The following is a 144,179-nucleotide window of genomic DNA, read 5'->3' on the forward strand; positions in this document are numbered from 1 at the left end:
AGTCACGCTAGCCAATACTGTAAATACCGAATTACAGAAAATATCTACCTGGATGAGGACTAACAAACTTACACTAAACATTGACAAAACCTACTTCATTCAGTTTGGTAACAGAGCTACAGATGTCCCTCTTAACATAATGATAAATGGATCACCTATCACAAAACTAACAGAGGGAAAATTCTTAGGAATCCACCTTGATAATAGACTCAAATTTCATACACATATACATCAAATTTCTAAGAAAATTTCCAAGACTGTAGGATACTATCGAAGATACGGTACTATGTTCCACAGTCAGCCCTCCTGGCCCTATATCACTCTCTTATTTACCCCTATCTCACCTATGGAATTTGTGCATGGGGCTCAACAACAATTAACCATCTCAGACCACTAATTACCCAACAAAAGGCTGCAGTTAGAATGATAACAAATTCTCACTACAGGCAGCACACTCCACCAATATTCAATACACTAAACCTACTCACCATACAAAACATCCATACTTATTACTGCACCTATTACATACATAGAACACTTAACTCTGATATTAACCCTCCCCTCAAACATCTCCTTGCCAACCTCAACAGAACACATGACCATAACACAAGGCACAGATCACTCTTTGATGTTCCTCGTGTCCATCTCACACTATGCAAAAACTCAATGCACATAAAAGGCCCTAAAATCTGGAATTCATTACCTGTAAATATAAAAGAAACACAACCTGTTTATAAATTCAAGTCTCTTCTCAAAGATTACTTACTCACCCAAAACCAAATAAATACTGAATAACTGAACATTATAAATTGTATATCTTAAATGTTTCTCACAATTATATCACATAAATGTTAAACCTAAAACCCAATCTAACTTTATTATTTTTTAAATACACTACCTAACAGAATCACTACCTAACTGAATGCAACCATATGACCTGTCTTTGTAATACTCACTTGTGCTTTATAGTTATCTGTTTACATTAATGTTTTATCACTGATTTCATCATTGCTTAGTAGCAGCGCTGTATAGTCCTTGTGGCTTAGCGCTTCTTTTTGATTATAATAATAATAATAATCATTGCTTAGTTAATCTTAAGTTAATTTTAAGCCAGCCCGTAATGCTATGCATAGTATAAGTGGCTTTGGCATACTGCTCTTATCTGTATTTTTTTTGTACCTCTGTATGTGTGCACAAATTGGAAATAAATAAATAAATAAATAAATAAATGGATTTAATTTATATAAACCAAAAGAAATATTCATATTATTGTCAAAACTGCTTTTTATGAAACAAGATTTCAATTATATTCCTGTTGACCATGATACGTAATTGACAAATCATTTAAAATTGCTAGAAATACTTTTTACAACCCAAAAAGGGACAACCAGCCTTATTCAACTAAAAATATGTTGGTTCTCCCTTACCATGAAAACTTGGTTGGTATGCATTCTCTTCTTAAGACTTTTAGTATCAAAGTTGTATTTAAAAATCTTGATACAGTAAAATAAAACTTTTGATAAACAATTCCCCACAAAATGCTGACAGATATGTCTATACGATTCCTTGTAAAATTTGCCGTAAGGTCAAATTGGTAAAAGTCTCGAACTAAGATTAAAACAAAGTAACTATAGCATTGGAACTGGACAAGATTCCAATGCTCTATTTATTCATGTGAGAGATTTTAACTATGCAATTGATTTTCAAAAAGTTGAGAAAGTTGCATCAAGGAAGTCCATGGTCGACAGTTTTGACAATAATATGAATATTTCTTGGTTTATATAAATTAGATCCATTTATAATTAATAGAACTCATGAAGAATTTAATAATACATTGGACAAATAATAAATTTTAAAATTCTTAATTCTTGGGTAGAATAGTTTGTTGATGGATTGTGTGAAGGACCTGTCTAGTTGGGCCAGCGGGCCTTCTGCAGTGTTCTCTTTCTTATGAGTCGCGCGCCAGGTGTTGCTCTGATGTGGGATGTGATAGTGAGGTGTGGGCTAGACCCTTTATATGCCTTCATTCGATGCATTACTTTTATTGTTCCTTGATAATGTGAGTAGTCACGAAAACGCTTGGAATTTCTCTATTCTCTCACAGTGGTTGTTTTGCATATTCTGAAATCGCCAGTTTACTGTGATCTTATTGCATATATATATATATATATATATATATATATATATATATATATATATATATATATATATATATATATATATATATATATATATATATATATATACATACTATATATATATATATATATATATATATATATATATATATATATATATATATATATATATATATATATATATATATATATATATATATATATATATATATATATATATATATATATCCTGTCGTTTACATGTGTTCCCTCGTAACCTCTTTTCTAAGTTCTCTTTATCACTGTAATCGTGTATTGCTGGAAAGAAAAATGCAGTGAATACTTAGTGTTATGCATTAAATATGTAAATATGGAGACAACACATTTCTCGCTATTTTTCCCATTTTCTATGAAACATTTTAGTTTTTGCTCTTCGTTGCTGTTCGCCTGTGAGGAATATAATGAATTAGTTTTTTAAGTCTTCCTAGAGATGTGTAACTGCGATATAATGTAAATTTGTGTCATTTTAGATGAGTCAATATTTTTTTGTGTGTGTTTACTATGTAACTTCACCTCTGACCTCTGGCTAACTCTTATTTTAAACTTTTTTACACACAACTCTTCTACCAAAACAGTAGGCTGACCGGGAAAATAAAACACTCACTGCCAAGCATTCAGTCACTGTCTTGCCAGTAGTACTTTGACATTACTGTCCGGAAGAGCTTCCAAACCGAAGTATCACCACCTCTCCTTCAAAGTACAGGCACTCTACCTCTCACCTTCAGAGTACAGGCACTCTACCTCTCATCTTCAGAGTACAGGCACTCTACCTCTCACCTTCAGAGTACAGGCACTCTACCTCTCACCTTCAGAGTACAGGCACTCTACCTCTCACCTTCAGAGTACAGGCACTCTACCTCTCACCTTCAGAGTACAGGCACTCTACCTCTCACCTTCAGAGTACAGGCACTCTACCTCTCACCTTCAGAGTACAGGCACTCTACCTCTCATCTTCAGAGTACAGGCACTCTACCTCTCACCTCCAAGACGCAAATTCGGTTAACCAGTTTCCCTGAATCCATCCTTGCTCACCGTCCAACTTGCCTCCACTCGAATCGAATCGAATCGAAGATGACGAGAGCTGTCGTAAGATGGGAAGGAAGAATGATAAGGAAGGATGGAAATAACTGGAAAAGGATGGGAAGGAGGGGAAGAGGAGGAATCAAGGCAAGTGGCCCAACCACTTTGGGATATGTGGTACCGAAGTACTGGAGGTGTAGATGGAGATGCATTTCAGAAACACTGACGAAGACGATGTAGAAGGCAACAGGAACTCAGCAGGTGCTGGCTGCATCTTGCTGGATGGATAATTACTGTAACTTGAAAGATGATAGGCGGCTGCAGGCGACATGGAAGGAGCTCATCGTAGCCCCTTTGAGGCGGGGCAGATGGTAGACCAGAGGCCTAGCTTCTCCCTACGAGCCCCGTGAGGGCGGGGAATGTGGCTAGGCCTGGGGACACTTGGTCCCAAAGATGAGGAGGTACTGTACCTCCTCCCATGGGAGACTTGGGTCTCGAGACACTCCCCAGATAGGGAGCCAAGGCCGGGTCACCACTATTTGGAAAAGACCCGGGCCGGGAGAATACCGGCGAATAAAAAAAAAATCGATGATTGGTCAGTTCATAGAGGTTTGGTGGTTACCTGGAGTCATGGCGTTGTTTTACGATTCAGTTCCGTTTTCAAGACGTTTAAAACGATGTAGAGGGAGCCAAGTTATACGTGTCAGCAAGTGTTTTTGGCTGGAATCTTCTGCTTCTATTTGGTCTACAATGGCCTTTAGAATAGTAGAAAGTTCAATTGTACGAAGTTTTCCAGCTGAGCAGGAAGAATCGATGGTAAACTTGACTTTCTTTTCGATGAGGTGAGAATAAAGTTCAGGAAGCAGCATGTCTTGATGATATTTTTCTGTTGTGTAGAAGTTAATTCCATTCCATGAAGTATATTCACTGTTGTCTAACACGCTCACTCAAGCCTGTTGTATGTACAAGCGCCTAGCACTCAAAACCCACTATATTCCTTTTTTCCCACCTATTCTAGGCGACTCACAGCCTTACTTCCCTCACCCTCAGAATTATACGCCCTTCTAGTCACCACATGTTTCTCCATGCTTTCTAAATGTCGAAACTACCTCAAAAACACTAACTCATATCTCTGAAATATATAAATATATTCCTTGTACTTCTTTACCTCTTCCTAGTCTCCAAACTCCTAATTCTGTGCCTAATAGTCCACATCCTTCAGCTTCCTCCTTTTCGCAGCAACATTTAAAACATCTGGTGTATTCCTTTTTTGCCTTCATGAATATAGTTCTCCATCTCCCCGGATACCTCAATGCACCACACACTTTTTTCCCTTCGTTTTTTCAGTGGGCCACTTCATCTCTCACAGAACCATCCACAGAATAGTTCACTTCCAAGTATCTGAACACATTAATTTCCTTCATATTCCTTCTCTCCACTCTGATATACAAACCTTCATTGTCGACATATATTTTGATACTCTTTTGGAAAATTAAATTTACCTGGACGTATCTCATTAGATACATACCTGTAAATAGTAACAAAGATAATTATTATTTATCAAAGTTACAGAGACAAGTAGAAATTTTTTAGACACCTAGGTCGCAAAAAATGTCCCCCTTCGATACCTACCATAATATATCTCTCCACAAGTTGCTCTAGACCTATATTAATTGCAAATTAAATGTACATCACCAGGAATTCTGGTAAAATTTAATATAAATTTGTGGACTGTAAAATTAAAATTAATAAATGATTACATATACACATTTATATAACAGAAGGAGAATTTATAATCATAACACTAACCAATTTGTCTGGAGATTACTGTGTATCATACTCAAATACCTCCTGTCAAATATGAAGAAAATGCTGGCCAGAATTTCTACATAATAAACACAGGTAATATCCTGTTTCCATCTAATTACGAGGTCCTGTCCAGTCGCCTGACTTCTCACGGTACGCAGGACTGCAATTCCAACAATTTTGGCTCCTATTTGAGAGGTTTTAAGCCCAATATAACCCCTAGAGCGACGAAAATTAAGCACATTTCATTAGAGTGCCTGTACCATTTTCAAAAAACAATGGCGACTCTCCCTGGTCGTCAGCGCAGGCGCAGAGCTTCCCTGTCAATTCTCGTATTTAAAATGCACTCAACAGATCAATAGTAACGTATTAATCAGGTTTATTTACACAGCATAAATTTTGGGAAATTATTTTCCACAACTCTCATTACATTTCTCTTTCACATTTTCACCATAAATTTTCTTCTTTTACATTACTTCCTAAATTCGTTAACTAAATTTTGCAACGTCTCTAGAGAATCTCCCAAGGAACAGTGTCATCGGCAAAAAGCAACTTTGACAACTTCGCACCAGATTCACTATCTTTTAATCCCACTCCTCTCCCTATAACCTTAGGGTTTACTTCTATTACATCCGCAACTTATAAATATGTTGAAGAAGCACGGTGACATTAAACGTCTCCGTTAAAGGTCTACAAAACTTGAAAATAGTCTCCCTTTTTCCTGCATACCCTAAACTGAGTTTTATTATCCACATAACAGCTGTTTACTGATTTAAGTAACCTACCCCACATTCCTTACATTGCATCATCTGAGAGTTTGATCATAATCCAACCTATATAACATGGCTTTTTATAAGTCAATAAATGCAATAAATGTTAATCACCTTTATCTAATTATTATTCACGTAATCTTCTGTGTTAAAGCTTGGCCAAAACATCACCAACCCATCCTAAAACTTCATTGTTTCTCTGTAATCTTACTCTTTGTTTTGCGTTAATTCTTTCAATAATAACTCTACCATACACTTTATCTGTAAACTCAACAGACATAATTCTCTATTACAATACAAAGAAACTATGCATACTCTCTTCAGTCCTTAGGTATCTTTCCCCATTTCACGCATATGCTGAACAAATGCAACAAGCATTCCAAAACTGTATCCTCACCTGGTATTAACTTTTCTGTCTTAAACCCATGAATGCCAACAGCTTTACCCCACTTTCATTTTACCCATTTCGTCATGCTCGTTCCTCAGACTGGCTCTTCCTCACTCCTAAAAAGAGTTATATCTCCTTGTTAAGTATCAGAAATTACTGCCAACATCTCTCCATAAATATTCCACAGTTCCTCAAAATAGTCTCTGCTACTTTCCAATACCGCTACCTCCCTGTCTAATGGATCTCCTCCTCTTTTTAACTGATAAATGCATTTGTTACCTAAACTTTCTCAATTTACTTATCTCACTCTAAAAGCTTTCTTATTTTCAGCAAAATATGTTGATGACTCTTCCAGTCTCTCATAACATCATCTCTGGGATTAACATACCATTCTTTTAACATCTGTTTTACTCTCTATATTATACACTCTCAGTATCATTTCTGAACTGTAAAAGCCTTTCACAGGCGAATTTTACTCCATAACTACCCTCTTTTCTTTATCATTTCACCAATTGTTCCTCTTCCCTTCTGCCCCCACCCTCATACACCTACAAACTTCTCCTGCACCCTCTGACTCTGTATTCGTTATTTGTATTCTTCTAGCCCACCTTTCTCCCAGTAGTTGTTTAAATGTTACCTCCAGCTTTGTCTTCCTTTAATTTAAAAACCTTCACGTCCCTTTTACCCACCGATGGTTATCTTCTTTACCTCATTTACCTCTTAATCTCATTATAGCTTCCACTTAATGATAATTTGATATGTGTCGTTTTAAAAACATGCACTTCCAAAAGTCTACCTCTCAGGCTTTTATCTACTATTACAATGCTGAACAAACTGTTATCATCACGTCCTATACATACTTAGTATACTTATTTATTCACTTTTCTTAAAATACGTATTACTAATTACCAGTTCTTTCCTTTAGGCTTCCTTTATAATTTACACCAGGCACTATGTTCCCTACAACAATTGCTTTCTCAATTGGCCTAACACTCTCCAAACACTTTTTTAACATCTCCCATACTTTCTCTCCTGTGCACTCCTCTAATTTCCAGATGTATAAACACTTATTATTTTCCACTTCTCACTTCGCACCCTTATTGTAATCCTTTAAATTCCCGAATTTGTACCCCCTATGTTTCCTATTTTCTCTTCATAATTGACAATGTAATATTACAGCTATTCCTTAAACTCTTATTCTTCAGATACACCTAACCTAGTCCCATTTACACCCCATATAACATTCACATTCATTTTTTTATTCACTTCCGTATTGTACCAACACACATTCAAGCAAATCACATTAATAATTTCCTTCTTTGTCTCCATGTAATTTATACAAAAGAAGGGTATATCAGCTCCTTGCTCTCGCCATTTTAGTTGCCTTTTTCGAGACGCATAGCTCAGGGAGGAAGAATTTTCACCCACTTCCTCGAGAATGAATTATGAAAAGATTAGAAGGAAACCCGGATGAGTGTTTTTGTTCATGTATTTTCATATATGAACTAGGTGTGAGTAGAAGCAGTAAGATGCACATGTCATCTCACAGAAAGAAAAAGCACCAGAAATCCTGCCATTGTGTAAAACAATTACAGGTTTGTGTTTCACTCTCACTTGGCAGGACGGTAGTTCCTCCCAGGGTGGTTACTGTCTACCAACATTCTACCTAATTTAAATACTGCCTAAAACTGATCAAGTCATTTTAAAACCAATGTTATTTACCAGTGTAACTAATAAAATCGAGAAAATTTATGTAATAATAAAAACTTTAATTTCGCTACTTTTATAATAATAAAAAGTTTTATTTCCTACCTTTTTACTTTATCCATTTCGTGTAAAAATATTATTTTAGGCCCTTTTTGGAAATAACGTAGCCAACATTCACCCTGGTCATATGTAGGACTCTTGCCTAGCAAATCATGGCAGTTACTAATTTGTAACAAGAAGTTTTTTAATGGAATTTCATAGTTTCTACCCCGTACCAAAAGCTCAAAACAATTTCCGAACTTCTCAGACAACGCTTTATTCCTAAGCAAAACGCGACCATCACTTAGCTCCACCTTTCTCTCACGGCATCTGACCACCACTACTATTCATACCGCCTCAGGTTTTCTCTGTATTGGATAAGTAAAGCCGCTGATAGAGGCGAAACGTCTCATTATTAATGTTTTAAAACCCTGTAACAATGCTCACAGAATTACCGACAAAATATTAGGTAAACGGACAAATGGCTAACTAAGTGAATATATTATTGCGGGAACGTTTCCCTCTCCAGGAGAGCGATGTCTCATTGCTTCCACTCACTTACGTGTATGACTCAAGAAATCGTAATGACACGATTGCAAACAAACCATACCCCCGGCCGGGATTGAACCCGCGGTCATAGTTTTGAGACTCTATGACCGCGGGTTCAATCCCGGCCGGGGGTATGGTTCACTTACGTGTATATTTACAAGAAGAATATTGGTATGGCATTAGTAGTTCAGAGCATTTTGCATGTTTGTATCGTGTGACTGCTCTATTTATATGCACAACCAAGAAGAGGTTGGCTCTGATATGACTAAAGTAGCTGGATTCAACATGAAGACTAAAGATAGTATAATATACCCAAATATTCCTTCGGTAATAAGGCCTGTTCCACACTCTAAAGATATTCTTGTACCTGTGCCACCTGAGACATAGCAAATTTCATTAGAGACTGATACCAGTCTCTAGAAGTATAAATAATAGAAGTCCACAGGTTGTTCTTCAACTCTATATGTCCTTGGTTAGGCTTCATTTAGACTATGCTGCTCAGTTCTGGTCATCGTATTACAGAATGGATATAAATGCTCTGGAAAACATACAAAGGAGGATGACAAAGATGATCCCATGTATCAGAAATCTTGGTTTAGAAAGACACGTAAGAAAACACTATGACATATTTATTAGAAAACGTTTCGGTCCTGGGACCGAAACGTTTTCTAATAAATATGTCATAGTGTTTGCTTACGTGTCTTTCTAAACCAACTTGTCGGTGTTTAGGGGAGATATGATCGAGGTGTATAAATGGAAAACAGGAATAAATAAAGGGGATGTAAGTAGCGTGCTGAAAATTTCCAGCCAAGACAGGACTCGCAGCAATGGTTTCAAGTTGGAAAAATTCAGATTCAGTAAAGATATAGGAAAGCACTGGTTTGGTAATAGAGTTGTGGATGAGTGGAACAAACTCCCGAGTACAGTTATTGAGGCTAAAACGTTGTGTAGTTTTAAAAACAGGTTAGATAAATACATGAGTGGGTGTAGGTGGGTGTGAGTTGGACCTGACTAGCTTGTGCTGCTGGGTCTGGTGCAGTGACCCATCCTTGAGTGGAGGACCAGACTGGGTGGGTCATTGGGATAATCCGGGGGGACGACATGGACCTGCTCCGCGTGGGTCAGTAGGCCTGTTGCAGTGTTCCTTCTTTCTTATGTTCTTATGTTCTTATGTTCTAAGGAGATGGAAGTAGACTATGAACCACGAACAAATGACGATCCCAAACCCTTCAACCAAGTTGAGCTCAATGCCTTGGTGAAAGAAAGTGCAAAGCTACTTGGCTCTAGACTGAAGGAACACAGGCTTCTAGCTCCTGGAGCAACATTCGCTTTGTACCATCATCGTCAAACGGAATTCACTCAGTTCTTTGACAAAGAAGAATTTTTAGTTTTCTGTTCTGTTCTGTTTCTGGCCTTATTGAACACATGGGGATGTCATACAAAGCAGAAGAATGGAGACTCTTCAAGGATTCTTCTAAAAGAAGTTTAAAGGCTGTACTGCTCTACAATGGCAACACAGCTGCATCTGTGCCAATTGGCCATAGTGTCCAAGGAGAGCGGTTCCATCAGGGTATTTGCATCAAGGAAACTCGATACCAGTGCAAATGGAATGTCAGCATGATGGCGGATTACTGCTGGTCATTGAAACATAATGGTCTTGATGCACAGCACAAGCGAAAATCAAAGCTGTCCTTCTTCCTTTGACTCAATGTGTAGGCTAACCATTAGGAGCATATTTCTTTTAATAAAATCATTTGATTTGATTCACGTTGTTTTGGAATTCATATGTTATTAAAACTAACAGAATGTGCTTCTCCATGATTACTTGCCTAATTTTAATAAATTAACAATTTATTAAAACTTCATATTTTTTTATCCTTAATTTGTATTTTATTCAAAATCCTTACGTGATAGAGTATAAAGGTTTAGATATTTACAATCAGTAGCCCAAGAATATGTAAGACGCAACCATTAATACAAATAAAAATTAAAGACATTCCAAATGCAGACCAGTGGTATCTAACACTCTCATACAACCCTAACCCTGTAATGCATGGAGCTCTTGGGTATAAATTTTGATCACAAGGCTATTTTTACAACAAAGCAATAAGTGATGAATCTGTAGGAGGAAAATCATCAAATTTCCCAATTTTCAAACCTACTAAAGCGACTAGAGGTATGATTGTTTTTATCTAAGTCATTTACAACAATTTTCTCTTTACGCTCAATTCCCAGCATTATCTCGTATCTGTAGCTAAACACGTTCATTGCGTTTTACGCCCCATTCGAAGGAACTTTCCTTATATTTTTGTTGACTCTGAGAATGTATTTAATTACTTAAGTCGTATCTGCCCACAAGTTAGCGTAAATTGCATTCCCATTAGATTATTATGTAATGCTATATATAATATTTATATTATTGTTAAAGTTTTTTGTATAACTTTCAATAAGTTTGAAGTATTGATTTCATTAAAATTATATAATTATGCTCTTCAATTACGTGTATTTGAATTAGCCTTCAACAGTCTATATTTCGTAAGCGTGTAGCCTGTTTACAATTTGTTTATTTTTCTCAATCAATAGGTTTCGTTAATAAACATGATCGGAGGACATTTATACAATGTTATTACTTTAAAGAAGCAAGAGACCAATTACGAAATTCATCTTTGGGATTAGTTAAACTTCATATGAAAAGAAAGAACTGAATCGATTTGCTTCTCACGTTGTGCCTTGGTGCCTTGCCACCTTGTTATTTCCTACAGTACAGCACAAGGAACTGTGCATTACTCATGATCCCCTCCAGATGCATTCATGCTGGTGAGACGCTCATATTCAAAGAAGCAGCAATTCCACGGTATATTTCTACACCATAGTGGCCATGGTGGCCTGGTGGTTAACGCTCTCGCTTCATACGGTGAGGGCCTGGGTTCGATTCCCAGCCAGAGTAGAAACATTGGACGTGTTTCTTTCCACCTGTTGTCTATGTTCCCCATCAGTAAAATGGGTACCTGGGTGTTAGTCGACTGGTGTGGGTCGCATCCTGGGACACTGACCTAAGGAAGCCTGGTCACAGACCGGGCCGCGGGGGCGTTGACCCCCGGAACTCTCTCCAGATAAACTCCAGATAGGAAAGTTAGCACAGGCACCACTGTGACCACAAATGCAAGTTTTTTAAAACTTGCATTTGTGGTCACAGAGGTGCCTGTGCTAACCTTCCTATGGTGTAGAAATATACCTAGTTGGACGAATCTTATTGTGGCTAGCTGGTCCAGTGGCTAACGCGACGGTCTGGAGTTTTGAGACTCTCTGATCGCGGGTTCAAATCCCTCCCGTGGTATGGTTTGTTTGCAATCGTGTCATTACGATTTCGTGAGTCAAGCTGCAATTATTCTTCATTTTCTTGGGTATATATTCAATAATCAAAAAATGCCTCATCTTATCATTTTCAAAATCTTGACACTTATACATTCCATTAGAACTAGGAAGACATCCTTTAAATTTAGGCTGTTTAGGAGAAAATTTGAAATTTTAATGGAATTTTTAATAAGTTAGGAATCGTTTGATTCGGAGCAATTTCTTGAGAATGCCTGTTCAGATTGTCTTCAAACTTTTCAATTTTAGCAATGCTAAGTTTATTTTGTCAACTTTATTAAATAAATTATCTTCCATATAATAACTAGAGAATGCCTCTTGTGGTAGGTTTCAAACACGTAAGCGTTATTGACTAAAATTGGAAGTATTTTGATTTTCTTGAATTTGGGAACTGAACGCGTCAAAATTACTTATTGTATAAATTTTTATGAAATTTGTATTTATTTAAAAACCATATATTCCTATGAAAAATTGTCCAGAACTCTTAAGAAGAAAATTATGATTTGTTTAAAATTCACATTTATGTCAAATTTCTAATTTTCACGAGTACAGTGATCCTTAAATACTGTACAAGTTAATGACTAAGCATGTCCATAGTGAGATACAGTGTATTAGTTTCCAGTGACTTCCATAAAGGCTTCCTTTCAATCCTTCTGAGTGTTTTATCTGATTGGTTTAAAAATTTCAACTCCAGTGACTTCCATAAAGGCTTCCTTTCAATCCTTCTGAGTGTCTTATCTGATTGGTTTAAAAATTTCAGCTCCAGTGACTTCCATAAAGGCTTCCTTTCAATCCTTCTGAGTGTCTTATCTGATTGGTTTAAAAATTTCAGCTCCAGTGACTTCCATAAAGGCTTCCTTTCAATCCTTCTGAGTGTCTTATCTGATTGGTTTAAAAATTTCAGCTCCAGTGACTTCCATAAAGGCTTCCTTTCAATCCTTCTGAGTGTCTTATCTGATTGGTTTAAAAATTTCAGCTCCAGTGACTTCCATAAAGGCTTCCTTTCAATCCTTCTGAGTGTCTTATCTGATTGGTTTAAAAATTTCAGCTCCAGTGACTTCCATAAAGGCTTCCTTTCAATCCTTCTGAGTGTCTTATCTGATTGGTTTAAAAATTTCAGCTCCAGTGACTTCCATAAAGGCTTCCTTTCAATCCTTCTGAGTGTCTTATCTGATTGGTTTAAAAATTTCAGCTCTAGTCACGAATTACACAGTGAAGGTTCTTGGAACAACTGACACATTCAGGTACCTTCTTGATTTTATCTAGACCATTCTTGAAAGTTGTGTTTATGAGATAACTTTAGAAGCTTCTTTCACTGGCTTCAAAATTTCAACACGCATGTTCAGAAGACTGGTGTTGTTAATGTAGTGTCTAGGCCTATTTTAGCATTTCAAGTCTAGAAATAATTACATTATTTTATGTTATCGTATTGATTTGCCTTGATGCTGGTGGGTGACTATTAAAGAAATGGGCTTTTCCTCTCCGCTGGATCAAAATTGAATATCTCTTTTCACACGAAAGCTAAATGTCCCCCTACTGATTTAGCACTTCCATTCATTAAAACATATTTGTAAACACTGATTCATCTAATTAAATGAATGAAACTTTTTCGGGTATAGGCTGAGAGCAAATTGTGATGAATAATGTGCAGTACCTGTAGAATGAGTCTTCTGGTCAGCTTCAAACTTTTATTTCTTATATGTTTTCCTGAGTGAAAGTTTCGCCTTGATTTAAATAGTGTTATTTTCGATTTACCATTTTTTAATGAAACTGGTTACTTTAAAATCACTTGAGAACATCTTCTCTGATCAGAAATATGAAAAAAATTTGTACTTGATTAGGTTATCCAAGAATAAATTTATATTAATTACTTTCATGAGCAAACATATATGTGTATACTCAACAGTGTTGTAAAAAGATGTATGTTATATACCCAGAGCCTAAACAAGTCTTTCTGTCTTACTTTCTTATATACATACGATTTATTCAGATTTTTAAGCCTGACAGTTAGCAACCCAAGACAGTCAGTGGGTCATCAATGACTATCTTATTTCCACTGGAGTCCTTAATCTTGCCCATCAGGATGCCACCCACACAAGCTGATTAACACCCAAGTACCTGCTTACTACTAGGTGAACAGGGACAGTAGGTATCAGGAAATATTTTCACTGTAGCAGGGGACTGATCCCCTGACACTCAGCGTGTGAGACCAGAGCGTTGCCAAATTAGCCACTATTTATGTTGGTCAGCCTCAGGAAAAGCTCGAGCTATTTTTGGGTTTCGTAGGTCCCAATTTGCCGTTTTTCTTGGAAGAAACTGGGAAAATGGAAATTCTTGTTTTCCTGCAAAAATTTCTGAGCTCGTCATCCGATCGGCTTCACCTTCAATGCTGATAACTTTATGAAGCAAATTCTGAAACAGCTTTAATTAGTGAATTGGTGAATTTTAGAAAGTGCCTTTTCAAATTTTCAAATTTCCTGGTGTTTTGTAGAAGAAAATTTGAATTAGTTTTGGGCTATGTGTGCCATATTTTGTCAATTTTATTGAAGATTGGAAATTAGCATCCATATGATAACCTCTAAATGAATCTTCTACCTCTCTTAAATTCTTCACCGATACTATTTAATTACATTAGAAATTAATGGCGCACTGCACTTCTCTGCCCTATTCCTTTCGCTTACATTAACGTACAGTAACTTACTCTGATCACACAGCAAACGAGAGATATCATTCTTTTTTTTATTTTACTTCATGCTGCAAAATGAGGAAAACGTGAACACAAATGTATCTCCCCCCTCAAAAAAAAAAAAAAAATACAGATTATAATATTTAAAATTTTCAACATTACAAAATTAACAGTCAACCTCTAACTGTTGTATTCAGTAGAACATCACTTTTCTGTCATTTTTTTTATCATTTTGCTAGTGTTTACAATATGATCTTGAAATATGTGGCCAATGGAAAGTTCTTTCTCCACAGTTGGTTCCAGTTTCATTATGCTACTTATACATCTATCATAAATGCATTGCTTTTATTAATCCTATTGATTACTTTTCTGTGAGGATTCTTGTGCTGAGGAGATACAAAATTTAGAGGAGACTCAAGTAGTACCTTTGATTGTTTACCATGACGCAAGTGAGTCTGACGTCACTACCCAGACTATACAAAGAATGGAGGAGATCCACCAAGTAATTGTGAAGTTTCTCCACGGCAGGGCTGTCTGTATACCCAGGGTATACAAAGTATGAAGGAGAGTCTCCTGGAATTATGACGATTCTCCACTACGCAGGTGTATCTGGCGTCAGAACCCTTGGTATACAAAGTATTGCAGGAGCCTAACCTAGTAGTTGTAAAGTTTCTCCACTACGTAGATGTATCTATCGTCACGACCCATAGTTTACAAAATATGGAGGAGACTCATCTGGTTACTGTGAAAGCTTTCCAATACACAAGTAAGACTGGTGTTACATCCCAGGGAATATAAATTATGGAGGAGAATCACCGGGTAATTTTGAGGATTTTAAGTAACACATGTAAATTTGATGTGACATCCCAGGTATATAAATTATGGAGGGGACAAACCTGGTAGTTATGAAGGTTTTCTACGACGCAGGTGAGTCTGGCGTCACGACCCAGAGATACCGTCACATTTTCTATGGGTGAGACGAACCTTGGCAGGATGTCCGACCCGCCATCTGTTTGTAAAAGAGAGAAGCAAACATGAAAACAAACAACACAGTTACTCCTGCATAAGAAAATGTGTTATTTTAAAAATATGTTTGGGGTGTTTAAAAGATCTCTAAAAGAATCAAAGAAGAATACAAACTGACTCAAGGTAGATTTTATTCTTCATTCATTGACAATGGAGGTTAAAGAAAGATTCGCTCGTGAAGTAATTGGTTGTCTAGAACAACCTGTGTTCATTAAAAAATAGATGAACCTCAGTAAAAAATAAATAAAAAAAAACGAGTGAACGAGAACTAACATCGTTGTTTCCTTTATATAAACCCTCAGCTTAATAAAATAGTTTAATCAATGGTTTAAACGAAAACAAAATTGGTTTAATCTATGACTCTCTTTGTTTAAGAAAGTTTTCGGTTTATTATTAACAAATAGTTTTATTGATTCATAACAAATTACCCTCACCACTGAAACTGTAAGGTCACTAATACTATTAAATTTTTAATTTATATTTGCATCCATGACCAAGTACATGGATATAAAACTGACTTTATTATATGTTAATTTCGTGAAGCTTCTTGATATCATACACCAAAGCGAAAACGACTAGGACACATAAGAATAACATGACAATAATATTAAACATGACAAAGGAAAAAAGAAAAAACAAAATAGTGAAGCACAAACACAATGACAATTCAAGAGGAAAACTCAAGAGAAAAAATGAAAAACAAACATTTATTCAGTTCTACTCTAAGCGGAGACAAACATAATATTTAAGTTTTTTCCGCAGTATAAACACGTCGGGAAACTCAGAATATTAAAAGGAAAAATCTTCTCATTCCAGAAAATAATCATTATTATTGATCGACACCATGCCTAACCCTTCTAGGGTAGGGTAGGTGCCTGAGCCCGAGCCTTTAGCTCATAAGACTGTCATTCCCATTTGCCCCCTTGGGGCGGGGATGGCAGACCAGAGAGGCCTAGCTTGTGGCTAGGCCTGGGGACAGTTGGTCCCAAAGATGAGGAGGTACTTGTGCCTCCTCCCATGGGAGACTTAGGTCTCAGACACTCCCTAGAAGGAGCCAAGGCCGGGCCACCACTTGGAAAAGGCCCGGGCCGGGAGAATACCGGCTAATCTTTAATAATAATCATTATTATTGATCGACACCATGCCTAACCCTTCTAGGGTAGGGTAGGTGCCTGAGCCCGAGGCTTTAGCTCATAAGACTGTCATTCCCATTAGCCTCCTTGGGGCGGGGATGGCAAACCAGAGAGGCCTAGCTTGTGGCTAGGCCTGGGGACAGTTGGTCCCAAAGATGAGGGGGTACTTGTGCCTCCTCCCATGGGAGACTTAGGTCTCAGACACTCCAAAGACAGGGAGTCAAGGCCGGGCCACCACTTGGAAAAGGCCCGGGCCGGGAGAATACCGGTGAATCTTTAATAAAAATCATTATTAGAAAAGAGGAAGATGTTCTTATTATGAATGTTAGCAATATGTTATTATAGAAATTGATGACTTAAGATGCCTAGAGTTAATCACAAGAGGAATATATGTTATCAAGGTTATGAATTAAGAAAATATTTACGTGCAAAAGTGAAAACTCGTTTTTGCCACATTGGGGAAGATTTGAAAGGAGCAGAAATGAAAGCAATCATAGAAAGGAGATGGAAGAGAAAAATGCACAGAAGTTTCACTTAGAAATTAGAGAAGTCACAATGCAAGTATTAAACATGCAATATGGCTGACAACTAATCAACCAGTTATGAAGAAAACAGTTATGGTATTAGTAGGTGGAACTAACAGGACCATGTACTCTTTTATAACAGGTATCACTAAAACAAGTGCAATTATCTGTACCATCAAAGAAGTACGGCATGAGCATACATACAAACACATACACGCACACAAGCACATAAACACACATACACACACAAACACACAGGACCCTGTACACCGTGTACGTTAGGCCCATATTGGAGTATGTGGCACCAGTTTGGAACCCACACCTAGCCAAGCACGTGAAGAAACTAGAGAAAGTGCAAAGGTTTGCAACAAGATTAGCCCCAGAGCTAAGAGGTATGTCCTACGAGGAGAGGTTAAAGGAAATCATCAGGAGAGATAAATGATAAGTACTGAGAGGAATTGACAAGGTGGATGAGCATGGACACATACAGTTGGAAGTTGAAACACATACTAGGAAGTATTTCTTCAGCCACAGAGTAGTCAGTAAGTGGAATAGTTTGGGAACAAGCATACATAGCTTTAACAGAGGTATGATAAAGCTCACGGTTCACCTATCAGTGAAGAGGCGGGGGCCAGGGGCTCGGACTCGACCCCCGCAACCTCAACTAGGTAAGTACACACACACTACAAAGAGACCTGGACAAGCTGGACGCGTGGTCCACGAACTGGCTCCTAGAATTTAACCCCGCTAAATGCAAAGTCGTGAAGATCGAGGAAGGGCAAAGAAGACCGCAGACAGAGTATAGGCTAGGTGGCCAAATATTGCAAGCCTCACTCAAGGAGAAAGATCTAGGGGTGAGTATAATACCGAGAACGTCTTCGGAAGCACATATTAACCAGATAACTATTGCGGCATATGGGCGACAGGCAAACCTGAGAAGAGCGTTCCGATACCTCAGGAGTACGCAGCACCAGTTTGGAACCCACACCTGGTCAAGCACGTCAAGAAATTAGAGAAAGTGGAAAAGTTTGCAGCAAAGTTTGTTTCAGAGCTAAGGGAAAAGTCCTATGAAGAAAGGTTAAGGAAAGTCGGCCTGACGACACTGGAGGATACTCCTCAAGTGTGAATTTTGCTTCTCTAATCTCTCCTCAAATAATCTTAGTAGCAGCGTTTACAATCCTATCAGCCTTTTGTGTTAATTTTACTCTCTCTCTGAATACACATAGTCATTGATAATGAAATCTGCTAGATTTTGAAAGCAGACCACATTCTAATTTCGAATGATTTCAGTAAAATAGTCGTGATTACCATAGTGCTCTTTCAGCTTCTACTTTAGATTTTTCATGCTAGAAACATCATCATCTGCTGCGCTAATCATGTGTGCCAAGTTTATCAAGACTGTATAACTCGACCTAACAATCATTCTCAATTCACCTTCAGTACATAATGTCTTAAAACAGTTCATTTCCTTATACATTAGTTCACAAATAGTTTTTGAGGTAAAGTATACATACTTGAATGCTTGATAGCATTAAATATGGTAACTGGGGCATTCCTCGATGTTATTTCTGAGGGAAATAGTTAATTCAGTTAATAGAGAATCTCTGTCTAGTACATGGTGCTCTTTTCATTAATAGTTTTTTTCTTATGGCAAATATCCTGTACAAGAATCTTACGCACTGGTCAGGTTCGAACATTGTCTGATATGTAACAATAGGTCACTATATCCACACCTTTGACTGTAATTCTCGAAACTTTCGAAGGAAATAAGAGTTTTCAACACATCAGACATATACATTAATACCAACAGTACTCTCTAATGGTTGTTCTTCAGTCTGTTCACTCATGGTGCTGGCAAAATTGTTCACTTCACATCTCATTCTCACACATTAAACATTCTTAAAATTAAAATAAGTGATCAATTTTGCCAGAACCATGATAAAATTTAACAACAGCAAAGGTCTTCATTTTAAATTCTCGTAAAAAAAATGCCAAAAGAAGTTGGTGGGGATTTTAAATATGTTATTCAGAAAATATTTCCTCAACGAATGATACGAAAAATATTTCTAGGGTTTGTTAATGGATTCGACTAACTTTTGGCCTCTCCAAACTTGTCAGTATGATGATGGTGCAGGAGGAGGGGAAATGTGAGCTGGGTGAGGTAAAGGTAAATAGGACTAGGTCAAACACAAGAGGCAGAATAACCAGTCGTGGGGTGCCGATATGGGAGTTCGGCGTGGGAGGACAATGTGGGAGTTTGGCATGGGCGCAGTTGACACATGTATGGTGCTCTTTGTAGAGAATACATGACGAAAGCAGTTGCTAGCAGTTTCAAAGGAAGAGAAGGATAAAGAGAGAGAGAGAGAGAGAGAGAGAGAGAGAGAGAGAGAGAGAGAGAGAGAGAGAGAGAGAGAGAGAGAGAGAGAGAGAGAGAGAGAGAAACAGACAGGCAGATAGAGACAGAAAGACAAACAGATAGACAGACAACACAGAGACAGAAGCAGACATAAAAAGGCAAACACACAGAGACAGAAAGGGACGTTGACAGAGGTGACATTTCACTCTTACATCTTTATGAATAATCAAATGTCAAATCTTACAAACAAGGCAGCCAAGAAACTGACAAGATTAAGGAGTACTTTGATAAATTATAAATGATGCATATGTGTATTAAAACATTAATTATTCTCAGCTCTCTTGAGTTGTCTTTCTCCCATCTCATATACAGCTTAAGGCAGGACTGAGAACTGTGCAAGAAGCCTTTTCTCTTGTCTGGTCCCAACATGGACAGGTCAGTCAGTTCAGCAGTCTTCAAACCAGAGAGTGTTCTTGTCTGGTCCCAACATGGACAGGTCAGTCGGTTCAGCAGTCTTCAACACCAGAGAGTGTTCTTGTCTGGTCCCAACATGGACAGGTCAGTCAGTTCAGCAGTCTTCAACACCAGAGAGTGTTCTTGTCTGGTCCCAACATGGACAGGTCAGTCAGTTTAGCAGTCTTCAACACCAGAGAGTGTGTGGGGTGGCCTTATATTTATGCAAGACTTGGATCCACTTCGCAGACAGTGAGAAGGCAAGTTCTGTACCACAGGACAGCAAGGAAACATGAAACTCACTCGGGCTGTACACTTCCCATAACATTTCTACCTAGATCATTCATTCTTAGAACGACTGAAGTCTGTACACTTCCCATAACATTTCTACCTAGATCATTCATTCTTAGAACGACTGAAGTCTAGAACATGTTTTGACAACAAACCAGCATCGACGACAAAAAAAAAGTAATTTCTCCAAATGAAATATCTGGCTAACAGTTGGCTTCAGTTTCATACAGTTTCCTACTTGTATAGTTCATTCAAAAAGGGTAAGACTTTCACTTGAGATGAGGTAGATAACAGATCTCAGACGATAACATAAAAATAGGAACCCATAACCCAAGCCTGTAAAAATTCATATGTAAAAAGAGAGAGAGTCCACAGAACATCCCACTCACCATCCTACCTGAAAAAATTTGTTGCAGATCTGGTAGCAGGAGCTACTGCAACTGTGGAATTTATAGCATACCACAACCCATAACCTAAGCCTGTAAAAATTCATATGTAAAAAGAGGGAGAGTCCACAGAACATCCCACTCACCATCCTACCTGAAAAAATTTGTTGCAGATCTGGTATCAGGAGCTACTGCAACTGTGGAATTTATAGCATACCACAATGATCAAACCAGGTAGTGTGATTACTTCCTGACTTTAGATTTTGCCGCCGAAGCGTGTAGGTTATTGTGCATCCCATATCCATCCTGTACACGGCAGCTCACGACCATGAGGATGCACGAAAGTTCCTAAGACTTGGGCCCCATAAAGTTTAACAGGAATACATCTGGACTTACATCTACAGATGACTTATCTACTTATATCTACAGTTGACTTATCATAATAAGATATCTGTGTGTCTGCCAAATTCCCAGAAGGTTTTGTAACCATGCCTAACATCAAAGACTAATAAATGAGACACACTTGCAATATTTCTGTATCTTTGTTCTGGAAACGTTGGGCCAGCCAGTGTGTTATTCAGTTGAATGTACAGCATGGTGGCAAATGAGGTGGAAATTGAGACAATGTTCAATCCATCAATCTTAATAAAAGTGCAGCATATTTACGGATATTCGCGAAAATGTTGCTTTGCCATGTTTCTTTGCATTTGCTGTCCATGTTCCTCTATCAGTAAATGCAGGTACCTGGGTGTTAGACGGCTACTGTGTGTTGCATGCAAGTTGAGAATATTAACCTAAGTTGCCAGAAATGCTTTCCAAAACCAGGAGCTTTCTATATATTATGCCAATGATGTTAGCTAGGTCTAATAGTTATATTATGTACTTGTAGACATAAACATTATTAACTTCCCCTTGTTTAAATCGAATTTAAATACCTCCAGTTCCGCAGACGCTGTATGATCCGTAAAGATTTAACGTTTTCTCCAAATTAAAATATAAAAGTTCTGAATGGCACCAATCTTCAATTTTTTTGTTATTCTAGGCAAAATTTGTTGAGGGATCCTCGCCCATTCATTTACACCCCCCCATCCCCCACAATTCTTGGAATCTCATACCATTTCTGCTTAGGTAAAAACCTCTCATATGCTAACTTGTTTCTTACCACTCTTTTTGCCTCATCATTTCATAAATTATTAATCTTTTCTCCTGCATCCACCTTCCTAAATATACAAACGTTTGTTGTACATTCTAACACTGCATTTTTAAATCTACCCCATACCTTGCTGTCCTCTACAGTACTTATACTCTTACCAACTAATTTCTCCTTTAACTTTCACCTCCTTTAAATTCTCAATTACTACCATGGTCTATTTTCGTCAGTGCATATGCCGGGTAGCAGCTGTTAGCATGACATCACGGCCTGCCGCCACACTCCACAATGACTACTCAGTGCTCACTTGGCTGCCGTGGTGAATGGATGTGTTGCACTTTTGTCTCTCATCCGCCCCATTTCTGTCCGGTGTTCCCTTTGGTTTTGGCGCTTTACGTATTTGATTATGGGTAAAAGGAAGTCTTTAACATCTGAAACTATAGGTCAAATCATAGGGCTTCACACAGCTGGACACCAGACGAAAGAAATAATGGAGAATGTTGGTGTGTGTGAGAGTTCAGTGAGGAACTGAGTGCAGCGTTTCAAGGCTGGAGGCGGTGTCGAGTTACCGTCTGCCAAACCTCGGCCTGGCCCCTCGAAGAAGACATCTGTTTGTACCTTAACTGTGTTAAAGAAGCAGTTAGAGAGTACACTTAGGATAACTGCTAGAGAATTGAAAGAAAAGAACCCACAACTCTTAGAGGTGTCTGTAAGAGCTGATGTGTGTGTCACAACTGGGCTACAGTAGTCACCGCCAAGTTAATTAAGAAACCGATCCTCTCAAAACCGCAGAAGAAACGTAGGCTGGATTTTGCAAAGAAATATCTTCACTGGACTCCTCAACAGTGGTCCTGAAGTACTTTGGAGTGATGAAGCAACCTTAACCCTCACCTGTAACCGTGGGGGACATGTGTACCGGCCCAGAGGTAGTGACCCGCTAGACCCACGTTACAACTGTGGGCACACAAAACACCCAGACTCACTCATGGTTTGGGGGTGTTTCAGTGCTCAGAGTGTTAGTGAACTCATTGTGCTTACCAAAAACCAGTATATGAGACAGTATTATTACCTGGAGTTACTGTGTGACAATTTACCTGAGGCGTTTGACAAGTGTGGGGCTACGAATTTAATGCAGGACGCTGCACCGTGTAATACCGCCAAATCTGTAGTTCAGTGGCTTAAGGACTGTGAAGTGAGGTTCTTTAATGACTGGCCAGGCAATTCCCCAGACCTAAACCTTATTGAGAACCTCTGAAAGAGTGAAACGAAGTTTACTGGGTAAGGATATCAGTTCCATCCCGCGGCTGGATGCTGCTCTACATGACTTACGAAACAGTAATGATACGATTGCAAACAAACCATACCACCGGTGGGATTAGAACCCACGATCAGAGAGGCTCAAAACTCCAGACCGTCGCGTTAGCCACTGGGCCAGCTAGCTTCAATAAAAGTCATCCAACTAGGTATGTTTCTACACCATAGGCACCACTGTGGCCATAAACGCAAGTTTTCACAGATGAATCTCCCGCTAGCATGGCCGTGACGATAGCTCAAGTCCCCTCAAAGCCGTCAACATGACTCACGAAATCGTAATAACACGATTGCAAACAAACCATACCACCTAGTTGGATGAATCTTATTGAAACTAGCTGGCCCAGTGGCTAACGCGACGGTCTAGAGTTTTGAGACTCCCTGATCGCACCTGTGGTATGTATGGTTTGCTGCTCTACATGAGGCATGGAATAGTATACCTCCCCAAACCCTCAAGAATTTGTGTGGCCGAGTGGACTAGATCACTGCCTGGGAATCTTGACTGCCCCCAATAGTAGTTTCGAATCCTGCTGACTGCGATCTTTCTTTGTGTATACCCGCTTTTTTCTGCATGGTGCATTTATATGTATATATATATATATATATATATATATATATATATATATATATATATATATATATATATATATATATATATATATATATATATTAAATTATAGGGAGGTGCATTGAGGTATCTGTGGAGGCAAAAAACGTTATCGATGGAAGCAAAGAAGGAAATGTATGAAAGTACAGTGGTACCAACACTTTTATATGGATGTGAAGCTTGGGTTGTAAATGCTGCAGCGAGGAGGCGGCTGGAGGCACTGGAGATGTCCTGTCTAAGGGCAAAGTGTAGTTTAAATATTATGCAGAGAATTTAGAGTGTGGAAATTAAGAGGTGTGGAGTTACTAAAAGAATTAGTTATAGAGCTGAAGAGGGGTTGTTGTGGAGATTTGCTCATTTAAAGAGAGAATGGATCAAAATAAGATGACATGGAGAGCGTATAAATCTGTAGGGAAAGGAAGGAGGGGCAGGGGTCATCCTCACAAAGTTGGAGGGAGGGAGTAAAGGAGGTTTTGTGGGTGTGGGGCTTGGACTTCCAGCAAGCGTGTGTAAGAGTGTTAAATAGGAGTAAAAGGAGATGAATGTTTTTTGGGGACTTAACGAGCTGTTGGAGTTATGGATTTGTAGTCCAGAGTTCATAGATGAGGAAATATCCAAAATTTATGAAATAGGTAATTATTTGAAATACAATGCAAAAAGGGATAACCAGACTTATTCAACTAAAAATATATAGGTTCTCCCTTACCATGAAAACTTGGTTGATATGCCTTCTCTTCTTAAGATTTTAATATTAAAGTTGTATTCAAAAATCTTGATACAGTAAAAAAAAACTTTTGATAAAGAATTCCCCACAAAATGCTGATGGATGTGTCTATAAGATTCCTTGTAAAATTTGCGATAAAGTTTATTACGGCCAAACTGGTAAAAATCTCGGACTAAGACTAAAACAACATAAATATAGCATTAGAACTGGACAAGATTCCAATGCTCTATTTATTCATGTGAGAGATTTTAACTATCCAATTGATTTTCAAAAAGTTGAGAAAGTTGTATCAAGCAAGTCCATGGTCGACAGGAATATAATTGAATCTTGTTTCATAAAAAGCAGTTTTGATAATAATATGAATATTTCCTTTGGTTTATATAAATTAGATCCATTTATAATTAATAGAATTTGGGAAGTATTTAATAATACATTGGACAAATAATAATTTTTAAAATTCTTATTTCTTGGGTAGAATAGTTTGTTGGTGGGTTGTGTGAAGGACCTGTCTAGTTGGGCCGGCGGGCCTGCTGCAGTGTTCCCTTTCTTATGAGTCACGTGTCAGATGTTCCTTTGTTGTGGGATCTGATAGTGAGGTGTGGGCTAGACCCCTTATATACCTTCCTTTGATGCTCTACTTTCATTGTTCCTTGATAATGTGAGTAGTCACGAAAGCGCTTGGAATTTCTCTATTCTTTTACATTGGTTGTTTTGCATATAAATATAAATATAAATTTATATATATATATATATATATATATATATATATATATATATATATATATATATATTAGCACACTGGCCGATTCCCACCAAGGCAGGGTGGCCCGAAAAAGACAAACTTTCACCATCATTCACTCCATCACTGTCTTGCCAGAAGGGTGCTTTACACTACAGTTTTTAAACTGCAACATTAACACCCCTCCTTCAGAGTGCAGGCACGGTACTTCCCATCTCCAGGACTCAAGTCCGGCCTGCCGGTTTCCCTGAATCCCTTCATAAATGTTACTTTGCTCACACTCCAACAGCACGTCAAGTATTAAAAACCATTTGTCTCCATTCACTCCTATCAAACACGCTCACGCATGCCCGCTGGAAATCCAAGCCCCTCGCACACAAAACCTCCTTTACCCCCTCCCTCCAACCTTTCCTAGGCCGACCCCTACCCCGCCTTCCTTCCACTACAGACTGATACACTCTTGAAGTCATTTTATTTTGCTCCATTCTCTCTACATGTCCGAACCACCTCAACAACCCTTCCTCGGCCCTCTGGACAACAGTTTTGACAATCCCGCACCTCCTACTAACTTCCAAACTACGAATTCTCTGCATTATATTCATACCACACATTGCCCTCAGACATGACATCTCCACTGCCCCCAGCCTTCTCCTTGCTGCTACATTCATCATCCATGCTTCACACCCATATAAGAGCGTTGGTAAAACTATACTCTTATACATTCCCCTCTTTGCCTCCAAGGACAAAGTTCTTTGTCTCCACAGTCACCTAAGTGAACCGTTCACCCTTTTCCCTCATGAATTCTATGATTCACCTCATCTTTCATAAACCCATCTGCTGACACGTCTACTCGCAAATATCTGAATACATTCACCTCCTCCATACTCTCTCCCTCCAATCTGATATCCAATCTTTCACCACCTAATCTTTTTGTTATCCTCATAACCTTACTCATTCCTGTATTCACTTTTAATTTTCTTCTTTTACATACCCTACCAAATTCATCCACCAACCTCTGCAACTTCTCTTCAGAATCTCCCAAGAGCACAGTGTCATCAGCCTTTTGCCAAGACCCTCGCATTTACTTCTCTTACAACCCCATCTATAAATATATAAAACAACCACTGTGACATCACACATCCTTGTCTAAGGCCTACTTTTACTGGGAATTAATCTCCCTCTTTCCTACATACTCTAACTTGAGCCTCACTATCCTCGTAAAAACTCTTCACAGCTTTCAGTAACCTACCTCCTACACCATACACTTGCAACATCTGCCACATTGCCCCCCTATCCACCCTGTCATACGCCTTTTCCAAATCCATAAATGCCACAAAAACCTCTTTAGCCTTATCTAAATGCTGTTCACTTATATGTTTCACTGTAAACACCTGGTCCACACACCCCCTACCTTTCCTAAAGCCTCCTTGTTCATCTGCTATCCTATTCTCCGTCTTACTCTTAATTCTTTCAATAATAACTCTGCCATTGTTATGCAGGGCTCTGTATGACATTGTAATGTACATATAGTGGAGAAGTGTGCCGTAATAGTATGAATGCTATAATTGTAAAGAATAATTTTATAATTCATAATGTGCATTTAGGGGCACTGTAAAGTACACTATCTGTAATAATAAAGAAATCCTTCTCGGTATTTATTTTTCAAGTGTGTTTGGGTACGCGGGGTAAGCGTGGCTGGGGTAGTCACGTGGGGTCAGCGTGGTGTGGAGGCTGGCGTCGGAGCTGCTTTGTGTTTAAGCTAAGTTTGTAGTTGTGTACTCCTTTTGTTTAGCTAACCCAAGCCATAGGCTCTTCTATGGCTTACCTGTATGTCCTCCTAGGCTCTGATATGGTCAGGGTGCTGTGGGATTGAGTGAGGAAATAAGAAATGGGGTTGATAGTGGAGTAGTAATGGCCTGGCGCTGACTAGGCCTAGTGGTTATGGTGGCTGGACCTCCAGCCAACTACTTCTTGTGTACCCTCATTTGGGCATTTAGGATTAAGGTGTTTCTAGAGTGTGTATATAGTGTTATGTTGAATAAATAGATATATTTTCCTAACTGGGATTTTTGCCCAACCCTCTGTTAACCAACCCATTGAAGTAACACATACTGGTTTAGCGCTTTCTGTTTTGACTGGGATAGCCCTGGGTGGCCTGTTTATGCTTGAGATGTGTGTAACTTTTACCTTTGCCCTTAGACAAGGATCTAGCCCCGAGCTAGCCCACCTTTCTGCGTAACTTGGGGGCCTATATATGGGAGAATTATCAAATTTTAGGTGGTAATTCAAGTTTGCAACCTGGGAAGTCAATAACCATTCTTTACTGGGTTGGTCAGAGGAAGCATTCACTATAACACTCACACTAAAATAATAATTTATCTTTGTTTGCAATATTGCTGGTTTTTAGGTTGTTATTATTAACTAATACCCTGTGAATAATTTACCTTTGTGTGCAATATTGTTGGTTTTTAGAGTGTTCTTATTAATTAATACTCTGTGAATAATCTACCTTTCTGTGCCATCTTGTTGATTTGTAGGGTGTTATTAATACCTGATATTCTGTGCATAATTTACCCTTGCAGGTACAATCTTGCTGATTTTTATGGGGTTATGTTTACCTAAATTTCTGGGAATAATTTTTCTTTGCAGGTGCAGTAACTCCATTTTTTCTGCCAGGGTTTTCTTTTTGTGTGCAATCCTGTTTAATTTGAGGGAGTCACATGAATATCACTCCTTGTGAATATACTATTTCAGTGTAGGTACCTTGCTGTGTGCTTTATTATTTTATATCAGTAAGTTCTGTGGCTGGTAGCAAGATTTGGTGCTATCATTTCCCAAAATGGCTGGCACTGGTAAAAATTCTTGGGATGACATGCATTTGGAAGGTGACATTGAATCAAATTTCCATGTTAGGGACCTGGATAAGGAAGCAGTAATTTTACAAATGAAATTAGCCCTAGTTGCGGAAGAAAAGGAACGGTTAAGGATTGAGCGCACAAAGATCCAGGAACAGAGAGCCTAAGAAGAGCTTAGGGCTCATGAAAGAGCTAAAGAGAGGCAGCTTGCTTCTCACCCAGACACAGACACGAGGGTAGATGTTTTTCATTTGGATAAAGCCATAAAATTTTTGCCTAAATTCCTAGAGAAAGACACAGACCAGTTTTTTCTGTTATTTGAAAGTACGGCCAAATCCCAAGTTTGGCCGGAAAAGGAATGGGCGACATTAGCAAGAACTTAATTAGTTGGTAAAGGGTTACAGGCCGTTAGTTCTTTAGAGGGATTGGCCTTTTCTGATTATCATAAGCTAAAAGAGGTAGTTTTACTGGCTTATCAAATGTTGCCGGAAAGGTACAGGCAGAAGTTTAGAGGACTAAAGTTTCAGTCAGGGCAGTCTTTGGTGGAATATGGTAAGGAGAAGATGTCACTTCTAAATAGGTGGTGTCGCTCAAAGGGGGTGGTAGGCAATTATGAAGGTGTAATTACCTTAATTTTGTTAGAGGATCTTTTGAGAAATGTTCCTCCTGACCTTAAGGCATATCTTGAGGAGAAGGATCTTGATGATTTTAATAATGCTTTAGAGCTGGGTGACAGATTTTTAGCTAACCAAAAATTTGGTAGTAGTTGCCACCCTCCACATACTAATAATGGTAAGTTTTCTCCACCCACCAATAGGAATAAGAAATTTCAGAAGTTTAAGCCACCCATTTACCAGCCTAATAACCACAGAGTTTTAATAAGCCTAATTTTCCAGTACCTACCCGAGAAGGTTTTAAGTCAGTTGTCACAGGTCCAGAACTACCGGGGACAGGTAGAAAGAGTCCAGTTCCCCAAGATCATGGGCTCCAGCCTATGTCAAGTGTGCAGGGGGCTTTTAAACCTTATCACTGTACATATTGCAATAAACAGGGCCAACTGCAGCCATATTGTCGAGAAATGCTTAGGGACCAGGCTGCAGCAGATGCTTCTCCAGTAAATACACCGATTACACATGATGTTGCTTGCATTGCAGTCTTGCCCCAAGGTATCCAAAGAAGACCAGCTGTCTTAGACCCTCGGATGAAGGTATATTCAAGTAAGTCTACTGTGGCCTTACACCAAAATGAAGGTAGGGTCATGGGTGTTATGTCTTTGAGGGACACTTGTAGCACATACACCTCGCTTTGCAGGGGTGTATTGCCAGTGTCGGATGACACCTACACTGGATTGGACATTTTTCTTAAGGGGATCACTGGAGCCCCTGTCAGGACTCCAGTGCACAGGTTATGGGTAGAGTCTGCATACCAGTCTGGTTACCTACCTGTAGGTATTGCAGAAGATGTACCTTTTGCAGGAGTTGACCTTCTACTAGGCAACAACGTTGTGGGAATCCTCAAAAGTGAGGAATGTTTGGTTTTGCAGGACCCTGCTTTACAAGGTGGTAATGACCTAATTGGAGCGACGGTACCTGAAAATTTTTCAGTGTGCTCTAGGACCAAACAGGGGAACAAGGCAGGAGCTGTGCCTCCCTGTGACCCTTCTGCACACTGTGGTGATAGTTTGGGCCTGGGGAGCCTGTTCATTGAGTCTGACCTGCAGGAGACTCTGAGCAGTGATGAACCGGCTCAACTGGAACTCGGTTGGCGAAGTGGTCTTGGTGCTGCTGTGGGAAAAAATCCCCTGACTCTGCAGCAGCTGAGTGAGGCCCGGGAAGGTTGTGACCTCCGGAACGCTATTCATTTATCAGCTGTTGCGGAGGATGTGGTTCCCAAATTTACCAAGTGTTTATTTTGCTGAGTTGATCAAATGAGCAAGATTCTTTTTAAGAGGACCTGTGCTTACGTGGCTGCAGCAGAACTATTAAAGTGTCTTTGTCAGTATTTTTTACAGATTGTGAAGGAACGGCATTTCAGTGTTAAGACGGGAGAGCTAAATAATTGGTGTTTATTAATAAATTCCTTTCTGAATAATTTTGTGTGTGGTATTGAGATTTCTGGTGAAACACTTTTGTCTCTTAGGCTTTGCACAAATCACCCAGAAGTCATATTTTATGAAATGTCATGTAGTTTTGAGAGGCCTACTTGAGGTTAAATTTACCAATGTATTTCATCCTAGGAGTCAAAGAAAAGCACCATGGTTTTCCCAGTCTCTCAGGGCAATGTATGTTTGTTTTACCCAGTACCAAAAGGACTGGGATGAGGGAATTCCCCTCCTTTTCATTACCGTGTGGGTAAGCACTCTGGAATCATTAAGTCATGTGCTACGTGAGGATGGTGATGTTTCCCCCGCGGTGTTTTTTCTCAGTTTCAGAAAATGCTTGGCTAAGATGAGGTCGATGGCACTAGTGCACTAGTCTGCCAGTCTGCCCAGGATGACGTGGGACCATGAGGTGGTGCTACACATTCTGGAAGCTGGAGTGATGGGATTGGCATTGGAGCCGGGTCCTGGGAAGGCTATGATGGAACTGTGTGGTGGCTTCAAAATGATGGGGGATAAGGTCCCTGAGAAAGATAATGTAAGCAGGAAAATTGTAAGAGATTGTGGAAGATTTGGATCTTCTGGAAGATGGGTTGTAGTGTTGGCTCAGCCATGGTGCACCTTAGTGAAAGAGTTTTGGAATGCTGTAAAATGGGGACATGTTAACCCCCATGAGGTAGAGGTTTCGGAATTTGTGCAACGTCAGCAGGCCTGGCTTGATGTAAGCTGGGGTGAAATAGGTTCCTTGAAGGAAGTGAAGTGTTTATTTCTAGAGACTGTGTTTGTATCCAGCGAGAGTCGGTGGACGTTGTCTTTTACTGGTCTCGCACTAGGTGATACCTTGAAAACGCGCACTGACTGCTGCCAGGTACATTTAAGAAATAAGGTTTTGTCTCCTCTTTATGAACTACATGCAAAGTGTGTGAATGAACCGTGGGGGAAACATGACCATGTGTGCCAAGGACACACCCATATTTGTAACTTTAATATCTCTGTACAGGAACCTTTTGTATGTCATTAACCCTCAAGATCTTTTATGTATAATCCTGAGTTACCCACCCCGGGTTTTGCAAAATGATACAGGGGTTGGGGAAGTCTTGTTGCAGGGTAGAGCAGAGCAAGTAATGCCACTCGGCTGCTTCTCAGCAAAAAGTAACAGGCACCAAAGAAGTTATACCTCCATAGAAAAGGAGGCTCTTGCTTTAGTGTTGGCAGTGCAACATTTTGAGGTGCATATATCTTCATCATTTCACCCTATAACTGTGTATACTGACCATAATCCTTTGTTTCCTTCACTTAATGAGGAACCACAATCAGAGACTTACAAGGTGGGCCTTGTTTCTCCAACCTCTTAATCTTGTGATTCATTATGTGAAGGGAGCAGAGAATGTGGTTGCTACTGCCTTGTCTCATATTTAAAGTGCACGATGTAGTGTATAGATCACTTATCTATTCTTATTTTGCAGTGATTTGCGATAGACGAGTAATGGAACCCTGGATCACCCAAAGAAGAAGGGCAGGTTGAGCTGGAGCTGGAGGTATCAGGATTCCCTAGTGTGTGTGTGTGTTTTGGGGGGTAGTCACATCAAGTGCCATGCCTAGGTAAGGTATGCTACTTTTTTTTTTAGGTGTTGGCTGGGATGCCTCGCCTCTGTTTTATGTTGGTATAGGGACTGTGGACCTAACGTTTTAGTGAATGTGGGGCTGGCGGTGATGCTCTCCACTGTTTGGGTCATGTCTCTTGATCCAAGGTGTTTTGGTTCTCCAGGACTCTTTTCAATTTTTCCTTTTTGGATCACCGCTGGGGTTACTCCAGGGTCCTTGGAATGATGTGTAGGTGTCGGCCTGGGAGGTCCACCTTTTGGGGATTTCAGTGATGACTCCAGGGTTTTACGGCCACAGTCCCACCAACAAGATTTATGTGACTATCCACCCGTTGTTTTGGGGGGCCTGATATTTTTCCCCTCTCCTGTGCTCTCCTGATTCTCACAGAGGTGTGTCATGGGGAACCAGTTTTGTTTACAAAAAAATGCTGTGAGATGGGAGTGATAATGTGATGTTGCTTTCTAAGCAGAATTTAACATGTAAAATCTGTTTTCCTTTTCTTTGAACGCCTGGAAAATGTACTTACTGTTTAAAAGTTTTTTTGGTGGCACATACAGTTTGGTCTGCCTTGCAACATACTGAACTCTGGTGTTAGTTCATAAAACGGCATTCCTCAGGGGCACTTATGTACAAAGTTAATTTGCTCGTTTATAAGTTTGCTTGATGTAATTTAGGTAAAATGCATCAACGCCAGTGCCTAGCCAGCACTGTGTTGTGATGGTGCCTTCTCCTAACACAGTTGTCTAAGAGCATGACTGTGGGCTCGTTTGGCATAGAACTTGATCACTTTTATGTTTGGCGAGTTTCACATGTCAGCAGTTTGTTAATATTGCATATTTGTAGTACCAAAAGACCGTGATTGTATGGTGGTCATTCCCCAGTTATCATTTTGCCCGTTGCCTCAGACCATAATGTGGGGTTTATTTTCTTTCTTTTTCATTTTGCCTAGCGGTGCCTGTAGGGACACCGCTAGCAGAGTGAGACCTATGGTCTGGGGGTGGGGGTGTTATCCAGGGTTCTGCATGACATTGTAATGTACATATAGTGGAGAAGTGTGCCACAATAGTATGAATGCTATAATTGCAAAGAATAATTTCATAATACATAATGTGCATTTGGGGGCACTGTAAAGTACACTAACTGTAATAATAAAGAAATCCTTCTAGGTAGTTATTTTTCAAGTGTGTTTGGGTACGCGGGGTAAGCGTGGCTGGGGTAGTCACGTGGGGTCAGCGTGGTGTAGAGGCTGGCGTCGGAGCTGCTTTGTGTTTAAGCTAAGTTTGTAGTTGTGTACTTCTTTTGTTTAGCTAACCCAAGCCATAGGCTCTTCTATGGCTTACCTGTATGCCCTCCTAGGCTCTGACATGGTCAGGGTGCTGTGGGATTGAGTGAGGAAATAAGAAATGGGGTTGATAGTGGAGTAGTAATGGCCTGGCGCTGACTAGGCCTAGTGGTTATGGTGGCTGGACCTCCAGCCAGCTACTTCTTGTGTACCCTCATTTGGGCGTTTAGGATTAAGGTGTTTCTAGAGTGTGTATATAATGTTATGTTGAATAAATAGATATATTTTCCTAACTGGGATTTTTGCCTAACCCTCTGTTAACCAACCCATTGAAGTAACACATACTGGTTTAGCGCTTTCTGTTTTGACTAGGATAGCCCTGGGTGGCCTGTTTATGCTTGAGATGTGTGTAACTTTTACCTTTGCCCTTAGACAAGGCTCTAGCCCCCAGGTATCCCACATTTCTGCATAACAGCCATTCACTTTACCAGGTATACTCAACAGATTTATCCCCCTATAATTTTTGCACTCCTTTTGTCCCCTTTGCCTTTATACAAAGGAACTATGCATGCTCTCTGCCAATCCCTAGGTACCTTACCCTCTTCCATACATTTATTAAATAATAGCACCAACCACTCCAAAACTATATCCCCACCTGCTTTTAACATTTCTATCTTTATCCCATCAATCCCAGGTGACTTACCCCCTTTCATTTTACCTACTGCCTCACGAACTTCCCCCACACTCACAACTGGCTCCTCCTCACTCCTTCAAGATTTTATTCTTCCTTGCCCTATACATGAAATCACAGCTTCCCTATCTTCATCAACATTAACAGTTCCTCAAAATATTCCCTCCATCTATTTTTAACTGACAAATCCATTTGTTCCCTAGGCTTCCTTAACTTGTTAATCTCACTCCAAAACTATTTCTTATTTTCAACAAAATTTGTTGATAACATCTCACCCACTCTCTCGTTTGCTCTCTTTTTACCTTGCCTTTACCTTTTTACCTCTTTTTACTCTCTTAACCTCTCTCTTTTTCTCCATATACTCTTCCCTCCTTGCATCACTTCTACTTTGTAAAAGCTTCTCATATGCTAATTTTTTCTCCCTTACTACACTCTTTACATCAACATTCCACCAATCGCTCCACTTCCCTCCCGCACCCACTTTCCTGTAACCACAAACTTCTGCTGAACACTCTAACACTACATTTTTAAACCTACCCCATACCTCTTCGACCTGATTGCCTATGCTCTCATTAGCCCATCTGTCCTCCAATAGCTGTTTATATCTTACCCTAACTGCCTCCTCTTTTAGTTTATAAACCTTCACCTCTCTCTTCCCTGATGCTTCTATTCTCCTTGCATCCCATCTACCTTTTACTCTCAGTGTAGCTACAACTTAAAAGTGATCTGATATATCTGTGGCCCCTCTATAAACATATCCTGAAGTCTACTCAACAGTCTTTTATCTACCAATACATAATCCAACTAACTACTGTCATTTCGCCCTACTTCATATCTTGCATACTTATTTATCCTCTCTTTCTTAAAATATGTATTACCTATAACTAAACCCCTTTCTATACAAAGTTCAATCAAAGGGCTCCCATTATCATTTACAACTGGCATCTCAAACTTACCTACCACACCCTCTCTAAAAGTTTCTCCTACTTTAGCATTCAGGTCCCCTACCACAATTACTCTCTCACTTGGTTCAAAGGTTCCTATACATTCACTTAACATCTCCCAAAATCTCTCTCTCTCCTCTACATTCCTCTCTTCTCCAGGTGCATACACGCTTATTATGACCCATTTTTCGAATCAAACCTTTACTTTAATCAACATAATCCTTGAATTTACACATTCATATTCTCTTTTCTCCTTCCATAACTTATCCTTCAACATTACTGCTACCCCTTCCTTAGCTCTAACTCTCTCAGATACTCCAGATTTAATCCCATTTAATTCCCCCCACCAAAACTCCCCTACACCCTTCAGCTTTGTTTCGCTTAGGGCTAGGACATCCAACTTCTTTTCATTCATAACATCAGCAATCATCTGTTTCTTGTCATCCGCACTACATCCACGCACTTTCAAGCATCCCAGTTTTATAAAGTTTTTCTTCTTCTCTTTTTTAGTAAATGTTTAAAGGAGAAGGGGTTACTAGCCAATTGCTCCCGGCATTTTAGTCGCCTCATACGACACGCATGGCTTACGGAGGAAAGATTATTTTCCACTTTCCCATGGACAATAGAAGAAATTATGAACAAGAGCTATTTAGAAAAAGGAGAAAAACCTAGATGTATGTATATATATATATATGTATGTGCGTGTCTGTGAAGTGTGACCAAAGTGTAAGTAGGAGTAGCAAGATATCCCTGTTATCTAGTGTGTTTATGAGACAGAAAAAGACACCAGCAATCCTACCATCATGTAAAAGAGTTAGAGGTTTCTGTTTCACAGTCATCTGGCAGGACGGTAGTACTTCCCTGGTTGGTTGCTGTCAACCAACCTACTACCTATCCTTGGAAAATCAAAATAAAACACGTGATTGCAAATATGAAAGAAGAACACGAAATAAAATTTGAGCGTTTTCACATGCTTACACACATCTTCCTCACGACTGCTAAGAAATCCAAACAAATTATGTCATCGCTCGCGGTCACTGGGGAATATATTATTAGCCTTGAATGTTCTTAAACAATGCAGCTTAATAAAAAATTAAATTTGTTGAAACATTTTCCAGTATACTCTGTAAGCTGGCTGCTCGCTGCAATTATTAGTATGGATTTCCTGATTTAAGAGGTATAATAATTTGATGCACTCAGCTAAAAATAGACACTTGAAAACTAGCAATGTGTCGTCACATGTAATCCTGGCGAGACTTGCATAAATTCCATAAGAGGATCCACGGAACAGTTATTTCTCTCCGGATTTCAGTAAGAGGATCCACAGCACAGTCATTTCTCTGAGGATACCATTAACTCTTCTGGTCGTCACTGAGGTAAATCCTGAAATCTGTGTTGTTGTTTATTCCAATATACGTTATACATTATCTCGTTCAAATGCATGAAAGAGAGAGAAATTTTGTAAATATATTTAGTTAATGAGCTTGTAGGTCGTTAAGGATGAATAATTTTTGTATATTAATAGTAATAATGCTTTAATCTCTAATATATGGATTCAAGGAAATTCTCAGTGCATATACACCGAGAGATATAGACCTTATTGTATATATTTCAGCAATCTTCGTGACTCTCCTGAATGTTTTTGTCCATATAAAAAAAACACTTACCTAAATATATGCAGATATATGATACGGAAATGTGCAATTTGGCACCAAAATCAACCAAGCAGACAAGGATAGCTTTATTCAAATTTTATAAAGAAATACAAAACTTAGGTAACTAATTTATCAATTTTTTTTGTTGTATAATTAGTGATAATGGGTAGAGAAATGGACACATATATGATTGAGGTGTATAAATGGAAAACAGGAATTAATAAATGTGATGTAAATAGCGTGCTAAGAATATTTAACATGGACAGGACTCGCAGCAATGGTTATAAATTTGAAAAAATCAGATTCAGGAAGGATATAGGAAAGCACTGGTTTGGTAATAGAGTTGTGGATGAGTGGACCAAATTCCTGATTTACCGTCATAGAGGCTAAGACGTTGTGTAGTTTTAAAAATAGGTTGGATAAATACATGAGTGGGTGTGGGTGGATGTGAGTTTGACCTGACTAGCTTGTGCTACTAGCTCGGATGCCGTGCTCCTCCATTAACGACGTGTCTGACCTCACTAGGTCAAGGCATTTGCTTAAACCGGTGGGAGAATTGGATCTACCTCGCATAGGCCATTAGGCCTGTTGCAGTGTTTGTTCTTTCTTATGTTCCTATGTTCTTAACTTTTTGATATCATTATTAAGGTAATGTTTCGGCCACCACGGGATTTTCTAACGTTAATACACACATTACATAGACACATCTCGAATATATAATGGAGGAACTGTGGAAGCGCTATTAGGTATCCCTGAAAGGAATACCTTTAAGAGCTTGCCTCATTTTCTGTTATTTTTCCCCTGTCCTTTGTTCCAACTTTTTTATTTTATTTTACTAATGTCTAGAGAACGCCTAATACAATCCCCTCAAATTTTCATCACTTCTGTACGACAATAATATTTTGAAGTCACGTGACCAATGACCAAAGTTGTTGACCCCGTCACCATCTTCTTGGATTTGCTCGGAGAAACTTCCAAAATCCTGCAGAGCTTCACAAACAGGTGCTAAAGATTCGACGACCGCAAAGACTGAAATTCAGATAATGTAGGTGCAGTTATTACCATTTTATATACGAAATAGTGTGAAATTTCTTATTCCCGTTAATTCACATTAAATTAAGGTTACTTCAGAATTGCTTCAACATTTAATAGTGATACATGTTAGGAAAGGTAACTATTCACTATCGTTTGCATGCAAACAAATTTATTGATGTTGTTAAATAGTTAAAAAGAAACTTAGAGTGTTAGGTAAGACACATATGCAACAGTTAGATATCTTTATTATGAAACGATTCGCCTACACAGTAGGCTTCTTCAGTCGAGTACAGAAAAGTTGATAGAAGCAGACGATGTAATCAGTCCATCACCCTTAAGGGTGATGGACTGATTACATCGTCTTCAAGTCTCTTCTGCTTCTATCAACTTTTCTGTACTCGACTGAAGAAGCCTACTGTGTAGGCGAAACGTTTCATAATAAAGATATCTAACTGTTGCATATGTGTCTTACCTAACAACCTGTCGGTATTTTATACCATTTTAATGTTCAAACTTAGAGTGGTTGAAATCTGTGCCATAACTGGAGACTGATTCATCTGATTGTCTTCAAATTTTCACCGCTGGTGTGGGTTCCTGAACACAAGGATCACTCTGAAAATGGGTGACATAATTCCCAGTTTGCCAATTTTATTGGGAAAATTGTGATATTTCAATTTTATTTAGTAGCTAGAAATGCTAAATGCTTTGATTAATTTGCTTCAAAGTAATATTGAGGATACTCCGTAATTGATTATGCCGCATAAATTTGTCTGAATAAGTACAAATTTGAAATTTTACTGAAATATTTGAAACAAAATTGGAATAGTTTAAATCGAATAAATTACTGGAGAATGTTTTTTTTTTTTGCCGGGCTACACACGCTATTATAGGTGGATTTTATTATAACACAGAATATCACTAACATATGAAGATTTAAATTTGCCAGTTTTTATTTATAAGAAATGTCTCTTTTGATAAAGGACTTAATTTTAGCGAGTTTTTGCTAATTGACCAGTTTTACGTATCCGGTACGACATATATATATATATATATATATATATATATATATATATATATATATATATATATATATATATATATATATATATATATATATATATATATTTATATATATATATATATATATATATATATATATATATATATATAAACACACACACACACACACACACACATATATATATATATATATATATATATATATATATATATATATATATATATATATATATATATATATATATATATATATATATATATATATATATAAACACATCGGCTGATTCCCACCTAGGCAGGGTGGCCCGAAAAAGAAAAAACTTTCATCATCATTCATTCCATCATTGTTTTGCCAGAGGGGTGCTTTACACTACAGTTATAAAACTGCAACATTAACACCCCTCCTTCAGAGTGCAGACACTGTATTTCCCATCTCCAGGACTCAAGTCCGGCCTGCCGGTTTCCCTGAATCTCTTCATAAATTTTATTTTGCTCGCACTCCAACAGCACGTCAAATATTAAAAACCATTTGTCTCCATTCACTCCTGTCAAATGCGCTCACGCATGCTTGCTGGAAGTCCAAGCTCCTCGCACACATAACCTTCTTTACATCCCCCCCCCTTCCAACATTTCCTAGCCAGACCCATACCCCGCCTTTCCCCCCACTACAGATTTATACACTCTCGAAGTCATTCTGTTTCGTTCCATTCTCTCTACATGTCCGAACCACCTTAACAACCCCTCCTCAGCCCTCTGGACAACAGTTTTAGCAATACCACACATCCTCCTAACTTCCAAACGACGAATTCTCTGCATTATATTTACACCACACACACTGCCCTCAGACATGATATCTTAAAGGCCTCCAGCCTTCTCCTCACTGCAACATTCATCACCCATGCTTCACACCCATATAAGAGCGTTGGTAAAACTATACTCTCATACAACCCCCTCTTTGCTTCCAAGGACAATGTTCTTTGTCTCCAAGGACTTCTCAGTGCACTGCTTACCCTTTTCCCCTCGTCAATTCTATGAATCACCTCATCATTCATAGACCCATCTGCTGACACGTCCTCTCCCAAATATCTGAATACATTCGCCTCCTCCATACTCTCTCCCTCCAATCTGATATCCAATCTTTCGTCACCTAATCTTTTTGTTATCTTCATAACCTTACTCTTTCCTATATTCACTTTTAATTTTCTTCTTTTACATACCCTAATAAATTCATCCACCAATCTCTGCAACTTCTCTTCAGAATCTCTCAAGAGCAGTGTCATCAGCAAAAAGCAACTGTGACAACTTCCACTTTGCTTTAGATTTATTAACTTTTAAATCCACATGTCTTGACAAAACCCTAGCATTCACTTCTCTTGCAACCCCATCTATAAATATATTGAACAACCACGGTGACATCACACATCCTTGTGTAAGGCCTACTTTTACTGGGAAATAATCTTCTCTCCTACATACTCCGACCTGAGGCTCACTATCCTCGTAAAAACTCTTCACTGCATTCAGTAACCATACACCTGCAACATCTGCCACATTGCCCACCTATCCACCCTGTCATATGCCTTTTTCAAACCCATAAAGGCCACAAAAACCTCTTTACCCTTATCTAAATACTTCTCACCTATATGTTTCACTGGAAACACTTGGTCTACACACCCCCTACCTTTCCTAAAACCTCCTTGTTCATCTGCTATCCTACTCTCCGTCTTATTTTTAATTCTTACAATAATAACTCTACCATTCACTTTACCAGGTATACTCAATAGTTTTATCCCCCTATAATTTTTGCACTCTCTTTTGTTCCCTTTGCCTTTATACAAAGGAACCATGCATGCTCTCTGCCAATCCCTAGGTACCTTACCCTCTTCTATACATTTATTAAATAATAACACTAACCACTCCAAAACTATATCCCCACCTGCTTTTAACATTTCTGTCTTTATCCCATGAATCCCAGCTGCCTTACCCGTTTTCATTCTACTCACTGCCTCACGAACTTTCCCCTTCACTCACAACTGGCTCTCTTCACTCCTACAAGATGTTATTCCTCCTTGCCCTATACACGAAATCACAGCTTCCCTATCTTCATCAAAATTAAACAATTCCTCAAAATATTCCCTCCATCTTCCCGATACCTCTAACTCTCCATTTAATAACTCTCCTCTTCTATTTTTAACTGACAAACCCATTTGTTGCCTAGGCTTCCTTAACTTGTTAATCTCACTCCAAAACTTTTTCTTATTTTCGACAAAATTTGTTGGTAACATCTCACCCACTCTCTCATTTGCTCTCTTTTTACATTGCTTCACCAATTCCTTAACATCTATTTTTCTCTACATATACTCTTCCTTCCTTGCATCACTTCTACTTTGTAAAACCTTTCGTATGCTAAGTTTTTCTCCCTTACTACTCTCTTTATATCATCATTCCAAAATCGCTCCTCTTCCCTCCCACACCCACTCTCTCGTAACCACAAACTTCTGCTGAACACTCTAACACTACATTTTTAAACCTACCCCATACATCTTCGACTCCATTGCCTATACTCTCACTAGCCCATCTATCCTCCAATAGTTGTTTATATCTTACCCTAACTGCCTCCTCTTTTAGTTTATGAACCTTCACCTCTCTCTTACTTGATGCTTCTATTTTCCTTGTATCTAACTGTAGCTACAACTAAAAAGCGATCTAATATATTTGTGGCCCCCCTAAAAACGTGTACATCCTGAAGTCTACTCAACATTCTTTTATCTACCAATACATAATCCAACAAACTACTGTCATTATGCCCTACATCATATCTTGTATACTTATTTATCCTCTTTATCTAAAAATATGTATTACCTATAACTAAACCCCTTTCTATACAAAATTCAATCAAAGAGCTCCCATTATCATTTATACCTGGCATCCCAAACTTACATACCACACTCTCTCTAAATGTTTCTCCTACTTTAGCATTTAGGTCCCCTACTACAATTACTCTCACACTTGGTTCAAAGGTTCCTATACATTCACTTAACATCTCCCAAAATCTTTCCCTCTCCTCTGCATTCCTCTCTTCTCCAGGGGCATACACGCTTATTATGACCCACTTTTCGCATCCAACCCTTATTTTAATCCACATAATCCTTGAATTTACACATTTATATTCCCTCTTCTCCTTCCATAACTGATCCACTAACATTATTGCTACCACTTCCTTAGCTCTAACTCTCTCAAATACTTCTGATTTAATCCCATTTATTTCTCCCCACCGAAACTTCCCTACCCCCTTCAGCTTTATTTCGCTTAGGGCCAGGACATCCAACTTCTTTTCATTCATAACATCAGCAATCATCTCTTTCTTGTCATCTGCACTACATCCACGGACATTGAAGCATCCCAGTTTTATATAGTTTTTCTTCTTCCATTTTTAGTAAATGTTTACAGGAGAAGGGGTTACTAGCCCATTGCTCCCGGAATTTTACTCGCCTCATACGACATACATGGCTCACGGAGGGAAGATTCTTTTCCACTTCCCCATGGAGAATAGAGGAAATAAAGAACAAGAGCTATTTATAAAAAAGAAGAAAAACCTATTTGTGTGTCTATATATATATGCATGTGTTGTGTGACCTAAGTGTATGTAGAAGTAGCAATATATACCTGTTATCCAGCGTGTTTATGAGACGGAAAAAGACATCAGCAATCCTATCATCATGTAAAACAGTTACAGGTTTGTGTCAATACCATCATCTGGCAGGACGGTAGTACTTCCCTGGCTGGTTACTGTCTACCAACCTACTATATATATATATATATATATATATATATATATATATATATATATATATATATATATATATATATATATATATATATATATATATATATATATATATTCAAAACAACCGCTGTGAAAGAATAGTGAAATTCCAAGCACTTTCGTGACTTCTCACGTTATTAAGGAACTATAAAAACAATACATCAAAGGAAGGCATATAAAGGGTCGAGGCCACACCTCACCGTCACATCCCACAACAAAGCAACACCTGACGTGCGACGACACCCGACTCATAAGAAAGGAGGAACAATGCAGCAGGCCTGTTGGCCCAACTAGGCAGGTCCTTCACGACATCACACTAACAAAATATTTGCTCAACCCTAGTACTCTACCCACGAATTAAGATTTATTATTTGTCGAATGTATTATTATATTCTTTTCAAATTTTATTAATTATAGTGAATTTAGTTTATGTAAATAAAAGGAAATATTCGTATTATTTTCAAAACTGCTTTTTATGGATCATGATTCAGTTATATTCCTGTCCACCATGGATTTTCTTGATACAACTTTCTCAACTTTTTGAAATTCAATTGGATGGTTAAAATCTCTCACATGAATAAATAGAGCATTAGAATCTTGTCCAGATCTAATGCTACATTTATGTTGTTTTAATCATAGTTCGAGACTTTTACCAGTTTGACCGTAATAAACTTTATCGCAAATTTTACATGGAATCTTATAGACACATCCGTCAGCATTTTGGGGGGAATTCTTTATCAAAAGTTTTTTTTACTGTATCAAGATTTTTATATACAACTTTGATATTAAGTCTTAAGACGAGAAGGCATATCAACCCAGTTTTCATGGTAAGGGAGAACCAACATACTTTTAGTTGAATAAGGTTGGTTGTCCCTTTTGGATTGTAAAAAGTATTTCTAGCATTTTTAAAAGATTCATCAATTACGTTTCTTGGGTATTTCAGATCATTAGCTATTTCATAAATTTTGGATGTGTGGAAGGCGGAAGACGGGATGCGAACATCCTTGCATTTAGATATCAGCTGGACAGTATAGGGTCTAGGTGTTAGACAGGTGTTTCGGTGTCATCCATCTACAGTAATAAATGGTAAGTGGTAATGCAAAGGTCTTTTTTAATAACACTATAGTATTATACTAATAGTTATATTTTGTGTACCCAGCAAGTAAACGAAAATAACATTAAGTCCACTTAACTTTAATTACCAGAAAAGCTGGTTTTAATGTAATTATTAATTTAATGTCAGGTCTAGCTTTTTTATGAGAGTGGTGAGGAAGTGAGCATTCGAGGGAGTTACAGTTCAGCAACCTACTGTGACTAAGTCCCACTTACCTCACCCAAATTACTTGCAGGCAATAATTTAGGTAATACCTTGTGAATCTCATGCAGGTAATTTAAGAACATAAGAAAAGAGGATCACTGCAGCAGGCCTGTTGGCCCATACTAGGCAGGTCCTTTACAATCCATCCCAGTAACAAAACATTTGCCCAACCTAATTTTCAATACTACCCAAGAAATAAGCTCTGATAACTCAACCCACTCATTTGCAAGTCCCACTCAAATCCAACCCCTCTCACTCATATATTTATCTAACCTAACAAGGTAGACTGTTCCACTCATCAATTACCCTATTTCCAAACCAATACTTTCCTATGTCCTTTCTAAATCTAAACTTGTCTAATTTAAATCCATTACTGCGGGTTCTCTCTTGGAGAGATATCCTCAAGACCTTATTAATATCCCCATTATTAATACCCATTTTCCACTTATACACTTCGATCAGGTCTCCCCTCATTCTTCGTCTAACAAGTGAATGTAACTTAAGAGTCTTCAATCTTTCTTCATAAAGATTTCTAATGCTATGTATTAATTTAGTCATTCTACGCTGAATGTTTTCTAACGAATTTATGTCCATTCTGTAATATGGAGACCAGAACTGAGCTGCATAATCTAGGTGAGGCCTTACTAATGATGTATAAAGCTGCAGTATAACCTCTGGACTTCTGTTGCTTACACTTCTTGATATAAATCCCAGTAATCTATTTGCCTTATTACGTACGCTTAGGCATTGCTGTCTTGGTTTAAGGTTGCTGCTCACCATAACCCCCAAGTCCTCTTCGCAATCTGTATGGCTAAGTTCTACATTATTTAACTTATAAGTGCTAGGGTAATGGACACTCCCGAGCTTCAGAACCTTGCATTTATCTATATTGACCTGCATCTGCCACTTTTCTGAACAAGAATAGAAATTGTCTAAATCCTCCTGAAGTTCCTTAACATCCACACTTGAATCAGTCATCCTACCTATCTTTGTGTCATCGGCGAATTTGCTCATATCACTAGTAATACCCTCATCAAAGCCATTGATATATATTATAAACAACAACGGGCCTAAGACTGATCCCTGTGGTACGCCACTTCTTACAGATCCCCACTCGGATTTAACCCCGTTGATGGACACTCTCTGCTTCCTGTCTGTAAGCCATGACTCGATCCATGAGAGCACTTTTCCCTGAATGCCATGAGCTGCCACTTTCTTTAACAATCTTTGGTGCGGAACTGTATTAAAAGCCTTACTAAAATCTAAGTAAATAATATCAATTCATTATCGTGATCAACAGCCTCAAAAGCTTTACTGAAGAAAGTTAATAAATTAGTTAGACAAGACCGGCCTCTCGTGAATCCATGCTGAGTATCATTAATCAGATTATGCTTATCCAGATGGCTTCTTATAATCTCAGTTATAATTGACTCTAGCAATTTGCCTACAATTGAGGTCAGGCTTATTGGGCGGTAATTTGACGGTAATGACTTGTCCCCTGTTTTAAAAATAGGAATTACATTAGCCATCTTCCACATATCAGACACTACACCTGTTTGAAGAGATAAATTAAAAATATTAGTTAATGGTTCACAGAGTTCCATTTTGCATTCCTTAAGAATCCTTGAAAATAGCTCATCAGGTCTCGGCGACTTATTTTGCTTCAGTCGATCTATTTGTTTCATAACCATTTCACTAGTGACTGTGATGTTACATAATTTATCTTCTTCAGACCCACTATAAAAATTAATTACTGGGATATTGTTAGTGTCTTCCTGTGTAAAAACCGAGAGAAAATAATTATTTGAAATTGAGCACATTTCATTCTCTTTGTCAGTAAGATGCCCATAGTTATTTTTAAGGGGACCTATCTTATCTCTAACTTTTATTCTATATACCTGGAAAATTTTTTTTGGGTTAGTTTTCGAATCCATGGCAACTTTAATTTCATAGTCCCGTTTAGCTTTTCTTATCCCCTTTTTAACGTCCCTCTTAATGTCAATATACTGATTCATGAGATGACTCTCACCTCTTTTGATACGCCTATAAATTCCTTTCTTCTGCACTAAAAGATATTTGAGCCTATTATTCATCCATTTTGGATCATTTCTGCTTGATCTAATTTCTTTATACGGGATAAATGTTCTTTGGGCAGCATGTATAGTGTTCAGAAAACTGTCATATTGATAGCTCTCTTCGTTACCCCAGTCAACAGACGATAAGTGTTCTCTAAGCCCATCGTAATCTGCTAAGCGAAAATCTGGAACTGTTACAGAGTTATCCCTACTATCGTACTTCCATTCAATGCTAAACGTAATTGATTTGTGGTCACTAGCACCAAATTCTTCTGAAATTTCTAAATTATTAACAAGGGATTCATTGTTTGCCAGAACTAAGTCAAGCAGGTTATTTGCCCTTGTAGACTCTGTCACAAACTGCTTCAAAAAACAATCCTGAACTACTTCTAAGAAGTCGTTTGATTCTAAATTCCCAGTCAAGAATTTCCAGTCAATATGACTAAAGTTAAATTCTCCTAGAATTACTATGTTTTCGTGCCTTGTGGCCTTAACAATTTCCTCCCATAGGAGTCTCCCTTGATCCCTATCTAAGTTTGGGGGACGGTTTATTACACCTAAAATCAATTTTTCATGTCCCTCTGAAAATTCTATCCAAACAGACTCTATGGGTTTCAGACTTTATACCTGTTTTTATGCAATAGTTCAAGCGATATCGGACATACAGTGCCACCCCACCCCCCTTCCCGATACTTCTGTCTACTGGGAACAATTTAAAACCCTGTATGTGACATTCAGCAGGCATATCCCGATTTTTAGTATTGAACCAGGTCTCAGTTAAAGCATATACATCAATGTTACCTGCACTAGCAACTAGTCTCAACTCATCCATCTTATTCCTAGCACTACGACTATTTGTGAAATATATATTTAAGGACCCTCCCTTCTCTTTTTTCTTCCTGCTGATTTCTGTTCATCCATTATGCCTGTTAATCTCCTTATCATCTAATGCCATTGGCTTTCCTATGTTCATCAGTAACTCTATCTCATTCTGCTTATAACTGGTTTCCTTAAAACTCACTATATCGCTACACTCAGAATTCATTGATTTTCCTCGAAAACCCATACCACTATATATTTCTAGTTTAAAGACCTAACTGCTCCCTCAACTGTGTTGGCCAGTGCTCCCACCCCAAACCTAGATAAGTGAACCCCATCCCTGGCATACATTTCATTTCACATAATAATCGTAATAAAAATTCTACTTGGCAGTAATATAACTACCTTCCAGCCTATTCAGCGGGCTCAACATCTGCTACTTGAATGATGGCACTCTGGCACTTACTGAAGAGTCCCTGTTAGAGGACCTACAACTGGTGAAAACACAGGGAGAAGACTTAGGACTCATCCTCAATCCCTCCAAGTGTGAAATCATCAGAGCGAACCAGGAAATAATCAATGCCATGCGAAGAATCCTCCCGGAAGTCTCTACAACCACTCCGTCCAACAGTACCCTCTTGGGAGCATTGCTGAGTCACCAGGCCATCAACACTGTCCTCAAAGAAAAATTGAATGATCTGGTGAGAACGGAGGAGAGAATAAGCGATCTTGATGCCCATGATGCTCTGTATCTCCTCACAAGGTGTCTTACTATGCCAAGACTCACTTCTTGAGGTGTGCCCCCCTCTTCTGACAATTCAACACTCGACGAATATGATGCACACCTGTGATCAACCTTTAAGACGGCCCTGAACCTGTAACTAGAGGATCAGCAATGGGATCAGGTGCACAAAGCAACTGTGAGGGAAAAGTTCAATACATAGGAGTAGCGAGGGAGTATATACCTGGAGGTTACCTGGAGGTTATTCCGGGGATCAACGCCCGCGCGGCCCGGTCCATGACCAGGCCTCCCGATGGATCAGGGCCTGATCAACCAGGCTGTTACTGCTGGCCGCACGCAGTCCGACGTATGAGCCACAGCCCGGCTGATCCGGCACTGACTTTAGGTATCTGTCCAACTCTCTCTTGAAGGCAGCCAGGGGTTTATTGGCAATTCCCCTAATGCTTGATGGGAGGCTGTTGAACAGTTTTGGGCCCCGGACACTTATGGTGTTTTCTCTTAGTGTACCAATGGCGCCCCTACTTTTTATTGGCGGCATTTTGCATCGCCTGCCCAGTCTTTTACTTTCGTAGGGAGTGATTTCTGTGTGCAGATTTGGGACCATTCCTTCCAAGATTTTCCAAGTGTAGATTATGATATATCTCTCCCTCCTGCGTTCCAACGAGTACAAGTCAAGTGCTTCCAAGCGTTCCCAGTAGTTAAGGTGCTTGACAGAACTTATACGTGCAGTAAAGGATCTCTGTACACTCTCTAGATCCGCGATTTCACCTGCTTTGTATGGAGATGTTAATGTGCAGCAGTATTCCAGCCTAGAGAGAACAAGTGATTTGAAAAGGATCATCATGGGCTTGGCATCTCTCGTTTTGAAAGTTCTCATTATTCATCCTATCATTTTCTTTGCACGTGCGATCGTGGGACTGTTGTGATCCTTGAAAGTGAGATCCTCAGACATTACTACTCCCAGGTCCCTTACATTATTTTTCCGCTCTATTGTATGGCCGGAGTCAGTAGTATACTCTGTTCTAGTTATTATCTCCTCCAGTTTTCCATAACGGAGTAGTTGGAATTTGTCCTCACTGAACATCATATTGTTTACCGTTGCCCACTGGAGAACTTTGTTTATATCTTCTTGGAGGTTAACCGCGTCCTCAGCAGATGACAGCCTCATGCAGATCCTAGTATCATCCGCAACAATAGTTTCATTGCCGGCTACTTGTTAAGGTAGGGTAAGTCTAGCTCCCGCTATTCCCACCTTTTTTCCCCCACACCGAAAGTGATAGTTTGATTCCTCTTTGCTTGTTAAGGTAGGGTCAGTCTAGCTCCCGCTATCCCTTCCCCTCCTTCTTCCCCCCCCCCCCCGAAAGGTGACGTGTGGGGCTCCGGTCCAAACAGTAATCACTAGACTCACAGCTCCCAGTACTACTGTAAGTACATGCCTGCCTTGTATTCTAGTGGATTAATTGCTTGAAAGCTTCACTTTTTACCAATAATAAATTTAGTCCTTTCAGTCTTGCTCTAGGTTGACTGTTGTAATAATCACCAAGCCTTTTAGGTATTGTACTTATCATGGAGAGTGATTTCTGAAGCAGTGGGTAACCTGTCTATCTTTCCAGCTTGGATGACAGAGAGGGTCACCTGCCAATCAACGAGTAGAATTGAAGGAGACGGACTAACGTTCTGAGATGTCCCAAATTCTGATTCACTTACCTGTTTGTGTGTGCAAGTAGCAGGATATAACCCCTCATCATTGCAGTGGAAAAAACCTGCTTTCCTGTCATCTGGACTGAGTATCCATGGCTAGACTCTGTGATGAACGAGCCGGTGGGTTGTAACCAACACCTGCGACCCCCACACATCAGCAACGGCTACGATTTCAGCAACACACAGTGTCACTAACACCAGACACCCCATTATCACTATATTAGCGTTGAGTTCAAATGTCCTTTTTTCATTTCATTTTTCATTTTTCTTTCAATTAGGATTCCCATTCATGTTTTATTGTTTTACATTTTCAGTTTCTAAATAATAAAGTGTTTATCCTTGTCTGTTATTATTTCTTTTTCTATTCATTAATTTTCCTGAGAAGGAGCCAGCCTTTGTAATACTGACTGAAGTTGTTACAGGGCTGAGTAAACCTTCACAGCAACACATATAGCTCTACCTGCTTTTCTGTCTTCGTGTTTGGCTTCCAGTGCACTAGTCAAGAAGATTGTCCCCGAACACTTGAGAGACGCAGTTGGAGCTCAAGACGCCAGGTTTACTGAAGCAGTGATGCGGTGGGACACCCTTGCAGACTCCTCCGGTAGACCAGCTCCTCCCAAAGAGCACAAACAGTCCCACTGGGACAAACCGATCATGGAAAAAATCGCCAATACAATGCTCACCAACTCCTCAGGAAATGACAAAGCTCGTCTCCTGGCAGTGAAGGCACCACACTCAGGAGATTTCCTTCTAGCTGTTCCCAATTTATCCCTGGGCACTCGACTCATCCCACAGGCCATTCTGGTTGGTGTTGCTCTTCGCCTACCTGCCCCCATCCTCACTGAACATAGGTGTATTTGCGGCAGGGCGACAGCTGATCAGTTCGGGCTTCATGGTCTTGTGTGTCACACAGCAGAAGGGAATTATGTCAGACAGGAGGAGGTCAATGACATCATAAAGAGAAGCCTCGTCACAGCCTGTTGCCATGTCAATTGGAACCCCAAGTGTAGAGGTCTGACAGAAGTCAAAACCGTCGTGATGGAGCCACTATGCTACCCTGGAAGGATGGAAATAAGATTGCCTGGGACTACACCTGTGCCGCAACATTGGCAGACACCTACTTGCCATAATCCATAGCTGAAGGGGGTGAAGCTGCCAGCCACAGGGAGACCCAGAAGATCCACATATATGAAGACCAATAGGGTCGGAGACCCTTGGAGCATGGGGCAAGTGTGCTCTAAAGTTCCTCAAAGAGCTGGGTGAAAAGCTCATCATAGAAACCAAGGACAACAGGGCGACCAGCTTCCTCTTTCAGAGACTCAGTGTCGCGATCCAGAGAGGAAAATGCCTGCATCATTCTGGGCACACGGCCCACCGCCAGGGAGTTGGACGAAGTATTCGAGATGTAGTTCTGAGTTGTTATCGAGATTGTTTTACTTTCTACTGTATTTTTCAGAATGTTTTGTCAATGTATTTTCTCTTTAAATTAAATATATATTAAATATAGGGGGTGGTAGGAGAAAATTCTTAAACAGCTTCAGGGAGAACCTCGAGTTTTCCCTGAAGCATGTTTATTCTTTTCTCTGAGGATGAGGGTCCCCAGGACAGTTCTAGAGGTGGTTCCTCCATATATATCTATCTATATATATTATTATTATTTTTATTATTATCACACTGGCCGATTCCCACCAAGGCAGGGTGGCCCAAAAAAGAAAAACTTCCACCATCCACTCCATCACTGTCTTGCCAGAAGGGTGCTTTGCACTACAGTTTTTAAACTGCAACATTAACACCCCTCCTTCAGAGTGCAGGCACTGTACTTCCCATCTCCAGGACTCAAGTCCGGCCTGCCGGTTTCCCTGAACCCCTTCATAAATGTTACTTTGCTCACACTCCAACAGCACGTCAAGTATTAAAAACCATTTGTCTCCATTCAATCCTATCAAACACGCTCACGCATGCCTGCTGGAAGCCCAAGCCCCTCGCACACAAAATCTCCTTTACCCCCTCCCTCCAACCTTTCCTAGGCCGACCCCTACCCCGCCTTCCTTCCACTACAGACTGATACACTCTTGAAGTAACTCTGTTTCGCTCCATTCTCTCTACATGTCCGAACCACCTCAACAACCCTTCCTCAGCCCTCTGAACAACAGTTTTGGAAATCCCGCACCTCCTCCTAACTTCCAAACTACGAATTCTCTGCATTATATTCACACAACACATTGCCCTCAGACATGGCATCTCCACTGCCTCCAGCCTTCTCCTCGCTGCAACATTCATCATCCATGCTTCACACACATATAAGAGCATTGGTAAAACTATACTCTCATACATTCCCCTCTTTGCCTCCAAGGACAAAGTTCTTTGTCTCCACAGACTCCTAAGTGCACCATTCACCCTTTTCCCCTCATCAATTCTATGATTCACCTCATCTTTCATAGACCCATCCGCTGACACGTCCACTCCCAAATATCTGAATACATTCACCTCCTCCATACTCTCTCCCTCCAATCTGATATCCAATCTTTCATCACCTAATCTTTTTGTTATCCTCATAACCTTACTCTTTCCTGTATTCACTTTTAATTTTCTTCTTTTGCACACCCTACCAAATTCATCCACCAACCTCTGTAACTTCTCTTCAGAATCTCCCAAGAGCACAGTGTCATCAGCAAAGAGCAACTGTGAAAACTCCCACTTTATGTGTGATTCTTTATCTTTTAACTCCACGCCTCTTGCCAAGACCCTCGCATTTACTTCTCTTACAACCCCATCTATAAATATATTAAACAACCACAGTGACATCACACATCCTTGTCTAAGGCCTACATTTACTGAGAAATAATCTCCCTCTTTCCTACATACTCTAACTTGAGCCTCACTATCCTCGTAAAAACTCTTCACTGCTTTCAGTAACCTACCTCCTACACCATACACCTGCAACATCTGCCACATTGCCCCCCTATCCACCCTGTCATACGCCTTTTCCAAATCCATAAATGCCACAAAGACCTCTTTAGCCTTATCTAAATATTGTACACTTATATGTTTCACTGTAAACACCTGGTCCACACACCCCCTACCTTTCCTAAAGCCTCCTTGTTCATCTGCTATCCTATTCTCCGTCTTGCTCTTAATTCTTTCAATAATAACTCTACCATACACTTTACCAGGTATACTCAACAGACTTATCCCCCTATATTTTTTTCACTCTCTTTTGTCCCCTTTGCCTTTATACAAAGGAACTATGCATGCTCTCTGCCAATCCCTAGGTACCTTACCCTCTTCCATGCATTCATTAAATAATTGCACCAACCACTCCAAAACTATATCCCCACCTGCTTTTAACATTTCTATCTTTATCCCATCAATCCCGGCTGCCTTACCCCCTTTCATTTTACCTACTGCCTCACGAACTTCCCCTACACTCACAACTGGCTCTTCCTCACTCCTACAAGATGTTATTCCTCCTTGCCCTATACACGAAATCACAGCTTCCCTATCTTCATCAACATTTAACAATTCCTCAAAATATTCCCTCCATCTTCCCAATACCTCTAACTCTCCATTTAATAACTCTCCTCTCCTATTTTTTAACTGACAAATCCATTTGTTCTCTAGGCTTCCTTAACTTGTTAATCTCACTCCAAAACTTTTTCTTATTTTCAACAAAATTTGTTGATAACATCTCACCCACTCTCTCATTTGTTCTCTTTTTACATTGCTTCACCACTCTCTTAACCTCTCTCTTTTTCTCCATATACTCTTCCCTCCTTGCATCACTTCTACTTTGTAAAAACTTCTCATATGCTAACTTTTTCTCCCTAACTACCCTCTTTACATCATTCCACCAATCGCTCCTCTTCCCTCCCGCATCCACTTTCCTGTAACCACTAACTTCTGCTGAACACTCTAACACTACATTTTTAAACCTACCCTATACCTCTTCGACCCCATTGCCTATGCACTCATTAGCCCATCTATCCTCCAATAGCTGTTTATATCTTACCCTAACTGCCTCCTCTTTTAGTTTATAAACCTTCACCTCTCTCTTCCCTGATGGTTCTATTCTCCTTGTATCCCATCTACCTTTTACTCTCAGTGTAGTTACAACTAGAAAGTGATTTGATGTATCTGTGGCCCCTCTATAAACATGTACATCCTGAAGTCTTCTCAACAGTCTTTTATGTACCAATACATAATCCATCAAACTACTGTCATTTCGCCCTACATCATATCTTGTATGCTTATCCTCTTTTTCTTAAAATATGTATTACCTATAACTAAACCCCTTTCTATACAAAATTCAATCAAAGGGCTCCCATTATCATTTACACCTGGCACCCCAAACTTACCTACCACACCGTCTCTAAAAGTTTCTCCTACTTTAGCATTCAGGTCCCCTACCACAATTACTCTCTCACTTGGTTCAAAGGCTCCTATACTTTCACTTAACATCTCCCAAAAGCTCTCTCTCTCCTCTACATTCCTCTCTTCTCCAGGTGCATACACGCTTATTATGACCCACTTTTCGCATCCAACCTTTACTGTAATCCACATAATTCTTGAATTTACACATTCATATTCTCTTTTCTCCTTCCATAACTGATCCTTCAACATTACTGCTACCCCTTCCTTAGCTCTAACTCTATCAGATACTCCAGATTTAATCCCATTTATTCTGGAGTAATTGAGATAGTTAGAGCAAAGGAATATATATATATATATATATATATATATATATATATATATATTTTTTTTTTTTTTTTTTTTTTTTTTTTTCAACAAGTCGGTCGTCTCCCACCGAGGCAGGGTGACCCACAAAAAAGAAAGAAAATCCCCAAAAAGAAAATACTTTCATCATCATTCAACACTTTCACCACACTCACACATTATCACTGCTTTTGCAGAGGTGCTCAGAATATAACAGTTTAGAAGCATATACGTATAGAGATACACAACATATCCCTCCAAACTGCCAATATCCCAAACCCCTCCTTTAAAGTGCAGGCATTGTACTTCCCATTTCCAGGACTCAAGTCCGACTATATGAAAATAACCGGTTTCCCTGAATCCCTTCACTAAATATTACCCTGCTCACACTCCAACAGATCGTCAGGTCCCAAGTATCATTCGTCTCCATTCACTCCTATCTAACACGCTCATGCACGCTTGCTGGAAGTCCAAGCCCCTCACCCACAAAACCTCCTTTACCCCCTCTTTCCAACCCTTTCGAGGACGACCCCTACCCCTCTTTCCTTCCCCTATAGATTTATATGCTTTCCATGTCATTCTACTTTGATTCATTCTCTCTAAATGACCAAACCACCTCAACAACCCCTCTTCTGCCCTCTGACTAATGCTTTTATTAACTCCACACCTTCTCCTAATTTCCACACTCCGAATTTTCTGCATAATATTTACACCGCACATTGCCCTTAGACAGGACATCTCCACTGCCTCCAACCGTCTCCTCGCTGCTGCATTTACCACCCAAGCTTCACATCCATATAAGAGTGTTGGTACTACTATACTTTCATACATTCCCTTCTTTGCCTCCATAGATAACGTTTTTTGACTCCACATATACCTCAACGCACCACTCACCTTTTTTCCCTCATCAATTCTATGATTCACCTCATCCTTCATAAATCCATCCGCTGACACGTCAACTCCCAAGTATCTGAAAACATTCACTTCTTCCATACTCCTCCTCCCCAATTTGATATCCAATTTTTCTTTATCTAAATCATTTGATACCCTCATCACCTTACTCTTTTCTATGTTCACTTTCAACTTTCTACCTTTACACACATTCTCAAACTCATCCACTAACCTTTGCAATTTTTCTTTAGAATCTCCCATAAGCACAGTATCATCAGCAAAAAGTAACTGTGTCAATTCCCATTTTGAATTTGATTCCCCATAATTTAATCCCACCCCTCTCCCGAACACCCTAGCATTTACTTCTTTTACAACCCCATCTATAAATATATTAAACAACCATGGTGACATTACACATCCCTGTCTAAGACCTACTTTTACCGGGAAGTATTCTCCCTCTCTTCTACACACCCTAACCTGGGCCTCACTATCCTCATAAAAGCTCTTTACAGCATTTAGTAACTTACCACCTATTCCATAAACTTGCAACATCTGCCACATTGCTCCTCTATCCACTCTATCATATGCCTTTTCTAAATCCATAAATGCAATAAAAACTTCCCTACCTTTATCTAAATACTGTTCACATATATGCTTCAATGTAAACACTTGATCTACACATCCCCTACCCACTCTGAAACCTCCTTGTTCGTCCGCAATTTTACATTCTGTCTTACCTCTAATTCTTTCAATTATAACCCTACCGTATACTTTTCCTGGTATACTCAGTAAACTTATTCCTCTATAATTTTTACAATCTCTTTTGTCCCCTTTCCCTTTATATAAAGGGACTATACATGCTCTCCGCCAATCCCTAGGTACCTTCCCCTCTTTCATACATTTGTTAAACAAAAGTACCAACCACTCCAACACTATATCCCCCCCTGCTTTTAACATTTCTGTCATGATCCCATCAGTTCCAGCTGCTTTACCCCCTTTCATTCTACGTAATGCCTCACGTACCTCCACCACACTTACAGTCTGCTCTTCTTCACTCCTAAAAGATGGTATACCTCCCTGGCCAGTGCATGAAATTACCGCCTCCCTTTCTTCCTTAACATTTAAAAGTTCCTCAAAATATTCTCGCCATCTACCTAATACCTCCCTCTCCCCATCTACTAACTCCCCTACTCTGTTTTTAACTGACAAATCCATACTTTCCCTAGGCTTTCTTAACTTGTTTAACTCACTCCAAAATTTTTTCTTATTTTCATTAAAATTTCTTGACAGTGCCTCTCCCACTCTTTCATCTGCTCTCCTTTTGCACTCTCTCACCACTCTCTTCACCTTTCTTTTACTCTCCATATACTCTGCTCTTCTTATAACACTTCTGCTTTGTAAAAACCTCTCGTAAGCTACCTTTTTCTCTTTTATCACACCCTTTACTTCATCATTCCACCAATCACTCCTCTTTCCTCCTGCCCCCACCCTCCTATAACCACAAACTTCTGCCCCACATTCTAATACTGCATTTTTAAAACTATTCCAACCCTCTTCAACCCCCCCACTACTCATCTTTGCACTAGCCCACCTTTCTGCCAATAGTCGCTTATATCTCGCCCGAACTTCCTCCTCCCTTAGTTTATACACTTTCACCTCCCTCTTACTTGTTGTTGCCACCTTCCTCTTTTCCCATCTACCTCTTACTCTAACTGTAGCTACAACTAAATAATGATCCGATATATCAGTTGCCCCTCTATAAACATGTACATCCTGGAGCCTACCCATCAACCTTTTATCCACCAATACATAATCTAACAAACTACTTTCATTACGTGCTACATCATACCTTGTATATTTATTTATCCTCTTTTTCATAAAATATGTATTACTTATTACCAAATTTCTTTCTACACATAGCTCAATTAAAGGCTCCCCATTTACATTTACCCCTGGCACCCCAAAATTACCTACTACTCCCTCCATAACATTTTTACCCACTTTAGCATTGAAATCCCCAACCACCATTACTCTCACACTTGATTCAAAACTCCCCACGCATTCACTCAACATTTCCCAGAATCTCTCTCTCTCCTCTACACTTCTCTCTTCTCCAGGTGCATACACGCTTACTATAACCCACTTTTCACATCCAATCTTTATTTTACTCCACATAATCCTTGAATTTATACATTTGTAGTCCCTCTTTTCCTGCCATAGCTTATCCTTCAACATTATTGCTACTCCTTCTTTAGCTCTAACTCTATTTGAAACCCCTGACCTAATCCCATTTATTCCTCTCCATTGAAACTCTCCCACCCCCTTCAGCTTTGTTTCACTTAAAGCCAGGACATCCAGTTTCTTCTCATTCATAACATCCACAATCATCTCTTTCTTATCATTTGCACAACATCCACGCACATTCAGACTTCCCACTTTGACAATTTTCTTCTTCTTATTCTTTTTAGTAATCTTTACAGGAAAAGGGGTTACTAGCCCATTGTTCCCGGCATTTTAGTTGACTTTTACAACACGCATGGCTTACGGAGGAAAGATTCTTATTCCACTTCCCCATGGATATAAAAGGAAAAGTAATAAGACCAAGAACTATTAAGATAAAATCAAAGAAAACTCAGATGAGTGTGTATAAATAAACGTGTACATGTATGTGTAGTGTGACCTAAGTGTAAGTAGAAGTAGCAAGACGTACCTGTAATCTTGCATATTTATGAGACAGACAAAAGACACCAGCAATCCTACCATCATGTAAAACAATTACAGGCTTTCGTTTTACACTCACTTGGCAGGACGGTAGTACCTCCCTGGGTGGTTGCTGTCTACCAACCTACTACCTTATATATATATATATATATATATATCTATATATATATATATATATATATATATATATATATATATATATATATATATATATATAAATGTATATATATTTGGAATACCGGAATACCTTGCTCGGATCGCACAGCTATCGAAATATATTTAGTATCATCAATTGAGAAAGGTTAATTCTATAAAACAGCTAGAGAGGGAGAGAAAGCCTATACAGAAGTTTTGAAATTTATGTGAAAACAAACAATTTGTAAATAAAAAATAATAACATAAGCTTGCTCAAACTTATGTTTTCAGTATTGACGTGGAACATATGTTTTGAATAATGTCGTACTAGTTCTGTTACACACAAAAGCAACATTCTCTCTCTCTCTCTCTCTCTCTCTCTCTCTCTCTCTCTCTCTCTCTCTCTCTCTGTCTCTCTCTCTCTCTCTCTCTCTCTCTCTCTCTCTCTCTCTCTCTCTCTCTCTCTCTCTCTCTCTCTCTCTCTCGTCACCAAGATTCTCCGCTACAGCACCGCTGCAAATCTGTGTTAACGTGATTAACACAGAGCAAGTTAGTAATTAATGTGCGTGTAGTCGAGTGTAATTGCCTATCTGGCAACCCTAATTTGCTGTTGACATATGGTAGGCACTGTTATTTACGAGTGTGCAGTATTTAATACCATGATATTTGTTAAGGGTTTAGGTCATATATAACGAGAGGTGAATAAATCATAGAATATGTTCACTGCGTTCTCATTTTAATTGCTTTGCCAAGAATTATGTTTTCTTGATAATATTAAAAGTGAAGTGCTGTTAATAAACCAAGTAAATGCAATAAAAAGTAAATCTCATTATAAGCTCAATTAAGTTTAACATCAATGTCATTCTTTAATTCATAATGAATCATTCTGGAAACATCAGCAGTGCGCTTATGCCATGTTATATATAATTATTACAAAAATGGAAACAAAAGCTAATTACGTTCCCATGTCATGTTAAATCATGCAGGATGGACATTATTCCAATAAGGTTGTTCAAAAAAGTCACCTTAGGTTTCCTTCCAGTATAATTGGAGTTGGTCTCACTTGGGAACTGTCATATCACGGAGTAAAGGCAGGCTATGAGAGTGCAGATGTTAATGTATTAAGGGCAGTATCTCCGGGTATCAATCGTCATACACCTTGATGTTGTCATTTTCAGCCTACGTCTTACTATCGCAAAAAAAGCCACTGCATCATATCTTGTATACTTATTTATCCTCTTTTTCTTAAAATATGTTATACATTTGTTATAACTATGTGAAGCTGCTGGGTCAGTGTTATACCTCAGTCCATGAAACTGATTTCATTACTGACACTACACATGCACGCATACATATATTAAAATGCACCAAAGTGGGTAGGCCACTTACGTTTATTATCCCACCTAAGCTCCCCTACTCACCCTTTTCCCATATTTCCATCCTTACTCATCCTTCTTCCTTCCCCATCTTACCAAAGCTCCGGTCATACAAGTCAAATTATCCAGCACTAGGCTCAGAGGATACACTCAGTACTATACTCAGAGGATACACCCAGCTATTACAACCCAGGAGTCCCAAAGGCCTGTTATCCTGGGTGTAAAGGGAGCAAAATAAACATAGAAGAAAAACTTTTGACTTGTATTGTCCTTCACCAATTTAGAACAGAAGTATGTACACTATATACACTATGTAAAACAATAGGTATTAGTGCACTCTACGGTAAGCAAGGCAGAATAGAAGCCACTAGAGAGCGGACGTGCATCAACCCGCTCTAGAATGGGAATGACAAGGGCAGACAGGTGAGTGGTACCCACATCACCTCTGCGATTGCCAAAACCATCTTCTCATTGGCTGGAACCTGGGTACTGATTGAACGACGGGGCCCCATCATCAACCCTTAGTACCTGGTTCGCTGGTTGGGGGAGATAGCCTTTCAATGAGGGTGTGTACATGCGCCGAATAAAGGTTACATACTCTTTGCATGCCACACCAGCATTAAGTTCTGAGGATACACCTAGCACTATGTTCAGACAGTACACCCAGCACCAGGTTCTGAGGATACTCCCAGCACTAAATTCAGAAGATACACCCAGCACTATGTTCAGAAGATATACCCAGCACTAAGTTCAGAGGATACACCCAGCACTAGGTTCTGATGGTACACCCAGCACTAGGGTCAGAGAATACACCCAGCACTATGTTCAGAGGGTACACCCAGCACTAGGGTCAGAGGATACATCCAGCACTAAGTTCTGAGGATATACCGAGCACTAGGTTTAGAAGGTACACCCAGCACTAGGTTCAGAGGGTAAATCCAGCACTAGGTTCTGAGGGTTCACCCAGCACTGTGTTCAGAGGATACACCCAGCACTAAGTTCAGAGGATATACTGAACACTAGGTTCAGAGGGTACACCAAGCCCTAGGATAAGAGAATACACACAGCACCAGGTTCAGAGGATACACCCAGTAGTATGTTCAGAGGGCACACTCAGCACTGTGTTCTGAAGGTACACCCAACACTAGGTTCAGACGTTACACCCAGCACAATGTTCAGAGGATACACCCAGCAGTACGTTCAGAGGGTACACCCAGCACTACGTTCTAAAGGTACACCCAGGACTAGGTTCAGAGGATACACCCATCACTATATTCAGAGGGTACACCCAACACTAGGTTCCGAGGGTACACCTAGCACTAGGTTCAGAGGATACATCCAGCACTATGTTCAGAGGATACTCCCAGCACTATGTTCAGAGGGATTATCCAGCACTAGGTTCTGAGGGTACACCAAGCAATAGGTTCAGAAGGTACACCCAGCACCAGGTTCTGAGGGTACACCCAGTACCAGTTTCTCGGGATACACCCAGCACTAGGCACTGGGGATGCACCAAACATCAAGTTCTGGTGATACATCCAGCACCAAGTTCTGAGGACACCCAGTAACGGATTCTAGGTTTACCCACCACAAGGTACTGGGGATACCAAAGCACCAGGTTCTGGGAAAAGACACAGCACAAAGTTCTGAGGATACATACAGGATTGGGTTTTGAGGACACACCCAGCACCGGGTTCTGGGGATACATTCAGCTCAAGGTTGTGAGGACACATCTAGCAGCAGGTTTGGAAATACAAATAACAACAGGTCTGAAAGTACACCTAACACCAAGTTCTAGGGATACACCCAACACCAAGTTCTGGGGATACACCCAACACCAGGTTCTGGGGATACATCTACCACCATGTTCAAATGATATACCCAAAACCAGGGTCTGGATTCACTCAGTAACAGCCTCTGGGGATACACGCAGCACCAGGTTCCGGGGATATACCCAGCACCGGATTTTGGATAGAGCCGGCACAAGGATCCAGGGATACCCCAGCATCAGAATCCTTGGATACGCCAAGTCCAAGAATCTGGGGACACGCCAGAACCAGGCTGTGGGAATACACCAACACCAGGTTCGTGGGATACACCCAGCAGCAGATTCTCGGCATACACTTATCACCAGATTCTAAAGATACTCCCAGCACAAGTCATTGTGTGTACCGACCAACAGGTTCTACTTCTCGGGATACACCATGTATCAGGCTTTGAGGATACACCAGTAGCAGGTTTTTTAGATACACCCAGCATAAGGTACTGAGGATATACCAAGCACCAGGCTCTGGGGATACACCAAGCACTAGGCTTTGGGGATACACCCAGCACTAGCTTCTGAAGATACACTTAGCACTAGGTTCTGGAGATACACCCAGCACCAGTTTCCGGGGATACACCCAGCACTTGGTTCTGGGAATACACACAACACCAGGCTCATAGGATTAACCCAGCACCAGCTTCTGGGGATACACCCAGCACTAGGTTCTGGAGATACACCCAACACTAGGTTCTGGGGATACACCCAGCACTAGGTTCTGGGGATACACCCAGCACTAGGTTCATAGGATAAATCCAGCAACAGGTTCTTAAGAACATTAGAACATAAGAAGGAACACTGCAACAGGCCTACTGGCACATGTGAGGCAGGTCCAAGTCTCCCATCGCCTTAAGCCAATGCCTTGACCTAGTGAGGTCAGACACGTCACTTAAGGGAGGAGCAAGGCATCCGACTTAGTAGCACAAACTAGTCAGGTCGAACTCATACCCACTAATGTATTTATGCAACCTATTTTTAAAACTACACAACGTTTTAGCTTTTATGACGGTACTCGCGAGTTTGTTCCACTCACCCGCAGCACTATTACCAAACCAGTGCTTTCCTATATCCTTCCTGAATCAGCATTTTTCCAATTTAAAACCGTTGCTGCGAGTCCTGTCTATGTTAGATATTTTTAGCACGCTATTTACATCCCCTTTATTAATTTCTGTTTTCCATTTATACACCTCAATCATATCCCCACTAATTCTATGCCTTTCTAGAGAGTGCAGATTCAGGGCCCTCAGCCTATCCTCATAGGGAAGATTTCTGATAAATGGGATCAACTTTGTCATCCTCCTCTGAACGTTTTCCAGTGCATTTATATTCATTCTGTAATATGGTGACCAAAACTGCGCAGCATAATCTAAGTGTGGCCTAACCAAAGATATATAGAATTGAAGAACAACTTAAGGACTTCTATTATTTATACTTCTTGCTATGAAGCCAAGGATTTTGTTAGCTTTATTGCGAACACTAATGCACTGTTTTCTTGGTTTTAGATTACTACTAACCAGAACTCCTAAGTCCTTTTCGCAATCCATAATATTAAGATCTACATTATATAGTTTATATGTGGCATGGTTATTTTACTGTCCAGCATTTAAAACTTTGCATTTGTCTATATTAAACTGCATCTGCCACTTCTCTGACGATTGCATCAGTCTTTTCAAATCATCCTGGAATGCTCTATTGTCCTCATTAGAATGAATTGGACGGCCTATTTTGGTGTCATCAGCAAATTTGGTAATGTCGCTATTTATTCCCTCAACTGTGAACAACAAGGGACCCAGTACTGACTTCTGTGGAACACCGCTTGTGACGTGCCCCCTTTCTGATTTCTCCCCATTTAGGCAAACTCTCTGCTGCCTATTTGTCAACCATGCCTCTATCCAGGAAATTTTTTTTTCCTCCTATTCCGTGTGTCTTAAGTTTCCTCAATAGCCTCTGATGTGGAACTCTATCGAAAGCCTTACTGAAGTCCATATACTCAATATCATATTCAATAGCATGATCTACCTCCTCAAATACCTTATTGAAGAAAGTTAGTAATTTCGTAAGACAGGAACGCCCCTTTGTAAAACCGTGCTGAGATTCATTAATCAATTTATGTCTTTCAAGATAGCTATGAGTTGCTTCGGCAATTATTGATTCCATAAATGTTCCCACTATGGAGGTAAGGCTTATTGGTCTATAGTTCGAAGCTAAGGACCCTGTCACCTACCAAGTAAACAGGTATTACATTTGACATTTTCCACTTATGAGGCACTATGCCAATTTGTAGTGATATGTTGGAAAGATTAGCCAAATGTATGCTAAGCTCCTCTTTACATTCCTTTAACACCCTTGCAAACAGTTCATCAGGGCCTGGGGATTTGTTAGGTTTTAATTTCTCTATTTGTCTGAGGACCATCTCACTAGTTACCGCAATCATGCATAGTTTATTATCGTCTTGTTCAACATAATCTATTACTTCTGGAATTTCGCTAGTATTTTGATGGGTAAAAACTGAGAGGAAGTAAGTATTGAAAATTTCACACATATCTTTATCACTGTCAGTGATCTGACCTGAGTTACTCTTAAGATGGCCTATCTTATCCCTAATCTTACTTCTGTATGCCTGAAAGAACCCTTTTGGGTTAGTCTTCGAATCCCTTGCGACTTTAGCCTCATAATCCCTTTTTGCTTTTCTTATTCCTTTTATATTTCTCTCTTTAATTGAATATATTGATTTCTTAACTGCCCATCCCTTCTTTTGATACGCCTATATATGCTTCTCTTTTGACCAATGAGATGTTTTAATCTATTGTTCATCCATCTGGGATCATTTTTGTTAGATCTAATTTCAGTACTCGGATCAAAAGTTGTCTGGGCAGCTAGAACTATGCTCTGAAAGACTTCATATTGGTAACCAAGATCACCTACCTGACCCATAGTCAGGACATCCCAATTTAGCTCACCCAGGTAATTTTTCAGTCCCATGAAATCGACCAAGCGAAAGTTCTTGAGATACACCCAGCAACAGGTTCTGGGGATACACCCAGCACTAGCTTCTGTGGATACACCAACACCAGGTTCATAGAATACATCCAGCAACAGGTTCTTGAAATACACCCAGCAACAGGTTATGGAGATACACCCAGCACCAGGTTCCGGGGTTACACCGACATCAGGTTCTCGGGATACACCCACCACCAGATTTTGGGGATGCACTCAGCACTAGCTTCTGGGTGTACACCCAGCACAAGGTTCTGATGATAAAAGCCGCACCAGGTTCTGGAGATACACCCGACACCCTGTTCTGTAGAAATACCCAACACGTGTTTCTGGGGATATATCCATCACCAGGTTTTGGGGATACACACAGCATCAGGTTCTGAGAATACACTCAGCACCTTGATCTTTGGATACGCAAAGCACCAGGTTCTTTGGATACACCCAGCACTAGGTTCAGGAAATACACCCCAGCACCCGGTTCTGCTGATACACCCAGCACCGGGCTCTGGGGATACACCCAGCACCAAGTTCTGGGGATACACGCAGCACCAGATTCTGAGGATACACCCTTCACTAGGTTCTGGAGATACACCAAGCACCAGGTCCTGGACATACACCCAACACCAAGTTCTGGACATTCACCCAGCACCAGGTTCTGGACATACACCCAACACCAGGTTCTGCGGATACACCCAGCACCACGTTCTGGGGATACACGCAGCACCAGATTCTGAGGTTACACCCTTCACTAGGTTCTGGAGATGTACCAAGCACCAGGTTCTGGACATACACCCAACACCAGGTTCTGGACATACACCCAGCACCGGGCTCTGGACATACACCCAACACCAGGTTCTGGGGATACACCCAGTACCAGGTTCTGGACATACACCCAACACCAGGTTCTGGGGATACACCCAGCACCAGGATCTGGACATACACCCAACACCAGGCTCTGGGGATACATCCAGCACCAGGTTCTGGACATACACCCAACACAAGGTTCTGGGGATACACCCAGCACCGGGTTCTGGACATACACCCAACACCAGGTTCTGGGGATACACCCAGCACCGGGTTCTGGACATACACCCAACACCAGGTTCTCGAGATACACCCTTCACCAGGATCTGGAGATGAACCCAGTACCAGGTTCTGGGGATAGAGATGCCCCTAACACGAGGTTCTGAGAATGTACTCAACACTGGGCTCTGGAGATAGACCCAAAACCAGGTTCTAGGGAAACACCCAACACCAGGTTCTCGGGATACACCAAGCATCAGGTTCTGAGGATACACTCAACACCATGTTCTGGAGGTTCACCCAACACCAGGTTATGGGGATACACCCAACAACATAGTCTGGGGATACACCCAAGAGCTGGTTCTGTGATTACACCCAGCACCAGGTTCTGGGGATACAATCATCACCAGCTTCTGGTGATACACCCAACAACAGGTTCTGGGGATACACTCAACACCAGGTTCTGGGGATTCATCAATCACCTGCTTCTGGGAACACACCCAACACCTGGTTCTTGGGATTCACCTAGCACCAGGTTCTCGGGATACATCCAGCACAAGGTTCTGGAGATACACTCAACACCAGATTCTATGGATACCCCCACCACTTGGTTTAGGAGATAAACCCACCATCATGTTCTTGGGATGCACCCAACACTAGGTTCTGGGGATGCCTCTACCACCAGGTTCTGGGGATGCACCCACCACTAGGTTGTGGGGATGCCCCCAGCACTTGGTTTTGGGAATTCACCCACCCCAAGTTCTGGGGATGTACATAGCACCAGGATCAGGGGATGCACTGCCAGAAGTCTCTCGGGATACAGTCAGCATTAGGTTCTGGGGATGCGCCCAGCACTCGGTTCTTGGAATACACCCAGCACCTAGTTCTGTACACCTAGCACAAGGATCTGCGTATGCACCCAGAACCAGATTCAGGGAATGCACCCAGCACCAGTTTCTGGGGATGCAACCTTCACCTGGTTCTGGGTATACACCCAGCACCAGGTTCTGGGAACACACTCAACACCAGGTTTTGTGGATACACCCAACACCTGGTACTTGGGATTCACCTAGCACCAAGCTCTCGGGATACATCCAGCACCAGGTTCTGGAGATATACTCAACACAAGTTTCTATGTATACCCCCAAAACTAGTTTCTGGAGCTGCTCCCACCATCATGTTCTTGGGATACACCCACCATCTGGATCTTGGGATGCCCCCACCACAAGGTTCTGAAGATGCACCCAGCACTTGGTTCTGCTGATACACCCACCACCAGGTTCTGGGGGTGCACCAACAAAAGATTCTGGGGATGCACCCTGCACTTGGTTCTGGGGATACACCCAACACCAGGTTCTGAGGATACACCCAGCACCTGGTTCTGTGGATACACCCAGCACCAAGTTCTGGAGATACACCCAGCATCAAATTCTGGGAATACATCCAGCACCAAGTTCTGGGGATACACCCAGCATCAGGTTCTGGGAATACACCCAACATCAGGTTGTGGGGATACACCCAGCATCAGGTTCTGAGGATACACACAGCACCAAGTTCTGGGGATACACCCAGCATCAGGTTCTGGGGATACATCCAGCACCAAATTCTGGGGATACACCCAGCATCAGGTTCTGGGAATACACTCAGCATCAGGTGCTGGGGATACACCCAGTATCAGGTTCTGGGGATACATCGAGCACCAAGTTCTGGGGATACACCCAGCATCAGGTTCTGGGAATACACCAAGCATCAGGTTCTGGGGATACACCCAGCATCAGGTTCTGGGGATACACTCAGCATCAGGTTCTGGGGATTCACCCAGCATCAGGTTCTGGGGATACACCCAGCATCAGGTTCTGGGGATACACCCAGCATCAGGTTCTGGGGATACACCCAGCACCAAGTTCTGGGGATACACCCAGCACCAAGTTCTAGGGATACACCCAGCATCAGGTTCTGGGGATACACCAAGCACCAAGTTCTTGGGATACACCCAGTACCAAGTTCTGGGGATACACCCAGCACCAAGTTCTAGGGATACACCCAGCATCAGGTTCTGGGGATACACCCAGCAGCAAGTTCTTGGGATACCCCCAGCTTCAGATTCTGGGGATACACTCAGCATCAGGTTCTGGGGATACACCCAGCACCAAGTTCTTGGGATACACCCAGGATCAGGTTCTGGGGATACACCCAGCACCAAGTTCTGGGGATACACCCAGCACCAAGTTCTGGGGATACACCCAGCATCAGGTTCTGGGGATACACCCAGCAGCAAGTTCTTGGGATACACCCAGCATCAGGTTCTGGGGATACACTCAGCATCAGGTTCTGGGGATACACCCAGCACCAAGTTCTTGGGATACACCCAGCATCAGGTTCTGGGGATACACCCAGCACCAAGTTCTTGGGATATACCCAGCATCAGGTTCTGGGGATACACCCAGCATCAGGTTCTGGGGATACACCCAGCATCAGGTTCTGGGAATACACCCAACATCAGGTTGTGGGGATACACCCAGCATCAGGTTCTGGGGATACACTCAGCACCAAGTTCTGGGGATACACCCAGCATCAGGTTCTTGGGATACATCCAGCACCAAGTTCTGGGGATACACCCAGCATCAGGTTCTGGGAATACACTCAGCATCAGGTGCTGGGGATACACCCAGCATCAGGTTCTCGGGATACACTCAGCATCAGGTTCTGGGGATACACCCAGCATCAGGTTCTGGGGATACACCCAGCATCAGGTTCTGGGGATACACCCAGCATCAGGTTCTGGGGATACACCCAGCATCAGGTTCTGGGGATACACCCAGCACCAAGTTCTTGGGATACACCCAGGATCAGGTTCTGGGGATACACCCAGCACCAAGTTCTGGGGATACACCCAGCACCAAGTTCTGGGGATACACCCAGCATCAGGTTCTGGGGATACACCCAGCAGCAAGTTCTTGGGATACACCCAGCATCAGGTTCTGGGGATACACTCAGCATCAGGTTCTGGGGATACACCCAGCACCAAGTTCTTGGGATATACCCAGCATCAGGTTCTGGGGATACACCCAGCATCAGGTTCTGGGGATACACCCAGCATCAGGTTCTGGTAATACACCCAACATCAGGTTGTGGGGATACACCCAGCATCAGGTTCTGGGGATACACTCAGCACCAAGTTCTGGGGATACACCCAGCATCAGGTTCTTGGGATACATCCAGCATCAGGTTCTGGGGATACACCCTGCATCAGGTTCTGGGGATACACCCAGCACAAAGTTCTGGGGATACACCCAGCACCAAGTTCTGGGGATACACCCAGCATCAGGTTCTGGGGATACACCCAGCACCAAGTTCTTGGGATACACCCAGTACCAAGTTCTGGGGATACACCCAGCACCAAGTTCTAGGGATACACCCAGCATCAGGTTCTGGGGATACACCCAGCACCAAGTTCTGGGGATACACCCAGCACCAAGTTCTGGGGATACAACCAGCATCAGGTTCTGGGGATACACCCAGCACCAAGTTCTTGGGATACACCCAGCATCAGGTTCTGGGGATACACTCAGCATCAGGTTCTGGGGATACACCCAGCACCAAGTTCTTGGGATAAACCCAGCATCAGGTTCTGGGGATACACCCAGCACCAAGTTCTTGGGATACACCCAGCATCAGGTTCTGGGGATACACCCAGCATCAGGTTCTGGGGATACACCCAGCACCAGGATCTGAGGATGCACCCAGCACCAAGTTCTGGGGATACACCCAGCACCAGGTTCTGAGGATGCACCCCAGCATCAGGTTCTGGGGATACACCCAGCATCAAGTTCTGGGGATACACCCAGCACCAGGTTCTGAGGATGCACCCAGCACCAAGTTCTGGGGATACACCCAGCATCAAGTTCTGGGGATACACCCAGCACCAGGTTCTGAGGATGCAACCCAGCATCAGGTTCTGGGGATACACCCAGCACCAAGTTCTGGGGATACACCCAGCACCAGGTTCTGAGGATGCAACCCAGCATCAGGTTCTGGGGATACACCCAGCACCAAGTTCTGGGGATACACCCAGCACCAGGTTCTGAGGATGCAACCCAGCATCAGGTTCTGGGGATACACCCAGCACCAAGTTCTGGGGATACACCCAGCACCAGGTTCTGAGGATGCACCCCAGCATCAGGTTCTGGGGATACACCCAGCATCAAGTTCTGGAGATACACCCAGCACCAGGTTCTGAGGATGCACCCAGCACCAAGTTCTGGGGATACACCCAGCATCAGGTTCTGGGGATACACCCAGCACCAGGTTCTGAGGATGCACCCAGCACCAAGTTCTGGGGATACACCCAGCATCAGGTTCTGGGGATACACCCAGCATCAGGTTCTGGGGATACACCCAGCACCAGGTTCTGAGGATGCACCCCAGCATCAGGTTCTGGGGATACACCCAGCATCAGGTTCTGGGGATACACCCAGCATCAGGTTCTGGGGATACACCCAGCAGCAAGTTCTTGGGATACACCCAGCATCAGGTTCTGGGGATACACTCAGCATCAGGTTCTGGGGATACACCCAGCACCAAGTTCTTGGGATACACCCAGCATCAGGTTCTGGGGATACACCCAGCACCAAGTTCTTGGGATATACCCAGCATCAGGTTCTGGGGATACACCCAGCATCAGGTTCTGGGGATACACCCAGCATCAGGTTCTGGGAATACACCCAACATCAGGTTGTGGGGATACACCCAGCATCAGGTTCTGGGGATACACTCAGCACCAAGTTCTGGGGATACACCCAGCATCAGGTTCTTGGGATACATCCAGCACCAAGTTCTGGGGATACACCCAGCATCAGGTTCTGGGAATACACTCAGCATCAGGTGCTGGGGATACACCCAGCATCAGGTTCTCGGGATACACTCAGCATCAGGTTCTGGGGATACACCCAGCATCAGGTTCTGGGGATACACCCAGCATCAGGTTCTGGGGATACACCCAGCATCAGGTTCTGGGGATACACCCAGCATCAGGTTCTGGGGATACACCCAGCACCAAGTTCTTGGGATACACCCAGGATCAGGTTCTGGGGATACACCCAGCACCAAGTTCTGGGGATACACCCAGCACCAAGTTCTGGGGATACACCCAGCATCAGGTTCTGGGGATACACCCAGCAGCAAGTTCTTGGGATACACCCAGCATCAGGTTCTGGGGATACACTCAGCATCAGGTTCTGGGGATACACCCAGCACCAAGTTCTTGGGATACACCCAGCATCAGGTTCTGGGGATACACCCAGCACCAAGTTCTTGGGATATACCCAGCATCAGGTTCTGGGGATACACCCAGCATCAGGTTCTGGGGATACACCCAGCATCAGGTTCTGGTAATACACCCAACATCAGGTTGTGGGGATACACCCAGCATCAGGTTCTGGGGATACACTCAGCACCAAGTTCTGGGGATACACCCAGCATCAGGTTCTTGGGATACATCCAGCACCAAGTTCTGGGGATACACCCAGCATCAGGTTCTGGGAATACACTCAGCATCAGGTGCTGGGGATACACCCAGCATCAGGTTCTCGGGATACACTCAGCATCAGGTTCTGGGGATACACCCAGCATCAGGTTCTGGGGATACACCCAGCATCAGGTTCTGGGGATACACCCTGCATCAGGTTCTGGGGATACACCCAGCACCAAGTTCTGGGGATACACCCAGCACCAAGTTCTGGGGATACACCCAGCATCAGGTTCTGGGGATACACCCAGCACCAAGTTCTTGGGATACACCCAGTACCAAGTTCTGGGGATACACCCAGCACCAAGTTCTAGGGATACACCCAGCATCAGGTTCTGGGGATACACCCAGCACCAAGTTCTGGGGATACACCCAGCACCAAGTTCTGGGGATACAACCAGCATCAGGTTCTGGGGATACACCCAGCACCAAGTTCTTGGGATACACCCAGCATCAGGTTCTGGGGATACACTCAGCATCAGGTTCTGGGGATACACCCAGCACCAAGTTCTTGGGATACACCCAGCATCAGGTTCTGGGGATACACCCAGCACCAAGTTCTTGGGATACACCCAGCATCAGGTTCTGGGGATACACCCAGCATCAGGTTCTGGGGATACACCCAGCACCAGGTTCTGAGGATGCACCCAGCACCAAGTTCTGGGGATACACCCAGCACCAGGTTCTGAGGATGCACCCCAGCATCAGGTTCTGGGGATACACCCAGCATCAAGTTCTGGGGATACACCCAGCACAAGGTTCTGAGGATGCACCCAGCACCAAGTTCTGGGGATACACCCAGCATCAAGTTCTGGAGATACACCCAGCACCAGGTTCTGAGGATGCAACCCAGCATCAGGTTCTGGGGATACACCCAGCACCAAGTTCTGGGGATACACCCAGCACCAGGTTCTGAGGATGCAACCCAGCATCAGGTTCTGGGGATACACCCAGCACCAAGTTCTGGGGATACACCCAGCACCAGGTTCTGAGGATGCAACCCAGCATCAGGTTCTGGGGATACACCCAGCACTAAGTTCTGGGGATACACCCAGCACCAGGTTCTGAGGATGCACCCCAGCATCAGGTTCTGGGGATACACCCAGCATCAAGTTCTGGGGATACACCCAGCACCAGGTTCTGAGGATGCACCCAGCACCAAGTTCTGGGGATACACCCAGAATCAGGTTCTGGGGATACACCCAGCACCAGGTTCTGAGGATGCACCCAGCACCAAGTTCTGGGGATACACCCAGCATCAGGTTGTGGGGATACACCCAGCATCAGGTTCTGGGGATACACCCAGCACCAGGTTCTGAGGATGCACCCCAGCATCAGGTTCTGGGGATACACCCAGCATCAGGTTCTGGGGATACACCCAGCACCAGGTTCTGAGGATGCACCCCAGCATCATGTTCTGGGGATACACCCAGCATCAGGTTCTGGGGATACACCCAGCATCAGGTTCTGGGGATACACCCAGCATCAGGTTCTGGGGATACACCCAGCACCAGGTTCTGAGGATGCACCCAGCATCAGGTTCTGGGGATACACCCAGCACCAGGTTCTGAGGATGCACCCCAGCATCAGGTTCTGGGGATACACCCAGCATCAGGTTCTGGGGATACACCCAGCACCAGGTTCTGAGGATGCACCCAGCACCAAGTTCTGGGGATACACCCAGCACCAGGTTCTGAGGATGCACCCAGCACCAAGTTCTGGGGATACACCCAGCATAAGGTTCTGGGGATACACCCAGCACCAGGTTCTGAGGATGCACCCCAGCATCAGGTTCTGGGAATACACCCAGCATCAGGTTCTGGGGATACACCCAGCACCAGGTTCTGAGGATGCACCCCAGCATCAGGTTCTGGGAATACACCCAGCATCAGGTTCTGGGGATACACCCAGCACCAGGTTCTGAGGATGCACCCCAGCATCAGGTTCTGGGAATACACCCAGCATCAGGTTCTGGGAATACACCCAGCATCAGGTTCTGGGGATACACCCAGCATCAGGTTCTGAGGATGCACCCAGCACCAAGTTCTGGGGATACACCCAGCACCAGGTTCTGAGGATGCACCCAGCACCAAGTTCTGGGGATACACCCAGCATCAGGTTCTGAGGATGCACCCAGCACCAAGTTCTGGGGATACACCCAGCATCAGGTTCTGAGGATGCACCCAGCACCAAGTTCTGGGGATACACCCAGCATCAGGTTCTGAGGATGCACCCAGCTCTAGCCTGAAATATTTTTACTTGTTACTTTATGCAAGTGTCTAGTAATTAATAGGCAATTAAGACGGCAAGTAACGTATTTCATTTTTACCCGAGCCTCGTCTTTCATTCTTCTCTCAACTTATTACAACATTCTTATTTGAAAACTGTTTTATTTTCTTGCTCGAATTTTAACTTTGGATGTTGTACTATCGGAATCTTGATAATTTTATTATGTTTTTGTAATTCCCCTTTTAATTTTTTATTGCTTTCTTTTCTAAATAAAATATCCTATTCCTTAACAAATCGCACTGAGAATAAAGAAATTATTGGTGCTACCTGTAAAAGTAGTCAATATATTTTAAATATAGTTAGATTTCACTCAAAATAATCCAATGGCAAACCTCTGGCTTACATTTCGTTTTGAGATTGAAGATTTTTTTTTTTTTTGAGGAATTTCAGGAACGGTTTTACGGAAATGCTTCACGTTGTTAAAAATGCATTTATATTCCCACATTATTTCGTGTACAAACATTCCTTCCACAAAAGGAAATTTGCCGGAAAAGATCTATGTAAACTTTATTATTGAGTGATTCTTCATTTTAATTAGCAAACAGAAGCTATTGCATGTGTGTCATCTTCTGCCACTTTATGGAACAAGACAAAAAGTTGTACATGAATGGTATGAAATACGCACATGACGAAAATTAGACACTTATGCAATATCTGGGTTTTTCTTAATTTTGACGTTTCGCCATTCAGTGGATTTATTAATACAAACTCTAGGACATAATATGAAGACAGTAGAACTATATAGAAAAGATGAGGTAATCAGTGCCTCAGCCTTTTAGTTGGTGTGACTACGGTGCTCTTCACACCAACTCCGTGACTAATGGACTGATTATCTCATCTTTTGTATATAGCTCTACTGTCTTCAAATTATGTCCCAGAATTTGTACTGATGAAGCCACTGGATGGCGAAACATCTACATTAAAGATACCCAGATGTTGGAAATGTGTTTAATTTTCAAAAAAAAAAAAAAAAAAAAAAAATATTGTTTGAACAAAAAGAGAAAACTCAGGAAAATGAAAAAAAGAAGAAAACAGAAAAAAAAATATCAGGTAAAAGTGAAAATAATCGTGGAACGTTGGAAAAGAGAAATCTAATAACACAGGAAGAATTGAGGAGAAAATAAGGATGAGCGTCGAGGTGAAGACTAGAAGAGAGGATGTCAAAGATGTAGGGTGTGTTAGAGGATAGTGTTCTGTGTAAAGGGAGAGATAGGGAGATGTTGTGTGAGACATTCTTCCATTGCCCACTTTGAAAGCAAGGCCAACAACAGGCCCTGATTTCAAAGAAGGCAAACCATCTCGCTGTTTTAAACCAAACAAACTTACTCTGATTCACCAGTCATTATTTGCCGAAGAAGAAGTGAAAAAATGCCAGTCATTACTAAATGAAGATATCTTGTACAATTATATTTCCAGTCTACATGAGAAACAGAAGTCATATGATATGTCACAACAGAAAAGTTAATTGATAAATATTCTAAGTCTATCTATAATTTCAAATGTGCAGTGAACAAAACTCTTAAGAGTCAAAGAAGTATCAAATTGTGTAACTCACTAGGTGATAAACTCAAGCCTATATATTGCACGCGAGTGCAGATACATTGTCGAAAATTGTATCTCCAAAATGCAGTGTGTTGACACCAACAAAACAAACACAAAGTCCACAAAGCTGGTAAATATTAAATCTTGGCAGTGAGTGACAGAAATAGAGTCCAATACGCAGATCACAAGTCAATGCTAAAACCGAAAAATAATTATATTCAATTAATCCCAAGTCATATGGTATACACTAATTCAACAAAGAGTTCTTAAAGAAAAAAGTAAGATATGTGTTAGTAGAAGAGAGTAAAAAACTTTCCTCTCAGAGGCTTCGTCAATAATGCGGCTAAAACGACACAGTCCAATATTTGGTAAAATATTGCAGACAAAAGACAGTGCACACATTTCCAAAAGTAACACTTATTAAGGTATTTGTAGAGGAGAAGAGGTATGTCAGGAAAGGGAGAATGGTGCTACAAAAAGTGATGTTAAAAGGGAATTGGGATTGTGTAAGATAAGGAGGATTGTGTGATGGAAGGGTGAATTGTATAGGGAATGAGAGGGTAGTGGGAGAGAAAGGGGTAGTGTAAAGGGAGAGAGAGGAGTGGGAGAGGGGAAAGGGTTGTGTGAGGAAAGGGACGATTGGGTGAATATAAGGAGGGTGGTGGAAGGACAGAGGACAGCGGGTAGTGTAAGTGAAGGGAACATATTGTTCACAAAATGGTCAAACTAAGAATATTTTATCCAGTGAAAGTCAATACTTTCACACATATAACTTGTTGTAGTTAATTATTTATTATATGTGATTTTTTTTTTTAAATTCTTTAGTTTATTAGTCGTTCCTGAATCAAAAGAATTACTAGTTCCTCGATTTTCTGAGTCTCAGTTTAATGGGTTCAGTAGACCTAATGGATCAGAACACTATTTATCCTAGACATATCTTCAGCTTTATTGCCACTTAATATCTTATATATTATGGCGGACCCTCAGTCTCCCCAAACTACTAATGTTGACATCGTAATACGAGAGACAGAGGTGTGTGAAGGGAGGGACGGTTGTATGACGGGAGGCATCGTTATGTAATGGGAAAAAGGATAGTAAGACGGGAAGTAGAGTTATGTGAAGGGAGGAATGATAGTGTGATGGGAGGTAATGTTATGTGTTGGGGGAAAGGTTGTGTAATGATTGGTACAAGTGTGTGTGTCAGTAGGAAGATTGATGTGATGAGTGGCGGAATTGTGTGACGAGAGGAAAGTTGATATGACAGGAAGTAGACTCATATGACCTGTCAGAGGGTGGTGTGACGTCAGGTAGAACTGTGTAATGGGAGGGTGGTGTGACGTCAGGTAGAACTGTATAACGGGAGGGTGGTGTGACGTCAGGTAGAACTGAATAACGGGATGGTGGTGTGACGGGATATAAAATTATGTGATGCAGAGGGTGGTGTTATGGTAGGTATAATCGTGTGACGTGAGGGACGATAGTCTGAACAGACTTAGAGAATAGGTAGTGTGACGGGAGGTAGATTTGTATTACAGGAGAAATAGTAGTGTGACTGGAGGAAGAGATGTGTAACGAGAGGGGAGGGGACTGACTGAGGGACAGACGAACAGGTTGAAGGAGGGACGGGCTGAGCCAGGAAGAGAAGCTGGACGGGAGGAACCATTACAAATGGCGTTCAATAGGGACAATATGAGGAACTAGACACAGGCTGGCCACCTGGCACTCACTGCTACATCTTCTACTCTTTGTATACCACCTCCAAATTGAATTGAAATAAAGATACCTAGGTGTTATATGAGAGAGAGAGAGTTGTGTGAGGGAGGGATGATTGAATGAGGGGAGGGATGGATGGTTGTATGAGGGGAGGGAGGGATGGTTGTATTAGGGGAGGGAAGGATGGTTGTATGAGGGGAGGGAGGGATGGTTGTATGAGGGGAGGGAGGGATGGTTGTATGAGGGGAGGGAGGGATGGTTGTATGAGGGAGGGAGGGATGGTTGTATGAGGAGAGGGGGGATGGTTGTGAGGGGAAGGAAGTGTACCATGAAAGAGATGCTTGTATGATGGGAGGGAGAACTGTCTGAGGGTAAGGGACGTTGGTACGAGGGAAGGTAGGTTGGTGTGAAGGAAGGGAGGGTGACGTGAGGGAATGAAGAATAGCATGAGGGGGTGATTAATATTGGGAGGGAATAAGGGATAGTGTGAGGGGATGAAGGGTGGTGTAAGGGGTATCTGAGATGGTGTGAGGGGAAAGAGAGATAGTATGAGGGGTGGTGTGAGAGTATGAGAGATGATGTGAGGGGAAGAGGCAGAGTATAAGGGGATGAGGGGCAGTGTGTGGGTATTCGGCAATGTGTTGTAAAAAATATTTGTATAAAAAAACGCTCGATACATAATGTTAGTTTTCAGGTTTTATTCTGAAACCAGACGTGTATTAGACCTGAAGAGCAGCCAGGACATGATAGGGGTAGGTGGTGTTTGTGAGGCAGTAAGAGAACAGCGGCGGTTGGAACAAGTACTCAAGGTACGGTGTAGATATGTAGGTGGTATTTTTGGCCAAGTCTAGGCCATTGGTTATTTTATTGTTGTTATGCTCTCACGATTTTCTTTTAAGGCCCTAGTGTGTTCAAGGGTCTGTGTTTTGGAGAGTATGTATAACGTTTTGACTGTTGGCTAAGTAGCTAATGTGATTACTGGGTAAAGTTGGTGATGTTGGCAAGTAGTACAGTAGGTTATAGGCTGTAAATGTTAATTTATTACATTTGCTTTTATTATTTATTACATTTTGGTACTTTTTCTCCTGCCCACCTCCGTCACTCTCAAGACTTCATTGAACGGGTTCGCTCTCTCTCCCAACTTGTAAGATGCTTAGTCTTGACGTTGAGTCCCTCTTCACCAATATCCCTCTTGATGATGTCCTTGATTTCCTTAGAGAGAAGGTCCTTGAAGGGTTTCTACATCTCCCTATACCTATTGAAGTCTTTCTTGATCTTATCCGACTTTGTGTGGACTCGAATTCCTTTTCCTTCCAAGGGAAATATTATTCTCAAACCTTCGGTGTCGCTATGGGCTCTCCTCTCTCTCCTGTCCTTGCTAATCTTTACATGGAATACTTCGAGACTGTTCTTCCTACCATCGATGTGCAACCTTTCCTTGATGTCCATGTCCACCGCTCAGATACAGCTTTTTCCTATTCCGTTTACCGAAAACCTATGCACAGTGGCATGTACATTCACTAATTTTCCTATCATGCTTCCCCTGTCAGGAAAAGTGTTCTTATCTCCCTCTTTCTCCGTGCCCTCCGCATCTGTGATCCTCAGTTCCTTCCAGCAGAAATTTCCACTCTTCATAATTCGTTTTCCCGTCTTGGCTACCCTTCCCATTTCATAGACTCTGCCTTCTCACGAGCTAAACGTAATTTCTTCTCTCCCAAACTCTCTACTTCTGGGAACTCTTCTGTCCTTTGCCTTCCCTACATTTCCGGTCTTTCTAATCTCAACAATTCTCTCCGTCCCTTAGACATCAAGCTTACCTTCCGCCAGACTAACACTCTTTGCACTAATCTCGTTCATACCTCTCCTCCCTCTACAGATGTTCCTGGTGTCTACTCTCTTTCTTGCTCCTCCTGTCCTCTTCAATACTTTGGAGAAACTGGTCGATCTCTTTCTGACAGAGTTAGGGAGCACAAAAATAGTGTTAGGCTTGCCGACACTAATGATGCTCTTTTCTGTCACGTCAGAGATCACAGCCATCCTATAGACTGGTCTTCTGCTAAAACTGTCTTCCCTACTTCCAACTTTAACAGTCGCCCTCTTGTTGAATCCTCACTAATACACAACTTTTCTTGTATGAATCTTAGTCCTGGCTTCGTCTCTGTAGATGCCTTCCTTTACCACTACATTGTAAAATGCTCCAAACTTCAGAACACCCGTGACTTAACCTGATTCCTCATTTTTTTCTTCTCCCTCTTCCCCTTTCCTCTTTCCTTTTTTGTCTTTCTTCAGTCGCGTGTTTCTGTTCCTTCCTTATTTATTTCATCACTTCCCCTTCCCTCCACCTCTGTGCACTTGCTCTCCCTTCGTGGGCACCTAGCTCCCTTGCAGTGCTCCCCATTCTTTATATTTGACTGGCTCCTCCTCCTTAGTTCCCCACTACTACCACTACTACTACTACTACTACTACTACTACTACTACTACTACTACTACTACTACTACTACTACCACCACTACCTCTTCCTGCCTATTTCACATTAAAAGCGGGTGTACCCCAAGGCTCTGTCCTATCTCCCACCCTATATATACTCTACACGAATGATTTACCTGAACCTCTTTACCCAAACACAATTACTCTTTCTTACGCAGACGACATCACTCAACTCACAACACATGAAAACTTTCGTTTCCTTGCACGCAGAACACAAAGAGAGGTCGACAGGATTACCGCCTGGGAATTATTATGGCGCATCAAAACCAACCCAAATAAGTCAAAAATCACTTACTTCCATAGAATGCGTGATGTCCCCACTCCTGTCGAACTCAAAACAAGCACCTCCCGTACCCCCATCCCACGCTCCTTCACGACAGTTGTCCTTGGTATTACCCTCGACCACACACTGAACTTAAAATCTCACATTACTACAAAGACCATACTGGCGGGAACTGCACTCTCAAGGTTATATAAGCTGCGAGGAGCCAGTCCCAAGACAAAACTACATCTTTACAAAGCACTCATTCGTCCTCTACTCTCTTACTTTCCACTCGCTCTGACGTTAATCGCCAAGACAAACGCACTAAAATTTCAACGTATCCAGAATCGTGCATTACGTTGGGTGTTGGGAGTGAGGTGGGACGAATTTGCCACCAGTGAATCTCTCAACCTCACGACAAACACACCAGCTTTGAACGTATACTGGAAGACACTTAGTGACAAACAACTTGACAGACTTGAAACATATCATGACTACTGGACTACATACTTAGCTGATACTCTCAGACGTCCTTACAATGATGTAAATCTTTTTCAATCATTGAATGATCCGGCACCTCCACCACAATACACAAAAATTATCTGACTTTTGCTTAAAAATTCAAATAACTTAAAAGTGCCATTGCCGTATAGCTGTGTCTTTGTGCGTTTTTAGGGCTGAAGTGCTTGCGATCTGCGTTTTGCGTCGCCTTTGCAACAACGTGTCCCTGAACCATATCCAGTCATTGCAGGTTGAAGTGCTTCCAGTCAGTTGCAGTCAGCAACTGACTGGAACAGAGTCCCTGTTGTCTTTTATGTCGTCTTCGTTATTGTTTATCCATCCAGGCTTAGCAGTTGGGTCTAGTACTGACTCTTCTCTCTTCAACTCAAGACATTCCTCTCACCATCTATTCTTCGCACTGTCCCCACTTGCCCCTCGCCCCTCGTGGGTCCTTACCTGTGAGTCCTATCGTATCGTCTGGTTAGTGTGACTTTGTAAATGGTCCAAGTCGGACCGAAACGTCGTCGTAAGCTCCTCTCTTCTATGTGTGGGTTATTTGTGTATCGTTCCAGTCACGGTATTGTGCCTTTTTTGTTATTTAGCGAGGGGTAACGTCAGACACTCCTAGAAGCTGAGACAAGCTAAATTTTACAACCTAGTTATTTTCTGTATTTTATAATACAGAAAGTAACTAGGTCACACCTCACAGACACGCACATGCATATATATATATATACATACATCTAGGTTTTTCTCTTTTTTCTAAATAGCTCTTGTTCTTCTTTATTTCTTCTATTCTCCATGGGGAAGTGGAAAAGAATCTTTCCTCCGTAAGCAATGCGTGTCGTATGAGGCGACTAAAATGCCGGGAGCGATGGGTTAGTAACCCCTTCTCCTGTAGACATTTACTAAAAAAGACAAGAAGAAAAACTTTATAAAACTGGGATGCTTGAATGTGCGTGGATGTAGTGCGGATGACAAGAAACAGATGATTGCTGATGTTATGAATGTAAAGAAGTTGGATGTCCTGGCCCTAAGCGAAACAAAGCTGAAGGCGTTAGAGGAGTCTCGGTGGGGGGAAATAAATGGGATTAAATCTGGAGTATCTGATAGAGTTAGAGCTAAGGAAGGGGTAGCAGTAATGTTGAAGGATCAGTTATGGAAGGAGAGAAGAGAATATGAATGTGTAAATTCAAGAATTATGTGGATTAAAGTAAAGGTTGGATGCGAAAAGTGGGTCATAATAAGCGTGTATGCACCTGGAGAAGAGAGGAATGTAGAGGAGAGAGAGAGATTTTGGGAGATGTTAAGTGAATGTATAGGAACCTTTGAACCAAGTGAGAGAGTAATTGTGGTAGGGGACCTGAATGCTAAAGTAGGAGAAACTTTTAGAGAGGGTGTGGTAGGTAAGTTTGGGGTGCCAGGTGTAAATGATAATGGGAGCACTTTGATTGAAATTTGTATAGAAAGGGGTTTAGTTATAGGTAATACATATTTTAAGAAAAAGAGGACAAATAAGTATACAAGATATGATGTAGGGCGAAATGACAGTAGTTTGTTGGATTATGTATTGGTAGACAAAAGACTGTTGAGTAGACTTCAGGATGTACATGTTTATAGAGGAGCCACAGATATATCAGATCACTTTTTAGTTGTAGCTACACTGAGAGTAAAAGGTAGATGGGATACAAGGAGAATAGAAGCATCAGGGAAGAGAGAGGTGAAGGTTTATAAACTAAAAGAGGAGGCAGTTAGGGTAAGATATAAACAGTTATTGGAGGATAGATGGGCTAATGAGAGCATAGGCAATCGGGTCGAAGAGGTATGGGTAAAAATGTAGTGTTAGAGTGTTCAGCAGAAGTTTGTGGTTACAGGAAAGTGGGTGTGGGAGGGAAGAGGAGCGATTTGTGGAATGATGATGTAAAGAGAGTAGTAAGGGAGAAAAAGTTAGCATATGAGAAGTTTTTACAAAGTAGAAGTGATGCAAGGAGGGAAGAGTATATGGAGAAAAAGAGAGAGGTTAAGAGAGTGGTGAAGCAATGTAAAAAGAGAGCAAATGAGAGAGTGGGTGAGATGTTATCAACAAATTTTGTTGAAAATAAGGAAAAGTTTTGGAGTGAGATTAACAAGTTAAGGAAGTCTAGAGAAAAAATGGATTTGTCAGTTAAAAATAGGAGAGGAGAGTTATTAAATGGAGAGTTAGAGGTATTGGGAAGATGGAGGGAATATTTAGAGTAATTGTTAAATGTTGATGAAGATAGGGAAGCTGTGATTTCGTGAATAGGGCAAGGAGGAATAACATCTTGTAGGAGTGAGGAAGAGCCAGTTGTGAGTGTGGGGAAAGTTCGTGAGGCAGTAGGTAAAATGAAAGGGGGTAAGGCAGGTGGGATTGATGGGATAAAGATAGAAATGTTAAAAGCAGCTTGGGGTATAGTTTTGGAATGGTTGGTGCAATTATTTAATAAATGTATGGAAGAGGGTAAGGCACCTAGGGATTGGCAGAGAGCATGCATAGTTCCTTTGTATAAAGGCAAAGGGGATAAAAGAGAGTGCAAAAATTATAGGGGGATAAGTCTGTTGAGTATACCTGGCAAAGTGTATGGTAGAGTTATTATTGAAAGAATTAAGAGTAAGACGGAGAATAGGATAGCAGATGAACAAGGAGGCTTTAGGAAAGGTAGGGGGTGTGAGGATCAGGTGTTTACAGTGAAACATATAAGTGAACAGTATTTAGATAAGGCTAAAGAGGTTTTTGTGGCATTTATGGATTTTGAAAAGGCGTATGACAGGGTGGATAGGGGGGCAATGTGGCAGATGTTGCAGGTGTATGGTGTAGGAGGTAGGTTACTGAAAGCAGTGAAGAGTTTTTACGAGGATAGTGAGACTCAAGTTAGAGTATGTAGGAAAGAGGGAAATTATTTCCCAGTAAAAGTAGGCCTTAGACAAGGATGTGTGATGTCACCGTGGTTGTTTAATATATTTATAGATGGGGTTGTAAGAGAAGTAAATGCGAGGGTCTTGGCAAGAGGCGTGGAGTTAAAAGATAAAGAATCACACACAAAGTGGGAGTTGTCACAGCTGCTCTTTGCTGATGACACTGTGCTCTTGGGAGATTCTGAAGAGAAGTTGCAGAGATTGGTGGATGAATTTGGTAGGGTGTGCAAAAGAAGAAAATTGAAAGTGAATACAGGAAAGAGTAAGGTTATGAGGATAACAAAAAGATTAGGTGATGAAAGATTGGATATCAGATTGGAGGGAGAGAGGTGAATGTATTCAGATATTTGGGAGTGGAGGTGTCAGCGGATGGGTCTATGAAAGATGAGGTGAATCATAGAATTGATGAGGGGAAAAGGGTGAGTGGTGCACTTAGGAGTCTGTGGAGACAAAGAACTTTGTCCTTGGAGGCAAATGGTTTTTAATACTTGACGTGCTGTTGGAGTGTGAGCAAAGTAACATTTATGAAGGGGTTCAGGGAAACCGGCAGGCCGGACTTGAGTCCTGGAGATGGGAAGTACAGTGCCTGCACTCTGAAGGAGGGGTGTTAATGTTGCAGTTTAAAAAGTGTAGTGTAAAGCACCCTTCTGGCAAGACAGTGATGGAGTGAATGATGGTGAAAGTTTTTCTTTTTCGGGCCACCCTGCCTTGGTGGGAATCGGCCAGTGTGATAATAATAATAAAAAAGAATATATATATATATATATATATATATATATATATATGTATATATATATATATATATGTATATATGTATATATATATATATATATATATGTATATATATATATATATGTATATATATATATATATATTTTTATTTTTTTTATTATCACACCGGCCGATTCCCACCAAGGCAGGGTGGCCCGAAAAAGAAAAACTTTCACCATCATTCACTCAATCACTGTCTTGCCAGAAGGGTGCTTTACACTACAGTTTTTAAACTGCAACATTAACACCCCTCCTTCAGAGTGCAGGCACTGTACTTCCCATCTCCAGGACTCAAGTCCGGCCTGCCGGTTTCCCTGAATCCCTTCATAAATGTTACTTTGCTCACACTCCAACAGCACGTCAAGTATTAAAAACCATTTGTCTCCATTCACTCCTATCAAACACGCTCACGCATGCCTGCTGGAAGTCCAAGCCCCTCGCACACAAAACCTCCTTTACCCCCTCCCTCCAACCCTTCCTAGGCCGACCCCTACCCCGCCTTCCTTCCACTACAGACTGATATACTCTTGAAGTCATTCTGTTTCGCTCCATTCTCTCTACATGTCCGAACCACCTCAACAACCCTTCCTCAGCCCTCTGGACAACAGTTTTGGTAATCCCGCACCTCCTCCTAACTTCCAAACTACGAATTCTCTGCATTATATTCACACCACACATTGCTCTCAGACATGACATCTCCACTGCCTCCAGCCTTCTCCTCGCTGCAACATTCATCACCCACGCTTCACACCCATATAAGAGCGTTGGTAAAACTATACTCTCATACATTCCCCTCTTTGCCTCCAAGGACAAAGTTCTTTGTCTCCACAGACTCCTAAGTGCACCACTCACTCTTTTTCCCTCATCAATTCTATGATTCACCTCATCTTTCATAGACCCATCCGCTGACACGTCCACTCCCAAATATCTGAATACGTTCACCTCCTCCATACTCTCTCCCTCCAATCTGATATTCAATCTTTCATCACCTAATCTTTTTGTTATCCTCATAACCTTACTCTTTCCTGTATTCACCTTTAATTTTCTTCTTTTGCACACCCTACCAAATTCATCCACCACTCTCTGCAACTTCTCTTCAGAATCTCCCAAGAGCACAGTGTCATCAGCAAAGAGCAGCTGTGACAACTCCCACTTTGTGTGTGATTCTTTATCTTTTAACTCCACGCCTCTTGCCAAGACCCTCGCATTTACTTCTCTTACAACCCCATCTATAAATATATTAAACAACCACGGTGACATCACACATCCTTGTCTAAGGCCTACTTTTACTGGGAAAAAATTTCCCTCTTTCCTACATACTCTAACTTGAGCCTCACTATCCTCGTAAAAACTCTTCACTGCTTTCAGTAACCTACCTCCTACACCATACACTTGCAACATCTGCCACATTGCCCCCCTATCCACCCTGTCATACGCCTTTTCCAAATCCATAAATGCCACAAAGACCTCTTTAGCCTTATCTAAATACTGTTCACTTATATGTTTCACTGTAAACACCTGGTCCACACACCCCCTACCTTTCCTAAAGCCTCCTTGTTCATCTGCTATCCTATTCTCCGTCTTACTCTTAATTCTTTCAATTATAACTCTACCATACACTTTACCAGGTACACTCAACAGACTTATCCCCCTATAATTTTTGCACTCTCTTTTATCCCCTTTGCCTTTATACAAAGGAACTATGCATGCTCTCTGCCAATCCCTAGGTACCTTACCCTCTTCCATACATTTATTAAATAATTGCACCAACCACTCCAAAACTATATCCCCACCTGCTTTTAACATTTCTATCTTTATCCCATCAATCCCGGCTGCCTTACCCCCTTTCATTTTACCTACTGCCTCACGAACTTCCCCCACACTCACAACTGGCTCTTCCTCACTCCTACAAGATGTTATTCCTCCTTGCCCTATACACGAAATCACAGCTTCCCTATCTTCATCAACATTTAACAATTCCTCAAAATATTCCTTCCATCTTCCCAATACCTCTAACTCTCCATTTAATAACTCTCCTCTCCTATTTTTAACTGACAAATCCATTTGTTCTCTAGGCTTTCTTAACTTGTTAATCTCACTCCAAAACTTTTTCTTATTTTCAACAAAATTTGTTGATAACATCTCACCCACTCTCTCATTTGCTCTCTTTTTACATTGCTTCACCACTCTCTTAACTTCTCTCTTTTTCTCCATATACTCTTCCCTCCTTGCATCACTTCTACTTTGTAAAAACTTCTCATATGCTAACTTTTTCTCCCTTACTACTCTCTTTACATCATCATTCCACCAATCGCTCCTCTTCCCTCCTGCACCCACTTTCCTGTAACCACAAACTTCTGCTGAACACTCTAACACTACATTTTTAAACCTACCCCATACCTCTTCGACCCCATTGCCTATGCTCTCATTAGCCCATCTATCCTCCAATAGCTGTTTATATCTTACCCTAACTGCCTCCTCTTTTAGTTTATAAACCTTCACCTCTCTCTTCCCTGATGCTTCTATTCTCCTTGTATCCCATCTACCTTTTACTCTCAGTGTAGCTACAACTAGAAAGTGATCTGATATATCTGTGGCCCCTCTATAAACATGTACATCCTGAAGTCTACTCAACAGTCTTTTATCTACCAATACATAATCCAACAAACTACTGTCATTTCGCCCTACATCATATCGTGTATACTTATTTATCCTCTTTTTCTTAAAATATGTATTACCTATAACTAAACCCCTTTCTATACAAAGTTCAATCAAAGGGCTCCCATTATCATTTACACCTGGCACCCCAAACTTACCTACCACACCCTCTCTAAAAGTTTCTCCTACTTTAGCATTCAAGTCCCCTACCACAATTACTCTCTCACTTGGTTCAAAGGCTCCTATACATTCACTTAACATCTCCCAAAATCTCTCTCTCTCCTCTGCATTCCTCTCTTCTCCAGGTGCATACACGCTTATTATGACCCACTTCTCGCATCCAACCTTTACTTTAATCCACATAATTCTTGAATTTACACATTCATATTCTCTTTTCTCCTTCCATAACTGATCATTTAACATTACTGCTACCCCTTCCTTTGCTCTAACTCTCTCAGATACTCCAGATTTAATCCCATTTATTTCCCCCCACTGAAACTCTCCTACCCCCTTCAGCTTTGTTTCGCTTAGGGCCAGGACATCCAACTTCTTTTCATTCATAACATCAGCAATCATCTGTTTCTTGTCATCCGCACTGCATCCACGCACATTTAAGCAACCCAGTTTTATAAAGTTTTTCTTCTTCTCTTTTTTAGTAATTGTATACAGGAGAAGGGGTTACTAGCCCATTGCTCCCGGCATTTTAGTCGCCTCATACGACACGCATGGCTTACGGAGGAAAGATTCTTTTCCACTTCCCCATGGACAATAGAAGAAATAAAAAAGAACAAGAGCTATTTAGAAAAAGGAGAAAAACCTAGATGTATGTATATATATATATGCATGTGCGTGTCTGTGAAGTGTGACCAAAGTGTAAGTAGGAGTAGCAAGATATCCCTGTTATCTTAGCGTGTTTATGAGACAGAAAAAGAAACCAGCAATCCTACCATCATGCAAAACAGTTACAGGTTTTTGTTTCACAGTCATCTGGCAGGACGGTAGTACTTCCCTGGGTGGTTGCTGTCTACCAACCTACTACCTATATATATATATATATATATATATATATATATATATATATATATATATATATATATATATATATATATATATATATATATATATATATATATATATATATATATATATATATCAATAACTACGCTGCGACTAGCCAATGACTCGAACTCATGCTTTTTTGGCCTGCCTCATGGTGGGAAAAAACTCATGACGCCTTTACCCACGGGACTAAACAATCCTTAAGAGTAGCGCACCCAGCGGAACTGAATGTTGTACTCGCTACCCAAGGACATACGTTGGTGTGGGTGACTCTAGGCTAATTTCATTCTAGTCCCTGTTTTGTGTACTAGTACAACGAGCAGTATTTTATGTTATTGTGCCCACGAACAAGTGGTACTGATCAATAACGGCACAGCCTAACGTATGTCCTTGGGTAGCGAGTACAACATTCAGTTCCGCTGGATGCGCTACTCTTAAGGATTGTTTGGTCCCGTGGGTAAAGGCGTCATGAGTTTTCGCCCACCATGAGGCAGGCCAAAGCAGCATGGGTTAGAATCTTTGGCTAGTCGTAGTGTTGCTATTGATCAATACCACTTGTTCGTGGGATAGTACGAGGGGATGAGAGATTGTGTGAGGGGATTAACGATTGTGTGAAGGGATGAGGACACGGCAAATCTCCAAGAAGACATAAACCAAGTTTTCCACTGGGCAACAGAGAACAGCATGATGTTTCATGAAGACAAATTCCAACTACTCCGTTATGGAAAACTGGAGGAAATAATAGCTAGAACTGTTTATAATACAAACTGTAATCACACAAAAGAGCGGAAATTAATGTGAAGGACCTGGGTGTGGTAATGTCTGAAGATATCACCTTTAAAGATCACAACAATGCCACTATCACATCTGCGAGGAAAATGATAGAGTGGATAATGAGAACATTCAAGACAACAGATGCCAAACCAGTGATTATCCTTTTTAAATCACTTGTTCTCTCTAGGCTAGAATACTACTGTACATTAACAGATCTAGAGAATGTACAGAGAACCTTTACTGCACATAAAAGTTCCATCAAACACCTTAACTACTGGGAACGCCTAGAATCACTTGACTTGTGCTCACTGGAGGGCAGGGGAGAGAGATACATCATAATTTACACGTGGAAACTCTTAGAGGTACTGGTCCCTAATCTGCATACAGAAATCACTCCCTGAGAAAGCAAAAGACTGGGCAGGCGATGCAGCAGACGCCCAATGAATAGTAGAGGCGCCATTAGTACACTAAGAGAAAACACAATCAGCGTCCGGGGCCCAAGAATGTTCAACAGCTTCCACCAGCCATAAGCGGAATTACCAATAGGCCTCCGGTAGTCTTCAAGAGGGAGCTGGACACATCCCTATAATCAGTCCCGAATCAGCCGCGCTGTGGTTCGTATGCTGGACTGCTTGCGGCCAGTAGTAACAGCCTATATGATAAGGCCCTGATCCACCGGGAGACCTGCTCATGGACCGGGCCGCGGGGCGTTGATCCCCGGAGTGCCCTCCAGGTAGACTCCAGACCAGTAGCAGAGGAAGTACCAACCTAGCACTAGCAGCAGAGATAGTACCAACCCAACACCAGTAGCAGAGGTATTAAATAACCCAGCGCCAGTAACATAGCTGGTACCAGCCCAATACCAGTAGCAAGTGCAGTACTAACCCAGCACCAGTAGCAGAAGTAGTACCTACCCAGCACCTGTAGCAGGTGCAGTACTAACACAGCACCAGCAGCAGTGGCAGTACCAACCCAACACCAGTAGCATGGGTAGTACCAGCCCAGCACCAGTTGCAGCGGCAGTAATAACCCAGCACCAGAAGCAGAGGTAGTACCATCCCAGCACCAGTAGCAAAAGGTAGTACTATCCCAGCACCAGTAGCAGAGGTAGTTCCAATCCAGCACCAGCAGCGGTGGCAGAACCAACCCAACACCAGTAGCAGGGGCAGTACCATCCCAACACCAGTAGCAGGAGCAGTACCATCCCAACACCAGTAGCAGGGGCAGTACCATCCAAACACCAGTAGCAGGGACAGTACCAAACCAACACCAGTAGTATGGGCAGTACCAACCCAGCACCAGTAAGAGGTAGTTCAAACACAGCGGTAACAATAGAGCTTTACAATCCCAGTACCCGTTACAGAGGCATTATTACTCTGAATATGTGACAGTAGTAGCACATACCCAACATCGGTAGCAGCGACCATATCATCCACGCACTAATACCAAAGGCAGTGTGAGTAGTCTTTGGAACCGACCACCTCAAACTACTTCTTTAAGGTTGATAGACTGATCATATCGTTGCTTCTGCTGTCTCTCAATCTGGCACCTCTGTCTTCGACTAATGAAGCAGAACAAACCCAGCAACAGTAGCAGAAGCATTTCCATCCCAACACTGACAGCAGAGGTATCCTAAACCATGCAACATGTGACGGGAGTGAAAGATTCTCTCCAAGGCACGCCTTTAATGTTGTTCTGCCTAGACCCTTTGGACTTCTCAACCTGACACTGGCAAATAAAGTTGTGATGATGGAGATCTCTTTATAAACATTCAGTTTCTCCTGTGAATGGAATTCGCTCTGATATTAGATAGTAATTTCCAAGAAATTGTTACTGCAGCTCTGTTAGAGGGAAACCCTTCCCAGTTCGTAGTCATCAACATTGTGGAAAATACTGTATATATTTTCCAGAAATACAGTAGTTATATGTAAATAGATGGCCATACTGTATTTAATAATATTTATGTCATAGAAAACGGGAAGCTGCGCCTGCGGAGAAGGACACTCACCATTGCTGTTTGAAGGTCAACTGTTAGTGAATATTGGGAAGATTTTTTCGTGCTCTAGAGGTTAAAATTGGGCTGACACCTCTCAAATAGGAGACAAAATTGTTGGATGTGCATTCCTGCATAACTTGAGTATCAGTCGACAGGGCAGGACAACTCCAGGAACCTCAGATAAGCTGTCTAATTTATGTTTAAATTCTGGCCAGTAAATTTTTCATAAATGTAGGCAAAAGGAGGGGTCCTGTACATGACACATTAATCTCCAGTCAAATTGGTGAGTGATATTAAGATATTTTCCTCCTGTTATGTAAAAGTGTTTATATATAATAATTTTTTAATTTAATATACAGTCCACAAATTTATATATTGACCAGCATTCTTGGTGTATGTATATTTCATATCCACAAGTTCCAGAGCAACTTGTGGATATGACAGTGGTAGGTATCGAAGGGAGACATTTTTTGCGACCTAGGTGTCCCAAATTCCTACTTGTCTATGTCACATTGATAAATGATAATTATCTTTGTTATTTACTGTTATGTACATAATGAGTTACATACAGATAAATGTAATTTTCCACATTTAATTTGCCCGTTGGTCCTTCTTGAACCGGAGGTAATTAGTGAAGTCATTAATTAGTTAATTACTTAATTATATGTGAAATGACAGAAGGAGGTGGATGTTAAATTCACAGATTTACTTAATGTGTAGTAGATTATAATAATTACATTATTAATTTTGATAAACTAAGCTCAAGGATGGCTATAGATTATATTAATGTGCATAATATTAATTTTGCAAAGCCAAAGTGGCTAGGATTTATATTAGTGTATTTGTACAATATTAATTTGATAAGACTATTCTGACCAAGATTATATAAGTGTATGTGTAATTGATGCATAATTGTGTATAATATTAATTTGCTATGCCAGATTCTGGCAAGGATTTATATTAATTTGTATAATAATTTTGATAAGCCGAGTCTGGATAAAAGTTTGTATTAATGTACATTTGAAGTTTATATTATTTTCTTACATGTAATTGCTAAGCTCAAAGGTAAGTTGTATCAGTGTTGTAAGTTGTAATCAGTGTTATTAATAAAGTTGAATTTAATACATTGCATCATGGCTGAAAATGAGGAAATTAATATAGAAGACAAACATCTGGAATATAGAGTAAAGAAAGCATCACTACAGGCTAGAAAAGTTCATGTAACCAAGGCATATAATAAGTGCTTGGAATTAATGAATCAAGAAACTGTGAATACTGATGATCTAAAATTGTATTAAGATGCTTTAGGTAATAGATATGATTCATACAAATTATATTACAACAAATATGAAGGAGATTTATTAGTAAACTGTGTAGATGAGACTGAAGTAGATCTTATGATTAATCAGTATTATGAATAAGAGGAAAAGATTCTTTCTTGTAAAAGTCAGGCCTTGAATAAATTAAAATGTGTAAACCAGGCAGTTAATCAGTCTGCTCCAACAAATATGTCTTTGCCAAAACTCCCAGAATTATGCTTACCTGTATTTAATCCTGATGAAAATTGGGAGGAATTTTGGTCAATTTTTAAAGCAGCTGTGCATGATAGAAGTGACCTAGCCTGTGTAACTAAATTATTTTACCTCAAAGGACAGGTAAGAGGAGATACTCACATACTCATACAAGCCTTTCCCAATGTAGATGACTCTTACAATGAAGCAGTTGACTTATTGAAAGTCACTTATGGTAATATAGAACAAAGTAGGTTGGATCTAGTGAATATCATTGTTAATTTAAAATCTCCTGATCACACTTACAAAGGGTTACAGCAGTTTAGAGTTAAACTGGAGAGCACTCTCAAAACTTTAAGTAATAAATATAATCTGAAGGAATCAGGCTGGTTATTGAGTGCCATAGTACAGAATAAATTAAGCTGTAAAACACTTGAATGGTCTCAAACAAATATCACAAGGATTATTTTGGTCTGGAGGAAATAAGACTAGGTCTACAAGAATTAATTGTTCAGTTGCAGACCAGCCAACCAACTCATTTTAAAGATGCAACACATAATAACTCTGAGGTATCTGTCAAGTTTCACAAAGGGAAAAATTATCCCAATGGTAATAATCAAAATTCATTTCCTAAAAATAGTTGCATAGGTGCATATGAAGTAGCAATAATCAGAAATAATGATTCTCCACAAGGTAAGAAGAATAAGTACCCTCCTAAGAGCAGCCCAGTTAATAAGAAACCAGTCAAAGAAAAGAGAGATTGTCTCTTCTGCAAGGGTACTCATTTTTCTAAGAATTGCAATGCATACAATTCATGGAATGATAAAGTTGACAGATTGGAGAAACTTGACAGATGTATCAGGTGTTTGGGTAATCACAATGTAAAGGATTGTTATGCCAAATTAAACTTCTGTTATCAATGTCACTGTTGCAACCCCTGAATGAGTTACAATGTATATGATTATTATGTATATGTATATATTATATTACCTTTTCATATAATTTTATATTGCTTATGTTTGCAATAATAGCTAAATCGTAAATATATTGCTTTATATTATTATTTGACTTAGTTATGTTGTCAGGTAGGATGTAACACATATATTATGTGCTCAAAGTTCAAGTCTTGATTGTCTAACTACTGTAATTATCGCTTGTGGCTCGTTACTCTGCCGGCTTCTCTGTAGCTGAGCAGCAACTGTCCACGGAGCTATCACGTGATCGAGGGGGGGTGTTCACACCTCGCCTGAAGTATTCAGTCTGGTCTAGACTCGCTTGGTGGTTGGACGTATTCCTGACAAGTGTCTAAATCTCCCTTATTGGCCCTTGTTGGAAGATCGTCTCTTGTCTCATTATTGTTGTAGGTTCTGGAGACTCTGTTCACAGAACATTGTGTAGACTTAGTGATTTTCGACGTTATACTGAGGTTGTGTGTCTCAAAGAGACTCTGAGCAACTCAGGTCCTGAGCTGTAGCTTCTGACCTAACTTGTACTGGTATCTGTGTATTGTCACAGTCGGGTGATTTTCTTATTCTGAACTTAGATTCAGTATTATGGGAGTTTTATGACTTTTGTGGAGGATCTGCTGATGGTTCCTACTTAGTGTCGTTATATTATCTCCTTGATCCTGATTGTGTCGCAGTTGCTTGTTATATTGCTATTGGGCTTAGCATTCTTTTTATTGTTCAAACAGACTGTTCTGACTGCCAATTGGTCAAGAAGTTAGTTTATGTGAGGACTTCGTCAGTCACTTGTTTAAGTCTAGTTGAGTCGTGAGACATAGTGAACTACTTAGAGCACTTACACGCATACACAAACTTACTTGTACATATTTGTAATATCTTATTAAGTGTTTATGTACCAGACGGTACTTAAGAATTATAAATGTGATATGTGCTTTCAGCACAATAATATTGTACACGAGAGAAGTGATTATTCTTACTTTGTTTGAATTGATTAATTTAATTTACTTTGATAATATACCTCTAGACTATGAATAATAAATTTATTAAATTTTAATTTCTCTAGTTAGTAGCCTACCAGTTGTAATCCTGAAGCACTATTGAATCATACCGAATTCTAATGGATAATTGGACAAGGATACTGACTACTTGTTACGAAAACCCAGTAACAGGCTGGATGCTAGATGAGCAGTCCTTTCTAGTATTCACTGGAGATCTCTAAGCTTTTTAGAATCGCGTTTATTGTAACAGTCACAAAGACACCATATAATCATGTGTAAAGGTCTATATGATAATGTTGATAATAAAGATAATGTTAACAATCGTGACACAACAGTAGCTAATGTAAAAATTGCTGCTAATGTTAATAATGATGGTTTTGTTGAAGTAGCCTTACCTGTGTTACAGGTAAAAATTGATGATAAAAGGTATAAATAAAAAAATGTAAGTGCATTATTGGACCAGGGATCCCAGCGTACTTTCATAAAACGTAAATGTCTTGATGGTATGAAAGTACAGATGGGAGATCCCACAACTTTAAAATTATCTGGTTTCCTCTCGGATAAAAGGTCTCAATTGTATGACACTGTTTATGTAACTGTCAGGTTGGGCAATGAGAAAAAACGTGTTAATGCAGTAATTTTAGATAGACTTCCAGAGAAAATATCTACAGTAGGGCTTAGTAATGCTACAGAAAGACTTTCACATAATGTAAATTTAGCACCTTCTGGTGCAAGTGATGATTCTGTAGGCCCAATAAATATTTTGATAGGTAGTGACTATTATGCCTCCTTTGTAAAGGGTATGGTAAAGAAATGTGGTGTCACCCTTTTGAAGACTGCAGGTGGCCATGTAATGTATGGTAGGATTCCTCGTAATAATAATTCATGACTAGAGGAAACTACAAATACCATAACTGTGTGTCTTACTCATGAAATCGTACCCCAGTATAATTCTTCCATAGAGGATGGCGTTGAGGAAGTGCATAAATTGTGGGAATTAGACAGCAGTGGAATAAACGTAAATGAAGAAAGTCCAGACGATTCTTTTACTCAGGAGCAATACCTGAGAGATGTAAAATTTGAATCTGGACAATACTGGGTACGACTTCCGTGGAGACTGAACCATCCAGAATTGCCCACTAATTACAGAATGGCATATGGACAATTAAAGGATCAGCTCCGCGAACTGAGTAAGACACCAGAATTGTTAACTGCCTATAATGATATAATTGCTGAGCAGTTAATTAATAAATTTATAGAAGAGGTACCTCCTGAACAAGCCAAAATTTATGGTCACTATTTGCCACATCACGGAGTGAAGAAGGATTCTAAGACCACTCCTTTGATGATTGTGTTTAATTGTAGTGCCAGGAGTAACAAAAATGTACCTAGTTTAAATGACTGTTTGATGACAGGTCCGTCGTTGACGGAAAAATTTGGAGATATCTTATTAAATTTCAGAGTGAAGCATTATGCCTTTACGGCTGACATAAGTAAAGCTTTCCTAAGAGTGGGTTTACAAGAGGCTGACCGGGATTGTACCTGCTTCTCATGGCCTGAGAATCCTAGTGAACCACTTAGCCCTCTGAAAACCTTTCGCTTTAGGAGCGTATTATTTGGTGCTACATCCAGTCCGTTCCTACTTCAAGCGACGATAAATGTACACCTTAAACGTACGGAAAGTCCATTGAGTAAAGTAATGAGCAAACAATTTTATATGGACAATTTCCTGGGTGTGACGTCAACTGAAGAGGAACTGTTAATGACTTATGGAGAGGCTAATAAAATAATGCAAAGTGCAAATATGCCTCTGAGGAAATGGAATAGTAATTCATCCAAATTAAAGGACAAAATAAGTAAAGATTTCCCTGGAGATGAAGTGCCAAAATGTAGTAATGTACTGGGTTTAACTTGGGATACTGAGAGAGATTTGCTAATGTTAAAACCTAATAATTACAGTCCGCCCAATAAATTAACTAAGAGAGTTTTGCTTGCTGAAGTTTCCAAATGTTTTGATCCACTAGGTTTTGTGTCACCCCTTACTATAAGAGGGAAATTATTAATTCAGGAAGCATGGAAACTTAAATGTGCTTGGGATGAAATTCTACCCGAGGAATTCATTAACAGGTGGGATGAATTAATTGGTGATTATGAAAAAAATCCAATGTTGGAGTTCCCATTTCCTATTTGGATTAAATAGGAAAAATGTACTCCACATTTTTTGTGATGCTTCAAAATTGGCATATGGAACAGTTGCTTACCTTCAATGTAATAGTGTTATTTCTCTTGTTATGTCTAAGGCTAAAGTGTCTCCAATTAAATCACGTACCTTGCCTCAGTTGGAATTAACAGGGTGGTGCATTTGCAAATTCAATCGAGAGAGTCATTGCTGAAATGCCTAGGATCTTAAACTGATAGAAGATAGAGGTATGGGTGTATGTGGGTCACAGTCAGGTTGCAACACTAGGGTTGAAAACAGTAAATGTATTAAAGACATTCATCATGAAGTTATAAATAAAGCCAATAGATCAGGTCAGCAAACAAAGGGAAACAGCAGAGGGCAGCAAGGGGCTAGCTCCCTTAAGGTCTACTATATTAATAGCAGGAGTTTAAGAAATAACATAGATGAGCTAAGATTAATTGCAAGTGCAGGAAACCTAGATATCATTGCTATAGCAGAGACCTAGCTCAATCTGAAAGATAGAGAGATGCCTTCTGAATGTCACATACAAGGCTGAAGGTTATTCCACACTGACAGGGTCAACAGGAAGGGTGGTGGAGTAGGGATGTATGTCAGAGACAGTTTAAATTATTGTGTTAGACAAGATATAAAATTGGAAGCGACAGCCACTGAATCTGTTTGGTTACAGCTTCTCGAGGGCCGTGAAAAACAAATTTTGCGGGTGACTTACAAGGCCCCAAATCTTGATAGGGAGTGCGGTAAACTTCTATGGGATGAAATTCGTAAGGCATCTAAATACGAAAATGTTCTGATAATGGGAGATTTCAACTATAGACAGATTGACTGGAGGAATTTGACAGGAAATTTAGAGCCAAGTGACTTTCTTGATACGATTCAGGATTGTTTTTTAAAACAGTTTGTGATAGAACCGACTAGAGGAAATAATCTGCTTGACTTGGTTCTTGCCAGCAGGGAAATGCTAATTGACATTCTTGAGGTTAGCGATTTGTGACCACTTGGGAAAAGTGGTCACAAATCACTCAGTTTTAATATATCATGGAATTCCCCTAATAATGGCAATCAAGTCTCTGTCCCTGACTTCCGCTTGGTTGATTTCATAGGACTGAAGAATTACTTGAGTGGGCTGAACTGGAATAACCTGACTATGGGTCAGGTAGGTGGTGATGATTGCCGATATGACGTTCTCCAGGGTATCAGGGTATAGTTCTAGCTGTTCAGACAACTTATGTTCCAGATAGGGAAATCAGATCAAACAAAAATTATCCTAAATGGATGAACAATAGATTAAAACATCTCATTGGTCAAAAGAGAGGCATATATAGGCAAATAAAAAGAGGAGAGGGGCACTTAAGAAATCAATATATTCAGTTAAAGAGAGAAATAAAAAAGGGAATAAGAAAAGCAAAAAGAGATTATGAGGTTAAAGTTGCAAGAGAATCGAAGACTAACCCCAAAAAGATTTTTTCAGGTATACAAAAGTAACATCTGGGACAAGGTAGGCCCACTCAAAAGTTGCTCGGGTCAGCTCACGGACAGTGATAAGGAAATGTGGAATTTTTAACACATACTTCCTCTCAGTTTTTACACAGGAAGATACTAGCGATATTCCAGAAATAATAAATTATGTAGAACAGAATAATACTGAACTATGCACGATTAGGGTTATAAGTGACATGGTCCTTAGGCAAATAGATAAATTAAAACCTAACAAATCCCCAGGCCCTGATGAACTGTATGCAAGGGTTGTAAAGGAATGTAAAGAGGAGCTTAGGAAACCTTTGGCTAATCTTTTCAACATATCACTACAGACTGGCATGGTGCCAGATAAGTGGAAAATGGCAAATATGATACCTATTTTCAAAGCAGATGACAGGTCCTTAACTTCGAACTATAGACCAATAAGCCTAACCTCCATAGTGGGAAAATTTATTTAATGAACAATTGCCGAGGCAGTTCGTAGCCACCTTGAAAAGCATAAATTAATCAACGAATCTCAGCATGGTTTTGCAAAGGGGAGTTCCTGCCTTACGAATTTATTATTTTTTCACCAAGGTATTTGAGGAGGTAGATCATGGTAATGAATATGATATCGTGTATATTGACTTCAGTAAGGCTTTTGACAGGGTCCCACATCAGAGACCATTGAGGAAAATTAAGGCACATGGAATAGGAGAATTTTTTTCCTGGGTAAAGGCATGGTTGACAAATAGGCAGCAGAGAGTTTGCATAAATGGGGAGATATCAGAGTGGGGAAGCGTCACGAGCGGTGTTCCACAGGGGTCAGTGTTGGGCCCCCTGTTGTTCACAATCTACATAAACGACATTGGTGAAGGCATAAAGAGGGACATAAGCAAGTTTGCCGATGACACCAAAATAAGCCGTCGAATTCATTCTGACGAGGACATTAGAGCACTCCAGGAAGATTTGAATAGACTGATGCAGTGGTCGGAGAAGTGGCAGATGCAGTTTAATATAGACAAATACAAAGTTCTAAATGTTGGACAGGAAAATAACCATGCCACATATAAACTAAATAATGTAGATCTTAATATTACGGATTGCGAAAAAGATTTAGGAATTCTGGTTAGCAGTAATCTGAAACCAAGACAACAGTGCATAAGTGTTCGCAATAAAGCTAACAGACTCCTTGGCTTCATATCAAGAAGCATAAATAATAGGAGTCCTCAGGTTGTTCTTCAACTCTATATGTCCTTGGTTAGGCCTCATTTAGATTATGCTGCAGTTTTTTTGTTTTTTTTTTTTTGGTCACCGTTTTACAGAATGGATATAAATGCTCTGGAAAACATACAAAGGAGAATGACAAAATTGATCCCATGTATCAGAAATCTTCCCTATGAGGATAGACTGAGGTCCCTGAATCTACACTCTCTTTGGAAGGCGTAGAATTAGGGGGGATATGATTGAAGTGTATAAATGGAAGACAGGAATAAGTAAAGGGGATGTAAATAACGTGCTGAAAATATTTAGCTTAGACAGGACTCGTAGCAATGGTTTTAAGTTGGAAAAATTCAGATTCTGGAAGGATATAGGAAAGCACTGGTTTGGTACTAGAGTTGTGGATGAGTGGAACAAACTCCCGAGTGCAGTTATAGAGGCTAAAACGTTGTGCAGTTTTAATTAAAAATAGGTTAGATAAATGCATGAGTGGGTGTGGGTGAGTTTTACCTGATTAGCTTGTGCTACTAGGTCAGTTGACGTGTCCCTTCCTCAAGTGAATGTGACCTGACCTGACTAAGTTGGGGCATTGGCTTAAGCCGGTGGGAGACTTGGACCTGCAGCCTGCAGCAGTGTTCCTTCATTCTTATGTTCTTATGCCGTTATCTTGTCTACCCTACCCCTCCTGTCCTCCAGTGTCGTCGAGTCGATTTCCTTCAACCTTTCATCGAAGGACATTGTTGAAAACCTTTGCACTTTCTCTAATTTCTTGACGTGCTTGATCAAGTGTGGGTTCCAAACTGGTGCTGCATACTCCAGTTTGGGCCTATATTCTTGACGATTCCTTACTAAGGTATCGGAACGCTATTCTCAGGTTTGCCAGGTGTCCGTGTGCTGCTGCAGTTATCTGGTTGATGTGCGCCTCAGGAGATGTGCTCGGTATTATACTCACCCCAAGATCCTTTTCCTTGAGTGAGGTTTGCAGTCTTTGGCCACCTAGCCTATACTGTATGTGTGTGTGTGTGTGTGTGTACTCACCTATTTGTACTCACCTATTTGTAGTTGCAGGGGTCGAGTCCTAGCTCCTGGCCCCGCCTCTTCACCGGTTGCTACTAGGCCCTCTCTCTCCCCGCTCCATGAGCTTTATCAAACCTCGTCTTAAAACTGTGTATGGTTCCTGCCTCCACTACGTCATTTTCTAGGCTATTCCACTGCCTTACAACTCTATGACTGAAGAAATACTTCCTACTATCTCTCTGACTCATTTGTGTCTTCAACTTCCAATTGTGGCCTCTTGTTTCTGTGTCCCCTCCCTGGAACATCCTGTCCTTGTCCTGTCCTTGTGTGTGTGTGTGTGTGTGTGTGTGTGTGTGTGTGTGTGTGTGTGTGTGTGTGTGTGTGTGTGTGTGAGAGAGAGAAAGAGATGCTTGAATAAATCATGCAGCTTAATTGTTCCTGTTAGGAAGTTTCATCGACAGATGGAAATTTATTTTCAGCTCTCTTATTATTAACAGTGTTTCAGGTAGTATCTCACAGTGACTAGTTCTCAGCTCTCTGAAAAAGCCGAGGGAGTTACAATTATTTAGCTGTGCCACTTAATTATGGAACAGCTTTTCTGGCAGGTACAAAGAAAATAAATCCTGCCAGCTTTACTGGGGATACTCCCTCACTTACCTTAAACCGGGAATGTGTTACCTGTCCTTTATCAGTATACCGAAGACTTTCTCTGTGCATCCTTGACTTATGTCATATAATACTGTATAACAGCTGCTACTTTTTCCGTAGTTAAGTAATAGTCACAGTTAGTAGTATTCGAAGACCTAAACCTTCAATTAGTAAGTATTTGCGTATGTTCTATCCTATTTCAAGGTTTTGCCATTTTTATGTCTCTTCATTTCATACCAACTAGACGTAGTTCTGTCACTGGGCTCTGGTGGCCTGGTGGTTAACGCTCTCGCTTCACACGGCGAGGGCCTGGGTTCGATTCCCAGCCAGAGTAGAAACATTGGACGTGTTTCTTTCCACCTGCTGTCTATGTTCCCCATCAGTAAAATGGGTACCTGGGTGTTAGTCGACTGGTGTGGGTCGCATCCTGGGACTGACCTAATTTGCCCGAGATGCTCAGCATAACAAGTGGCTTTCTATGTAGTAGTATGTCATTGTTGTCAGCTAGGACTGTATTACATGTACTTGTAGTAAATAAAGATTATTATTATTATTATTATTATTACTGTGCGTCAATGAATGCTACAGGAATAGTTCAGGGTGAGGCATCAGTATATAATCAATTAAATATCAGTGTTTAAGACTGAAACTAATCAGATGAGGCATTAACCAGACATCAAATGGAAACTAATATTTGATTTTGATTTTCAAAATCAATGTCAAATTACGACATGCACATGCCAAATTAAAGAGAAATTTCGTTGCTTCCAGAGAGACCAATATCCTAAAATACACCAGAACGTTTTTTTTTGAAGCTGTTCATAAGTTGCAACATCAAGATATCAACACTGAAGAGCTCATGCCAATGAAACACTCAATAATGGTTTCAATTTGGAAAAAAATAGATCTGGAAATATATTGGAAAGCGCTGGTTTAGTGGACGAGTGGAACTTCCGAGTAGCGTTATTGAGGAGAAAACCTTAGGCAGCTTTGAAAATAAGTTGAACAAGAACATGAGTGAGTGTTGGTGGGTGTGACTAGAACCTACATAGAGTGGGCCAGTAGGCCTGCTGTAGTGACCCTTTCTTCTTATGTTCTTATGAGACACTCAGTTTATGATATGATAAATAGTAGAGGAAATTTCTCCAATTTCTTCCACTTAGGCAAATTGAAACCTACGCTGACTAACGTTAATTCGAACTTTTCTCCTATGAACGAGAAGAATTTAAAGCTTTGAGAAAGTATATAATTTTTTGGACCAAAATCTTTAAAGCACACACATGTTAAAGGCGCTTAAATGTGCGTTCCGTAGATTTAATCTAGATTATCCAAATTTAGTCAGTTACTACGACTAGCTGTTGATCAGAAAAGACATTATAATAATGAAATATTATATTAATATTATGTTATATTATATTACGTTATAAAAATAAAATATGATTCTGTGAAGCTCATTCACCACTAGTACGATAAGAGACAACGCAGTAAGTGTCATGAGACCAAGACTCTTCATATGCGTCCCAGCATACCTAAGGGGGATTACAAATAGGAACTGGACAGGCACCTGACCAGCCGGGCTGTGGTTCGTACGTCGAATTGCGTGCGGTCAACAATAACCGCCTGGTTGATCAGTCCTTGGTCCACCATGAGGCCTGGTCACAGACCGGGCCGCGGGGGCGTTGACCCCCCAAACCCTCTTCAGGTATACTCCAGGTAGTACAATTGAAGCAACACAACATCAATAAAAGTATAGTCACCCAGACGACGTCTTCTACTCTTATTACACAGAACAACAAAATATTCACATAGAGTATGTATACCTGGCGAGTATACCTGGAGAGGGTTTCGCGGGTCAACTCCCCCGAGGCTCGGTCTGTGACCAGGCCTCATGGTGGATCAGGACCGATTAACCAGGCTGCCGCCTTTGGCCGCACGCAACCCGACGCACGACCCACAGCCGTTGTAATAACCAAAATAAGGTTTTGTTTATTTCATGCGATGCATCAGATATCACAAAATGATACACCTCAGAAAGAGCACCTACGGAATTGGAAGCACGTAGATTCGATCTAAGAAAACGGAGAAAGAGTCTTTCTTTGTATGACAGCACATACCCAGCATCAGGGCATCCAACTAGAGGAAACACAGGCGGGTATTTAAAGAAACTTATTGCTCTTATATTCTGAGACACTAAAAAATGAAACTTGCTCTCAGTATCCAAAATTAAAAAAAAACAATCTTGAGAAATGGTAAAGAATTTTTTTTTGAAGATAATGGCGCCAAAAGCACGATATCTGATGGAAAACTTATGTAATTTAAACAGACGCAAATTTGGCTGTCCCGACGCAATTTATAATCCAGTAATTAAGACAACTTTAAGTTCTGTTTAAGCCAATTTCATTCAAAACAAGAAACCGCTCATTCAGTTAATTCAACTACAGTATAAAGTGATCAGAATTTGGTAATCTGGCGAGTTTCGCACATAATTAAAAAATACGTATTAAAGAGAATCTATAATAAACAATGTAGAAATTCCTGGTACTAAAGCAACATTTTCTCTGTCACGTTCACAGGTCTCTCCTATATTACACTTATCTTTTATTTTGATTTCTTTATTACACAAAAATAGAACATTTACTCTATTTTCCAGATAATTAAACATAATTATGAAAGACTGGTCAAGATTTACCTCATCCCAATAATTGAATCTGGTTTATTTAAATTACATACAACCACTGAAGTTTGAAGTGAAGTCTTACTCTTCCTCTGGAAAATCTGCAAAAGTCGAATCTTTCTGCTATTTTAAGCTAATTTTCAAGCTACTTCCAGTCCTGAGACCAATCGCAATCATCTTTGTTAAAGCAATTTATCTTCCATTTTATCAATGATATCATAAAATACCCAATGAAACCAAAAAAAAAAAAAAAAAATCTGAGAAAACACTGCAAATTCGAGGTCACAGTTTTGTTTTTCCATCCTGCACCTCATCTGGCAGGATTTTTTTTATATATTGCAAGAGCACCCAACAGACCCAGTCTTTCAAATCTAAGTAAAAAATTTGCGACTTACAGGACATCTGAGTGAGCTGAGCCCATGATGAAAGACTACGTCAGGGACCCTGGCCTCAATGACGTACTTTTACGTGGCGGACAGCGATAAGTGGTCAGAAATGGAAAATAGCTCCTTCCCATTCAAATTCAAATTTCAGCCTAAGTCTTAGTAGGATTCATAAGTAATGAAATTCTAAAGTCGAACAGAAAAAATCTTTCTAAAATGTTCGAATTACAATTATTTTCAGAAAACAGAGAATAAAAATTGGCCACAGGGACAATTCTTGCTCACACCTTTTGCTATTTTTTTCTTCAGTATGTAACAATATTGGTAGAATTACCGACAATATGTTAAGTAAAACGACACATGTGCAACTAGCACAACATTTTGTTGTACCAATTTCTCGCTCTTGAGCACCTTTGTCAAAACATTTATAACAATTTGACGAAGCTCCTGGAGAGCGAAATGTCCCACTAGTTGAACACGTGTTCTTTTACTTAATTAACATATTGAAGTTGAATGAATAACATGTTCTGAAGTTATAAAAGAAAGCCTTAGACGAAGTGTAATGAAGAGAATGTAACAAGATGCAGGTTCTGACAGTAACTAGTACAGTGTTAATGACGACACTAGACTCTAGTTTTCAGTATTTCACAACTTTATTTTCGTATTTCTAACGTGCCTAAAACTCTCTACAATCCTCTAAGAAAAAATAGTTGATTTTCTGCTTTTAAGAAAGCCATTTTTGATCAAAATCATATTAACTGGCAAATTGGCATATATGAAGAATAAATTAAATATACAAATATTTGAACATCTTTTCTAATATTGTATTCCAAGTATCTACTTCCACATCCAGCACAATCAAAGACTTCACCAGTAAGGGATCTCCCAGGTTCAATCCTCTGCAGTTGTGTACGTAATCCCTTGAAACGATTGCATCCAATTATACATGGGTGAAATATTCATAGACATTCAAATATGTATTTCGGGACACCATTACGCCAGCAGACTGGACAACTTGAGGATTGCCTGTGTTTTGCACCGAAACTCCCACACTATATACAAAACGCAAGAGGGTCACCAAATAGATCGTAAGGAACAGGTAAAAGACCTGGGAATAATTTTGTCAGCTGACCTTTCTTTTAAAGACCATAACAAGACAAAGATCACGACAGCCAGGAAGAAGGCGGATTGGGTTCTGAGAACTTTCAAAACAAGGAAAATAATGCTGATGGTGACATTCTTCAAATCAACAGTGCTCCCTCACTTAAAATACTGCTCAGTGCTGACGGCCCTATTCAAAGCAGGAGAAATACAGGAGCTGGAACAAATACAGAGATCGTTTACGGCCCACATTGAGCCAGTAAAGCACCTAAACTACTGGGAACGCCTTCAAGTCTTGAACATGTACTCATTGGAACGGAGCAGAGAGAGATACATGATAATATACACCTGGAAAGTACTCGAGGGAATGATCCCAAATCTGCACACTGCCATAACAACATGCTGGAGTGAGAGATATGTGAGGAAGTGTCAAATAAACCCAGTGAGGAGCGGGGGTGCGGTGGGGACAATAAGGGAACATTGTATCAACAACTAGGGTCCCAGACTATTTAACATCTTACTAGAAGATATCAGAAACACGGCTGGAACAAGTGTAGCAGCCTTCAAAAGGAAACTGGACAAGTATCTTCACCAGGTGCCAGATCAACCAGGCTGTGATGGATATGTGGGGCAGCGGGCATCAAGCAGCAACAACCTGGCTGACCAGGCAAGCACCAGACGAGCCTGGCCCATGACCGGGCTCAGAGAGTCGATAATCTCTCGAAACTCTTCAAAAATACCATTTAATTAACTACAGAGGCGCAAGATCCATCGCCAGAGAGAAAGACACTCAGAGAAGCAGGATCTTAGAATTATCACTCATCCGTATATCCCACAATTTCAATCAGAATGACGACTTTTACAACCGGGCAGGACCTTCTGAAATCCAACTTCTTCTCAGGAATCTACTTCAGGTTTATCCCCCAACCCTTTACCTCACGATTTTCATTATGTACACTCATGTACTCTCTGGTCAGGTAGGTCTGTTTTTGTGGGAGAATCGTAGTCAATATTAGTCCAATTACACTGAGTTCTCGTATTTTATTCCATTTACCTCCACAGGATCATCAAACCTTTGTCACCATCTTTATTACTACCATCACCAATTCAATTGTCACCCTCATCACCATTTTGATCACAATCATTTATCTTATTATATTTATTATTATTATTATTATTATTATTATTATTATTATTATTATTATTATTAAAAATATTATTATTGTCCCATTTACTACCATTATCACGTGTAACACAGTTATACTTACACCAGTGAAACTATCATCATTATTAACATCAACTGCACTAGTACGTTCAACATTAATGATTACTACTATTGACACCATCTTGTTCACTATCGACATTGCATTCCTCGTGAACAATACTTTACAATCTTCAAGAACTTAACTATCACCATCATTATCATTACTATCATTAAATCTATAAATTTTTCCATTACTGCTACTTCTGATGCTTCAACTACTACTACTACTAAAGTCACTACTAATGATTTTACTACTACTGCTACTACTACTACTGCTACTACTATAATCATTATCATCGTCCTCGCCACTAACATTATTATCACTGTTACTATCATTATTACTACAATGCTGCTACTGCCATCAACATCACTACTATTATCGATATCAAAATTATGATTACCATGTTGCAACCCCTGAATGGGTTACAATGATGATTATGTATATATAATGTATATTACCTTTTCATTTAATTTTATATTGCTTATATTTGCGATGATAGCTAAATCGTAAATGTATGACTTTATATTATTATTTGACTATTATATTGTTATTTAGCTTATGTTGTTAGGATGTATATAAAATGTGCTCAGTTAGGCTTGATTGTCAAACTACTATAATTATCGCTTGTCGCTCGTTATACTGCCGGCTTCTGAGCTGCACGTGATTGTCTCACGTAGCTATCACGTGATCTAGAGACTCGCTTGCTGGTTGGGGGGGCTGTCCTCACTGTCTGACAGTCTGCTGGAGACTCGCTTGCTGGTTGGACAGCTTGTCTGTCTGACAGTCTGCTGGAGACTCGCTTGCTGGTTGGACAGATTGTCTGTCTCATTATTCTTGTTAGTTCTGTAGAACTTTGTTCACAGAACATTGTATAGACTTAGTGATTTTCGACGTTGTACTGAGGTTGTGTGTCACATAGACACTCTGAACATCTCAGGTCCCGAGCTATAGCTTCTGACCTAATTTTGTACTGGTTCCTGTGTATTGTCACAGTCACAGTCCTATGCTGAACTAGATTCAGTATTATGGGAGTTTTGTAACTTTTGTGGAGGATCTGCAGATGGTCCCTACTTAGTGTCGTTATATTATTTCCCAGTTCCTGATTCTGTGTCGCAGTCGCTTGATATTGCATTGCTATTGGGCTTAGCATTCTTTGTTGTTCAAGCAGACTGTTCGGGTTGCCAGTCGGTCAAGAAGTTAGTTTATTTGAGGACTTTGTCAGTCACTTGTTTAAGTCTTATTCGAGTCTTGAGACATAGCTAACTACTTAAGAGCACTTACACGCATACACACTTACTTGTACATATTTGTAATATCTTATTAAATGTTAATGTACCTGACGGTACTTAAGAATTATAAATGTGATATGTGCTTTCAGCACAATAATATTGAACTCGAGAGATTGATTTTATTTTGATTGCTGTGATTTAATTTACTTTGATAATATACCTCTAGACAACTTATAGACTTAATAAATTTATTAAATTTTAATTTCTCTAGTTAGTAGCCTACCAGTTGTAATCCTAAAGCACTATTGAACCATACTGAATTTTAATGGATAATTGGACAAGGATACTGACTACTTGTTACGAAAACCCAGTAACAGGCTGGATGCTAGAAGGGCAGTCCTTTCTAGTATTCACTGGAGATCTCTAAGCTTTTAGAATCGCGTTTTTTGTAACAAATGGGGGCCTGTCCGGGATGCTCTTGATCCAAGGTGTTGGAGAAATTGTCCAGTTTGACATACTAGTAACTCTATGGTCAAACACTTTGAGTACTTTCCTAATCTGAAGACTTTGAGTTTAGTCTTGTACAACATACCAGGTGGATGTATGTACCTGACTGAGTCTCTTGATCCAAGGAGATGGAAATACTGTTTATGAGTTCTAACTCTAAGACAATCAACACTAAAATTCCTATTAGGATTATAGTTTCCAATAATCACTCTCTCGTAGTACAATTATTTTCGTGATGTATGCTAAAGTGAAACAGTTAATTGATACTCTGACTTTGTCTGAGTTAAGTACATTAAAACTTCAGACGTGTTGGCAAGTAGCCAAATATCTCGGTGTGACGTATAACAGGAATTACACCGCAGAAACTGTCAGAGCATTAATTAAAGATATATTGTTTCCTGCTCATACAGAGATGTCTGATTATGATTCAGATTCAGAAAGCCTAGTGTCACAATTAGGAAGTATGACTCTATTTGATGAAAAAAGAGCAACTAGAGCAGAAGTGAGCCTAGTGTCTGAGCCTAGTGTAGCTCAGTTCTCGCTCGCTCCTTCCTTCACTGACACTATAGTACAGAGTATAGCTGGTAGTATGACACAGCCTAATACTAGTACAGTGTATACTACACCTGTATTTACTTATCCTAGACCAGATCTAGACTCTCTAGAGACGGCTGGACCAAGTGTCCGACCTAAGGACCGTCCAGACCATGTTAATTTCCCTACTCCTCCATTACCCACTGGTCCTATCTCTCAGGAACAGTTTGAGAGGTTTGAACGCCTCATTATGTTGCAGACTGCACAAATTGAGGCACAGAGGAGATTGAACGAAGAAGATTTCCAAAGAGAAAATGTTCGTCTGTTAAGACAACAGACTGATAGATCACAGGACACATTTAATGTGCAGAAAGCTGCATCTATGGTTCCTAAGTTTTTTGAAAGTGACTTAGACACATATTTTGATGTGTTTGAGAACCAGGCTCGTGCTATGAACTGGCCACGTAAGCACTGGGCAACATTGCTTCATACTGCGTTGACGGGAAGAGCTCAAACGTGTTCTGCCGCCTTACCATTTGCTAAGTACATTAGTTATGACGCTGTCAAACAAACTATTCTAGAGACATATAACTTGTTACCTGTAAGTTATCAAAGAGCATTTCGTACGTTACAACGACGACAAGATCAAACTTGTGTAGAGTTTGCTCGTGAGAAAAAAGTTGTATTTGAGAGATGGACTAGAGCTGCTAAGTGTAACAACTACGACAGCCTTGTTCAGTTGTTACTACACGAAGAGTTTAACAACTGTATGTCTGCTGACATACAAGAATATCTGATCGATCATACTACCTCAGATATTCTGGAAACTGCAGCATTAGCAGACAATTACGAAATTTCTCACACACTTGTACGTACTAAAACACTCAGAAACAAGGTAACTAAAAATTGTCCTAGAAGTTGGCAACCTAAATCAGCTGCTCATTGCCGGCCTGATGTACCTGTTACTGTAACTTCTCGTACCATTACCAGGAAAACTCACAATCCTGAAACTGTCTCTGTGGCTAGACAGAAATCTGGTATCGAGAAGAAGAAAGTTAAATGTACCTATTGTAACAGAAAAGGACATACTAGAGAGTATTGCTATAAGTTAGAAGGAGATACAAGAAACAGTCGTGCGGCTGGCGCCCCCACTCAAGTCGTATCCTCTTCAGAGCAACAAAGGCACCAAAATCCTAGCAATACCTCTGATCCTACTGTTTTAGATAATGTTACTCAGGATAGATGACTAGCGTCAGAAAGTGTATCTGACGAAAAGATTCGTTCAGCGATGAGTCCTTACTTTTCGAGAGATAAAGTAGGATTTGACGAATCACATCTAACTGAGATAATTTCTTTCAGAGACACTGGCAGTTATCTCACGTTATTAAGAGAAGATGTACTGCCCATAACTGACGATACCTATTGCAAGATAGATGTATTGTTAGAAGCCTATGGAGGGGCTGTTATAAAAGTGCCTCTGCACAAAGTTTATATTGAAACAAGCTATTACACTGGTTATATTTCAGTGGGTATATCCAGTGGTGCATTTCCCCTCAGGTCAGTGGACTTGTTGATAGGGAACGATATCCTTCAAGCTGGTATATGTAAAGAACCACTTGTAATTGATAATAACACTGATGATAATTATGCCATTGAAGCTTGTAGAGAGAAACCTATTTTATTTCCTCTCAGCGCAATTACTAGAGCTATGTCAAAGATACAACAACCATCCTTGTCTCCTGTTGAGTTAGTGGATGACAATGATTTGGGGTTGAATATGTTGTTTAGTGACGCTCTGCGCCCAGGATCATTAACACTGACTCCCCCGGTCATCAACCTAGTCAGGATACAACTGACGTTAAATTTCTAACTCATGATGATTTAATCAAGGATCAGTTTGTTGATCAGTCACTGGAAAGACTGAGAGATATAGCAGTTACTGAGAGTGAAGCAAAGGATCTCGATAATTGTTACTATTATAGTAACGGTGTACTGATGGAGAAAAATACATGTAAGTTGTCAGCTGATAGTGTTTCCACGACAGTCAAGCATCTCGCTGTGTTACCAGTTACATTTCGTGAACAAGCCATTGATTTTGCTCACAATAGTCCCATAGGAGGACATTTGGGTGTCAAGAAGACACTCGGTAAACTGGCAAAACATTTTACTTGGCCAAAGATGAAGGAAACAGTAGCTGATCATGTGCGACGTTGCCACGTGTGTCAAGTGACAGGCAAGCCAGCACACACACCTCCACCTACACCTCTCACTATGTTCATTAGTACCAAAGTTCAGTTCACCTGGACTAGAGATTGTTCAGACTCGTTCAAAAGGTTGAAGCGCTTGCTATCCTCTGCTCCTGTGTTGAAGAGTCCTAATTTCAATCTTCCCTTTTTACATATAGATGCGAGTGGCTATGCAGTGGGTGCTGTGCTGCTCCAACAGTCAACATCCACTGATATTCTCCATCCTATATGTTACTATTCATCTAAGCTTAAACGACACCAGAAAAATTATGCCACTATTGAGAAAGAGGCTCTAGCTCTTGTGGTGTCCTTGGAACATTTTGACGTGTATTTGGGCACTTCCCCATTTAAAATTAACGTTTTTTCAGACCACAATCCACTCACTTATATTAATACCATGAAAAGTAAAAATGCTAGGATCATGAGGTGGGCTCTCAGAATCCAACCTTATTCTATTAGTATAAAACACATAAGTGGTCATTATAATGTAATTGCTGACGCTCTGTCTCGTCCTTAATAATTATCAATTACATTAAATTAACGTAATTTTATGCCCAAATACGTTTTGTTACTTGCTATGTCAAATTCAGTAAAGTAACTTAATCCCTCCAGCCCATATTAACTATATATACTCATGTCATGTCTAATTATTATATTTATATATTCACAGTAATGTGTGAGGAGGAGACAAGCTGAGTGTTGAGTGAGTAGTGTGGTGCGGGTGATGTACTGCGCGTGACGCAACACTGTCCTGCCGCAGACCCCCCCTCTCACTACACACCTTAAGCTGTTTCATTCTCAGATGCTCATACTGCCTAGCATTCCACAACCACTACTTTAGAGTGGAATGCAGTCTCCTCTACTATGATCGAGCCTCAGTGCCCTGCTCGTCTACGCTATCCTGTCTCTACACTGATGTATATAACCACGAGTATGAAGATATACGATACTGTGTACTGCCCTAGTACCTAGGGGCATATCCTAGTGACGGACGCTGTGAAATTGTAGAGGTGCTTGGCACAAGAGAGACTCGTTAATATTGATAATGATAATTGTATTGATATGAGTAATCAGAAATAATGTGAAAGACAATGCAACTCCTAGTGCGACCCTCTGTCGTGTTGGGGGGGGTGTTGCAACCCCTGAATGGGTTACAATGATGATTATGTATATATGTAATGTATATTACCTTTTCATTTAATTTTATATTGCTTATATTTGCGATGATAGCTAAATCGTAAATGTATGACTTTATATTATTATTTGACTATTATATTGTTATTTAGCTTATGTTGTTAGGATGTATATAAAATGTGCTCAGTTAGGCTTGATTGTCAAACTACTATAATTATCGCTTGTCGCTCGTTATACTGCCGGCTTCTGAGCTGCAGTTGTCCACGTAGCTATCACGTGATCGAGGGGGGGGTGTCCTCACCTCTTGTGAAGTAGTCAGTCTGCTGGAGACTCGCTTGCTGGTTGGACAGCTTGTCTGTCTGACAGTCTGCTAGAGACTCGCTTGCTGGTTGGACATTGTCTGTCTGACAGTCTGCTAGAGACTCGCTTGCTGTTAGGACAGATTGTCTGTCTGACAGTCTGCTGGAGACTCGCTTGCTGGTTGGACAGCTTGTCTGTCTGACAGTCTGCTGGAGACTCGCTTGCTGGTTGGACAGATTGTCTGTCTCATTATTCTTGTTAGTTCTGTAGAACTTTGTTCACAGAACATTGTATAGACTTAGTGATTTTCGACGTTGTACTGAGGTTGTGTGTCACATAGACACTCTGAACATCTCAGGTCCCGAGCTATAGCTTCTGACCTAATTTTGTACTGGTTCCTGTGTATTGTCACAGTCACAGTCCAGTCTCGTTTTTCCTATGGGAGTTTTGTAACTTTTGTGGAGGATCTGCAGATGGTCCCTACTTAGTGTCGTTATATTATTTCCCAGTTCCTGATTCTGTGTCGCAGTCGCTTGATATTGCATTGCTATTGGGCTTAGCATTCTTTGTTGTTCAAGCAGACTGTTCGGGTTGCCAGTCGGTCAAGAAGTTAGTTTATTTGAGGACTTTGTCAGTCACTTGTTTAAGTCTTATTCGAGTCTTGAGACATAGCTAACTACTTAAGAGCACTTACACGCATACACACTTACTTGTACATATTTGTAATATCTTATTAAATGTTAATGTACCTGACGGTACTTAAGAATTATAAATGTGATATGTGCTTTCAGCACAATAATATTGAACTCGAGAGATTGATTTTATTTTGATTGCTGTGATTTAATTTACTTTGATAATATACCTCTAGACAACTTATAGACTTAATAAATTTATTAAATTTTAATTTCTCTAGTTAGTAGCCTACCAGTTGTAATCCTAAAGCACTATTGAACCATACTGAATTTTAATGGATAATTGGACAAGGATACTGACTACTTGTTACGAAAACCCAGTAACAGGCTGGATGCTAGAAGGGCAGTCCTTTCTAGTATTCACTGGAGATCTCTAAGCTTTTAGAATCGCGTTTTTTGTAACACCACCATCCTCACAGTCACCGTCACCCACACAGTCAACACCACCCTCACAGTCACCACAACCATCACAGTCACAACCACCCTCACAGTCACCACCACCCTCACAGTCACCACCATCCTCACAGCAACCACCATCCTCACAGTCACCATCACCATCACAGTCACCACCACCCTCACAGTCACCACCACACTCACAGTCACAACCACCCTCACAGTCACCACCACCCTCACAGTCACAACCATCCTCACAGTCGCCACCACCCTCACAGTTACCACCACCCTCACAGACACAACCACCCTCACAGTCACCACTATCCTCACAGTCACCACCACCCTCACAGTCACCACCACCCTCACAGTCATCACCATCCTAACAGTCACCACCACTCTCACAGCCACCACAACCCTCACAGTCACCACCACCCTCACAGTCACCACCACCCTCACAGTCACCACCACCCTCACAGTCACCACCACCCTCACAGTCACCACCACCCTCACAATCACCACCATCCTCACAGTCACCATCATCCTCACAGTCACCACCATTCTCATGGTCACCACCACCCTCATAGTCGCCACCACCCTCACAGTCACAACCACCCTCACAGTCACCACCATCCTCACAGTCACTACCATTCTCACACTCACCTCCACCCTCATAGTCACCACCACTCTCACAGTCATAACCACCCTCACAGTTACCACCACCCTCACAGTCACCACCACCCTCACAGTGACCACCACCCTCACAGTCACCACCACCCTCACAGTCACCACCACCCTCACAGTCACAACCACCCTCAGTCACAACCACCCTCACAGTCACAACCACCCTCACAGTCACAACCACCCTCACAGTCACAACCACCCTCACAGTCACAACCACCCTCACAGTCACAACCACCCTCACTGTCACAACCACCCTCACAGTCACAACCACCCTCACAGTCACAACCACCCTCACAGTCATAACCACCCTCACAGTCACAACCACCCTCACAGTCATAACCACCCTCACAGTCACAACCACCCTCACAGTCATAACCACCCTCACAGTCACAACCACCCTCACAGTCACAACCACCCTCACAGTCATAACCACCCTCACAGTCACAACCACCCTCACAGTCATAACCACCCTCACAGTCACAACCACCCTCACAGTCACAACCACCCTCACAGTCACAACCACCCTCACAGTCATAACCACCCTCACAGTCACAACCACCCTCACAGTCATAACCACCCTCACAGTCACAACCACTTTCACAGTCATAACCACCCTCACAGTCAGAACCACCCTCACAGTCATAACCACCCTCACAGTCACAACCACCCTCACAGTCATAACCACCCCTCACAGTCACAACCACCCTCACAGTCACAACCACCCTCACAGTCACAACCACCCTCACAGTCACAACCACCCTCACAGTCATAACCACCCTCACAGTCACAACCACCCTCACAGTCAGTCACAACCACCCTCACAGTCATAACCATCCTCAGTCACAACCACCCTCACAGTCATAACCACCCTCACAGTCACAACCACCCTCACAGTCATAACCACCCTCACAGTCACAACCACCCTCACAGTCACAACCACCCTCACAGTCATAACCACCCTCACAGTCACAACCACCCTCACAGTCACAACCACCCTCACAGTCACAACCACCCTCACAGTCATAACCACCTTCACAGCCACAACCACCCTCACAGTCATAACCACCCTCACAATCACAACCACCCTCACAGTCACAACCACCCTCACAGTCATAACCACTCTCACAGTCACAACCACCCTCACAGTCATAAGCACCTTCACAGTCACATCCACCCTCACAGTCATAACCACCCTCACAGTCACAACCACCCTCACAGTCATAACCACCCTCACAGTCACCACCACCCTCACAGTCACAACCACCCTCACAGTCACAACCACCCTCACAGTCATAACCACCCTCACAGTCACAACCACCCTCACAGTCACAACCACCCTCACAGTCATAACCACCCTCACAGTCACAACCACCCTCACAGTCACAACCACCCTCACAGTCACAACCACCCTCACAGTCATAACTACCCTGACAGTCACAACCACCCTCACAGTCACAACCACCCTCACAGTCACAACCACCCTCACAGTCATAACCACCCTCACAGTCATAACCACCCTCACAGTCACAACCACCCTCACAGTCATAACCACCCTCACAGTCACAACCACCCTCACAGTCACAACCACCCTCACAGTCACAACCACCCTCACAGTCATAACCACCCTCACAGTCATAACCACCCTCACAGTCACAACCACCCTCACAGTCATAACCACCCTCACAGTCACAACCACCCTCACAGTCACAACCACCCTCACAGTCACAACCACCCTCACAGTCACAACCACCCTCACAGTCATAACCACCCTCACAGTCACAACCACCCTCACAGTCACAACCACCCTCACAGTCACAACCACCCTCACAGTCATAACCACCCTCACAGTCACAACCACCCTCACAGTCACAACCACCCTCACAGTCACAACCACCCTCACAGTCATAACCACCCTCACAGTCATAACCACCCTCACAGTCACAACCACCCTCACAGTCACAACCACCCTCACAGTCACAACCACCCTCACAGTCATAACCACCCTCACAGTCACAACCACCCTCACAGTCACAACCACCCTCACAGTCACAACCACCCTCACAGTCATAACCACCCTCACAGTCACAACCACCCTCACAGTCACAACCACCCTCACAGTCACAACCACCCTCACAGTCATAACCACCCTCACAGTCATAACCACCCTCACAGTCACAACCACCCTCACAGTCACAACCACCCTCACAGTCATAACCACCCTCACAGTCACAACCACCCTCACAGTCACAACCACCCTCACAGTCACAACCACCCTCACAGTCATAACCACCCTCACAGTCATAACCACCCTCACAGTCACAACCACCCTCACAGTCATAACCACCCTCACAGTCACAACCACCCTCACAGTCACAACCACCCTCACAGTCACAACCACCCTCACAGTCACAACCACCCTCACAGTCATAACCACCCTCACAGTCACAACCACCCTCACAGTCACAACCACCCTCACAGTCACAACCACCCTCACAGTCATAACCACCCTCACAGTCACAACCACCCTCACAGTCACAACCACCCTCACAGTCACAACCACCCTCACAGTCATAACCACCCTCACAGTCATAACCACCCTCACAGTCACAACCACCCTCACAGTCATAACCACCCTCACAGTCACAACCACCCTCACAGTCACAACCACCCTCACAGTCACCACCACCCTCACAGTCACCACCATCCTCACAGCAAAAACCATCCTCACAGTCACCATCACCATCACAGTCACCACCACCCTCACAGTCACCACCACACTCACATTCACAACCACCCTCACAGTCACCACCACCCTCACAGTCACAACCACCCTCACAGTCACCATCACCCTCACAGTTAACCACCCTCACAGTCACAACCACCCTCACAGTCACAACCACCCTCACAGTCACAACCACCCTCACAGTCACAACCACCCTCACAGTCACAACCACCCTCACAGTCACAACCACCCTCACAGTCACAACCACCCTCACAGTCACCACCACCCTCACAGTCACAACCACCCTCACAGTCACAACCACCCTCACAGTCACAACCACCCTCACAGTCACAACCACCCTCACAGTCACAACCACCCTCACAGTCACAACCACCCTCACAGTCACAACCACCCTCACAGTCACCACAACCCTCACAGTCACAACCACCCTCACAGCCACCACCACCCTCACAGTCACCACCATCCTCAGTCACCACTACCCTCACAGTCACAACCACCCTCAAAGTCACCACCACCCTCACAGTCACCACCAACCTCACAGCAACCACCATCCTCACAGTCACAACCACACTCACACTCACCTCCACCCTCACAGTCACCACCACTCTCACAGTCATAACCACCCTCACAGTTACAACCACCCTCACAGTCACAACCACCCTCACAGTCACAACCACCCTCACAGTCACAACCACCCTCACAGTCACAACCACCCTCACAGTCACAACCACCCTCACAGTCACAACCACCCTCACAGTCACAACCACCCTCACAGTCACAACCACCCTCACAGTCACAACCACCCTCACAGTCACAACCACCCTCACAGTCACAACCACCCTCACAGTCACAACCACCCTCACAGTCACAACCACCCTCACAGTCACAACCACCCTCACAGTCATAACCACCCTCACAGTCACAACCACCCTCACAGTCATAACCACCCTCACAGTCACAACCACCCTCACAGTCATAACCACCCTCACAGTCACAACCACCCTCACAGTCACAACCACCCTCACAGTCATAACCACCCTCACAGTCACAACCACCCTCACAGTCATAACCACCCTCACAGTCACAACCACCCTCACAGTCACAACCACCCTCACCTTCACAGTCACAACCACCCTCACAGTCATAACCACCCTCACAGTCACAACCACCCTCACAGTCATAACCACCCTCACAGTCACAACCACCCTCACAGTCACAACCACCCTCACAGTCATAACCACCCTCACAGTCACAACCACCCTCACAGTCATAACCACCCTCACAGTCACAACCACCCTCACAGTCATAACCACCCTCACAGTCACAACCACCCTCACAGTCATAACCACCCTCACAGTCACAACCACCCTCACAGTCACAACCACCCTCACAGTCACAACCACCCTCACAGTCACAACCACCCTCACAGTCATAACCACCCTCACAGTCACAACCACCCTCACAGTCACAACCACCCTCACAGTCATAAACAACCTCACAATCACAACCACCCTCACAGTCACAACCACCCTCACAGTCATAACCACCCTCACAGTCACAACCACCCTCACAGTCATAACCACCCTCACAGTCACAACCACCCTCACAGTCACAACCACCCTCACAGTCACAACCACCCTCACAGTCACAACCACCCTCACAGTCATAACCACCCTCACAGTCATAACCACCCTCACAGTCACAACCACCCTCACAGTCATAACCACCCTCACAGTCACAACCACCCTCACAGTCACAACCACCCTCACAGTCACAACCACCCTCACAGTCACAACCACCCTCACAGTCACAACCACCCTCACAGTCACAACCACCCTCACAGTCACAACCACCCTCACAGTCACAACCACCCTCACAGTCACAACCACCCTCACAGTCACAACCACCCTCACAGTCACAACCACCCTCACAGTCACAACCACCCTCACAGTCAGTCACAACCACCCTCACAGTCACAACCACCCTCACAGTCACAACCACCCTCACAGTCACAACCACCCTCACAGTCACAACCACCCTCACAGTCACAACCACCCTCACAGTCACAACCACCCTCACAGTCACAACCACCCTCACAGTCATAACCACCCTCACAGTCACAACCACCCTCACAGTCATAACCACCCTCACAGTCACAACCACCCTCACACAACCACCCTAACAGTCACAACCACCCTCACAGTCACAACCACCCTCACAGTCACAACCACCCTCACAGTCATAACCACCCTCACAGTCACAACCACCCGCACAGTCACCCTCACAGTCACAACTACCCTCACAGTCACAACCACCCTCACAGTCACAACCACCCTCACAGTCACAACCACCCTCACAGTCATAACCACCCTCACAGTCACAACCACCCTCACAGTCACAACCACCCTCACAGTCACAACCACCCTCACAGTCACAGTAACCACCCTCACAGTCACAACCACCCTCACAGTCACAACCACCCTCACAGTCACAACCACCCTCACAGTCACAACCACCCTCACAGTCACAAACACCCTCACAGTCACTAGCGCCCTCACACTCTCAACCACCCTCACAGTCACAACCACCCTCACAGTCACAACCACCCTCACAGTCACAACCACCCTCACAGTCATAACCACCCTCACAGTCACAACCACCCTCACAGTCACAACCACCCTCACAGTCACAACCACCCTCACAGTCATAACCACCCTCACAGTCATAACCACCCTCACAGTCACAACCACCCTCACAGTCAAAACCACCCTCACAGTCACAACCACCCTCACAGTCACAACCACCCTCACAGTCACAACCACCCTCACAGTCACAACCACCCTCACAGTCACAACCACCCTCACAGTCACAACCACCCTCACAGTCACAACCACCCTCACAGTCATAACCACCCTCACAGTCACAACCACCCTCACAGTCACAACCACCCTCACAGTCACAACAACCATCAACCACCCTCACAGTCACAACCACCCTCACAGTCACAACCACCCTCACACAACCACCCTCACAGTCACAACCACCCCCTCACAGTCACAACCACCCTCACAGTCACAACCACCCTCACAGTCACAACCACCCTCACAGTCACAACCACCCTCACAGTCACAACCACCCCCTCACAGTCACAACCACCCTCACAGTCACAACCACCCTCACAGTCACAACCACCCTCACAGTCACAACCACCCTCACAGTCACAACCACCCTCACAGTCACAACCACCCTCACAGTCACAACCACCCTCACAGTCACAACCACCCTCACAGTCACAACCACCCTCACAGTCACAACCACCCTCACAGTCACAACCACCCTCACAGTCACAACCACCCTCCCAGTCACTGTCACAACCACCCTCACAGTCACAACCACCCTCACAGTCACAACCACCCTCACAGTCACAACCACCCTCACAGTCACAACCACCCTCACAGTCACAACCACCCTCACAGTCACCCTAACCACCCTCACAGTCACAGTCACAACCACCCTCACAGTCACAACCACCCTCACAGTCACAACCACCCTCACAGTCACAACCACCCTCACAGTCACAACCACCCTCACAGTCACAACCACCCTCACAGTCACAACCACCCTCACAGTCACAACCACCCTCACAGTCACAACCACCCTCACAGTCACAACCACCCTCACAGTCACAACCACCCTCACAGTCACAACCACCCTCACAGTCACAACCACCCTCACAGTCACAACCACCCTCACAGTCACAACCACCCTCACAGTCAACCACCCTCACAGTCAGTCACAACCACCCTCACAGTCACAACCACCCTCACAGTCACAACCACCCTCACAGTCACAACCACCCTCACAGTCACAACCACCCTCACAGTCACAACCACCCTCACAGTCACAACCACCCTCACAGTCACAACCACCCTCACAGTCACAACCACCCTCACAGTCACAACCACCCTCACAGTCACAACCACACACACAGTCACCCTCAACCACCCTCACAGTCACATCCTCCTTGACAGTCACAACCACCCTCACAGTCACAACCACCCTCACAGTCACAACCACCCTCACAGTCACAACCACCCTCACAGTCACAACCACCCTCACAGTCACAACCACCCTCACAGTCACAACCACCCTCACAGTCACAACCACCCTCACAGTCACAACCACCCTCACAGTCACAACCACCCTCACAGTCACAACCACCCTCACAGTCACAACCACCCTCACAGTCACAACCACCCTCACAGTCACAACCACCCTCACAGTCACAACCACCCTCACAGTCACAACCACCCTCACAGTCACAACCACCCTCACAGTCACAACCACCCTCACAGTCACAACCACCCTCACAGTCACAACCACCCTCACAGTCACAACCACCCTCACAGTCACAACCACCCTCACAGTCACAACCACCTTCACAGTCACAACCACCCTCACAGTCACACAACCACCCTCACAGTCACAACCACCCTCACAGTCACAACCACCCTCACAGTCACAACCACCCTCACAGTCACAACCACCCTCACAGTCACAACCACCCTCACAGTCACAACCACCCTCACAGTCACAACCACCCTCACAGTCACAACCACCCTCACAGTCACAACCACCCTCACAGTCACAACCACCCTCACAGTCAACCACCCTCACAGTCACAACCACCCTCACAGTCACAACCACCCTCACAGTCACAACCACCCTCACAGTCACAACCACCCTCACAGTCACAACCACCCTCACAGTCACAACCACCCTCACAGTCACAACCACCCTCACAGTCACAACCACCCTCACAGTCACAACCACCCTCACAGTCACAACCACCCTCACACAACCACCCTCACAGTCACAACCACCCTCACAGTCACACAACCACCCTCACAGTCATAACCACCCTCACAGTCACAGTCACAACCACTCCTCACAGTCACAACCACAATCACAGTCACAACCACCCTCACAGTCACAACCACCCTCACAGTCACAACCACCCTCACAGTCACCCTCACAGTCATAACCACCCTCACAGTCACAACCACCCTCACAGTCACAACCACCCTCACAGTCACAACCACCCTCACAGTCACAACCACCCTCACAGTCACAACCACCCTCACAGTCACAACCACCCTCACAGTCACACCCACCCTCACAACCACCCTCACAGTCACAACCACCCTCACAGTCACAACCACCATCACAGTCACAACCACCCTCACAGTCAAAACCACCCTCACAGTCACAACCCCTCACAGTCACAACCACCCTCACAGTCACAACCACCCTCACAGTCACAACCACCCTCACAGTCACAACCACCCTCACAGTCACAACCACCCTCACAGTCACAACCACCCTCACAGTCACAACCACCCTCACAGTCACAACCACCCTCACAGTCACAACCACCTCACAGTCACCCTCACAGTCACCACCCTCACAGTCACAACCACCCTCACAGTCACAACCACCCTCACAGTCACAACCACCCTCACCTCACAGTCACAACCACCCTCACAGTCACAACCACCCTCACAGTCACAACCACCCTCACAGTCACAGTCACAGTCAACCACCCTCCTCACAGTCACAACCACCCTCACAGTCACAACCACCCTCACAGTCACAACCACCCTCACAGTCAGTCACACCACCCTCACAGTCACAACCACCCTCACAGTCACAGTCAACCACCCTCACAGTCACAACCACCCTCACAGTCACAACCACCCTCACAGTCACAACCACCCTCACAGTCACAACCACCCTCACAGTCACAACCACCCTCACAGTCACAACCACCCTCACAGTCACAACCACCCTCACAGTCACAACCACCCTCACAGTCACAACCACCCTCACAGTCACAACCACCCTCACAGTCACAACCACCCTCACAGTCACAACCACCCTCACAGTCACAACCACCCTCACAGTCACAACCACCCTCACAGTCACAACCACCCTCACAGTCACAACCACCCTCCCAGTCACTGTCACAACCGCCCTCACAGTCACAACCACCCTCACAGTCACAACCACCCTCACAGTCACAACCACCCTCACAGTCACAACCACCCTCACAGTCATAACCACCCTCACAGTCAGCACCCCCCTCACAGTCACAAGTCACAGTCACAACCACCCTCACAGTCATAACCACCCTCACAGTCACAACCACCCTCACAGTCACAACCACCCTCACAGTCATAACCACCCTCACAGTCACAACCACCCTCACAGTCACCACCACCATCACAGTCACCACCACCATCACAGTCACCACCACCATCACAGTCACCACCACCATCACAGTCACCACCACCATCACAGTCACCACCACCATCACAGTCACCACCACCATCACAGTCACAACCACCCTCACAGTCACAACCACCCTCACAGTCACAACCACCCTCACAGTCACCACCACCCTCACAGTCACAACCACCCTCACAGTCACAACCACCCTCACAGTCACAACCACCCTCACAGACACAACCACCCACACAGTAACCACCCTCACAGTCACAACCACCCTCACAGTCACAACCACCCTCACAGTCACAACCACCCTCACAGTCCCACCCACAGTCACAACCACCCTCACAGTCACAACCACCCTCACAGTCACAACCACCCTCACAGTCATAACCACCCTCACAGTCAACCACCCTCACAGTCACAACCACCCTCACAGTCACAACCACCCTCACAGTCACAACCACCCTCACAGTCACAACCACCCTCACAGTCACAACCACCCTCACAGTCACAACCACCCTCACAGTCACAACCACCCTCACAGTCACAACCACCCTCACAGTCACAACCACCCTCACAGTCACAACCACCCTCACAGTCACAACCACCCTCACAGTCACAACCACCCTCACAGTCACAACCACCCTCACAGTCACAACCACCCTCACAGTCACAACCACCCTCACAGTCACAACCACCCTCACAGTCACAACCACCCTCACAGTCACAACCACCCTCACAGTCACAACCACCCTCACAGTCACAACCACCCTCACAGTCACAACCACCCTCACAGTCACAACCACCCTCACAGTCACAACCACCCTCACAGTCACAACCACCCTCACAGTCACAACCACCCTCACAGTCACAACCACCCTCACAGTCACAACCACCCTCACAGTCACAACCACCCTCACAGTCACAACCACCCTCACAGTCACAACCACCCTCACAGTCATAACCACCCTCACAGTCACAACCACCCTCACAGTCACAACCACCCTCACAGTCACAACCACCCTCACAGTCACAACCACCCTCACAGTCACAACCACCCTCACAGTCACAACCACCCTCACAGTCACAACCACCCTCACAGTCACAACCACCCTCACAGTCACAACCACCCTCACAGTCACAACCACCCTCACAGTCACAACCACCCTCACAGTCACAACCACCCTCACAGTCACAACCACCCTCACAGTCACAACCACCCTCACAGTCACAACCACCCTCACAGTCACAACCACCCTCACAGTCACAACCACCCTCACAGTCACAACCACCCTCACAGTCACAACCACCCTCACAGTCACAACCACCCTCACAGTCACAACCACCCTCACAGTCACAACCACCCTCACAGTCACAACCACCCTCACAGTCACAACCACCCTCACAGTCACAACCACCCTCACAGTCACAACCACCCTCACAGTCATAACCACCCTCACAGTCACAACCACCCTCACAGTCACAACCACCCTCACAGTCACAACCACCCTCACAGTCACAACCACCCTCACAGTCACAACCACCCTCACAGTCACAACCACCCTCACAGTCATAACCACCCTCACAGTCATAACCACCCTCACAGTCACAACCACCCTCACAGTCACAACCACCCTCACAGTCACAACCACCCTCACAGTCACAACCACCCTCACAGTCACAACCACCCTCACAGTCACAACCACCCTCACAGTCATAACCACCCTCACAGTCATAACCACCCTCACAGTCACAACCACCCTCACAGTCACAACCACCCTCACAGTCACAACCACCCTCACAGTCACAACCACCCTCACAGTCACAACCACCCTCACAGTCACAACCACCCTCACAGTCACAACCACCCTCACAGTCACAACCACCCTCACAGTCACAACCACCCTCACAGTCACAACCACCCTCACAGTCACAACCACCCTCACAGTCACAACCACCCTCACAGTCACAACCACCCTCACAGCCTTCTTCATAAATAATAAATTACGAAAAATTTAGACACATATGCAACATCTTTATTGCAGACGTTCCGTCATCCAGTGGGTTTATCAACATAAATTCAGGACATAATTTGAAGACAGTAGAAATATATACAAAAGATGAGGTAATGAGACCCTCAGCCTTGGAGTTGGTGTGGATTTGTAATGATAAATCCACCGGATGGTGAAATGTCTACAGTAAAGATACCCAGATGTTGCACATCTGGGTATCGGTATTGTATACAGTTCATAATCATCTTATTATCGTCATTATCTACACTTCTACCACTATCCTAACCATGCCCCATCATCATCACCACCACTAGCATTACCTTCACGACTAATATTACTATCACCACTAAAATGACCGTCACCATACACATAATCATACCCACCATCACTGCAATCCTCATCCGCAACCTTCATCAATCAACCTCGTGATCAACGCTCTTTCTCCTCCCATAGTGTTACTAGTTCATTTATCACCTCTAAACCTCCGGTACCATGGCCTTTCAGAGAGTATGATGATCCGTGATGCTTTTGAAGAATTTTACAGATTTAACAGTTCCCCATGAATTTAAAAAATAAAGAATAATATTGATAATAATAATAATAATACTAATAATAATAATAATAATAATAATAATAATAATAATAATAATAATAATAATAATAATAATAATAGCTTTGGAACGGTTGTTTTTATTTAATAAACCTATGAAAAGGGAAGAACCTAGGGATTGGCAGAGTGTGTGCAGAGTTTCTTTGTATGAAGACAAAAGGGACAAAAGAGAGTGTAAGAATTACATGTATATGAAAATATGCCTATTGAGTATATCCGGTAAAGTGTATGGTAGAGTAATTATTGAAAGAATTATGGGTAAGATGGCGAGCAGGATCGCAGATGAACAAGATTACATTGAAGCATATAAGTGAATATTATTTAGATAAGGGTAAAGCTATTTTCGTTGAATTTATGGATTTGGAAATGATATATGATTGGGTGAATAGGTGAGCCGGGACATGTATACGTATGTAATTTGTAGTAGGTCACAGAAAGCAGTTAAGAGTTTTTACGAGGACAGCGAAGCTCAAGTTAGGGTATGTAGGAGAGAGGGAGATTATTTTCCAGTTAAAGTAGACAGGAATACTTGATATCACAATGGTTGTATAATATATTTATAGATGATGGTGGAAGAGAAATGAATGCAGGAGTGATAGGGAAAGGTGTGAGATTGCAAGATAAAGCTCGTTTTTTCCTGGAGACACTGTGCTTTTGGGAGATTCAGAAGAAACTTTGCAAAAATGAGTGGACGAATTTGAGAGGGTGTGTAAAAGAAGGAAATTAAAAGCGAATAAAAGAAAATACCAATATGATGAGGGATATGAAATAAAATAGGTAATGAAAGACCAGCTATCAGATTGGAGGGAGGGAGTACGCAGGAAGTGAATATATTCAGATATATGGGAGTAGACTTGTCAGCAAATGGGTTTAAGAAAGATGAGGTGAGCTATAGAACTGAAGAGGAAAAAAGCGAGTGGCGCTTTGAGGAATCTGTGGAGATGAAGGACATTATCCATGAAAACAAAATGGGGAATGTTTGAGAATATAATGGTACCAACACTCCTATATGAATGTGAAGCATGGGTTGTGATTGTTGCAGCAAGGATGAGGCTGCAAGCAGTGGAAATGTGACTGAGGGCAATGTGTGGTGTGAATATTTCAGAGAAAATTCATAGCTTGGATATTAGGAGGAGGTGCGGGACTACAAAATGTATTATCCAGAGAGCTGAAGAGGCGTTGTTGAGGTGGTTTGGGCATTTAGAGTGGATGGAACATAACAGAATGACTTGGAGGGCACACAGATTTGTAGTGGAGGGAAGCCGGGAAATGGGTTTTCCTAGGAAATGCTAGAGGGAAGGAGTAAAGGAGATTTTGTGTGAGAGTGACTTAGACACTCAGCAAGAATGTGTGATTATGTTGCTTATATCTCACGATAACTGCCCCCTCTTTTAGTTTATAAAACGTCCCTCCTCTCACTTCCTGATGCCATTCTCCTTGTATCTTATATGCCCTTCCATCTCACTGTAGCTACAAAACTAAAAAAAAAAAAATGATCCTATATGTATGTTGCCCCTTTATAAACATGAATATTCAGAAATTTTCCATTCAACTTGTATTCACCATTACATAACTCAACAAACTGTTGTGATTATGTCCTATATCATATCTCGTACTTATTTATCGTCATTTTCTTTAAATATGTATTACCTAATACCAAACCTCTTTCTATACATTATCATTTAGCCCTGGCACCCTAAAATTACCTATCATGCCCTCTATAACAGCTTCTCTTTGTTTAGCAATCATGTCCCTAAAAAATCTCTTAACGTCTCCATAAAAATTTGTCTGTCCGCCTGTTGCAACCCCTGAATGGGTTGCAATGATTATTATGCATATATATAATTATTACCTTTTCATATAATTTTATATTGCTTGTATTTGCGATAATAGCTAAATCGTAAATGTATTGCTTTATATTGTTATTTGACTTAGCTTCCTTTGGTTAGGTAGGATGTAACATATGTGCTCAGTTCAAGTCTTGATTGTCTAACTACTGTAATTATCGCTCTTTGCTTGTTTCCCTGCCGGCTTCTTGCTGGGCAGCGGCCCACGGAGCTATCACGTGATCGAGGGGGGGTGACCTCACCTCGCCTGAAGTATTCAGTCTGGTCTAGACTCTCTTGGTGGTTGGACAGATTGTCTGTCTCATTATTCTTGTTAGTTCTGTAGAACTCAGTTCACAGAACATTGTATAGACTTAGTGATTTTCGACGTTGTATTGAGGTTGTGTGTCGCATAGACACTCTGAACAACTCAGGTCCTGAGCTGTAGCTTCTGACCTAACTTGTACTGGTATCTGTGTATTATCACAGTCGGGGATTTTCTTATGCTGAACTTAGATTCAGTAGTATGGGAGCTTGGTGACTTTTGTGGAGGATCTGCTGATGGTCCCTACTTAGTGTCGTTATATTATCTCCTTGCCCTGACTGTGTCGCAGTTGCTTGTTGTATTGCTATTGGGCTTAGCATTCTTTTTATTGTTCAAGCAGACTGTTCTGGTTGCCAGTCGGTCAAGAAGTTAGTTTATGTGAGGACTTTGTCAGTCACTTGTTTAAGTCTAGTCGAGTCGTGAGACATAGCGAACTACTTAGAGCACTTACACACATACACACTTACTTGTACGTATTTGTAATATCTTATTAAATGTTAATGTACCAGACGGTACTTAAGAATTATAAATGTGATATGTGCTTTCAGCACAATAATATTGTACTCGAGAGAAGTGATATTATTTTGATTATTATTAATTTAATTTACTTTGATAATATACCTCTAGACGATACTCAATAAATTTATTAAATTTTAATTTATCTAGTTAGTAGCCTACCAGTTGTAATCCTGAAGCACTATTGAATCATACTGAATTCTAATGGATAATTGGACAAGGATACTGACTAATTGTTATGAAAACCCAGTAACAGGCTGGATGCTAGAAGGGCAGTCCTTTCTAGTATTCACTGGAGATCTCTAAGCTTTTAGAATCGCGTTTTTTGTAACACGGCCCTAAAATTCTCTCCTCTTCAGGTCTGTAAACACTTAAGTTGCAACCCCTGAATGGGTCACAATGTATATTATGTATATGTACATAATGTATATTAACTTTTCATATAATTTTATATTGCTTATATTTGCGATAATAGCTAAATCGTAAATACATTGCTTTATATTATTATTTGACTTAGTTACTTTTGTTAGGTAGGATGTAACATTCATATAACATTATGTGCTCCTGTATAGTTCAAGTCTTGATTGTCTAACTACTGTAATTATCGCTTGTAGCTTGTTACTCTGCCGGCTTCTCTGTTGCTGGGCAGCAACTGTCCATGGAGCTATCACATGATTGGGGGGGGTGTGATCACACCTAGCCTGAAGTATTCAGTCTGGTCTAGACTTGCTTGGGGGTTGGACGTATTAATGACAAGTGCCTAGATCTCCCTTATTGGCCCTTGTTGGAAGATCGTCTCTGTCTCATTATTGTTGTAGGTTCTGTGCGACTCTGTTCAGAGAACATTGTCTAGACTCAGTGATTTTCGACGTTGTACTGAGGTTGTGTGTCGCAAAGACACTCTGAGCAACTCAGGTCCTGAGCCGTAGCTTCTGACCTAACTTGTACTGGTATCTGTGTACTGTCACAGTCGGAGATTTTCTCATGCTGAACTTAGATTCAGTAATATGGGAGTTTTGTGACTTTTGTGGAGGATCTGCTGATGGTCCCTACTTAGTGTCGTTATATTATCTCCTTGATCCTGATTGTGTCGCAGTTGCTTGTGATATTGCTATTGGGCTTAGCATTCTTTTTATTGTTCAAGCAACTTGTTCTGCTTGCCAGGTGATCAAGAAGTTAGTTAATGTTAGGACTTTGTCAGTAATTGGTTTAAGTCTAGTCGAGTCTTGAGACATAGCGAACTACTTAGAGCACTTACACACATACACACAAACTTATTTGTATATTGTATTATTAAATGTTAATGTACCAGACAGTACTTAAGATATAAATATGTTATATGTGCTTTCAACACAATAATACTGTACACGAGAGAAGTGATTATTCTTATATTGTTGATATTGATTTAATTTAATTTGATATACGCCTAGACAACTTAATTATTAATGAATTTATTAAATTTTACTTTCTCTAGTTAGTAGCCTACCAGTTGTAATCCTGAAGCACTATTAATTCTTATTGAATTCTAATGGATAATTGGACAAGGATACTGACTAATTGTTACGAAAACCAAGTAACAGGCTGGATGCTAGAAGGGCAGTCCTTTCTAGTATTCACTGGAGATCTTTAAGCTTTTTAGAAATCGCGTTTTTTGTAACAACTTACTATAATCCACTTTTCTCATTCTACACTAATTCATGTATTTCTTTTCATGAGCACTACATAAACACGCATTAACACATCCCAGTTTTGTAAATTTTTCTTCATTTCATGTTAGGTATTATATTCACTTGAAGGGGTTAACAGACCCTTGCTCCCGGCATTTTAGTGGCCTTTTATGACAAGCAATTGTTGACAGAGGAAAGATTATTTTCCACATCCCTATGGAGATCAGGGGACCCTCAGAGTGTTAGCTACATCAGGGGTTCCCAGAGTATCAGCTACATCAGTGGTCCCTCAGAGTATCAGCTACATCAGGGGTCCCTCAGAGTATCAGCTACATCAGGGGCCCCCAGAGTATCAGCTACATCAGGGGTCCCCAGAGAAACAGCTACATCAGGGGTCTCTAGAGTATCAGCTACATCAGGGGTCCCAAGAGCATCAGCTACATCATGGGTCCCCAGAGTATCAGCTACATCAGGGGTCCCCAGGGTATCAGCTACATCAGGGGTCCCCAGAGTATCAGCTAAATCAGGGGCTTAAAGTATCAGCTACATCAGAGGTCCCCAGAGTATCAGCTACATCAGGGGTCCTCAGAGTATCAGCTACATCAGGGGTCCCCTTACTATAAGCTACATCAGGGGTCCCCAGAATATCAGCTACATCATGGGTCCCCAGAACAACAGCTTCATAAGGGTTTCCAAGAGAATCAGCTACATCAGGGGTTCCCAGAGTAACAACTACATCACGGGTCCCCAGAGTATCACCTACATCAGGGGTCCCCAGAGTATCAGCTACATCAGGGGTCCCCAGAGTAACAGCTACATCAGGGTTCCCCAGAGTATCAGCTACATCAGGGGTTCCCAGAGTATCAGCTACATCAGGGGTCTCCAGAGTACTAGCTACATCAGGTGTCCCCAGAATATCAGCTACATCATGGGTCCCCAGAGTATCAGCTACATCAGGAGTCCCCAGAGTATCAGCTACATCAGGGTTCCCCAGAGTATCAGCTACATAGGGATCCCCAGAGTAATTGCTACATCAGGGGTCCCTCAGAATATCAGCTACATCAGGGGTCCCCAGAATATCAGCTACATCAGGGGTCCCCAGAGTATCAGCTACATCAGGGGTCCCCAGAATATCAGCTACATCAGGGTTCCCCAGAATATCAGCTACATCAGGGGTCTGTTGCAACCCCTGAATGGGTTACAATGATTATTATGTATATATGTAATGTATATTACCTTTTCATTTAATTTTATATTGCTTATATTTGCGATAATAGCTAAATCGTAAATGTATGACTTTATATTATTATTTGACTGTTATATTGTTATTTAGCTTATGTTGTTAGGATGTATATAAAATGTGCTCAGTTAGTCTTGATTGTCAAACTACTGTAATTATCGCTTGTCGCTCGTTATACTGCCGGCTTCTGAGCTGCAGTTGTCCACGTAGCTATCACGTGATCGAGGGGGGGTGTCCTCACCTCTCGTGAAGTAGTCAGTCTGCTGGAGACTCGCTTGCTGGTTGGACAGATTGTCTGTCTCATTATTCTTGTTAGTTCTGTAGAACTTTGTTCACAGAACATTGTATAGACTTAGTGATTTTCGACGTTGTACTGAGGTTGTGTGTCACATAGACACTCTGAACATCTCAGGTCCTTAGCTATAGCTTCTGACCTAATTTTGTACTGGTTCCTGTGTATTGTCACAGTCACAGTTTTTCCTATGCTGAACGTAGATTCAGTATTATGGGAGTTTTGTAACTTTTGTGGAGGATCTGCAGATGGTCCCTACTTAGTGTCGTTATATTATTTCCCAGTTCCTGATTCTGTGTCGCAGTCGCTTGATATTGCATTGCTATTGGGCTTAGCATTCTTTGTTGTTCAAGCAGACTGTTCGGGTTGCCAGTCGGTCAAGAAGTTAGTTTATTTGAGGACTTTGTCAGTCACTTGTTTAAGTCTTATTCGAGTCTTGAGACACAGCTAACTACTTAAGAGCACTTATACGCATACACACACTTGTACATATTTGTAATATCTTATTAAATGTTAATGTACCTGACGGTACTTAAGAATTATAAATGTGATATGTGCTTTCAGCACAATAATATTGAACTCGAGAGATTGATTTTATTTTGATTGCTGTAATTAATTTAATTTGATAATATACCTCTAGACAACTTACTACTTAATAAATTTATTAAATTTTAATTTCTCTAGTTAGTAGCCTACCAGTTGTAATCCTAAAGCACTATTGAACCATACTGAATTTTAATGGATAATTGGACAAGGATACTGACTACTTGTTACGAAAACCCAGTAACAGGCTGGATGCTAGAAGGGCAGTCCTTTCTAGTATTCACTGGAGATCTCTAAGCTTTTAGAATCGCGTTTTTTGTAACAAATGGGGGCCTGTCCGGGAGGCTCTTGATCCAAGGTGTTGGAGAAATTGTCCAGTTTGACATACTAGTACATCTATGATCAAACACTTTGAGTACTTTCCTAATCTGAAGACTTTGAGTTTAGTCTTGTACAACATACCAGGTGGATGTATGTACCTGACTGAGTCTCTTGATCCAAGGAGATGGAAATACTGTTTATGAGCTCTAACTCTAAGACAACCAACACTAAAATTCCTATTAGGATTATAGTTTCCCATAATCACTCTCTCGTAGTACAATTATTTTCGTGATGTATGCCAAAGTGAAACAGTTAATTGATACTCTGACTTTGTCTGAGTTAAGTACATTAAAACTTCAGACGTGTTGGCAAGTAGCCAAATATCTCGGTGTGACGTATAACAGGAATTACACCGCAGAAACTGTCAGAGCATTAATTAAAGATATATTGTTTCCTGCTCATACAGAGATGTCTGATTATGATTCAGATTCAGAAAGCCTAGTGTCACAATTAGGAAGTATGACTCTATTTGAAGTTGAAGAAAGAGCAACTAGAGCAGAAGTGAGCCTAGTGTCTGAGCCTAGTGTAGCTCAGTTCTCGCTCGCTCCTTCCTTCACTGACACTATAGTACAGAGTATAGCTGGTAGTATGACACAGCCTAATACTAGTACAGTGTATACTACACCTGTATTTACTTATCCTAGACCAGATCTAGACACTCTAGAGACGGCTGGACCAAGTGTCCGACCTAAGGACCGTCCAGACCATGTTAATTTCCCTACTCCTCCATTACCCACTGGTCCTATCTCTCAGGAACAGTTTGAGAGGTTGGAACGCCTCATTATGTTGCAGACTGCACAAATAGAGGCACAGAGGAGATTGAACGAAGAAGATTTCCAAAGAGAAAATGTTCGTCTGTTAAGACAACAGACTGATAGATCACAGGACACATTTAATGTGCAGAAAGCTGCATCCATGGTTCCTAAGTTTTTTGAAAGTGACTTAGACACATATTTTGATGTGTTTGAGAACCAGGCTCGTGCTATGAACTGGCCACGTAAGCACTGGGCAACATTGCTTCATACTGCTTTGACGGGAAGAGCTCAAACTTGTACGGCTGCTTTACCATTTGCTAAGTACATTAGTTATGACGCTGTCAAACAAACTATTCTAGAGACATATAACTTGTTACCTGTAAGTTATCAAAGAGCATTTCGTACGTTACAACGACGACAAGATCAAACTTGTGTAGAGTTTGCTCGTGAGAAAAAAGTTGCATTTGAGAGATGGACTAGAGCTGCTAAGTGTAACAACTACGACAGCCTTGTTCAGTTGTTACTACACGAAGAGTTTAACAACTGTATGTCTGCTGACATACAAGAATATCTGATCGATCATACTACCTCAGATATTCTGGAAACTGCAGCATTAGCAGACAATTACGAGATTTCTCACAAACTTGTACGTACTAAAACACTCAGAAACAAGGTAACTAAAAATTGTCCTAGAAGTTGGCAACCTAAATCAGCTGCTCATTGCCGGCCTGATGTACCTGCTACTGTAACTTCTCGTACCTTTACCAGGAAAACTCACAATCCTGAATCTGTCTCTGTGGCTAGACAGAAATCTGGTATCGAGAAGAAGAAAGTTAAATGTACCTATTGTAACAGAAAAGGACATACTAGAGAGTATTGCTATAAGTTAGAAAGAGATACGAGAAACAGTCGTGCGGCTGGCGCCCCCACTCAAGTCGTATCCTCTTCCGAGCAACAAAGACACCAAAATCCTAGCAATTCCTCTGATCCTACTGTTTTAGATAATGTTACTCAGGATAGATGACTAGCGTCAGAAAGTGTATCTGACGAAAAGATTCGTTCAGCGATGAGTCCTTACTTTTCGAGAGATAAAGTAGGATTTGACGAATCACATCTAACTGAGATAATTTCTTTCAGAGACACTGGCAGTTATCTCACGTTATTAAGAGAAGATGTACTGCCCATAACTGACGATACCTATTGCAAGATAGATGTATTGTTAGAAGCCTATGGAGGGGCTGTTATAAAAGTGCCTCTGCACAAAGTTTATATTGAAACAAGCTATTATACTGGTTATATTTCAGTGGGTATATCCAGTGGTGTATTTCCCATCAGGTCAGTGGACTTGTTGATAGGGAACGATATCCTTCATGCTGGTATATGTAAAGAACCACTTGTGATTGATAATAACACTGATGATAATTATGCCATTGAAGCTTGTAGAGAGAAACCTATTTTATTTCCTCTCAGCGCAATTACTAGAGCTATGTCAAAGATTCAACAACCATCCTTGTCTCCTGTTGAGTTAGTGGATGACAATGATTTGGGGTTGAATATGTTGTTTAGTGACGCTCTGCGCCCAGGATCATTAACACTGACTCCCCCCGGTCATCAACCTAGTCAGGACACAACTGACGTTAAATTTCTAACTCATGATGATTTAATCAAGGATCAGTTTGTTGATCAGTCACTGGAAAGACTGAGAGATATAGCAGTTACTGAGAGTGAAGCAAAGGATCTCGATAATTGTTACTATTATAGTAACGGTGTACTGATGGAGAAAAATACATGTAAGTTGTCAGCTGATAGTGTTTCCACCACAGTCAAGCATCTAGTAGTGTTACCAGTTACATTTCGTGAACAAGCCATTGATTTTGCTCACAATAGTCCCATAGGAGGACATTTGGGTGTCAAGAAGACACTCGGTAAACTGGCAAAACATTTTACTTGGCCAAAGATGAAGGAAACAGTAGCTGATCATGTGCGACGTTGCCACGTGTGTCAAGTGACAGGCAAGCCAGCACACACACCTCCATCTACACCTCTCACTATGTTCATTAGTACCAAAGTTCAGTTCACCTGGACTAGAGATTGTTCAGACTCGTTCAAAAGGTTGAAGCACTTGCTATCCTCTGCTCCTGTGTTGAAAAGTCCTAATTTTAATCTTCCCTTCTTTTTACATATAGATGCGAGTGGCTATGCAGTGGGTGCTGTGCTGCTCCAACAGTCAACATCCACTGATATTCTCCATCCTATATGTTACTATTCATCTAAGCTTAAACGACACCAGAAAAATTATGCCACTATTGAGAAAGAGGCTCTAGCTCTTGTGGTGTCCTTGGAACATTTTGACGTGTATTTGGGCACTTCCCCATTTAAAATTAACGTTTTTTCTGACCACAATCCACTCACTTATATAAATACTATGAAAAGTAAAAATGCTAGGATCATGAGGTGGGCCCTCAGAATCCAACCTTATTCTATTAGTATAAAACACATAAGTGGTCATTGTAATGTAATTGCTGACGCTCTGTCTCGTCCTTAATAATTATCAATTACATTAAATTAACGTAATTTTATGCCCAAATACCTTTTGTTACTTGCTATGTCAAATTCAGTAAAGTAACTTAATCCCTCCAGCCCATATTAACTATATATACTCATGTCATGTCTAATTATTATATTTATATATTCACAGTAATGTTGTGTGAGGAGGAGACAAGCTGAGTGTTGAGTGAGTAGTGTGGTGCGGGTGATGTACTGCGTGACGCAACACTGTCCTGCCGCAGACCCCCCCCCTCACTACACACCTTAAGCTGTTTCATACTCAGATGTTCATACTGCCTCGCATTCCACAACCACTACTTAAGAGTGGAATGCAGTCTCCTCTACTATGATCGAGCCTCAACGTGCCCTCCTTGTCAGCGCTATCCTGTCTCTACACTGATGTACATAACCACGAGTATGAAGAGATACGATACTGTGTACTGCCCTAGTACCAAGGGACATATCCTAGTGACGGACGCTGTGAAATTGTAGAGGTGCTTGGCACAAGAGAGACTCGTTAATATTGATATTGATAATAATATTGATATGAGTAACCAGAAATAATGTGAAAGACATTCATGCAACTCCTAGTGCGACCCTCTGTCGTGTTGGGGGGGGTGTTGCAACCCCTGAATGGGTTACAATGATTATTATGTATATATAATGTATATTACCTTTTCATTTAATTTTATATTGCTTATATTTGCGATAATAGCTAAATCGTAAATGTATGACTTTATATTATTATTTGACTGTTATATTGTTATTTAGCTTATGTTGTTAGGATGTATATAAAATGTGCTCAGTTAGTCTTGATTGTCAAACTACTGTAATTATCGCTTGTCGCTCGTTATACTGCCGGCTTCTGAGCTGCAGTTGTCCACGTAGCTATCACGTGATCGAGGGGGGGGGTGTCCTCACCTCTCGTGAAGTTGTCAGTCTGCTGGAGACTCGCTTGCTGGTTGGACAGATTGTCTGTCTCATTATTCTTGTTAGTTCTGTAGAACTTTGTTCACAGAACATTGTATAGACTTAGTGATTTTCGACGTTGTACTGAGGTTGTGTGTCACATAGACACTCTGAACATCTCAGGTCCTTAGCTATAGCTTCTGACCTAATTTTGTACTGGTTCCTGTGTATTGTCACAGTCACAGTTTTTCCTATGCTGAACGTAGATTCAGTTTTATGGGAGTTTTGTAACTTGTGGAGGATCTGCAGATGGTCCCTACTTAGTGTCGTTATATTATTTCCCAGTTCCTGATTCTGTGTCGCAGTCGCTTGATATTGCATTGCTATTGGGCTTAGCATTCTTTGTTGTTCAAGCAGACTGTTCGGGTTGCCAGTCGGTCAAGAAGTTAGTTTATTTGAGGACTTTGTCAGTCACTTGTTTAAGTCTTATTCGAGTCTTGAGACACAGCTAACTACTTAAGAGCACTTATACGCATACACACACTTGTACATATTTGTAATATCTTATTAAATGTTAATGTACCTGACGGTACTTAAGAATTATAAATGTGATATGTGCTTTCAGCACAATAATATTGAACTCGAGAGATTGATTTTATTTTGATTGCTGTAATTAATTTAATTTGATAATATACCTCTAGACAACTTACTACTTAATAAATTTATTAAATTTTAATTTCTCTAGTTAGTAGCCTACCAGTTGTAATCCTAAAGCACTATTGAACCATACTGAATTTTAATGGATAATTGGACAAGGATACTGACTACTTGTTACGAAAACCCAGTAACAGGCTGGATGCTAGAAGGGCAGTCCTTTCTAGTATTCACTGGAGATCTCTAAGCTTTTAGAATCGCGTTTTTTGTAACAAGAGTATCAGCTACATCAGGGGTCCTCAGAGTATCAGCTACATCAGGGTTCCCCAGAGTATCAGCTACATCAGGGTTCCCCAGAGTATCAGCTACATCAGGGTTCCCAAGAGTATCAGCTACATCAGGGTTCCCCAGAGTATCAGCTACATCAGGGTTCCCCAGAGTATCAGCTACATCAGGGTTCCCCAGAGTATCAGCTACATCAGGGGTCCCCAGAGTATCAGCTACATCAGGGGTCCCCAGAATATCAGCTACATCAGGGTTCCCCAGAATATCAGCTACATCAGGGGTCTCCAGAGTATCAGCTACATCAGGGTTCCCCAGAGTATCAGCTACATCAGGGGTCTCCAGAGTATCAGCTACATCAGGGGTCCCCAGAATATCAGCTACATCAGGGTTCCCCAGAATATCAGCTACATCAGGGGTCTCCAGAGTATCAGCTACATTAGGGTTCCCCAGAGTATCAGCTACATCAGGGTTCCCCAGAGTATCAGCTACATCAGGGGTCTCCAGAGTATCAGCTACATCAGGGTTCCCCAGAGTATCAGCTACATCAGGGTTCCCCAGAGTATCAGCTACATCAGGGGTCTCCAGAGTATCAGCTACATCAGGGTTCCCCAGAGTATCAGCTACATCAGGGGTCTACAGAGTATCAGCTACATCAGGGTTCCCCAGAGTATCAGCTACATCAGGGGTCTCCAGAGTATCAGCTACATCAGGGTTCCCCAGAGTATCAGCTACATCAGGGATCCCCAGAGTATCAGCTACATCAGGGGTCCCCAGAGTATCAGCTACATCAGGGGTCCTCAGAGTATCAGCTACATCAGGGTTCCCCAGAGTATCAGCTACATCAGGGTTCCCCAGAGTATCAGCTACATCAGGATTCCCCAGAGTATCAGCTACATCAGGGTTCCCCAGAGTATCAGCTACATCAGGGGTCCCCAGAGTATCAGCTACATCAGGGGTCCTCAGAGTATCAGCTACATCAGGGTTCCCCAGAGTATCAGCTACATCAGGGTTCCCCAGAGTATCAGCTACATCAGGGTTCCCCAGAGTATCAGCTACATCAGGGTTCCCCAGAATATCAGCTACATCAGGGTTCCCCAGAATATCAGCTACATCAGGGGTCCCTAGAGTATCAGCTACATCAGGGGTCCCCAGAGTATCAGCTACATCAGGGTTCCCCAGAGTATCAGCTACATCAGGGGTCCCCAGAGTATCAGCTACATCAGGGTTCCCCAGAGTATCAGCTACATCAGGGGTCCCCAGAGTATCAGCTACATCAGGGGTCCCCAGAGTATCAGCTACATCAGGGTTCCCCAGAGTATCAGCTACATCAGGGTTCCCCAGAGTATCAGCTACATCAGGGGTCCCCAGAGTATCAGCTACATCAGGGGTCCCCAGAGTATCAGCTACATCAGGGGTCCCCAGAGTATCAGCTACATCAGGGGTCCCCAGAGTATCAGCTACATCAGGGGTCCCCAGAGTATCAGCTACATCAGGGTTCCCCAGAGTATCAGCTACATCAGGGTTCCCCAGAGTATCAGCTACATCAGGGTTCCCCAGAGTATCAGCTACATCAGGGTTCCCCAGAGTATCAGCTACATCAGGGGTCCCCAGAGTATCAGCTACATCAGGGGTCCTCAGAGTATCAGCTACATCAGGGTTCCCCAGTGTATCAGCTACATCAGGGTTCCCCAGAGTATCAGCTACATCAGGGTTCCCCAGAGTATCAGCTACATCAGGGTTCCCCAGAGTATCAGCTACATCAGGGTTCCCCAGAGTATCAGCTACATCAGGGTTCCCCAGAGTATCAGCTACATCAGGGGTCCCCAGAGTATCAGCTACATCAGGGGTCCCCAGAATATCAGCTACATCAGGGTTCCCCAGAATATCAGCTACATCAGGGGTCTCCAGAGTATCAGCTACATCAGGGTTCCCCAGAGTATCAGCTACATCAGGGGTCTCCAGAGTATCAGCTACATCAGGGGTCCCCAGAATATCAGCTACATCAGGGTTCCCCAGAATATCAGCTACATCAGGGGTCTCCAGAGTATCAGCTACATCAGGGTTCCCCAGAGTATCAGCTACATCAGGGTTCCCCAGAGTATCAGCTACATCAGGGGTCTCCATAGTATCAGCTACATCAGGGTTCCCCAGAGTATCAGCTACATCAGGGGTCCCCAGAGTATCAGCTACATCAGGGGTCCCAAGAGTATCAGCTACATCAGGGGTCCCCAGAGTATCAGCTACATCAGGGGTCCCCAGAGTATCAGCTACATCAGGGGTCCCCAGAGTATCAGCTACATCAGGGATCCCCAGAGTATCAGCTACATCAGGGTTCCCCAGAATATCAGCTACATCAGGGATCCCCAGAGTATCAGCTACATCAGGGGTCCCTAGAGTATCAGCTACATCAGGGGTCCCCAGAGTATCAGCTACATCAGGGATCCCCAGAGTATCAGCTACATCAGGGTTCCCCAGAATATCAGCTACATCAGGGATCCCCAGAGTATCAGCTACATCAGGGTTCCCCAGAGTATCAGCTACATCAGGGATCCCCAGAGTATCAGCTACATCAGGGTTCCCAAGAGTATCAGCTACATCAGGGGTCCCCAGAGTATCAGCTACATCAGGGATCCCCAGAGTATCAGCTACATCAGGGTTCCCCAGAGTATCAGCTACATCAGGGATCCCCAGAGTATCAGCTACATCAGGGGTCCCCAGAGTATCAGCTACATCAGGGATCCCCAGAGTATCAGCTACATCAGGGTTCCCCAGAATATCAGCTACATCAGGGTTCCCAAGAGTATCAGCTACATCAGGGGTCCCCAGAGTATCAGCTACATCAGGGATCCCCAGAGTATCAGCTACATCAGGGTTCCCCAGAATATCAGCTACATCAGGGTTCCCAAGAGTATCAGCTACATCAGGGGTCCCCAGAGTATCAGCTACATCAGGGGTCCCCAGAGTATCAGCTACATCAGGGTTCCCCAGAGTATCAGCTACATCAGGGGTCCCCAGAGTATCAGCTACATCAGGGGTCTCCAGAGTATCAGCTACATCAGGGGTCCCCAGAGTATCAGCTACATCAGGGGTCCCCAGAGTATCAGCTACATCAGGGTTCCCCAGAGTATCAGCTACATCAGGGGTCCCCAGAGTATCAGCTACATCAGGGGTCTCCAGAGTATCAGCTACATCAGGGGTCCCCAGAGTATCAGCTACATCAGGGTTCCCAAGAGTATCAGCTACATCAGGGGTCCCCAGAGTATCAGCTACATCAGGGGTCCCCAGAGTATCAGCTACATAAGGGGTCCCCAGAGTATCAGCTACATCAGGGGTCCCCAGAGTATCAGCTACATCAGGGGTCCCCAGAGTATCAGCTACATCAGGGGTCCCCAGAGTATCAGCTACATCAGGGTTCCCCAGAGTATCAGCTACATCAGGGGTCTCCAGAGTATCAGCTACATCAGGGGTCTCCAGAGTATCAGCTACATCAGGGTTCCCCAGAGTATCAGCTACATCAGGGGTCCCCAGAGTATCAGCTACATCAGGGTTCCCCAGAGTATCAGCTACATCAGGGGTCTCCAGAGTATCAGCTACATCAGGGGTCCCCAGAGTATCAGCTACATCAGGGGTCCCCAGAGTATCAGCTACATCAGGGGTCCCCAGAGTATCAGCTACATCAGGGTTCCCCAGAGTATCAGCTACATCAGGGGTCTCCAGAGTATCAGCTACATCAGGGGTCCCCAGAGTATCAGCTACATCAGGGGTCCCCAGAGTATCAGCTACATCAGGGGTCCCCAGAGTATCAGCTACATCAGGGGTCCCCAGAGTATCAGCTACATCAGGGGTCCCCAGAGTATCAGCTACATCAGGGGTCCCCAGAGTATCAGCTACATCAGGGGTCCCCAGAGTATCAGCTACATCAGGGGTCCCCAGAGTATCAGCTACATCAGGGGTCCCCAGAGTATCAGCTACATCAGGGGTCCCCAGAGTATCAGCTACATCAGGGGTCCCCAGAGTATCAGCTACATCAGGGGTCCCCAGAGTATCAGCTACATCAGGGGTCCCCAGAGTATCAGCTACATCAGGGGTCCCCAGAGTATCAGCTACATCAGGGATCCCCAGAGTATCAGCTACATCAGGGGTCCCCAGAGTATCAGCTACATCAGGGGTCTCCAGAGTATCAGCTACATCAGGGGTCTCCAGAGTATCAGCTACATCAGGGTTCCCCAGAGTATCAGCTACATCAGGGGTCTCCAGAGTATCAGCTACATCAGGGGTCCCCAGAGTATCAGCTACATCAGGGGTCTCCAGAGTATCAGCTACATCAGGGGTCCCCAGAGTATCAGCTACATCAGGGGTCTCCAGAGTATCAGCTACATCAGGGTTCCCCAGAGTATCAGCTACATCAGGGGTCTCCAGAGTATCAGCTACATCAGGGGTCCCCAGAGTATCAGCTACATCAGGGGTCTCCAGAGTATCAGCTACATCAGGGGTCCCCAGAGTATCAGCTACATCAGGGGTCTCCAGAGTATCAGCTACATCAGGGTTCCCCAGAGTATCAGCTACATCAGGGGTCCCCAGAGTATCAGCTACATCAGGGGTCCCCAGAGTATCAGCTACATCAGGGGTCCCCAGAGTATCAGCTACATCAGGGGTCCCCAGAGTATCAGCTACATCAGGGGTCTCCAGAGTATCAGCTACATCAGGGGTCTCCAGAGTATCAGCTACATCAGGGTTCCCCAGAGTATCAGCTACATCAGGGGTCTCCAGAGTATCAGCTACATCAGGGGTCCCCAGAGTATCAGCTACATCAGGGGTCTCCAGAGTATCAGCTACATCAGGGTTCCCCAGAGTATCAGCTACATCAGGGGTCCCCAGAGTATCAGCTACATCAGGGGTCTCCAGAGTATCAGCTACATCAGGGGTCCCCAGAGTATCAGCTACATCAGGGGTCCCCAGAGTATCAGCTACATCAGGGGTCCCCAGAGTATCAGCTACATCAGGGGTCCCCAGAGTATCAGCTACATCAGGGGTCCCCAGAGTATCAGCTACATCAGGGGTCCCCAGAGTATCAGCTACATCAGGGTTCCCCAGAGTATCAGCTACATCAGGGGTCCCCAGAGTATCAGCTACATCAGGGTTCCCCAGAGTATCAGCTACATCAGGGGTCTCCAGAGTATCAGCTACATCAGGGTTCCCCAGAGTATCAGCTACATCAGGGGTCCCCAGAGTATCAGCTACATCAGGGTTCCCCAGAGTATCAGCTACATCAGGGGTCTCCAGAGTATCAGCTACATCAGGGTTCCCCAGAGTATCAGCTACATCAGGGGTCCCCAGAGTATCAGCTACATCAGGGTTCCCCAGAGTATCAGCTACATCAGGGGTCCCCAGAGTATCAGCTACATCAGGGGTCCCCAGAGTATCAGCTACATCAGGGGTCCTCAGAGTATCAGCTACATCAGGGGTCCCCAGAGTATCAGCTACATCAGGGGTCCCCAGAGTATCAGCTACATCAGGGGTCCCCAGAGTATCAGCTACATCCACCACTTCATGAAGTTTGAAATTGTTCAACAGGCATCAAACATTTGTATATGAAAATATTAACAAATTGTAATTTAACTTATAATGCTACGAATAATAATAACAATAATAATTATATTATTATCATTATTGTTATTATTATTATTATTAAAAATAATTATAATAATAATAATAGTAATAATAATAATAATATTAATAATAATAATAATACTAATACTAATAATAATAATAATAATAATAATAATAATAATAATAATAATATTTAAAATAATAATATTAATAACAATTTCGTAAAAAAAGTAATATTAAAATATGAAAAACATTAGATTTATCATAGCCAATTTTACTGAAGCTTTTGATATGATTAATGAGAAGGCTGCCTCTGATGACTGTCAACACAGACACTGCATTTGCGTAGATACAACCAGCTTCAACCCTTTACGCACTTGGGAAAGCAAATAAAAATGACTTAACCGGTACACAAAGCACTTCAGCATTTAAATTACTCCATATTATTATGAAGAATACCTTAGTTTTGAGATCCACAGTCATATCATGAGTTATTCCTGCAAATGAGAGTTAATGCCTGATTTTTGTATTTCCAAATCGAATGGTGTAAGAATCCAATCAGACACGTTCATTTTCTCCAGATCCTATAAGAACGTTATCCCGAGACATTTACTGACCCCCTCTTGACTACCAGCCATTCAGAGACCTTTGATAGTCCCTTCGACCTTTAGGGATCTATATGGACAACTTTTGGAACTCTTAAACTACATAGATAACACTTGTGGCAAATTCAAAATTGAGATGCTCTAGGAGAAATAGTTATGAATATCCGAATGAAGAAGGGACACAGCTAACGTAAATATGAAAATAATTTAAGACAAGTTGTTTGGCAAGAAGAGTTAGCCAACAAGAACTCAATTAAGAGGCGGAGAGCCAATAAAATGAATTGTCAAGAGTTTACCAAAATTGAAGGATATTGAGGTCAACGTTGATCATGCCGCCCCGGTCCATCACAAATCACTCTCCACCACTAACCTAGTCATACCACATTTTCAAGCCACATCTTCTCTCGTTCCCTGCTAGACCCTCCTTTCCCTACCTTTTCATCCCACAACTGATACTGACACCACTTCTATGCAATTTCATTTCCCAGGAGCCCCATCCTTAGTTTATATTTCACAGTATCTATATTTTTTTCCAGTCAATTCCTCTCAAAATCCCCTAACTACCGCCTCTCCTAATCATCTTCTCCATGACATACCACTTTTTAGCATTTCCTGTCCTTCTCTCACCACAAATTTTCCTGCCTCTCCATCTCTTGTCCTCCTCTTCCTTCCAACTTTTTCACTTACATATCCCCATATCTTTCCACTTCCCTCATTCCTTAAACTTCCCTTCTTACCCCTCATCTCCCAGTCCAATCAGACTTCATTCTCTAGTACCACATCGCTCCTTCTCAATCCCATTCAAGCCATTTCCAACATAAATTATTTCTCCTTGCATTTCATCCTTTCTCATGCCATAAACTCTCATGTTACAATTCCCTTAAGTTACCCAACTCCACCCACCACCACACTGCATCACTATCACCCACTGTACATACGTCTTCACAATCATGCTGCGCTGCTGCCCATCATTACATTTAGCCACACTGTATCCAGAACAAACTGAGATTACTGGGTGTGGAAGTAATGTACACTTAGTTTAAGAATTGATGCCTGTATGGTAAGGCTCATGCAGCCAGGAGAGTGAAACCTTTAGCGACCACCTGAGAGGAGGCACCAGCTGCTGAGTCTCGACCCCTGCAACCACAACTATGTGAGTACAACTAGATGAGTAAACACACACGCACACACACACACACACACACACACACACACACACACACACACACACACACACACACACACACACACACACACACACACGTAAAAGGGATGTTAGGAAGCATTTCTTCAGCCATAGAGTAGTCGGGAAGTGGAATAGCCTAGCAAGTGAGATAGTGAAGTCTGAACTCATACACAGCTTTAAGATGAGGTATGATAAAGTGCATGGAGCAGGGAGAGAGAGGACCTAGTAGCACTCAGTGAAGAGGCGGGGCCAGGAGCTGAGTATCGACCCTTGCAACCACAATTAGATGAGTACAATTAAGTGAGTACACACACGCACACGCACATAAACACACACACACACACACACACACACACACACACACACACACACACACACACACACACACACACACACACACACACACACCAGTTTGGATCCCACACCTAGCCAAGCACGTGAAGAAACTAGAGAAAGTGCAAAGGTTTGCAACAAGACTAGTCCCAGAGCTAAGAGGTATGTCCTACGAGGAGAGGTTAAGGGAAATCAACCTGACGACACTGGAGGACAGGAGAGATAGGGGGGACATGATAACGACATACAAAATACTGAGAGGAATTGACAAGGTGGACAAAGACAAGATATTCCAGAGATTGGACACAGTAACAAGGGGACACAGTTGGAAGTTGAAGACACAGATGAATCACAGGGATGTTAGGAAGTATTTGTTCAGCCACAGAGTAGTCAGTAAGTGGAATAGTTTGGGAAGCGATGTAGTGGAGGCAGGGCCCATACATAGCTTTAAGCAGAGGTATGATAAAGCTCACGGTTCAGGGAGAGTGACCTAGTAGCGATCAGTGAAGGGACGGGGCCAGGATCTCTGACTAGACCCCTGCTACTTCAACTAGGTGAGAACTAGGTGAGTACACACTCACACGTACACACACACACAGGTTATGGAAATCAACCTAACGAC

Source organism: Cherax quadricarinatus, chromosome 71 (assembly GCF_038502225.1).
Source record: "Cherax quadricarinatus isolate ZL_2023a chromosome 71, ASM3850222v1, whole genome shotgun sequence".
Taxonomy (NCBI): Eukaryota; Metazoa; Arthropoda; class Malacostraca; order Decapoda; family Parastacidae; genus Cherax; species Cherax quadricarinatus.